The sequence below is a fragment of the Fusarium vanettenii genome (genome assembly GCF_000151355.1).
Source record: "Fusarium vanettenii 77-13-4 chromosome 1 genomic scaffold NECHAsca_1_chr1_3_0, whole genome shotgun sequence".
Lineage (NCBI taxonomy): Eukaryota > Fungi > Ascomycota > Sordariomycetes > Hypocreales > Nectriaceae > Fusarium > Fusarium vanettenii.
This window is the reverse complement of record NW_003315881.1, coordinates 4,648,420-4,783,506: the sequence shown is the minus strand read 5'-3', so window position 1 is coordinate 4,783,506 and position 135,087 is coordinate 4,648,420. Positions and strand designations below refer to the sequence as shown.

Below are 135,087 nucleotides of genomic sequence, written 5' to 3'. Positions count from 1 at the left end.
CAAGACCCAACCGTATTGTCTTGGCGTTTATCGCTTGCTAAGCTATATCCGACCGTACTCCCGCGTATCGCACACCAATGAAATAATTTTCGCTCGGATAACCATGACACCCCAGAGCCGAACACGCAGGCCTGTCACGTCGGATGATAAAAGCCCCGGGATATGGACAGAATCACTCGATAAGGACAAGACAAGCATTTTAAGCTAAATGATGGGAATCCTTCAGGTCAACAAGGGCTTCCGATTCGACGGCGGCGCCCTCGGGAGCGGTTGCATAATTCTCGTATTACCGGAATACGAAATTTCTCATGTCAGATGGATCCGATGCTTCCTGTTCCGCAAGTTCCGGTCGCCAAGATGCAATGCTCGATTGCGTGCGTGTCACTGTGGCTCATTATCTATTTGACAGCATCTCGACGCTCATCAACGATGGCTCTTTCATCTACTTTCATCTTAACATCTCGAATGCATCAAACTTACTCCAAGACATTGCTCACAATAGCCCTTGTTCATCAGCCGCTAAGCAAGCGACAATGCAGCCCACCTCCAACTCGGCACTCAGCCGTCAGCACCGGCGACCTCATCGCAAGTCCCGAAATGGCTGTCTCAACTGTAAGAAGCGCAAAGTCAAGGTAATCTTTACATCTCATCGTTCCTATCCCCGTCACTAAACAATGCAGTGCGACGAGACAAAGCCCATGTGCTTCAACTGCATGCGCTTCAACGTCCCCTGTAGCTTCGACCCTCACTCTCCTCCCACCTATGGCCCAATACCAAAGGCCCTTTCCGACGAGCTGGAGGCAAACCAGAAGAGTTTGCCTCATCGGGGTCCGGGTCGTCCGCGCAAAGACTGGGCTGCCCTCGGCAATGCTCTCAGAGAGGCAACAGCCCCGGGATCGCCAACTTCAAACGCCTCAACCACTTCTTCGGCTTCCCCTCCGGCCGACTCGGAAGCCTGCTCACTAAACGTTGTCGATGCTGATTTGATGCTTCACTTTATCCATCACACCGCTGGGACACTCTCCAAACCAAATGACCGTATAGGCCACTTCTGGCGGAACAACGTCCCCAGGATAGGCTTTTCTCATCACTTCGTGCTGCATCTCATCTACGCCCTGGCTGGTTTCCACCTCGCCTACTTAGAACCCGCCGGGTCCGATAGTCGAGCTCGGCATCGCTCGATAGCCACCCAACACTCGGAAGTAGGCCTCAAGAAGCTCAACGAGACGCTTTCAAACATCACGGAGGAAAATTGCGGTGCCCTGTACGTCGCCGCAACGGTCGTGTCTTACTGCGCCTTTGCTGCCGGTCCGACATCGCCCAAGGATCTGCTCGTCTGTAAGGTTGGAGACGAAGCCACACTTCAGCAACTGCCATTGATACACGGCGTTCGATTGATCAGACAGACTGTAGATCCTGCCACGCTCTTCACAGGACTCTTGGAACCCCTTGCAGACACTGGGCCAGAAGAAGAGGTCGAGAGCTCTGCGCATCCGCACATTGACTGGAGCGAACCCTTTACCAAATTACGACAGTGGTTGACCACCAACCCGAGCATCAACATGACCATCTACGATCACGCTCTCTCATCTCTGTCTTCGATATACGAGGCCAACTACGGCAGCGAAAAGGGCGCGTGCAAAGTTCCTTCGAGTAATCAGCTCATATTTGGCTGGCTCTATCGTCTACAGGAGACATTCATCGCAGCTTTGAAACGACAGGAGCCACCAGCCTTGCTCATCTTTGCCTATTACGCCCCTCTAATAGCAATACTTGAGGAGGCATGGTTTCTAGAGGGCTGGTCAGAGCATCTCGTCGACTCCATTAGGACAATGCTCAGTGACGAGTTGTCTACTTTTATAGAATGGCCGACAAACGTAGTGGGAAAGGTATCGAAAATTCATGCTCGCATGTAGTTAAAGTATATATAAGGTCTATAAAACAGATTACAAATCTATCGAATACAAAGATGTTATACAAGAAAAGTCTACAGGTGCCTGTTTACCCTGACACAACCTTGGTGGGTTTCGAGTTCCGCAACGTCTCAAAGTCCGCAACTGCACAACGAGTTTCCTCCTCAGACACTGGCTTCTTCTTGAGTAGCCAATCTCCCTCGATGCGCATAGCCGCCTCGATAGCCTTGGGCGTTGACGTCACAACAGCAGCTCTGATGCTTCGGTGAATCCCCTGAGCTGGATACGCAACCAGCCCGATGGTGGCAGCAGTCGTCTTGGTGACCAAGCTCAATGCGCCCTTTCCCAAGCCCTTTGCAGCCCCCAATGCATTTTCTTCACGCTTCCCGTGGTACGTGTACACGGCAATGTCTGTCAAGGCCTCAAAGATGCCGTGATAAAAGTTCTTACCAGCAACCATCGCACCACTCCTGAAGCCAGTGATATGATCTCGGGCCCTCACATCCTCCCCGTAGAGATTCGGCACAGCGCGCAGTCCATCCGTGACCGCGATAGGAATGTCGACAAATATGCCTTTTGCCGATGTAACGGCTAGTTTCCCCAGACTCTTGGTCGAAGTTCCAACCGCTCTCCTCGCCACTCCGGATTCGCTGACGCTTGTGGAATCGCTTTGCGATCGCGCCTGACTTGATCCGCTCTCTAGTGATGTTTTTGTTCGCGTTTGATGCTCCTTGATAGTCTCATAGGGTTTCACGAAAACTCCTGCTGTCGCATCTGCCATCGAAGCAGCAACCTCCATAGATGCTGATCCAACGGCCGTGAACGGGTCCCAACGTCTGCTTTCGATAAATATGGGCTTTGGTTTGTGACTATTCAACAAGGTGTCAGCAACATTAACATAGGAGGCAAGACCTACTTACAACTTCAACTTGCTCCTCTCAAGTTTGTTTGCTCCAGTCAAGATTCGCTCTGCCTTTTTCGACAGCACGACTTGGTGTCTTTTTCCTTTGTAAGACCAAGACGCCGGAAGCTCTGGGAACAGATCACAGCGCTGTGGCTCAATAGGCAAATTAGCATGAAAATGCTGGACCGCGGCCTGGACTCCTGATTCTGCTTTCATACTCTCAGACATTTTCTGCGCCGCGATCGCAACTTCTGGCGTCAATGCATGTACTATAGCATCGGTGAGATTCCTCGATGTCAGGGATGAGTAAGGGATTGGTTGTGGGCCAGCGCCGGCGTTGGCTACCATCTGACCCCAGAAAGGTTGACTATCAATAGTTGTCATGTCAGTTATTGATTATGGGTCAAAAAGACATGGCTTCTTACTCTCCAAAAAACGGGACGATCACCGTCGGTATACCATAAAATAACCCGCAAGCCGCCGTTCCAGCGCCGCCGTGGTGAACAACAGCAGAGACCTGCTGAAACAGGTATTCGTGGGGACAATCACCGACGTAAAAGATATTAGGGTCATCCTCGCCCTCAAGTTTACTCCATCCCTGGGATATGATAGCTCGAACTCCGGCTGTTTTGATCGCTTTCAGGACCATGATCATCAGGCGAGCTGGGTCATCGACAACAATGCTTCCGAATCCGACGTAGATAGGCTTGGGTCCGCCTTTGAGGAAAGTTGCGAGATCTTCAGGGGGTTCGTAGGAAGGGGGTTGTCGGAAAAAGAATCCAGAGATACCTGAATCGTTTGTAAGAGCAGTCCTATATCGTACATCCAGTTGTATGGCACCTACTTATGTTGTGGCCCCATTCTCTCGGTTTTGGAATCAGAGCTGGAGACCAGCAGTATGTGAATGGCACTTCCAGAGACTTGAGAAGTCTTGGACCTTCGTTCATGGGAACATGCTCGAGGCCGAGTTTGGCTTCTCGCCAGTGATTGACCAGGTCCCCGAGCCTAGACTCTTGTCAGTCCTTGAGTCCAACCGGGCAATGTTGATGAGTAAGTTACCCTTGCCAGGTCAGAAACTCCACCACACTATAAGACAAGTAATTGGCAACTTCACGTTCCTTGCCAGTACTCGGGTCATTGATATTCGCCAAAGGGTGAGGAAAAGCTGCTGTACTAGTCCAAGGCATAGTGAACATCATGTGTAGAGGAACACCCAATGCCTCGGCGCAATGAACATGTGCAAAGCTAGGTGGATTCGCAATAATAGCATCTGCCACAAATGGGTCGCCTGTCTTGGGATCAGGCATTATGCACGAGTCCCAGAACCCATCGAGCATCTGGGCAATCATCCTCCTCTTGGTATTGATGTCTCCGGCTCGAAGACTGTCGATGCTCGGGATGAGCCCTGGGTTCTTGACCATATATGCCATAAGCTGAGATGGATCGCCTCCGACAGGGTAGAACTCGATATTGGACGACTGAACAAAGGTCTCGAATACGTCGTGGGTGGCCAGTCGAATTCTATGACCGTGTTTCTGTAACTCGTGCGCCAGCGCAATAAAGGGTTGGACATCGCCACGGCTTCCAATGACTTGGATGACAATGTTGAGAGGGATGACGGAATTATCTCGGTTCTCATATTGTTGGTATGCGGGCGAAGCCAATCCGGGAGTCGTGTCGAGTTCCTCGAAATTGGGAAGTTTGGACAGTCGTCGGCTCAGCGTCGTGGGTATCTCGATATCGATCCGGCCGTCATCTGTGATTCTCTAGTAAGTACTGGGCACCACGAAACTCCATTCCTTTTCTGTTACCTCTTGTAGATGCATCAATTGCAGCTGTTCTCGTCTCGCTGGGCTCGTTCGTGGATGCCATTTCTCCCTCTGTGAAGCGTCCGGAGTACAAAGATGAAATCAGAAAAGCAGATCAGATTGGCTTCCTCGGTATAAACTTCTCCCACCCGACGTCATTCCAGTCATATAAAAACATTGCAGGGTCTCAAGGGGTGCGACCAGGATAGGCACTACCGCCGAAATGGCCGAAGCGATTGCACGATCCTGAATCATGGTCCCCTGTTAGATCGAATTAGCTCGACTCTAAGCATGGATGCCTCGGAAAGAAAGCGAAAATTCCAGCATTGGTCAGACACCATCCCTTCTATCCACAAGTCCACTTTTCATGGTGTTGAGTTCCCAGCCAACAATAGAAATAATCATGGCTGAGACGTGAGCCGCGTAATGAACTAGGGTGCGTACGAGTAGTGTCTTCCAATGAAATCTCAATGAGTTTTCGTATTCCGAGTCGTTACCCCTGTTCCCGAAGCAACATACCAGACACCGCTGGTTATAGCCTTGCGGGTCCTGCCACGAACAGAATGGCTTCACGAGCCCGGCTGTGCCGATTGGACTTGGCGGAACTTGTCATTTGAGACCAAAGAAGGCTTTCAGTCGACGTAATGGTGTGGAGAGCTAGAATTAAAAGGAGCGGGGAGTAGACAGAGGAGCAAAGCCAGACAGCAAACCCTTCTTCTCAACTCACATCCACTTGTTTCCTTCTTCTTTCTAACGGCCAGTCTTCCTCCCCTGTACAATCTCCAGAAAACGCTCTTTCAATATCGATGCCGTCCCCAAAAATCACCGGCTACTGGGAGAATGTGGGCTTGACAGGCGTCATCTCCCGCGCCCTCTTCCGAACCCTCCAATGTCTCTTCGCCCTCGTCGTCGCAATACTTTACGGACTCGACCTACAGAAAGCAACCTCGAACCACACAAAAGCAGATTCCAAATGGGTCTTTGCGGAATTCGTCGCCGGCGTCTCCATGATCGTCTGCATCATACACCTCATCTTCACGGCCACAAGCTGCGGCTGGACAGTACTGGACGGGATGTTGTCGATCCTCTGGATGGCGCAATTCAGTGTCTTTGCGTCTCAGTTCCTAGGCGACGGCAAGCCATTGGATAATGCCAAATTTGTTCCATCAGAAAGCAGGATGAAGGCTGCGGTTTGGATAAACTTGATCAGTATGCTCCTCTGGTTCGCGACCACTATACTAGGCACCATGAGGTGCTGCGCTCGCAGGAGAAAAGCAAAGATGTTGACTCGAGGCGAGACGGTTGATATGGAAAGACTAGAGAGTCAACAATGAGGGAGTGGTGTGATTACTGCAAACATGGGGCTCATAAACAGCAAGGATAGCTATGGTTCCTATAATGACAAGTCCTGTCATTCATTACTACCCTCACAGGAGCTTGAGCGGATTTCTTTCTGCTAAGATCTCGTTCATTATTGGCCCATATACTTCTTCACCCACCATGGAACATCCAGTTCTCTAACAATTTCAACTTTACCAGCTTTTCTGAGATCCCTTGCCAGCCTCACGAGAACCAAACATAGAACATAACTGATCTAACATATTATAATGGCCATATCCAATAGCCAAACGAGTCCTATAGAGGCCCTCTTAGTGTTTTAATTCAAGTCATGAAGTATATAGAGACAAAGGCAGCATCCGTATAAGCCATGCATATTGCACCCCTTTCTGGATGACTCTTTACGGTGACTCCGTGAGGAATTACGCCTGTATCAGCACAGCTATACATTCCCGGCTACTAGCTTTTCTAATCACCCTTAATTATTTAAACACCCGAGCTCCTCTTATAAACCCAAGCTAGGCTGAGTAGCGAACTGTTTCATTGCAGGTTTTCCTTCGCAAACTCGTTCTGCTTGCCCCTCCAACTGAACCAATCTCGCTTCTAATATTCAGAAATACAAGCTTTTCCGCCATCAGCTTCAAAACGGCCGTCGAGCTTTTGCCGAAGAGACAGTACAATCAGTCGCTCTCTCATGTTGACTTTCGTTCAGGGTTGAACCTCGTTTTGTCATCCCCTCGAAACCCCCATACATCTCGCCAACTCCTCCGCACTTGAATTCTATCACCCCAAACTGGAAACCCATCCGTCAACTGCCTGCCTAACCTGTCCATCAATCGCGGGCTCAGCTCCCTCAGAAATTATGTCGGCGCAGCCAGCAAACAAACCCAGGACGTTTTCAGATAGAATGTAACACTTGGCGATCTTCTGGCTCAGTTAACCCATCAAGGGCTGGGCTACAACTATAATAGAGAACCCGTTGGTAACACTTGGCTATCGCGTGGCATCCGAGATGATACTTTTCTCGACATATCTCTCGAGTTTATCCTCATCACATTGTGATTCCCTAGAATATCACACCGAACCGAAAGCTCTTTGCCCTGCAATCACTGTTACTCACAGTACCGGCTTAAAAATTAAAAAGATGAAGAGAGCATCCCCCCCGCGATCAAGCGTAAGCGCTTCATTACTTCCACGAGACTGATGCGAAGCGACGCGCAAATATTCCTATCAATGGCTCCCTTACTAACCGCCAATATAGTACCAAGAACACCAATCCGCTTTTACCAACCGCTGATCCAGAGTCTGCGCGTGAGGTATTGGCTGAGCGAGAGCTGAAATCCGGCCAAGATTGGAAGGCATTCCTAAAAGGGACGCCTATGGAACTTGGTATGTTTCTCTTGTTATACTATTGCACGCATTGAATCGTTCGTAATTACTCAAGGACCTGTGCGTTCAGTCAACTCTGACGTGGCCGTGAGAGCGCTGGACGAGTATTATGAGGAACTGCGTGAATGGAACAAGGATTAGGAGGATGTCAACAACGTCAGCAGGGACAATGAGAGAGAAGATGGGAGCAACAGAGATGATAGGAAAGGTTCAGAACTGCAGGAGATGGGTCTGGGTTTGATAAGCCTTGCCTCACATGGATAACCTGTCTTTTGAGCCCCAAGCCGTCTCATCTCCAGCAAGTCCTAGCGCCCATACTCTTCTTATCATCAATGACGTCCCCAAATAGAAGCCACGATTATCATTCCATGACGCCGTCGAAACTCAATACCACGTAGCTTCGGCCACATGCACAGAGAACACACTAGATGGCAACACAGAGGAAAGCCCTTTCAACATGCGAGACAAAGGGGTTCAGAGTTTTAAGGGCCTTAAAACGAGCCGCAAGTGTAAAATTGCAAACATAGACTTCATTAACTAAAATTACTGCTGAGTTGCCATCCTGATCACAACAATTGGCGTAGTCAGGGACACATCGCCGTGGGAGGCATCATGGAAGACATTTACATCGTAAGAAGTATAATCATCCACGGTCAGGCTGATTTATCGAGCCAGTTCTCTCTACTGTTAAAGTGTTCCTCTTGATGGCAGCAGTACGATTTCTCTGTTGCTTTATTGCCAGAAGGTACAATTCAAGACAGGCTGCCCAAGTTAAACAAAGAGTCTGCTTTATTTCCAGCCCAGGGGTCCCTTTTTCAGATGTTCTTTATATCCATAGATATGCAAGGACAATACTATTCCACCATCAAGCTCCTCATCAGAGGTCATGTTCCCATCGCCGCCTCGTATGTTCAGAGCTAAGTACCTCGCCCCAGCCACTATTGTCCCGTTCAAGGTCAGGGGGGGGGGGGGGGATAAAACACGGTAGACACTTAGATATTTACCCAGCAATGGATAAGGTTCGTGATGGGGATACAAGAAACCCCCCAGGCTGGTAATATACAAAGATTCTCCAGATACCGAACCTCTCGAGAGTAACCAACTACCTATACATTCCAAACACATTGCCTTGTTATTAACAATGATAGTATTTACATAGAGGAAAGAGGATATGCTATTCGGGTGCTCCATTTGTTCCCTAGCCCTTGTAGGGGGTTAAATAAGTCAATAGTCCAGACGAACCCCGTGTTTATGATTTGCAGGTGAGCCGCCAAAGCAAGTTTCTGTATAGTTCTGAGCAAAATAAAAGCAATGCAACCGCGCCTCTCCACTACTTTTTACAGAAGATTTAAGGTCTTAGCAATGTTAATGTAGCAACGATCTCTTTGCCTTGATATCCAATCCATCAGATGGGCATAACCATGTCTCAGTCCAACCGTCGTCCCTTGAGGTGATGCCACGAGGAGGAATAAAAACAACACGCCGCTTCTCTAATTGGAAAGAACAGGACTTCAGCATGACTTAAAGATATAAATAAGGGATAATCACTATTAAATATCTTTACTTATTTAGGAGTTTCGAAGTTTCGGACGTTTGGGTATTGTATTGCTTATTCGAAGTAACATACCCTAGACCTTGCTCACACCATGTCGAGGCTTTGGCCGTGGGCGTGAACCTCAATCACTGCAATCTATCAAGGGCGAGAATGTAGGGCTCAAGGTTAGATCTCATGAGCTTCAATCTCGGCGCATGTGATATCTCCTTCTCTTGGGAGAATGCTGCTGAAGATCATGTATAAGAACGAAACCGCCATCTAATGGGTTGATGAAAGGTGGCTCACACCCTCTAGTGTCAGTAGTAAAAAATATTGTCTGACCATCAGTAAGTATTGCTTAAAATAACAGAGAATTAGTCTTCTACATGGCGTCTTCGTTTCCGTTCGCACTCGGGTTTTTGCTGTCCTGGTAAGACACGGACACGGAAATCGGGACAATGGACCCCGCGTCACGATAAAAGTCGCCGAGAAGCAGCCAAAGCTGAAGGAATAAGACGCTTAGCTTGAGTATATGTATCTATAAAGTCGCATTCTTGACCTTGATTGTTTATCGGAGAATATTCTCGAATTTAAAAGAAAAGCGAGCTAATCTCGATCATAAACCTGAGCCTTCAACGTTTTCGCACATACCCACCCACTCAACATGGTTCGCACGACCACACGTGATTGGGATAGCATCTTCATCCCTTTCGGAGGCATCGACTTTGGCCCCAAATCATCCACATCCGCCGTCGTCACCATCGTCTTCCGGACGGGTGATGGCATCCCCGGCACGGGTCTGCATTGGCATGAGACACACACCGAATATCTGCAAGTCGTGGAAGGCTATGCGCTTGTGACACTCGGTGATCGCACAGCCGTATTCACCAAGGACGATGGTATCATCACCATACCCCGGTATACAGTTCACCAGTACATGCGCGCAGACAACACGGAACAAGGCAAGGCAGGGAAGGACACGGACCTTGTTGTTCGAGAATGGACAGAGCCAGCAGATGGCGACAAGGAGATCTTCTTTCGCAACATACTGAGTCTGCTCAAGGACAAGAAGGATACTGTAACGGGGACATTGGGAATGCTGTTTTCCATCATGGTCGTTGCTTGGTCACATGATAACTATCCTGTGTTTTGGAAGGGACCCGGCTTTCTGGGAAAACGTGTTCAAGGAACGGTTCAGAGGGCCGTGACATACTCGTTGATGGGATGTCTTGTCTTCATGGGTCGGCTGGCAGGATGCCAGTCGCATTATGCCGAGTATACGCCATGAAGAATTGCCGATGACCATGTGACGAGAGTATCTATGAAATGGCAGGACATATGAGCTGGGATGTAACGATTGGGGCTCACCGATCTTTCTCAATTATGCCTAACTGGCCACTCTTATCGTTGGCTTGTGGTCAAGGTGTCAGGCGAAAACAGGACTCCTTAATGGTCACGGCACTTGGATATGTAAGGTACCAGTCACCAGTCACCAGTCATGGCGGCACTCGGCCGAGTTGTCGCCCGTGAGTTTTGACTCACGCTTTGTTCGAGCAGTTGAGACCGTTCTGGTCCGGGTCCTGAGTCAACAACGCGGACTTGATCTCCAGACGATCCCCCCCATTGACCATCAAGAACCACCTAAAAACAATACATTGACACATCCATGAACCAACATTCCCTCGGCAATGACTCCTAGCCTCCAGCTTAACTGGAAATGCGCCCGCAAGTACGTAACATGAAACCCATAAGGCTGGGACGCGATGCGATGGACCACCAAAGTGTGGATGCGCATCTCCGACACCAAGGAAAGCCAGCATCCTCCATCCAAGAGTTTAATTAGTTTGCCGAACGGAAGCATTTCCCAATCAAGGTCTGCTTTGCGCCCATGCCGCGTCTCTGGGTCGCGTCTGCCGGAGTTGGGATGGCACCTTGTCTCACGATCGACGCCCCGTTGAGTCAAAACCATGACACTGAGATGCTCCTCAACTTTGACCTCAAGACCAAGCAATCACGTCGTCAGAGCTGCAGCGGCAAGAATACGAGCTGTAGGCAGGCTGCTTATCGAGCTCAAGAGTTCAAGAGTTGCACAGCATGACGGGCGATGGCCGATACGACGCAGGAGATTTGCAGGTCCCCTGCTCAAGGTCAGGTCCAGCACTTCGCTTCCCGGGCATTGACAAGCATTGAGGAGACGCTGCGGATCCTTTACGACGTCTGGCCTAGTACTGCGGGTAATTCCCCGAAGCGATGGATGGGAAGCGGAGAACTGGGATTGAAGATCATCGATGCGTGTGAAGGCAAGCCTGTGCTGCGGCTGAGGCATTCATCCAAAGCAAGGAACGCGGCATTTCTTTTTCGTCCAGAGTTGCGTTTTTTCCTTTGTATGCGTGTTTCAGCTTGAGAGCCTTCTCAAAGGGGGTTGAAAGAGGTCGATCACTCGGCACCCGGGACGGACCTCTCTTTCTTACCAGCATGACGGTAATGGTAATGCGTCTTCTTTGTTCAGCTTTCATGAAAAAGACCATGTCTTGAAGACGCGATTCACAAACCTTGTGCGATTTGATGCGGCCTGTGCATTGAACCGGGTGTTTCAGAACGCATTTACACACAAGGATGCTCTCCTCCCGTTGCAACCTCTGCGGTATCTAGCCCCGAAGGAACGGATGGGCAATTTCCATCACAGAGAGAGAGAGAGACGGCAGACCCAACAGAGAGAAAAGAGCCGGTCGCTGCAATCGAAGGTTCCATGAAACCTTCTCTGGGGGCTAGCGAGCGCCTCCCCTACCCCCTGAGCCTTTGGAGATTGAGCTCTTCGAGAGATGATGTCAGGGGAGGGGGAGAGCTAGCAGGAGATTGGATCGCCGGGATGCTTTGGAGAAGAGGCTTGATTGAAGACTAGGCTATTCGTGTCGTAGCGGCCTTCAACGTGCTGGCAACCCATCAAAGGGGTCTTGTCTCCATTTCCGCGGTCGCACAGAGGATGGCGATAAGAGAATTGTACATACTGGGCAGGTGCTTTTACTCAAGTGATGATCTGAGGTGAATCCTGGGCTGAGGAAAAAAGCCACATCTTCCATCAACCCATCTGATATGGCCTAAGCGTTGATGATTGGGCGCTCCGTTCGCAGCGTGGAGGGGCGTTAGCCGCCACGACGACGCGATGAGCGCAGGGTTGGACGGGATATTGAGCTCAGACGAGAGGCCCTCGCATGCTTGTCGTCTTGAAGAAACAGCAGCTGCACCGAGCCTCTTGCTGGGAGCCTGTCAAAGCCCAGTCTCGCGGCCTGTCAAGCCATTATCTTCATGCAGCCTCTCATGCAGCCTGCCTCTTTGCCCATTAAATCTCTCTCCATCCCCGCCAGATGCTTGCTCTCCCATGCCCGTCTTGCGCTGCACATTCATGCGCCCTTCTGGAACGTCTCGTCCTGGGTGGATGGGGGGACCCAAAAGGAACGAATCGACGGTCATCGAAACAAGAACCACACCACCCGCTCCGACGGATTCAGGGGCTATCCGTGTCAAGGGTCCCCCCCCCTCGTCTTTTCCCCCCCCCCCCCTCCTTGGGCGTCAACTTTGTCGGTGCTCTTCAAGAACCCCTCTGTATCCTTGTGATGGTGCTCCGTTGTGGCAGCGGATAGAGGACGGTGTGCAAGCGCCTCGCCGGACGGGCTCAAGCTTGGGAGACCCGCCAGCTGTATCGACCGGCTGTTGTTTTGTTGTTCCCCGTGAGGGACGGCTCAGTGGTTATTGAACGACTATTTGGGAGCCAAGCATTGAAGAACAGACAGAGTTCAGGTGACGTATCAGTCGTCTCAAACGAGTGGGAACGAACATCAGAAGAGGAAAAAGGAAACAAAATGTACCCTTTTCATCCGGCCGCCCGTTGATGTTGAAACCATCCCCTCCTGCCTTGATGCAAGCCATTAAAGCACGAGCGACGACCGTCTCTTGTGTCGTCGGCTTTGGCCTTGGGCACCCCTGTAGATCCCTGAATCGCGACGAGCATGGATGGGAGAGTCCTTTCCTGCGTTGAATCATGGGCTTGCACCGGTATAATTGTAAAAGAGAGTTTCGAAAAGACTCGTTGGTATGAATCTTTCATGATTCAAGTGTTATAGCCTCTGAGTTTATGATAAGAAGCTCTTCGTCATGAACAAGTCATAACGACAACAGGTACATACCCAAGTACATCCATCCATTACAATGTCCCATTCAACGGGGATCCACCGGGAACGACGGGGAGTGATTCCAGGATCCAATGTTAACGTTAGTCCTTTTGGGGATGGCGAAGGCTCGGGCTAATTTGAAACAGAGAGACTCAAAGAGAAAGAGAGAGGTAGAGAGGTACGTACCGCGGCGCGGGAGTGCCATGCCCGGCCGGGCTCAATGCCCAAAGGACCCCAAAAGGAAAAGAGGAGGAAAAGCACGTCCCTCGGACTCGTCGCACGGACCACATACACCAAGGTTACGCCTTGTGATACCGTGTCGACTCAGCGCCGTGTCGCACAGTACGGAGTCTGATCCCCTTTTCCCCTCCAAATCCATCCATCCACCAGCCATCGACGGTACGGTACGGTACGGAAGAGGTGTGAGTGAATCTTTTGTCTGTATGCTCTCTTTGTATCAACTGTCGCCAACCAAAGTGTCATCTTCTGCATTCTTTCTTCTCACGCAGAGACGGATTTAGCATCATCCTCTCTACACCAACCAGAGCACATCTACCATCGCCAGCGCCTAATAAAGAAGCCCCAGAGGCCCAGTATCACCTAGACAGAGGCCCTCCACTGGCTCCTGCGCCAGCCTCTCAGGATCCCCCCCGCCGCCAACCGCTAAATTGCAACCGCCAACCGCCCGCCCGCGCCCGCCTCCGCCTCCGCCTCCCTCAATCCCCTACCTTGCCTTGCTCTGCTCCTCCTTAAACGACTGTCGCCCAACAACCTCGACGCCTGCGCCCAGCCTTGTCAACTTGGAGCAACGCGGCTAGACCTGGACGATTCTTTCCACAGTCAAACACATTACACTTCCGACTCCCTGGTCCGTCTGCCAGATTCTTCTCGACCTTCCTCGCACCGTAACCGCATCGTCGATCATCCGCCTTCTCACCCCCTTCGATCGCTCCACCGCCTGACCCGAGACCTCCTCCTCCCGACCAGCCATCGCCGAAGCCGCCGTCAGCAGCAGAACCCAGGACAAGGACAGACAGAGACGGCGATAGACTCCAACATCCGTCATCGCTCGTGCCCAACCTTCCTGACGCATCGACAAGCAGCAGAACCTTCACCCCGCTCGTGACTCGCTGCCAGACTACACATCTCCCGCTTCGATTCACCGCCGAATGACGTCGGACGCCTCTTTGAAACGTTCCTGAGTCGACGCCAAGGGAGATCTCCAGACATTCTCGTCAAGCCATTCGCAACCCCTCGTTCGCGCTCCCCTCGGCTCCCTCGACAACCTCGTCCGCTTCATCCTCCCTTCCCGTTGTCGCCCTCTGCCCGCATCATCGTCGCCTCACACGCTCGACGGATGGAGTAGAAGGCTATGGCCCATGCCCCGCTGCTCCGAACAAACACCACTCCGGTCTTCCCCAACTCGAACGGATTCGGTGGTCTACCACAGAACAGCATGAACCATGCGCCGCGCGCCAGCCAACTCTCTGGCTCGACAGCCTTTGCCGGCTCCACGGCTTCTCTAAGCTCCCTCGCGAGCGCCGCTACCATCACTCCCCAGAACGGCGGCCCGGTTCTCGCAACCGCCAACATCATCAACCAAAAGGCCGATGCCTCCCGATCCCTCTACCAGATCTGCATCTCGCTCAAGCAGCGCCTAGCCCAAGTTCCTGGCTTCGACCCCTATCTCGAGACCCTCGACCCCAACGATCCCGTCGATCCGCTATGGAACCTCTTCCGAACAGGATACCCTCTCCTCCTCATCTACAATGCCTTGCAGCCTGAGGAAGAGCTCAAGGTCGAGGACTCTAGCGCTAACGAGGCTAAGAAATCCAAGATCGCCATCTTCAAATTCGTCCAGGCTTGCATGAAGGAGCTGCAGATTCCTTCATCCCATAGCTTTGTGATTACTGACTTGATGGGTAATGATACTAGTGGTTTTGTCAAGGTGGGTGACCGACAGCTGGGCTTGACTCGGCTCAGTCTCTGCGCCTGGGGCTTTGTTAACTCTGTCTAGGTGACCCAAGTCGTTAATTATGTTCTCGATTGTGCCGAAAAGCGCGGCACCCTCCTCCAAGTTCAGCCCTACCCCGAAGATGAAGTTACAAGTGGTCCTGCCACCGGATCGCAGATGACCTACCGAGATCACATTGTCCGAGAGCTAGTCGATACGGAGCGAAAATACGTTCAAGATCTCGAGAACCTGCACGATCTGAAAAAGACGCTGGAACAGCAGGGTGCGATTCCCGGAGACATTCTTCACCAGATCTTCCTCAACATCAACGCCATTCTCGATTTCCAGCGCCGCTTCCTTATCCGTGTGGAAACCACAAATTCGATGTCTTCTGCCAATCAGCGATGGGGATCACCCTTTGTCCTGCACGAGGATGCCTTTGATATCTACCAACCCTTCATCGCGAATCAGCGTAAGGCTGCCCAGATCGCGAACCAGGTCTTTGACAAGATTCAACAATCCGAACATCCCGTGGCGACCGACTTCAACACACTTGACGGTTTCTTGCTAAAGCCCATGCAACGATTGGTGAAATATCCTCTGTTGCTCAAGGTGGGTTCCACAAATTGGTTGGCTCCAACAACTTGACTGACAGAACTTAGGACTTGAACAAGAAGACTGAGGACGAAGAAACCAAGGCCGACCTGGTTAATGGTTGTGAGGCGGCCGAACGAGTCCTGCACAAGGCCAACGACGCCGTCAACCGGGACCTCTTGGATGAGGCTCTGGAGGATCTGACCAACCGAGTGGAAGATTGGAAGAGTCATAAGGTGGAACAGTTTGGCAATCTTCTCCTACACGGCGTATACGGTGTCATTACTGGCAAGACCGACCAGGAGAAGGACGTACGTATTTCATACAGCTTTACTTGGCCACTACTAACTGCTACTAGTACGAGATTTATCTCTTCGAGTGCATTCTCCTGTGCTGCAAGGAAATCTCACCAAACAAGAGCAAAGACAAGAAGGACAAGTCGAGGTCATCAGGACCCAAGGTTCGGAACAAGAACGCCAAGCTTCAGCTCAAGGGCAGAATTTTCATGACTAACGTGACTGATGTCGTGTCCTTCTCCAAGCCTGGTGAGTTGTGCTTCCCTTGCTTCGCCTTCGCGCATACTAACTCGAATCAGGCAATCACAGTGTGCAGATCTGGTGGAAGGGAGACCCTGGTGTTGAGAATTTCACCATCAAGTTCCTGAATGAGGAGACACTTAAGAAGTGGGTGGTTGCTCTCGAAAGCCAGAGGAAGAATAATGCTCCCCGTGCCTCGACGAACTCCGACTCCGCTACTGCCGACTTTGCCTGGACCAGAGACCAGGCCGGTGGCCTTGAGAACCCATATCTACAACAGGATGATGACGAGGATGATGACTACGGTCCAGCCACAGCGCCAGCCGGTCTCCCGATGCCACCGCATCCCATGGGTATGATGCCTCGAACTGCCTCGAGCAGCAACTTGCGTGCTCGCGCAGGCACAGGAGAGAGCTCCGGGTCCCTTGCGGGTATGGTGAGAGCGCCTCCGCCTCGATTTCCTCTTCCTGTACCACCTGCTCCGCTCAGCCTTCAAACCCAAGGAAGCGGTGCACCTTCGCCTGGTGCCTGGGGCGGCGACAGCTATTTCTCACCTGTGGCCGAGTCGCCAGCATCGTCGCGCACAAGCACAGCGAGCGGCATGTTTACCACGCCTCACTATGGCTTCCCCAAGACTGGAACGCCTCAGCCCCCGTGGGAGGATAGCAACCGATATACCGCTCCTGCTATGCCGCGTGCTCCCTCTCGCGACGGTCCTTCGCCAAATCCTCATGGCCGCAATCCTCGTGGTCCTTCGCTTCCTGCAATGGCCTCCAACAGCCAGGCTGCTGCGCAACAGAGGAACCGCTCTTACAGCACTCCCGACATCAACGGGCCCGGAATGCCCAGGACCCGGCAACCCAGCCAAGGCAACATCCCGGCTGTCCCTGGAATCCCGCAGCACTTGCACCCGGGTCATGATCCTAATATTTCCAGAAATCAGGCTGGCTCGCCCAGAAATGAGATGCCCATCCGAGCTCAAACGAACAGCCCCGGAGTTCAACGGGAGCGGATGCACCAGCACACGGGAAGTCTTGGCGGCAGCATGGCTCAGTTCCCTACGCAGCCAGTGTACTCACGACAAGGGACTCCTGCTGCTGGCAACCCGCTGCGTGTTGATGCCGCGGCTGCAAACTCACGAACTGTCTCTCCAGCCCTTGGTACAGCTACTCTTCCTCCATCGACAAACCCTCTAGCCAGCCCCGAGATGCCTCTGCCGACACAGCTCAAGGTTCGGGTCAACACTGAGTCTGGAAACTACGTGACGCTTGTTGTGGCCTTTAATATCACATACCAGTCTCTGGTTGACCGAATCGACGCCAAGCTGGCGCGGTTCACCAGCAGCAGCATCAGCAAGGGTCTACTCAAGCTGCGGTATCGCGACGAGGATGGCGATTTCGTGGCTATCGAAGGAGACGACGATATCCAGATTGCCTTTATGGAGTGGCGCGAGGGAGTCAGGAACATGTACGCTGGAGGCGTTGGAGAGATAGAGCTCTTCTGCGTCGGCGACACTTCCTAGACACCATACCTGCTCAGCGCGCACACCCAAACCAGATCGACACCCACCCAGAGAGGAGGTAGACATGGTGCATTGTGCTTGGGATACCCACGGATCGTTACCGCATTTTCGGCGCACGGAAAACCTCGTATTTATTTTGTTCGGATCATGATGTTAAGGCATGGATGACGACCAACGACCAGGGGCGTCTGACATGGAGGACAAGGCATCAACCATATAGACACGGCACGCCACTCGACACGGAGCATCTCTTATCACGGTCACACATGTTGTAGTGCGACACCGCACCGCCTACCGGAGCCGCTCTTTAGCGACGTACATGGTCGCACGTTTTCTTGAGTCTGGGCTGAATGCCTTTGAGTTCTGACGGCTCTTTTGCATAGACATGCGAAACGGTTGCGTGAAGCAAGGCTTCGACTTTGTCTCACGCTTCAAGATCTCGTCTTCCCTGTTCCTAGGGAAAGCCGTCTTGACACTTCCCCACGGAGCATTTGTTCTTTTGTCCTTGGGATTACACATCATCAACCTTATCAGTCACTTCATGGGGTCCGGCGCTGTTGCTAAGAACGGGGGCGTTTTGTCTTTTTTCTTTTCGTTCTTTGACATTTATTTCACCCTTTTCTTTTACTTTGTCTCTTCTGGGTTCGTTCCTTTTCTTTTTTTTTAGTCTTTGATGCGGACACACACCCTCTGTGCGCCTCGAGGAGAGAGGTGTAGATGACGGGGAAGATTCGGGTTTGGGTGTGCGCTGATGATGGGATGGGATGGGATAGAGCAGTGGATGGGCGCGTGGGTGTCTTGCAGAGTGAGGAGTAGTGAAATGCAAGCGCTTTGAACGAATATGTGCATGTGACTTGTGACCTGTGACTTGTGATATGGTGATTGTTGTAACCGTGAAGCCACCAAGACTTGATTATGTTTGAGCAACCGAGATTCGGCAGCATCACGAGAGTAGATGTTGCTTGACATCCATCGTCGACATGTTAAACATGTTTGTATTGTACAGTAGCTAAATGTACATCATCCACCTCTTGTTTTTCGTTGCCCATCATGAACGGGGGGTAAAATGTTGTACAATCCATCCCAAGCAGACGCTTTCTTTCTACCAACGCCCAAAATGCATACCCTTCTACCAAACCCCTCATCTCTGCTTCCTAGGCCCCGTCATGTGCTTTTGCATTCGTGAGAGGTGGTAGTTGATCGTATTCGTGGGAGCGGGAGGAGGCGCGGGACCGTCCATGCATTTGCGGAGCTGTGTCTCGACGGCGGCGCAGCCTGTGGCATTGTATCCGGCAGAAGCCCAGCATGCTACAATCGGTCAGTATACCGAGACGGCGAAGTAGAGGGAGGGAAAACGTACCGAGGACACTCGACATGATGGCGATACACGGGTTCTCGACCTTGCGCTTAGGATCGTGGACGCGCAGGGTCTTAAGGGGAGGAAGGCGAATAGCCTTGTGACGGCCCGACATGATTGCTCAGTAGGTATCCTATAAAGATCCAATTGAGGGTGTTGGAGGTCGGGACTCGGAGGTTCAGATGCCGCTCGTCGTGATGAGCTCGCTGCGATGGTGGATTGAAACCTTTGGAGTTGAGGGTCACGTGTGGGCGGTGAGCGGGAAATATCCGGTGATGGGGTGATAAGATAAGAGTTTGATGATAAGATCACGATAAGATGGTGAAGTCATGCCATGCCATGGAGATAGGGAGCTGTTGGCTGTGGCCCAGTGTACACAGCCACTCAGTTCTTGGTTGGCGAGGCCTTTTCCAAACTATCAGTAACAACATCCCGAGCAAGAGAACAATACATCCATCGTGGGGAAACTCTCACTGATTCACTCAGAACCTCCTCATCTAGCTCTCGCCACACTGTAGATCACCAGCCACAGCCACCCCCACAGCCACATCTCAACGCCGCCAACACACCAAGCCCATGACGCTCAGTCAACCACTCACATCCAACTTCCAACCTCAATCCATGTTGATCTTCTTCATGCGACACTTCCAAGTTTTCACTGTAACTGGTAGAACCTGTTGCCTGACATGACGCAGGATTCTATAGCCCTGTCAATGACGGTTGATCCTCCGAGGCGCAGTCTCTCAAAGTGGAAGACGCCGGCTGTTGTAAGACGTAGACTCTGATATTTGACACCGCCGGCTCCTTCTCACCACCCCTCCTCGCCACTACCCAATAGACTCTTGTCCCAATGACTTTTGGTGGTCAGGCAACTTCTAAAAACAGCCCCTGTATGACCCAGGATGACACCTAAACAAGTGAATATCTGCCCGACCATGGTGTCGAGGCAGACTTGGTAGCTGCCAAGCTGGACCGTTTCATCATTGATCATCGCTTCGCCCCCATTGCTGTGACTTCATATATACTCTTGGCCGTGTTTCTTTTAAGACCTCTAGCGCTCCAAAACACCAAACCTGGAAGTCTCAAGCATCAAACATCATCTAGTTCATCTACAATTGCCTACAATGGAGAAGCCAAGTATGTCCTTCATCAAACTACATAGCATCATCACTAACTCTTCAAGCTCCCCCTCAGAACGAACAACATCCCGCCTTCACCGCCAACACCGCGGTGAACCAAGACCAACCGCCGACTTACAATAACCGGGACTTTTCTTCTCCCCTCGCCCAGCCGCCTCTCACGAACCCGGGCTCTCCCCCTCCAGCCCATATCCACAACCCGAATGACTTCCCACCACAGTCCCAAGGCCAGCCGCCACAATCTCATGGCCAGCCGCCGCAGCAGAACGTCAACAGCGTACCGCTCCAGAGCCTGCAGAGCCAGAGCGCGCCAGTCGTTTGTCCGAGTTGCGGCGTGAGGGACTTTACAGTCACCACGGCTGAAGCAGGAGGCTTTACACAGTGAGTTTCTTTGAGAAACGTCGAAAGATGGATATTGACCATGTTAGTGCCGCTGCGGCGTTGGTATGTTTCGTGAGTTGCCTGGGATGCATCCCGTATTGCATCTCGTCACTCAAAGACGTACACCATCGCTGTGCCAATGTAAGTCGGATATGTCCTCCATCTGAACACAACGCTGACGTTACAAGTGCGGCGTTCCGCTTGCAGATTACCACCGTAGCGGTCGTACAGAGGTGCGCTGCTGGCAGAAGTAAAGGCATTACAGCAATGCCAGGTTGAAGGAGAGCTAAACCGTTTGGGAGGTTATTGTTAATTGTCTTGTCTTGTCTTGTTCCGTTATGATACCATCAACTGCCTTTGCCAGGCACAAATCCCTGTCTTTCTCGTATTTCCTATGTCTTTAGAACAGGCCTGCAGACACTCAAACACACGTTACATCATGTCAACCTCGATCGCAACGCCAAAAGTGTAACATGTTCATGGAGGACGGCGCCTCTTCCTAATGTATGTCATACATCGTGCCTGACCCGACCGTATCTATCATGCCAGTGATACCGTACTGTACAACCCTACTCCTCCTCTAGACAATGTCAAACTTCTCCTCGTCTAGGTCCATGCTCTCGGTAGCTCGAGGAACGCTTCTGAGGGCTGCCCAGCCTGTTTTCACAGGAACCTGTGCTGCAGGCTTCTCAGCAGCCTTTCTAGCAGGCTTCTTAACAGGCTTCTTAGCAGGTGGTGGTGCAGCGACCTCAGGCTCTGGCTCCTCCTCTTCTTCAGCTGCCTCCTCTTCTCCCTCTCCTTCTCCTCCTTCAGCCTCTTCTTCCTCATCATCTTCGTCATCGTCATCATCGTCGTCGTCGCTCGAATCCCCCGACCCGTCACTGTCAGCATCACTACCAGGATCATAATCCTCTTCGTCCTCATCCTCTTCATCCTGCAGCTCCTGCTCAACCTCGAGCTGCGCCTTTTGGAGCTCAGACATGCCCTCCTGACCAGCTTCTCCCTCTGCAGCTGCACCATTCTCCTCGGCATTCTTCTTAGGTCCTCGGTTCTCAGCCAACTCCAGCTTCGCCTTTCTCTGCTCAGCCATGCTGCGATCCTGTAGACGGTTGCGCTTGATGTACTCGTCGATACCGCCGTAATCCTCCTGATCCAGCATGGAGAACTCGAGCTCCTCGGTCGCGTCGCCTTCGCCCGCAAAGACTTCTGTGACGATGTTAAACGTCCTCTGCAGAATGTTCGTGTAGCTGGTCGCAGCGATGCGGTTCAGTGGAATGAACATGAGAGGCTTCTTGAAGCCCCAGAAAATGCCGTTCTCGAGGAAAAAGAGGTATCCATCCTTGGAGCCTCTAAAGGCTTTCACATGCACGGCTTTTTCGTTTGGTCGATGAGGCTGTCGGACCATGCTCTGGAACTTGTTTGGGTTGGCGGAGGTGATGTCGACATTGTTGCCTGCGGGCTTGAGGTATCGTCCAAATGCCCAGTCAAAGAGGGACTTGTAGTTGTCTGACACAGCAGCTGCGGATCCAGCCTCGGGGCCTCCGATGGTGCCTTGCTTCGGGGCGGTCGCGGGTACTGTGAAGACGAGCGGCTCTATCGTGGGAGGGTTCGTCTTGGAAGGGAGGCATGTTCCTCTGGGGAATAGGACGTAGTTGTGCTGAACTTGAGCCTTCTCGGGCACTGGAAGGTAAAAGGCGTACTCTACCTCGTGTTAGCAAAAAAACCAGGTCAAGAAGCCATCAATCACGCACCAATGTCGGACCAGGCATGTGTTATCGCTGGAATTGGAGCCGTCGTTCCAGGAGCGCGAGCATAGAAGTGATTCGCCGTAAAGCACAGCTCAAACTTTTTTCTCTGGGGCACCGAAACCGAAATCTCCTTGATCTCCAAGAGCACGGGCTCATCAGCGGCGTTGGTCTCTGGCTTCACGCTGGCCTTTGTTCCATTCGCGGTCCCGTTGGTCTGCTGAACATCGACTCTTCTCTTCTTGTGTGCGGGTTCGCAACTTCCCTGAAGTTGGTCGTAGACATGATTCGCGATTTCGTTGAACAGGGCGATTCGTCCTGGAGAATCTGGCGACAAAAGTCAGTAACAAAGTTGTCACAGCCTGCTCAGGGGTATTGTTTACCTGCTGCCCTCTGGATGCCTTGCAGAATGTCTGGCCGGGCCTGAAAGAGGGAGCCCAGCTTCTCTGTATCAAGCAATACACCCATGACTGCTCCAATCGCCTATGCTGTGAACAATAACACAGCTTTTTTGGTGAGTTGGGTGTTGATGCAGGTGAAAAGAATTGTTGCAGGTTTGTTGGTGGTGAAAGGACGGGCGCATCGTCATGGTCAATTTCCAGTCCAAAAGAGTGCGATAAGATAACGACGTCCATTCATGACGCCGGGCGCTTATTAGTCAGGTTCCCCGGCGCTTAACCTGCGGCCCCCTATAACTTTGGTGGCTTGCAGGTGATTTCAGGGGGCTTTCAGCGCCTGACGTCAGGGGCTCCCCGCGACGGGCATCAATTTAATTCACTGGCAAAGGTGAAGCATCTGTCGGTCAAAAAGGGTGTATCGTCGGTGTTCAAAGAGTTATTCCATGCAAAGCGATACATCATCATGACGACTCCATTCCCCAATCTCTACACACATCGCAAGGTCGCCGACACGGCAGCCAAGGCCTGCGACATCTGCTACAAGTCCAGCACGTCGGTGCTGATCACGCCAGACAAAAAGGTAATGAGTAGCGGGAACCGGCATGATGGAACATGAGGCTTATGCAGTCGCCCCGGTAGGACTTTTTCTTTGTGTGCCCTGTCCATCTCAAGGACCGCTACTTTTGCACACCCAAGGTTGATGAGGAGGCCGAGAAGGCCAAGCGTGAGAAGGAGTTAGAGGAGGAAAAGGAAAAGGTCAAGAAGGAGTACGAGGAGAAGCAGCGTAAGAAGAAGGAGAAGGAAGAGAAGGAAAAGAAGGACAAAGATAAGAAGAAGAGCAAAGATGAGGATAAAGATAAGGATAAGGACAAGGATGAGAAGGAAAAGGACGATGAGACCAAGGTGAGTTCCTTTGACTCTGGCGATATCTGCACCAGACTGACGCTTTTCAGGACAAGGAAGAGGACAAGCCGACGCCTGAACCCGAAGAGCCCCGCGTGTTTGAGCTAAAGAGGTATCACCCGTCTTCTTATCCCTTCACGATTGACCCTTTCTAACAATTACAGCTCATTTTACCAACAACGGTTGATGAAGAAGCGACAGGCCGAGGCAGCAAAAGTCCAACGGGAACGAATGTCAAAGCCCGGTTACTTTCCATCCGTCCCCACGGATGCTCCCAGTAGGGGATGAGTTACTACTGCGTCTCCCATAGATTTTGAGCGACAACCTGCGTTGTTTGTGTGACGGCGTACAAGCTGCATTCAGCCCAGTGGCATCACGTTGACCCCTATTCAGATAAACCTGAAAGTCATTTGTTTCGACCCATGCATAGGGGTGATGATAGGAGCCATGCATTGCAAAGAATTATCCTCGTTTCACTGTTCTCATCTTGGTTATCTCTCCTTGCCCTTGTCGCCTCACTCTCCAAGTTCAGTGCTCCCCTAGTTCGCCTGTGCTGGACATCAACCCTGAGACTCAGTTGTTCAACAGAACCCTTTCTGTGCTATGTTCATCTCCCTCAGATACACAGCACGCACATTTTAACATTACCTTGAGGTATTCTCCCTGTCAACACTTACACTTATGGTGCTGTAGCGCTGGGCTAAGAGGCAGAGATGCGAGCGCTCTCAAGGTTTAGGACAACATCTATAAAAGATATCTCAACTCGGTCATATTTTAGATCTGTTTCATTGATCGAATTACTAAATATATTGAGGGGATGATGTGCTGATGCCCTTATAGTTGGGTGAAGCGCCTGCCCTTCATTGCCAGGAGTGACTGGCTTGCGATCTAATAGTTGGAAGGAACCTCGTTCATGTGATGCCAACGGATCCCCCATCTACTCAGGTTAACACCAATACTTCCCTCTCTCATCATCATCAAACTAACACCAGCAGTCTTTCACAATGAGTTCTCGCTCCTTGCTTCCATCGCCTCGTCCCGGATCTCCCTCGACGCCGACGCAGCTTAGGATACGAAGAGCCACATCCAATTTCCCGTGGATTCAGCAATGCGCTGGCCTACACCATTTTCATATCGGTTTCAACTGCGGCATCTGTGACAAAGAATTGATAGATGGATCCCACTGCATGATCAGTAAGTTGATCGCATGTCTCTGTGTCTCTTGGGCTGACAAGCACAACAGTATACTCCAAGAACTTCCCGAGAGGACCCTGGAAATCCGTCTCGGCACGATTTAGTCTTGCTCCAGGCCATAAGCTTTGGCAAGGCGACGGCCTCTGCTTCTGCGGTTTCGGTTTCGGGAGTAGCTTACCCCCTGGTGCCGCCCTCGTTCACTTTCCCTGCTTCTGTCTGTTCTTCGTACGGAGTCATCCGCCGCTTGCGGTCTTCCACCACAGACGCGATCGTCTTGCCACGGCACTGACATTTCGCGGGTTCGACAATGCGCCTTTCAACCGTCACTACATGATCCGTTTTCCACGGCAAGTCCCCTTTGACGCGTTTATCTACACCGCCAGGCAGTTTGGCTTCGGTCGTATTGATAGTCTACCGAACGAGATCATTTCCATGATCATTAAGTTCTACGAGGACTCTCCTTTCTTGGACGCGGTGCGAGTCATGGCTACTTCTCTCGAGCTTCGCGCCTTCACTCGCCATTGCGTCTCGTTCTATCTTCCTGAAGTGGTATCCTGGAAACGCGGAGACGCTGTTCCGGTGCTTGCTCCCCGTCAAAGCCCTCTTCCAGGGCCACTTAGGGTTACTATAGATCCCCGTGGCATATGTTGTGTTGATCGTGAAACCGGAGGAAGCCCGTCACATTCGCGGCGTTTCGTTCACATTGACGACGGCAGAAGGGTAAAGCTGTATTTCAAGGTATGGAGGCCAGAGTCATTCCTGTGAGGCACATCAACTTACTGATACAGGACGGCCTGGCATATTTGAGGCGGCCTGAAGGATATCCCTGGTTTCATATCGATGGGCCTCCTTTACGTGACACGCCGAGGGTATCACAGGCCCATCTTCCACCTCCCGTGGACAGTGACGGTCACTCAGCTGTTCCAACGCAAGCACCACCTCTATAGTCACCAGCACAGTGATTAGGGACAGATTTGGGCAGAGGCTAGGTAGAGGTTGTCCTTGACTTGTGATGGGTTGATTCAAGTTTACGGTTGTATTAGCTATTTCTATACAAGCGATAGTACGCAGCCTTAGGCACATTGCCTTGCGTACATAGTTCAAAGCGCTTCTTTCACCCTCTATTCCATGTCGAGAATAATACAAGTTTACTCTTATACTAACTGCTTCTGCATAGAGGATTGTATAAATGTATTCCCAGATCACAATTAGGAGTCTCCAACCTGAGGCTCTTCTAGTACCCCTTTCTTCCATAAAAGGGACAAGATGGATTTTCTCCAATTCTACCTTTTTCCATACCGAGGACAACACAAGTTTACTCTTAAACCACCTAGGTAGTTCTATACAGAGAACAATACACAACCTTACCGTAGTAGGCGTAGTTGTTCAAACAGCATCCATCTCGATACTTGTCCAACAACGACAACAATGATTGGATTACTCAAAAACTCTCCATAAACTCTCCGAGCTCAAAAACCGGACTTTGTAAAACGCGATGCCCATAACCCCGAACCCTGCCAAGGCAAACATCCCATCCCATCCTTGCAGTAGTTTCTGTCCCCCATCATCCCTGTTTCTCGACCTTCCTTTTCTGCTTAGAAGACGCAAAATGCTACATCCGACGGACCAGAAACAAAAAGACAAGAACATGGGATTCTTCCAAATCTCGCATGAGGGGGTCAGAGGCTAGAATGCGACGCTCAGGGTGCGCGCGGATCTGGGAAGTCATGCGAGGTGGTCTGCTTAGTGCTTACCCGCGGCACGCCGGGGGATGGGTCAGAGAACGAACAACGACTTGTCGGCTCGGTCTTGGCGCGAATAGCGAGAGCGAGAGTCTGTATCACTGCACTCTAGTTGAGAAAAGTTGCTGCTGCATGTGGGAGACGAGATATGCTCGAGTTCCATTGCAGCCAACAACACAGAAGCCAAGCATACATACATGTCTAAACCCTCATCCCCCCACAAGATTAGGTGTGCTCGTAAGAAAAGAACAAGTCAAAACCCTTTTCCTCACTCTTTCTGTGTGTGACCAAAAGTAGACACATCCATCGGCGATGAGCAACATATTCGGATCCGAATCGCAACAACCATGACACACAAAAGCGATCTTGACGTCTGACCTCCCCCCCCCCTCTTCACTCGCCTGATGACCGCAGGACGCATCACCAAAAAAGACAGTAAACCCCCGCCGGTGAGCGGGTGGTGGTCGCTTGGACCAAAGTGCCTGATCAAGGATGGAAGATGCCGTTTGGCGAGCAAAAAAGCAAGCATCGTGAGATTCTTGATTCCAAACCCCTTGATTGTAAAATATCTCCACAGTAAGTCCATTATAGGGCTGACATGAGGACTACAGTAGTAACATGTGACTCTACTCAAGCGATATTACTCTCTCTTTGTACCGGCGGACTTTGTGTGCTCTGTCCATGTCGGCCGACGGTGGTCGGGGGATGGGGGATGGGGGATGTGTGATGTGACTGCAACCCGGGGCGTCAGCGGGCTAGTCTTGACGCAGGCCAATGTTTTGCAAGTCTCTGTCTGCAATAAACACATAGCACCACCTTTTTTTTTTTCTTCTCATGCTGATGCAGGTCAAACTGCAGTGATCGTCTCCGAGTCCGAGAATATCTCTCACTCGCGTCATTTCTCCCTGAAAGGTGAAGCATCAAGACGCCACGGCGACTCCATAGCAAGGGGGAGTAGACTAAGCTTCCCAGTCTTGCAGAAGCCCATGATTCACCGAACAAACCAAATCTCAACATCTCACCGAGAAAAGAAAAGAAAAAGCACACACCGCCCGTAGAGTAGCGTTTCTCTCTCCCCAGTAAGCCCGGTCGGTGGGTTGGGGTTACAACAATGCATCATACAACCCGCACCTTTCCGCACCCACGGCACTCTCACACACCGATGGCGTGCTGAGGACATAAAAGGGTGTAGAGACAAGAGGTACATGAGCTCTGTCAGACACCAAGTACCTCCTCTCTCAAAGGGGGCGTGGGAGACCTGTCAGCCCGGACCCACGGTTCGAAGGAATACCCTCCCACCCTCATCGCCTTCTAGGGCTTTGCTGGAACAACCTTGTCCAGAAGTCAAGTCTCCTCTTGATCTGGAGGAAAGCCGCGCGGTGCTTTATTGAAACCCGATCAGCCATCCTTCTCCACCAGGGCGTCAAAAGGCAGACGTAGGGCTGACAAGGCGCTCCGGCACGTCGGGAGTTTCAGGGGTTTACAGACCAACGACCATTGAGGCTATACCGAGCGCTAGAAGGCAAACAATTACCTGGTCCCGACGGCATCTGCAATTCCCGTCTCTGCCGCAGAGAAAGGGTGGGCGATGCCGCCCTGGCTTGCATAGCACTATCGCGGGTTTAGTCTCTACTCGGCATAGAGTGACCATGCAGTCAGATGGATAAAAAGGGCTGGGCTACCTTGTTCGATGAGGCACGCAACGGGTAGATGGGTGTGCTTCAAGGAACGCTAGATCGAATGGGTAAACAAGCAAAAAAAGCAGGTTGGTTCTGCAACACAAGAAAAAACGCGGAGAGCCTCGTGATCCGTGTCCCGCATCTGTTGTTTTGGCTGCGTTCTCCAAAGAAGGTATCAAGACTCGAGGGAGGGTGGGTATCCTACAACCATGTCAGTGACAGTTTTGGGAACTTGTCCGTCAAGACGTCATCACCTTCTTTGTCAAAGAAGCTATGGCCACATCCTGACAAGACTTCTCTCCAACAAGAGAAGCTCTTCCGTGGTTGCGAGCTCCTTGGCACGGGGGGTGGAGTTGATGGTCTGAGGCCACTAACACTTCCGCAGCCTATCGCACACAGAAGGCGCGGAATCAGCCCCAAAGCAGGACGATTAGAATCCAATAAATGCCCCATAAGGCAACCGCCGAGAAGCGAGGGGAACTAAACTCCACAGGAGAGAGAGAGAAATATCCACAGTCGTAAGCAGGCAAGCACTGTTTTAGCTAGGTTAGCCAGCCACTTGTCAGAAGCTTGATACAAATCATAGATCGCAAAAACAAGACAATAACAGAATCAACTCAGATCATTGATCGAGAGCTGAAAAGATTCATCCAATCGAGTGTGTTCCCTCGGGTTCCCGCCAACGTGGCTGGCTGCCTTGCTGACACTCTTTCAGCCCCATCTAGGCAAAAAACCACCAACACCACCACCTTTTTTGACCGGGGTCTTGGCAAAAGCCCACGATATCCGGGCATTTGCTTTCTTGTACTTGTAGGCAGTCTTTGTAATGTTGTGAATCATCTCATTGGTCCTGGAACCGATAGGGCGTTCAGCCTTACGGTGGCGGAGTCCGAGGGGGTTCCCCTCTCGAGACAGTAAGACGGTGATTCTAAATCGTGCTGATCCTTCCAAGGCTGCTATTGCTACTAGTAAACAAAAAGAAAACAAGCAAAAAGCCAACCTGGGCGAACTATACCATAGCGCCAGCCTCAGGCCATAGCCAGCCCCAGGCAGAGTGAGCGGGGATCTCTTCTTTCGGATCATGCCTGTCCGAGATGGATATCGCTGACCACAGAATTGGCATCGCCCGACAAGGGACCATGACATTCGAGAACACGTCCGTCCCATGTCATGTCGTGTGTGCCCGAGAGGGGCCATATCTCTTTCACTTGGCAGCCCGTCATCAGCCTCGTTGGGCGGGTCATCATGTTGTCCCAGCATGTCCTCTTTCTTTCTTCTTTCTGCCTGGTTGAGATCGCAATTCTCAGACACCATGTCTGACAGGTATGATCGGCCGGGGGACCCTAGTGCTGATGTCAAAAAGACCAAGACGGGCCATTATTGAAACTTGTCGGATGCTGCTTCTGCCTCGCAATCTTATTTCCCAATGCCGTCTGGCGTATCCTCTCTTCCCATCTCCAGGAACCATCCGATCCTCCCGTCTTTTTGCCTCTGATGATCCCTCCGAGTATGCATACCCTTCTATACCCCCCGAACCTCCCGGCTCTGCTTGTCTGTCCCCCTCCTCTATGACACCTCATGCATGGACTGGCCTGCCTTGCACACACGCACGTTTTTTCACGACACGCCCTGTAAGCCCTAACTGTCTGCCTCCCGCCTGTGTGAGAATGCACATACCCCACTGCGCATTCGCCCACTCTCTCAGTGGCCGGCTCGCTACTCATACCTTCTTTTGAAAAGGTGGTGCAAGGATCGAGGGCGGAATCTTCCTTGTTGGACAGAGGAGAAGCTATCGTGTGTGTGTAGACATCCAGTCTGTCCCCGGTTCCGCAGCCGAGCTCGGGGCCCGGTGGGTCCCCGGCCATCCTCTCGGCCACGGAGCCTGGTATCGGACATTTGGGACTTCGGGTCGGCGACCTCGCGGGGGTAGTTTGCTGCCACCTGCAGTAGAATCACACTTGGCTTCTCACAAGTTTCCGCTTCGCGTAGCTGCTGCACCGGGCGGCATCCGGATACCCATGCTCTGGCTGGCGCCCAGCCCTACCGGCCTCTTCACCACATCATCCACCCTCGCCCTCTGCAGCGAGAACGCCGGTGTCACCCATCCCCCGCAAGAGCACCGGAATCCCTTCCAGTCGTACCGACCCACGCCTGCACCGCACTTGGCGTTGGGGCATAGCAGTCGTCCGTTGAGCTCACCCTTCTCCAGCACGCTTCGCATCCAGCTCAGCGGCTCGACAAAGAAGTGCTGGCAGGGAGTCGCAGGCGAGCTCTTGTCAGGCTGACGGTGATCGATGATGAAGGGGGCTGTGACCAGGGTGCGACGACACTTCTTACATCGTAGACTGATCCCCGATTCGTCACGAGGCTGGGCTTCCTCGTCCTCGAAACGGAGCCTTGAAGGTGCCTGACCCACGGCAAGGTTCTCCTCCACCTCACGCTTGTAAGCCCATCGCTGGTAGACTGGGTGAGCCTCGACGTCATCGGGACATCCCATCTCCCACCAAAGGGCGAGTTGATCCATGAATCCAGGGTTGGGTTCGGCCATGGGACGGGTACGCCGAACAAAGGTGAGAGCGGCGTGGACCGCCTCCTGGGCCGTCTCTTTTCGCGGCCGATTCGCATCAGACTGGATGGCGTGGGTCGGGTCCGAAATGGCCGTGAGCGTGATATTGGGGTCGAATCGGTTCGGATAGCGCCAGAGCAAGTAAGCAATAACCGCAGAGACCGACCTCGACTTTCCTGCAGCGCAATGAACAAAGACGCCTCCCTTCTCCTTCTTGCCATTCTTGCCGTCAATATTCAGATCCTCAACTCCATTCTCTAACGAGACACCCCCATGGTCTGCATCCTCCCCCTTGACTCCATCCTCGCTTCGGCTCGCCCTCAGCCCTTCCTCGATGAATCTGACAGCCTTGGGGAGCTCTATCAGCAGGTCAGCGTCATCCACATCGTCAATGTCGATGACGAGGTGACGAAAGTCCTTTCCGTAGTCGATCCAGGGTTCGTCTTTGAAGTTCTTGAGTGCCGACGGGTTGAACGGGACAAGCGACAGGACGTGCGTGATGCGACGGTCGGTCAACGAGTCGGAACGGCGCAGAGCCCAGAGACTATGCAGCGTGAGCATAACCGAGTCACGCATGAAGCGTCACATGGGGCTTATTCGAGACGAGAGGGTATCAGTTTACTCACCCACCAACAAACAACTCGTCCTGTCCGTCGATGCGACTCAACGCCATCTGTGCGATGCTCCGCTTGAGGAGCTCTAGTTCTCCGGCTTCAAACTGATGCCCGAGGTCCTCCCACTGCTGCAGACGCGAGTCTTCCTTTTCGTCTTTCTGCGCTGCCAGGTCGCTGACTGCGTAGTGGTCGCCTCGGTTGGTCGTTTCGTCCGCCAGGATGCAGGTTGAATTGGGTCGTGATTCGGGGTTGCCGTGGCGTGTAGAGTAGTCGCAAGTTAGTCTATGCGTGAAAGGTATCGTCTATCGCAGGAATATATCGTGCTCGAAGAAAGAACCAGCAATATATCAACAAAATCAACAGTCATCAGCAAAGTTCAATGTGTAGATCTCGGTGTGATTCACAACCGTGACAACTTTTTCCACCATTGCCCCTCCTTCACGCGCCACAGCCGCATTTACCCCGCCATCCGATCTACCTAGCCACAGTTTGAAATTCCCATTCACTAGCCACACAAAAAAAACCCCAAAAGGACCCTTTTTTCATCCAATGTCTCAGTTAATCACCAAGCCACGCCCGACGCCAAATCTTAGCAAACCTCGAAGAACCCTGCGACGTTTTGTTTTCCCTCGTCACGCTGCTAGCCCAAACAGGGAATGCACTTCGTAACATGTCCATCTCCTCTCCCACGCTATTGGATTTTTAAACTCAAAAAAAGGCCTCCAGCCTCACTGCCAGGACCCTTGTCCCTGACCCCCAAGCCTTACAGGGCGATCTTCATCATCTTGCTGACCACGTGACCCGGACCCTGCTCCGTCTCCGCCAAGAATCACTGTTGGATCCTCCCGTATTCTCACCGAATTAAATACAGAGCTTCGTAAAAGGGGAGAAAAAGCGACAATTATCCATGAGCAACAAGAGTGCATTAGCTTCAGGCTCAGCTTCTTTTTGCCCAAGCTGAAGAGAATGAAAAAACTCAACATGAGAAATGACGACTGCACACCCTCTTTTTTGCCAAGGGACACGAATTTCCCAAAGAGGCAGCTGGTGTCTTCAACTCGCAGCTTGGATGTATCCGTAATTCCGCTCAGGACCCCATCATGAAGTTGACTGCTTGTTTAAACAGCCTTGCCAAGCGACCGTTGAATTTCTACCTCATCTAGGCTGAAACCATGGGTGCATGCATCGCAGATTAACCACGAGGCCTTATCATGGATGGAAATTGCCATCCTCAACAATTAGACCCTGCAACGCCTCTCTGCACAACCCCCATCTGCCTTGGGAGCCCTGCGTTTCACCATGGATCGTTGCATCGCAAGGGTAACCGGGTACTTGGGACAGGACAGGACAGGACGGACGGGACGGGACACGGGCGGGAGGACGCGAGCTTGGTTTGCTTGACTTTGCTTTCACATCTTTTATTCTTGTTCATCGACTGCTACATTGTATGGATCGCTTCACACTCACTACCTTGCTAAATCTTCTCTTCTGCTCTGCTCTGCTGCTGTGTATTGATTGCCCAGGAACCCAAACATGAAATCAAAGTGCCATCCGTCCCAATGCCGTTTCCGTTTCCGTGTCCGTTGCCATGATAGAACCTTTTTGTGCCGTTACCCATGAGATGATGCATGCGACATCAGCATCAAGCTGTGTCAGCTAATATGTATACGAAGTAAAGCCCATTTCCTCCTCTTTGAGGGTTAAGTTGCACATGAGCGACAACCCCAAATAATAAACTGTAGTGTAAACCCAGATCATGTCAATAACGCCCGGTGGTTCCTTTCGTCATAACCTTCTTTCGTGTAGCTGGCTCCGGCAGTCGTCAAGGTTGCTCAACCGTGCCCAGGCTGCCAGCAAGGATCTTCAGCCCAGTCAGCAAGTAGCGCCTCCACCAACGCATGGCCAGAGGCCACCGTCTCGCCATCTGCCATCCACAGTGGTGCTGTTCCATCGCCAAAACTCATCTTGCCAGACATAGCTGAGGCTGTCAGACCGGGCGAACCTTTCGCCATTCGAGACTCAGCCCAAAGACGCCATGTGGTCGTGATGCAGATGTCTCCGCTAGGAACGCCTAGCTATCAAGCCAAGGTTGAGTCGAGGAGTCGTCCAAATGCCGCATTGCTTTACTTGTCGGTGCGAAAGGGCGGTCCATGATCCACGGCAGCATCATTTCTTGTCCCTCCCTCTCGAAAGCACTGCCACAATGGTCGGTCGGTTCAGCCCTCCACTGACCCCAGCAGTTGGGTACGGTCAAGCACGCCCTGTGCACGTTCGTTGCGCGCGGAATACCCCGATTCGACTCGGGAGATCAGCGCCCGTCGCCTAGCCGCTCGCTGATTCGTCTTGGGGTCTGCGGCATCTGCATCCTGCGACAGTCCGTCAAGGCGAAACAGTTTCTTCTCCACAATTTGTCGTTTAACTCGTTCGCTAAGCATGGGATGCTTGGGTGGCCGCGCATCCCGTGGATGAAGGGAGAGTTGTGCAACTGTGATGTGCTGTGCTGTGCGCACGTCTTGTCTTGACTTGTCGTCGTCCCAAACCTTTTCAAGACGCCGTCTGGGTTGAATGATTGTCGATCCGTTTCATCGGTCTTTAAGTCGTCGGCCGCGTTTTGGCCCGTCTCGTCTCGTTTGGCTGTCCAAGCTCCCTGTGCTGTGCTGTTTTATGACCCACTGACATCTCCTAGCGGCGACGGCTCGTTTTGTACCCCGCCTTCATCAGCCCCATCCTCCACTCATCTTGAATTTCCAACATACCACCCCAGAATCGTCGTCATCTGGCGGCCGACCTCTCATTCAACTCCAGTGCCCCTTTGTCGTGTGCGCGGCCGAACCTGGGTTGTGGTTGATCGTTCCATTTTGTATCCAATATTTACCGGGGGGTTGGGTCCTCGTCCATCATACAGGCGTTCTCAAGCATGTTGGTCCACTTGCCGCTCGTGCCTGCGTGGCTGTGCTTGAGATGCTGTCTGAAGTGGTCCGCACGGTAAAACTTCTTAGACGAGTTGCACTCCCTAAACTTGTGCACCTCTTGCAGGTGCTTGATCCGCTCGTCCCAATCCTGGTCTGTGGCGTGTCGAGGCGCATTACCACCACTGAGCACTCCTGTGCCAGGCCCGCGTCCAGACCGCGGGAATTCATCGCCGCAGTAGCCACAGGTGTCAGCTTCTCCAGGCCGGTTGGTCGAGTCGTGGAAGGCCCGGTCATATCCAGACAGCGCAGAGCATGACCATGAATGGCGACGCACATGGAGCGAGTTTTGGTGGCGCTCGGCCTCGTTCTTGTTCTTGAAGCGGTTTCCGCAAAAGCTGCACTCATATTGCTTCTCAGCTTCGTGGGCGCTAGTTTTTTTTGTCAGCATCGTGTTCCACATACAATCGTGTAAAACCATCATCTGACACAACTTCACGTAAGATGGCTGATGTCGTAATTAAATCTGACTTACTTGAGTTCCTCGAGCGTCTCGAATCGCTTTGGCTTCTTGGGGCAGCACTCGCACATGAAGAAACCTTGCATCTTGGATCCGCCAGGCTTTTGTACTTCAGTGATCTTGCGCGTGCTGGCTCCCGAGACGGTCCTAGAGTGGACCGAGCCGCGACCCGAGATGGAAGTCCGAGGGCTGGGGTTGAGGGAAACAGGCGCCGTGTAAGGCGAGTTGCACGAGGTGGGGGAAATGCCACCAGGTGACAATCCCACGGGTGAGCGTCGACCATAGGAATTGGCAGTAGTGATGCTCGTTGTGGGGATGGACATTGTCGAGATGTACGAGTTGGATCGAGATGTCGACACAGAGGGCATGGTAGCTCCTCGAGCCAGAGTAGCAAGGCGTGTAGGGGAGCCACGAGAGCTCAGGTCACGTCGACGCGAGAAATCGGCCGTCATGGCGAGGAGGTGGTCGTTGGGGTCGTTCGGACTGGCTGCCCTCCGTTTCTGGCCACCCGGCATGTAGGCATCATCAATGTGAAGTCTCTTGAGCGATTGCCCATCTTCCATCTCCATATCTTCTCCATTGAAATCGTAGCTCGACTGTGTTGACGTAGCATCATCACTGTTGTTCCTCTTGGTTCGTGTTCGAGGGGAGCGATCGATATCAGAGCTATCGTTAGGTGACCGATCTCCGTAGTGGAAGGGGGTGCTTCGTGGGGAGATGGCAGTGTGAATTGGCGTCTCAGTCAGCCTTGCTGGGGAGCCCAGGATGTTGCGGGTGTGAATGGGGAGCTGGACGGGCAGGCTGAGCGCTGGAGGGAATCGACCCTCTGCTGAAGGCCTTCGGGAGAAGGGCTCGGCGGATGAGGCACTGAGAAATGATCTAGGCGGTGACCGTTCGGAGAGGCTGACTGGGCCAAGCTTCTTCTTAAGGGTGTCACCGTAAACATCGGCAGGGGATCGGAATTGAAAGTGGTCGTGGAGGCGACCGAAGCTTGTAGGAATAGACTCGCGAGACCTGTTTACGTCGGTGTTAGTTGACATGCCTAATTGATGAGTCGACACCAGAATTCTTGGGAGCCCATTGGCAGGGCTAGCCGCTGGTGGCATCGCAAATCCCATACCTGTCGGTTGATGAGTAACTGGCATAACCCTCGTCTCGTTCGCTGAGGTCCCTTCGCTGGTAGTTGGGGTGTTCATCATGATATGAGGAGGTCATGCTTCCGTAACCACTGGCAAAGGAACCATGTGTAGTATACTCGCGCTTGATACCCATCTCTTCGGGAGGAGCAGGTTGATCAGCTCCTGGGAAATATCGAGGAGGAGGCAAAGGAGGAGGAACGTCGCTTGGGGTCTGGATTCCTGGTATTGACATGGCAGGACTCCGACCAAAAGGCAATTCGTGATGACTCGCGTGTGATCTGAACCGGTCGCCTGGGGGAGGGGCAATGATGCTCGGGAGAGGCGGCGCGGCGTCTCTATATTGTGGTGGGAAGGCCATGGTGTTGACCTTGGCGGTTGACCTGTCGAGCTGAGGATGGAGCACGAGGCAAGACAATGGCAGCTGAAGTTCGGGGAGGCTTGAGCTAGGATGACGAAGGGCCGATCCCTAACGTGAACGACCCTTTTGTTCGGTACCCTATGAATTGTGTTTGCCAGCGGCCTCCTTTTTTTCTCGCCTGGCCTTTCCCGGCGACTCGTTGCGCAGGGTGAGACGGAGTGGTTCTGCAGTGGCGATGTTATGGACTCGGAGCAGCCGCTAGGTCCAAGACACCACAAGAGATCCAGCTGGGGGGCCGCGGGTGCCGTAAAAGAAGCGACGAATGACAGAGCGGCGCTGGGGGTGTTGCTCTGAAAGTGGCCTTGCCTGGCCTAGTAGGGGGAGTATGAGTATGGCGGATGGAGAGGGAGAGAGGCGAAAGGAGAGGCGAGAAAGTAAGGTAGATGAAATAGAAGGGGGAGGGAAGGGAATGAAACGAATAAGAGAAGAAAAAAAGAGTTTTGAAGAGCGGGATGTGGTGTTGAAGAATGGAAAGGTGGGAGAAGGTCGGGCGGCGGTTAAGATTGTTGACGTTGCTGTTCCTGGAGCTGGCAGGCGCTCTCTTGACTGGCACCCATGTACCTAGGTGTAGGTGTACTAGGTGTGCGATACGCCTGGCAAGAGCAAAAGGGAAACAGGTCCACGACTAGCCCGCTCCAGAGAGGGTATAGGTAAGGTAGCCTCACCACGAGGAGAATGTGGCGGAATTAGGCGTGACGACAACAGCGGGGAGGCGGACGCAAGCATGTACGCACACGCCTAGAGTTGGCGGACTGGGCAATGTAGTTTTTTGTTTTTTTCTTTTTCCCTCTGTTTTTCTTTTCAATTCAAATTCCTCGGGAATAGAATGAAATACAAGAAGCTGAAGGGACAAAAAAAGCTGAATGAGAACAAGCACAAGAAGAAAAGGAAAAAAAGATGTGGGAGATGTCCCCAAGAAGAGGTGCAATGGGGGGCGTGTGGACGGGCGTGAGCCCAACAATAGAAAGAGTGAAAAGTTGCGAGGTGCCCTTTTACTTGTCCATCCTCCCAAGGGTCACCTCTAGATGCAGTTTGCACATCCGTGCCTTGTAGCATCAGTGCGTGCCTACCTGCGCATCTAGGGGGCGTGTATGGTCCATGGCATGGCATCCATCCAGGCAAAAGGATCCCATCCAAGGGTAAGGTGCCGCGCAGGGCAGCGCATTGGATGTGTTACAACTGTCAGTTGGGCCTGTCAGTCTGTCGTTATCCCGTCCATGTCTCTGAAATGCCCGCCGACGGAGCACCCAAGCACTATATGCGTGCGCCGCAGTTGGCTACAGACAGAGTTCCATCATGGGTCCGTCCTGTACTGTACTGTAGCCAACGCCCGCTTGTCTGTAAAGATCGTGATGTGGGAGAGATCCATGTGCTCGCTCTCGTTCACAGTCATCCTCGGACTTGATGACTTGATCTCCATTCATTGTTCAACCCCCCTGACCTCGCTCGCACTCGTTGCTTACATTAGAGCACCTACATACACATCCATCCATAGCACTGGAGCTCCAGGCTGAGATGCAGAATCTACCTACCCAAGGGGGTGTGCCTTTGAATCTGGCTTGCGTTCCGCCTTTGAGCATGCCCGCGGCCCACCACCTGAACCAACCCCCCGCCCCAGGCTGCCTGAGCCTGAGGAGCCCTGTGAACTGCCCGCCTTACGGGCTCTTGAGCCCTGTCTCTTGGGTGGGCATCTCCCAGCCGGGGGGCAGGGCCCTATAGCCCTGTGCCCTGGAGGGCTGCACTTGGGGGAGGGGAGTGCGAGAGGGTGTGTGCGGGATAGCTTCGCGGGGGAGGGGTGGGTAGTCTGTAGGGCCGACAATTGTGGGCGTGGTCTCTCCAGAGGTACAAGTCCTCTGCTCTGGATCAAGTACCAGAGAGCAAGCCCTCGTCAGCCTCTGTCAGCCCTTGCTCACCTTCTACTCCGACCGAATCGGCACTGCGCAGCGAGCACCCTTTTCGGATCGCCGTTGGCGCAACGCAACCTTCATGTCTGTCAGTCCCCATTGCGTTGGGCGGGCGGGTAATTTTTTCCACATTTTTTTGGCCTTTTTCTGTCTGTCTGTCTGTTTCTATTTTCCTGGATCTTAATGTTGGTGACAAGGCCGAGGGTACGAGGGGTTGCATGAGAGATGCTGCATCTTGCTGCTCTCGATACAACCAACGCCCGACAACAAGCTTCTTCCCTGATCCTGGATGGATGCTTTTGGTCGCTTCCATCCTCCTTCTTTTCACCTGCAAACCTCACTGGCCCTCATGCGTGTTCCGTCCGCCTCCCGCTGCTATTCCTGGTTTTGCCCAGCAGCCCACTGACCTTGACTCCATCGGCAGGGCGGATCCTGTAAGGCTCCGGGGAAGAGCCTTGGATGAAGCCCTACGGCCCATCCATGATAGTACCTAGGTCCATTGCTGTAGTGTGCAGTGCATGTATGCAACACGGGAGTTGGTGATGCCCGCTACCGCTACCCACCCATGTTTGCCTGCCCGATGCCTCGTGGCTTTCAGAAACTGAACTGTCAAGTTCGCCTTGCTTTCGACCCGCTTCCATTCTTGGCCCAAGTCGGCAACTTTTTGAATGCCGCCTTCGTCATGCCCCTCGTAGCCGTGGCCGTGGCCGTAGCCTGACTCTCCTCCTCCCTTCCCTTACCCACGGCGCCACAAGTCAAATCAAAGGGATGGGGGAGTTCTGGAGCCCGAACCCAGTTCACCCTCTGACCCTCCAGGTTCATCGGGCACCTCGGGCAACAGGCAACGGCGCTGACAAAAGAAACCTTGCCTTGCCCTTGGCGAATGGAATGGAATTCAGCTCCCAACGCCTCTCGCCATGCCAAGAAGCTTTGGCTTCTCAACTCAGCCTGCTTCGACGCCTGGTCAGAGACACGCAAAGAAGAGGCTCAGCGGCCAGCATTTCGCGCACCATTCCTTGTCCAACGGCAATTGCCATCCCATCATCATCATCATCATCATCATCATCATCATGACTGACCTACACTACACTACGAAACTCGGCGCTTCTGGAGATGATGTTCCTGGGTTTCACCCCACAACTCCTGCGACCTGCCAAACATAGAATAGAGAGGTACATAGTAGGGCAGAGCAGGCTTGACTAGTATTGGATGTCGCTGTTTCGGTTTCACTGGGCATCATCCCACGCCAAGTTGACTATGCGTCTCTTGCATTTGTCACCACCGCACAAAACAGACTCGGACCGTATTCACGCATTCGAATGCAGAAGGCGTCGTGTCGCGTCCGTAGGGTTATGAAGGAACCCCGCGTGCCGATGGGGATGGATGGGAGATCTACCAGGATCTCCAGGGATACAAGGCGGGACCCCCTGGATCGTATCTCTGATGAGGGATCGCCTGACGACATGCGACAAGTCAAAGTGAGGTGAGGTTGCAAGAGAGGATGCGAGGATTCCAAAAGGTTCTATTTCTTCTGGTTGGTAGGCTTACGGGCGGGTTCAGAAATCCTGCCTCTCTAGCCAAGGAACACTAGGCTGTTCACCTTGATCCTTCGAGATATCTTGACTCCTCTCACCGATTTTATTAGAGAGATGAGTTGACCTCCCAAGAGCCTCCATCCAATATCCGGTTGTGCCGGATGTAGGATGCAAGAATCCGGCCATTTAACCGGCTCGGTGCCGGAGATAGAGTGCAAATTCGGCTGCCTAGAGTCCGGTCGGACCAATTCTAACCCAAGCGTCATTCTCCCGCTTGAACCAACCCAACACCGAACGGCAAAGAGGACATCTCCCACCGCTCCATCCATCCCCCACTGGCCTTCTCGCCTGGTGTTAGTCGTTATGGCCTGATCCCTGCACCCGGCCGGCTCGGGGCTAACGAGCGGAAAGCGCATCGACACTTGTGACACTCAAAGATGAACCGACTTCGGCTTGGTTCCTCCTGATCTTGGTCATGACTACGAGGGCAAAACCAGTCCGTCGGGTGCAGCAGAGACCCGAAGAGGCAGGCGGTTATGGTAGCCCTTCAAGGCTGGGCCAACGGTCTGTCACTGCTGCAGCATGGCGGCTCTTTCGACTCAGCTGAGGTGGTGTTGAGGATGGAGCCATGTCCTTCAATCTGCGGCGCTGGTCCGATTCCTCGAGGGAGGACATCGTCATGGCAGACGAATTGTCTGAATGCCAGTTGTGGGTTCTGGACCAGTTCCCGCGCGTTGGTGTTCCTAGTGCTGGGTCCGGTTCGTCTGTACTCGAAAATGACGCTATCCCTAGACTTGGGTCAGTCGCGCGCAGGCGAATCGCATTCGATGGATTGTAAAGAGGGTTCGAAACATGTGGATCAGAATGACCATGCTGCATAAGTTGTCAGATTCTTGCTTGGAATCTCGTATGTCCAGGTCAAGCCGAGTCGTGACTTACAGAGTGCAAGTGTTTCTTTGTTTAGCACGGGATTAGGAGATGATGACCAAGCCAACATCACGATCAACGGCATACGGCAAACTCCGCTGGGCGCCTCCTTAACTGAACCCACCAGCTAAGCCCTATCGCTCACCATTCCACCCAAGCGCCGTGTTAGCAACGCCAGCTCCGCAGGGGGTCTCTGCGCTGAGTCGTGTCTTGGCCAAGCCCAGCTGGAGACAGTCCCGTCCTAGTGACCTCGGGAGGTGGGGAGCCCCGAGTACCGCGTCACCTTATACGCGGGTGCGCCACATCCCTCCTACCCTCCCACTGGACACGCGCCACACCCACCACGGGGCCTCGGGCCTCGGGGTCTCAGCGCAGAGATGGCGCGAAATTGGCTCTCAGCCCTACCATCCATCCAATGCAGCGCAGGCGGGACGGACCCCTTCTTTTGAGTGTTAGGGCTGGCGTTGGTGCGCCGACTGGTTGGTCCAGGCCGGTAGCCACACGTGCGGCGGCGTGATTTTTCTCTCGGGGGAGGCGGCGCCGCTGGAGAAGCCGATAACACGGCATGCAGGTGTGGTTTCTGGGAACGACCCGACGGCATCACGAGCACAGAAGGGGAAGTTGTCCGACATTGATAGATGAAGCTGAAGCAAGGGCATTCAAGATTGCCTGACAACACTTGGCTTTACCGGGGCATGGAGAAACGCTCGGATCTTGGCCCAACCCGGATCCGGTGGTGATCGTCTCCGGGGACCAGCATGCCAATGCCAAGTGCTCCAAGCCCCCTCCCAAGAGCTGGACTCGAGCACAAGACACAGGAAATGAATGACCTCCGAGGAGTGTTGGCGGAGTCGAACAACCCTCCAAGTGCCTCCATCCATCGCGGAATAAGATGACGAGCCATGGTGTAAGTTCAACGACTCCCGGCAATTTGGAAGACCGGGACCCCGAAGGAGGGGGGTGTCGCGACGGCACGCAAGCGCAAGGCTGCTGCGCCACACCTGCTCTTTTGGCTTTTGGTGTGCGCTCAGGGCAGCCGGGATAAGCACTCGGCAGTTCGTACCTGCTTCTGCTTCTTTGATGCTTCCACGGAATCATCCATCCAAGAATCTCACTACTGACTGGTGATGATGACCTCTTGTCTGCCAAACATTACAAACCATTGCTATTTTGGTTCTCAAGGGATACTTCAGCGTCGTCAGCATGCTCAGCCATTTCCCTTGACGCGGCCAATTGCCCCCTTCCCCGACTCCCATCCACATCCCGAGCGAGTACGTCAACACCTCCCTCGAGATATTTCCCCTCGCTGAACCAGCATCTCACGCCCAGAGTTGGCCGACGGGTGGCTACTAACCTCCAGGACCCCACGGACTCGAGTACGAATCCAGTAGGCACTTCGCCGTTTGGTGCCCGCTGGTGATGGATCTGGCCGTAGCCACAGGCTCAGGCTCAGGCTTGACTTGACACTGACGCGCGGGCGCCAGAGAAACTCAACCGCCAGATTCGGAGCTTCGTCGAGAATCCACTGCCCAAGACCTCATGCGTACGACAGTTGCGCGATTCCAACAACATGAGTGGCCGCCAAGGGTGGGGTGGCTGTTGGCCATGCTGGTTGATGACTCGGTTTTAACAAGCAGCGACAGGCCAAGGTTTCTTGGATTGTCGGTCTCGGTCTCAACAAACCCATCCCATAAAGTGCTTTTTGATAAAAAGACGGAGAATGCCGGACGTCGTGACATGATTCAATCTTGTTTGTCTCACTGGAGACCCCCCCCCCGTGCTACTGCTACCGTTACTTTGGCCAACGTCTTTGAACCCTTTGAAACTGCGCCGTTGCTGCTCTAGCATGATCGGGACATGGCAGACAGGTGGAGCCACTGAAGCGTGGGAGAGAATGGAATCAGTCAATCAAACACACCCTCATCCTTCAGCCCTGTGCTCTGCCGGCCGCTGGTCAACTGAGGCCCTGCCCTGCGGTGTGAGCTGCCGTCCAAGGTCACCTTGCAGAGTCGTTTCGAATACAAGGCTCGACACTTTCGCACGTATCAGAATCAAGTCGGCGATCCTGCATCCCAGCAAGATTGACCCACGCAGCTCTCGTGTCGGCGGACTCTAGCCAACTGCCGAGCTGTGGCTTAATGCGAGGCGTCAGCACCTTGGTTCAACGCTGGTACTTGGCATTTCTGATGCGCAAGGTAGCACCGAGAGGCCAAACCAAGTTTCAAAAAGATGCGCGGGACTGGATCAATCAGGTTGTCGTGTGCGGCCGCCCTATCCACTCGAAACACCCGCCAACGCTGCAACCGTCGAGGCCTGAGCTACGATGCACGGCACATTGCACTCTCATTGAGCATCCCTGAAACCTGATGACGACTGGCGAGGCGCAGCAACACCTTATTTCTCTAACCGGCTCTCCGTGTCGATCTCCCATAGCACTACGGCCCTGTGCCAGGGATGGGATGCTTGTGAGGCGAGACCAAAAGAGGGTTTGACAGATGCAAGATCCCAATCCTTCGAGAGCCCCCCGGACGAGAACCCTTTTTGCATTTCGACAAATGTCTCTAATATCCGAACATCTCTCAAAAGATCCAATAGTACTCATGCTAGCTGGCTCGGCGCATTCAGTCGCCCAGTTTCACCTCTCCGTCGTGGGCCCCCGAGATCCGGGATTGTTGACATCTCATCCAGGCCTCACTGGCAATCAGGTTCGGTCTGATTTCCTAGAACGGCGAGTGGCATTAGTTCTCTGTCCTGGCCCATACAGCCGGTTCCCTGATGGATAGTAGACGGGATATTGACTCCTTTGAGCCAAGTCTAGTGGCAATCATGGAAATTGGGTGGTGGGGTTGCCGAGGTTCAGACACAGGCAGGGGCCCTGTCATTCCCAGGCCCTCAGAGGCTGAAGAGGCTCCCGGAGCCGCTGGGACTCTTGCAAACACGGGGACTGAGGAGCCGCTAGGTCTCCTGGAGGCCACCAAGGGGTCGTGATCTCAACTCCATGATGGTCTGTAAGCATCACGAGCAACCGAAGCGCTTCGGCCCCGTACAATGTACCTGGTCTGGAGCCTCGTTCGCCTCCCTGGAACACAGCCTTCTAGGGCTGCCCAATTCCAACCAGTCGGCACGCACCACGGGCTAGCAGTTGCGGGATACGGGAGAGGCGCGCCACCATCATCAGGAGGCACAGACAGACACAAGGGCGCGTGCATGTTCCAAGGCAAAAGCATGAAGCCCAGCGATATGGGATTGGATATGAGAGGACTCTTGGCAAACGCTGCTTGAAAAATCAGATCTCAGAGCTGCTCACAGAACGCAACGTCGTCCCGGATATTCCGTGGCAATGCAACGTCGAGTGGATCAGGAAAGCTTGACAGGTTGTGGCCGACGGCTGAAGGCCTAGAACGGCAATGATCATCGCTTAACCCCGTCTGCCACTGTCATTGTCGGCGTATTGTCTATGCAACCAACCTCGACTGCAAGTTGTTTCTATTCTGAACGAGTAGCCAACTCAACTTCCCTGGCAAGCTCTCGAATACGACTGCGAGATTGCGTGTTTCTTCCGTCAAGATCTGGCCCTCTGTTACCTCCGATGTCACTCAGCCACCAGATCGACAAGGCTTCAGGGGTAGCCATGGTCATACCACTGACATGCTTCTCCCTAGCGGGCAGCTCAACGACGCATTGTGTCCAGTCAACCCAGAATCAGGAACTGGTCATACGTAGGAGGCACGATGCGTTGGAGGAATGTCGACAACCACTATTGAGGGAAAAGTGGGCTTGGAGATTTGAAATGCTGTCGGTGACCAATCTTGGGCTGTAGACGGGATGTGGCCAAGCGTTGGCTGGTCCGGGCTCAACAAGCATTTCGAACCACGCGTCTGCGGACGCCCTAATCGATAGTCGTTGAAAGCCTGCTCAACTGGGCGCTGGGTCATCTGTTTACGACTGGACGCCTTGAGGGCAACTCGACGCCATCACGGGAGGTGGGCGGACACATGGAGCTTGCCGGAGCAGCTGAGACATCAAGAGAAGTCGACTTCGGGCTGGACCGTTCTGACTTGATCATGAGACTTGGGACATGCGCTGATTCAAGCTTACTGGATGGTTTACTATGCGCGGAAGCAAGCTTGGTCAACAGTGGCTGAGGCTCCAGGTTACGACTATGCTTCGCGGCCTACCAAGAGTTGGGCACGCCCCTAGGACTTGACCTATTTCGACTCGGTCTGAGATAATATCTTACCGCCATTTGTTTACAAGGCGCGACTACACATCTTGACTCGAGGCTCATGGAATCCACAACAGATCTGCAACTGGGTATCACCGCCCTACTTACCATCCGAAGAGTCTATCCGAGAGCGAGTCAATGCGACGGATATCACGGGGTTGCGAATCGAGATTGCCTCTGAGAAACATAAAGGCATATCCATGCCACCAGAGAGGCGATTTGCCAGTCAGTCGTCGTGGCCTGTGTGGCACAGTAAATGCGGAATAGCGGTACAGCCAAGCTCCCGCTATCGACTACTTTAGCAGACTTACGAGGGATTCACGCTGGGGAGCCTGTGCGTGATGCTTGGCTGGAGCGTACCGTACCGTACTCCGTACAGTAAGCGGACTTGTCCCTGCCCTGCCCTGTAGCCAGGTTGCAATAGGGAGACAGTGGATCGCAAGTGGAGAGAATACGGCCAAGGCCTGGGCCCCCTTTGGCATTCTTCCTGGGGCCCGTATCGAGGAGATTTCGGCGGGGGGCACTACAGCCCTATGTCTCGCGATAGACAAGATGCAAGATCCCCGTCGACAAAGACCTCTGATAAACTCCACAAGCCTCGGCAGCATCTCGCACCCCTGCGTTTGGTGGTGGGACAGGGCAGAGGCTCCAGCTGGAGCTGTAGGAGGCCTACGCAACCCTTGACAGCCGGCCGGGGACAGCAAGAAAGGTAATTGCCCAGGCCTTGTCCGGCAGTCTGGGCATGGCGCAAGGCCTCCCGCCAAGAGCCCCCTTTTGACGGAAAGAGATGGACAAGGGACAGAGAAGAATGGGAAAAACAGAGACAGAAAGAAAAGCAGATGTCTGCACAACGGCCCTAGACGTCACACGAGCCCACGACATGGTTCGCCTAGGGGGGTCTGGTGAATCATCTCGACCCAATCAGCCAAGCGAGGTGTCTCGAGCCGAGCTGAAAAGCTGGTGGCTTGCAGAAGCTTGGGGAGTTTTGTGGGGTTGATGCCATCGTCGACTTGTCAGTGAACCAAGGTGACATTGTTGTTTTTGGGTATTAATTCCGCACTGGAGAAGAGCTGAACATGATCAATTTTACCGGTGGCAGGGTCAAACCTTCACCTGATCAACGCCCAGCTGCAATTGATCGGTCGTCTACCTTGGCGAGCTGGTTCTTGAAGATGCGAGGTAAAGGGCTGACAGCGTGGCTTGCTCGCCTCACCTGAACAAAACAATGCATTTCTTCTTTGGACTTGAAAAGCGTCCTGTCACAGAGGAGAAGGGAAGGGCGACGGGTACGGCTGGGGCGCTCGGCTCGCACAAAAGCAAAGAGCTGGGATGTTGCATGTTACAACCAACCAGCGACGTCGGCTTTGGCGAAGTGCAGGGCGGGCATGTCTCACAGAGATTGAAGCTGTCCAACGCTGTGGTCGCTGAGCGGTATAACAGAGACCGAAAGCGAGAGTAGGGGAAGAGGCAAAAAAGTTGTTGGGCTTGTTCTGTTGGCTGCCGTACACACGTAAGTTGTGCGATTCGTGGACAAACAACAAGTATCATGTCTCGTATGGCATCAGAGAAATATTGGGCTGCAGCGAGATATCGTATTTTGAAACACGGATCTTCCTTGAGGAATCAAGACCAACAGCAGCACAACATCAGCGACAGACAGATACTACAAGGCCAACAACAACACCAACACAGGCTGTGTACATACTGTGCCGCGTTGCTGCCCTCCCTCCCTTGTCTACCTTTTTGTTTCCTGTTAACCGATGTTGCCGACTCACCGTTGTCCAACCCAACCCAACCAACCCCCACGACGACAGCAGGAAGGATCTCAAGCGAGAGAGGCTAGGAGGGTATTAAGCTTTGCCAGCCCTCCCTCCAACGTGGCTCACTGACAAGTTTGACAGGGCCGAGCACCCAGAGCCTGTGCCGCAGGTCTGCGTCGCAGATTAATTAGAAACCCCGCGTGAGAGAGCGACGAGAGAGGTCATGTTACGAAAGCGAGCGAAAAAGAGTTTGACGTCCAGAATGACTGACCCATCTCGGCAGAGGATGACCATCCCATCGTAGGGCTGTCGCAATTCCTGTCCTGTCCATCCTGCAAAGTGCCGACCATTCCATTCCTTTTTTGCCCTACTGTGGTCGGGAGGGACAGACACACAAGGACATTGGGTCTGAAACGGCGTTAAGGCCAAGATCGGCCGAGAGATGCTTTGTAAGTGTCTCTTGTTGGACGCACACAGACATCATGTACTCCGTATAGAGTGCTACGGTGCCTACATTTGCATACCTTTTTGTTTCTCGGCCGCGGTTATTTATCGTCAACCGTCGTGGCATTGAAAACTTGACCGCCGTTGTATCGACTATCAGACTCCAACCAGGTCGGCCGCCCATTTCAGTTAATACCCATAGACAGAAGGATGCTGCGATGGAAGGGCATCCTGATTCCTGATGGTAGGCTGGCTAGGGCTCCATTTTAACAGGGAGAGGGGGGCGCAGCAAAGAAACAAACACACGCCCTACCCCCTTTCCTATTCTAGTAAGCTTCCAGAAAGATTCCCGAAGGATTCCTCTTAAGGCAAGAAATAGAGGACCAGGGGGTGGCGTGCACGGTTCAGCCCTGGACACGCAATGCCCATCCATCTCAATTCAATCCCTGCAGGGAGGGAGGGAGGGAGAGCGATACCGAGCGGTTTTTGACCAATGACTCTTTTTGGAGACTTTTTTGGTTTGGCCTTCTTTCTCCAAATTCCCTCTGTGGTGTTTTTTCTCGTTCTCGCATGAAACTCATGAGGGCGTCACCTCGGTGCTTATGCGGATCACTCACCGAGCATCCTTGCCTATCTTCCTTACAATGACGGCTTTTTCATCTCATTAACTGCTCGGCATTAACAAATGTCTGGGCGATCACATGCAAAGAGCCGCGGCTTGTGTTTGATTCAGCCATGTACCGGTTCTTCCTTGGCACTCACTGGTCTGAGTGTCTACCGGCCCCAATTCCGCTCTAGTCCTTGTCTTCCGCGTATGGCGTTTTCTTCCTCTGGGTCCTGCCATGCCAATAGTGTCAAGTTATCTTACAAGGGGCGGGTTGTGGGCAAGAGTTCATATCGTCGTCGTCGTCGTCATTCATCTTGGACCAAAATATTGGATTTTGGGAACTTTGAGGTTCCACTCGATTGCAGTTGAGGGTGAGAAAAATAATGGGACGAACATGCCATGTTTCCGTTCGTTCGCTCGTTCCGTCCCCCCGTTCCCGTACCCGTCGCAACCGTGCCAGACGAAGGCTGCTTGCTAGCGGGATGCATCCACAAGGCCCAGGCCACGATCTAGCGGTTCCCGCCCTCTTGGGGAGGACGAAGCTAGAATGTTGCTGGTAAAGGTGAAAGTGACAGCTCAAGTTGTGGTTCTCTCGAGCTGGTGCAATGTTGCTCCGTGTCCGTACGGAATACGGAGGAGTGACATCCTTGGCATCATCCAACTTGTTGCAACTTGCTTATACGTCTTACTCCGTTCTCCGTGTCGACTTTTTTTCTCTGAGAGGGCAAAACCCCGCAGCATACCGTATTGGGGCTCAATAATTGATCGAAGAGGGACCTTTTGAATGGGGCCCGAGATTCAATAGCCCAGGTTCCGGGGACCACACACACACACACGCAAGCACAAGGCACGCACGGCACCGTCAGATGATGCCCCTGTAGACATCGACACAGAACTACGCAATTAACGCCCGTTTGAACTGTGCTCTACGAGTCAACCAACAGACTCCTCTCATCAGAGAAGGAGGAGGGGGGACGAGCCATGGCTCGTGAGACTGGGGACTCCATCATGCCACAGAAACCTTCTAGAACGGAGCAACCTGCCAAAGTAGTTGATGCATCCCGAGTCGGGCCTCATTACGTCGTCAACTCCGACTCTTTGACTTGAACGTTTCGGCTTCGGGCTCCTCTTTTATTGAGTTTTCCAGGGGTTTGGGCAAAAGGTTCCGCTCTCGGTTCCTGGACTAGCGTTGAGGGTCCCCCCATCGTGTTGGTCTCCATGAAGTGCCGTTTCCCACAACCGCGGCATTCGGGAATGAAGACAAGACCCCAAGAGAGAGAGCTCCACCTTGTTTGATACGTACGTAGCAGAGGGTTTGACCTTACTACGTAGTATACCAGATATGTGTGTGCGTGCGCGGTCCATTGCTTCACCGTTGGAATAATCTCCGACCGTGTTTCCCTTTCCCTCTATTAGAGGGATGCAACCCTGCGTTGGGGGGCTCGTCCATCTCGCACCCCACTACTCGTTCCGGAAACCGAAGCCGTGACCAGGGACAGGAAGACAGAGGGCAGCATCGATCATGGGAGTTTCAGACGAGGGGGGCGGTAAGTAAAAGCACGGAGCAGAAGGGGGGGCACGTCATACCTGGAGACCTGGAGAGTATCATGCCGAGGCATGAAAGAGCTTGATCAGAGCTGTTTGATGAGATACTTCCCAATCAAGACTTCAGCCCGAGAAGAATCAAGAGGCGAAGATCCATGGTGGTAAGGAGTAGTATCCGGAAGGCCCGGGTAGGAGATAGGGCCGCTGCAGAGACCGATGCAGCCGGTAGGGCTGTGGTTCTCTAGCAACATTCTAACCGCGGGATGGAACAATCTTTTGGAGTTGTGTAGCCGAAGTGAAAGGTCCATGATGTGTGCTGCAGGAAAGAATCACACCCTCTGTGAAAGCGACCATGCACGTTTCACTGTGCCTCGGGGCAACGAGCAGAATTAGGGCATTACTTTCAATATTCTTAGAGGCAACATCCCAGAAATGGAACCTGCAGAGGGAAAATGTGTATACGTGGTAAACGGCCCGTTTGTTCCATACTGTCGGTACCGCGGTGGACTGATGGAGAGGGGTGGGTTACGCAACTCTTCCAAGATTCTCATATGCGGTGTATCAAGCTTTTCTTTGCGGTAGACCAAATGCCGATCTTGATGGCACATTCCTTGCTTGGTTATGGGCTGTGTTATGCTGGTGGGTTTAGGTTGGCAAGGCTGGTCGGCAGTTGATACGACGCAGAGGGTTGGAAGCACGAGGAGTTACATACCTGCTTCTGGTATGACGTTGCCACTGCCCATGTCGTACGGGAGAGGTTGTGTTCTGGTGATGGTGAAACCAATGCTCTGTTTCGGTGTTGGAGAAAGGCGGGCAACTTTCTGTCGGCGAACCATCAGATCACGGATTCCATTGATTTAGCCGACCATACATAGCATTCCTCTCATAACTAACTACTGACGGGGATTCGGACTTGCTAGGCTCGATGTGAGAATGGCTGTTGACATAGGGTAGCTGAGGTTCCAGGATCTGGATGCGTGAGGGCTTCGTGCTTGGCCTATGTCCAGCTGGAACTCCCCAATTGTTCTCTCAGTTCCGCCCTCGTACTCTTGCATTAGTCCTAGAAAGTGTCTCTGAATGTGTAAGATGCCCTGCTCTTGTCTAGGGACAGCTAGAAGCACACCTGCCCTCTTGAGCTATCCATAGTCGGATTGATGACGACGCCGTTGCGAAAAGGCATGCCCACATACCGAGATGACACAACGGGTAAATACCAGTATACCGATTTCTCATAATTCTCGATCTCCAATAACCGGGGACTCGGGAGTTTAGAAAGCACAATACATTCCTCACCCTTCTCTTATCCCACGTGGTGGGTTCCCGCGAGCTTGGTATGCGGCTTCACTCTTGATGCTTGGACACATGACTTTTCACGAGCTCACTTTGAATTCCCTAGAAATAAGCGAGGAATGGCTGCGGGAGACTTCAGCTCCCCACACAATAATAACAAAGGGATCTATGTCCCGCGCGGCAGAGGAACGTAGATAAGATTTGCGTGACATTTTGAGCATGGGGAACTTGATGACTATCGATGAATGTCTAAAACACGCTTCATCCTAGCTTCAACTCTAATATGTGGGCAAGAAAAGCAAAGGGTCAAGTTTGCGAGTGAGCTGAGACTGAATATGTGGAACTCAAGGGATAGAACTGGAGCCGTGGGTTAACTACACTAGTTTAGACCGGCAGTTATCCTCGCTCCGCGTACTCCGTATGATTGAGACCATTGGGTATGTGCCGGCGTCCACGATAGCTGTAGCATTGATGTCGGTAAAGTTGGGGGAAACGTCGATCAAGCACCGCATCTCCCTTGACGGCTCAAGGGTTGAGGACACAAGGGCTGACACTTGTGGGTTGTGATACTGATGGCCTCTTTTGGAGACTCTATTGATGTCAAGAGAAAGAATGGGTCGTGGTAGTGGTCAATAGCAAAGGTAGTTGTTTACTGCAGTCTAGTCTACCACCTCATCTCGAATCCGCCCTCATGAAAAGGAGTGATAAAGTTGATCCAATCTTCCGCCATCATCCACCAAGTCCAATACTCGTCATCGTGCAACCCAACACCCAGGCACCCACCATTCCATAGTCTCGTAAACTTAGGGTATGCTCTCCTCAGCGTAGCTAGAAAAGAAAACCACTCCAGCCAAAAGAATAACCATAGAAGTCTTCCAAGGAAAACAATCCCCCTTCTTCTTTGCCTGAGCCTGCTGCTGTGCACTCATCATCGTCCCAAGCTCTGCTTTCAGCATGTCAAGCTCACCACGCAGCGCAGTATGATCTACAGCCTTGGTGCTGGCAGATTCCTCAACGAGGGACTCAAGCTCCTGGACGCGGTCCTTGTACTTGGCCACCTGGGAGGCCGTCTCGTCGAGCCGGGCCTCGTATGCGTCGAGCTGCCACTGTTGAACGTTGCGGGGGTCTAGCATGACCACGTTTCCGCCTGCGCCGCGGGGGGCGAAGCGGATGGGGGTTGCGGTGGTGTAGAGGCGCTCGTTGGGGGAGGACTCCTTGTTGGGAGTGTTTGTTTGGGAGGTTGTGTCAGACATGGTGGGAACAGTGGTGGTGTCCTGACTGTGTGTAGTTGTGATGACTCAAGAAGTGATGCTCGATGTGTGCTCAAGATGGGTGACAGAAGGTGCCAGATGCTCGCGTTGAGAAGTGAGAAGAGATGCTAGATGGCGATAGGAAACTCTCATACTTATATCTTTTCAGAGCGACCATCACATCTTATTGCAGTGTGACTTTTATCTCCTTTCATGACAGCTTGGCTTCATTCTGAAGCTCTCCTTGTTCCTTTGTTCAGGGCTTCACCGAAAAGAAGACGCAGCAGCTTGCACGAAACTTTTCATGCAAGTTGAGCATGCTTGGGGGAGAACCAAGGCTGAGGAAATTTTGTTGAAGTGTGTGCAAATTCTGGAGCCACTAGGCAGCTCACAACAAAGAACTGTGCAGAAGGTCTGAGGCATCCAGCAAGCTAAATGATAGGACAGGTCCAGGAGAACGACAGGGGATATATGAGAAATGATAGAGATTGTTTGTCGTCATGCTGGTTGCGCTGTTGTTGTTGTCATAAAACCCGCGTCCCATTTTCCAAAGGAGGCTGGCTGATCCTTTGTTCATCAGCTGGGCAGAACATCGACAAGCCATCCGAACAGGTCACGCAGTTCTGCTTCGCGTAGTTTTGTTCGATTTTTTTCTTTTTTTGCTGGTAGCTTGAGCCGGCTGCAGAATTCCTAGGCAATAGGAGCCTTGCAGCTGGCCTTTGTTCAGAGGAGCTGACGTATCTGCCGGTATCCTTTCTGTATGCTTGTCCAGGAATTTTGGGCAACCGCATGAAGCGCACGGCAAGGACTGCTTCATAACCTTTGATGCCGTGTTGGGCTGTTTGCTGTCATCAACCGGTGGTGCTGCTGGGATGAAGGCGTTAGATGAGGGACGTAAAGCCAGCACACGCCTAGACGTTGATATTGGACACTTCTTTGTCTCCTTTCGCATCGGAAATGACATGTCCCATTGCACAAGCCTAGACGTTGCCTGCTCACAGCACACGTCCCGTCTGAGCAGCTTCAAAAGCCTCGCTCCCAGCAAGATCGTGAATAATGTCAATCCACATGACCTCTTTGACGCGCTTCCGAACCTGGGACCACGTCTGCCGACCCGTCAAGCTCTGGATCGACTGCGCCAGCCATGGCGCCTTACTATCAAAGATGACCATGGAACCAATGAGGAGCAGCCACAGCTTGACGTTGGCAATGGCTTCTCCTTCAACTGGGATGGCTTCGATGGCTTCGCGCAGTTGTGAGGTGAACAAATCTGATTTGAGCTTGACGCCTTGGATTTGTAGAAAGATGGTGGACTCGTATGCCAAGAGACCTAGACGTATAGCCTCCCGAAGGGGATGTTCATCCAGTGTGTATTCAAGGACGAGTAGCCGGTACTGAACCGACAACATGATCTCTTGGAATATCTCAGGCTCTAGCTTTCGACGAGCAGGGATGAGCTGGTTGGCCAAAGCCGAAAAGTCTCGAAGATCTTTGAAAGCGCTCTTGAGCTTGTAGTCCCAGGAATCCATCATGCTCAGCAACGCCGCAGTCGTCGTCTGAAGATGGGGTGGCGCAGAGATGCCGTGCATCGTCTCGAGTAGTGGATGCCAAGTCGGTGTACCTCTGTAGAGCTCAGGTTTGCAGCCATTCCTGATGGACCAGCCGAGGTCGACCCTACCATCGTTAGCAGTTGACAAGCATGATATCCAGCATCACTTACCGACACAGCTTGATCTGCAACTGACGGTTGTCGTTGAATGCTTCTAGTCCACCTCTCAACCTAACGATATTCCGCAAGCCGTTCGAGTGAGCTTCAAACGCATCGACGTCCTCCATGGCATCCGCCATGACAGCCAGCTGAATCACCACAGCCGCAGTGACATCTTCGACCTGCTTGTCCGTGTCGTCAATCTTATCCTGGAGGAGTTGGATGGTCTGTCGAAGACGACTCCTTGTTTGTGACGAAAACGAGATGCCCCAGCCATTCTCGTAACTCTTGCGGCCTTTTGTCGTTCGCATTTCAAAGAGGTCCTGGAACGCGCTGACCATGAAGAGCACCGAGTGGAGATAGGTGGCATCTTGTAGGAGCCAGCGGAACCAGCAGACTTTTGTGCGGTCGGTTTCGAAGCACCATTCTACCGGATAGAGGGTGTCTTTGATGGTGGTAAGGACTGGGAAGTGTTAGGTGACTTGCAACGTGTGTGAGTGTGATGAGCTCACATCTGTATACGAGATACAGCGAGTTCCTATCCAGTGGAGTCGCAAAGTTGAAAAGAGTCAAGTCTGGAGGCGACAGCATACGAGCTATCAGAGACGGCGACTCAACCCACGCTCTGTACTGAAGGTGATCTCGGTAGTAGTCTGGAAATCGGGACACATCCATGCCTATATTCGGACGACCGGACTTGCCATCTCTCCGAGCCTCATCCTCCTCAATCTCGGGGTTAACCAAAACGACATCTCTAGAAGCCCCACGACGCTTGGTGTTCTTGCCGCGCATGACATGGCTGCGGATGAACTTGCGGGTCTCGGGGGCAGGTTTGCCCGCTGGATCAGAAGAGATGAACTCAAACTTTTTAGCTGCAGCGTATCAGGATGAGTAAAAAAGATCCCGGGTGAGGTCAGGTTAAGCATACGCGCCATCTTCCTAGCCCGTGGCTTCTGCCGGACAGGGAGCTGAGGGTCCGGAGTGGTGAAGAGGGGCTCAAGCATATTGGCCAGCGCGTGTCGTCGGTCTTAATTTGGTGTGTATTCTGACGTATGATGATCTCAAAGATGGCGTGAAATGGTATGAGAAGGAAAGAAAAGGGAGGGTTTGAGATTGTTAACTCTAAACGGACAACAGTTGATTCAAGGTGGAGCTGCGTTGGTGACGATATCCGTAGTTCCCCACGAGTGCCAAGACACGATTGTTTTCCTATTCGGGTTAGATCCGTGATGGTGCCCAGCAGGGCTGAATGATTGAGGCCATGTAGTCGAAATAAGACCGGCAGCCATAGCCAAAAATCATGATTGTAGTGTGTTCTTTATTTTTGCAGCACACCTCGGTGTTTCACTCTTTTCCCGACCGCAGCCTCTTGGACCAAAGTCCATACGCATCAATCCCGTAGTCCGGAGATAAGGCAGTCCCTTCACCCAACCGAAAGAAAATAGCATAACCCCTTGATTCCGAGCCTCAACTCCATGTCTCGGTACTCATTGATTACCCAAAAGGGCTGTCAGTCGAGCAATAGTCACATTTACCGAGCAGGCTGCACCGCCAAAATGGATGGCGTCAACACGTCTCGATTGCTTTCCGGTTTGGTCCTGGGCATGTTTCGCTGCGTAATTGATCAAGACATCTGATGTCTGTAAAGTGTTATATAAGGGAGTGCAAGTGTAGTCGTTTTGGAGATGAACAGACACATCATTCAACAATCATCAGTCAACAGACACCTCCTCTCACTCTCCAACTCCAAAAAAACACAACATCATCACAATGCCTCCCAAGTCCCTCGAACTAAAGCCAGACTCCTATCGCTTCTTCCAATCTCAATTCACCAAGCCTGTCTGGCCTCCCAAGGAAACCTCTCTCGCCAACGGTACTGGCATCATCACTGGTGCCAATGTCGGTCTTGGATTCGCTGCAGCCGAGGCCGTGCTCGCCCTCAACCTCAGTCACCTTGTAATCGCAGTCCGCACAGTCTCCAAGGGTGAGGCTGCAGCAGCCAAGCTCCGACGCAAGTTCCCCAAGGCCAAGATCGATGTGTGGCAGGTCGACATGCTCTCACACGAGAGCGTCCAGACATTTGCCAAAAAGTGTGAAACCCTGAATCGAATCGACTTTGCCATTCTCAACGCAGGCACTCAAAACATGGCCTTCACCAGGAGCCCTGAGGGTCACGAGTCCACGTTCCAGGTCAACTACCTCTCAACTGTCCTCCTCGCCACTCTCCTCCTGCCCACCCTCAAGAAAAAGGCACCGGCGGGAAAGCCAGGCCGTCTCACCATCGTCAACTCTGGAACATCACTAATGGTCAATGTGCCGGATCCAAAAGACGAGTCGGCGCTAGCGTGGTACGATGACGAGTCCAAGTTCTCACCTGCGAGCACGTACTGGTACTCCAAGGCTCTCGCGCACTTTTGGATCATCAAGCTGGCGGAGCGTGTCAATCCAGACGATGTTATCGTTAACCTTGTTGATCCGGGGTTGGTCAGAAGCACAGATCTACAGCGAAACGCCAACTTTATCGTACGCACCATCGCCTGGGTTGCCAAGTGGATCATTGCGCGATCTCTGGAGCAGGGAGCGAGCACTTTCGTAGATGCTGCTATTGTGAAGGGCAAGGAAACTCATGGTTCATATGTCATGGACTGGAAGATCTTTCAGTAAGTGTTCTTTAGCTCGGTTGGATGACAGATGCTAACAGTCACAGTTATACCAAGGCGGTGTATGAGGATTACGGTCTAGAACTCGCTGGTAAGATATGGGACGAGACTCTTCAGATGCTTTCATTTGTTGATGTTAATGGTATTCTAAACTCATTGTCGGAGAAGAAGTAAAGAGTAGAGGGATGGAATGAATGACCGGTGATACTGAGGGATGGGTTGTGTAAATGGGAGCTGTAACATACTTAATTAATTTCACATTGGACATAGATCAACTCAAACAATGGGCTTTACTGCCAAGAACTCGTATTATCTATCTGCCAATAGACATCAACTGATTGACAAGATGAATAGTCGTCGAGGCATCTTCTTGTAGGGTAAGCTGACACGGATCCTTGCCTGATGCCTTCAATTACCCGTTTAGGAAGGCGACCCTAAAATCATCCTAAGGCTCGACAAAAGGCATTCAACGATGAATCATACCAACAAAACATGCGCCAGACATTTCAACATGGACAAAAAGACAAACCACGACATTTCAACGCAAAAAGAAATGCATCTGAACGGCAAAAGAATAGGAATTGAATGAGTGCGACCATCGGGAATCGAACCCGACTCTAGCGCTTGGAAGGCGCTAATGCTAACCACTACACCATGATCGCTTATTGTTTGTTGAAAGTGGTAGTGTAAGAGCAGCTTATATCTGCAGCGGAGCACATTGGACACGAGTTTCCCCGGTGGGCCTCTCGGTTGGTGCTTCAAGATCTGTCCAGTTGGAGGTGCTTACGGCCTATCACAGTGGTTCGGATACTTTGTGTGCCAAGCACTCCTGGCAACACGGCACATTCACGACACAAGTGACGACAGCGGCGGTCTGCACAATTCTACGCTTACACACAACTGCCATGTCATGTCATCGAGTTTGAGGCTCACAAAAGGTCAATGCCGTTCGCTACTCCACGGGCCAAGACAAACCCTTAGCTTGTCACCTTTGCTTGGCAACTTGGCTGCTTGACACTGGTGCACGGAGGGGGAGGCTGGGCAGGGGAATCAAGCATTGCCATAGATTAGTGCGAATAGCTTCAAAGGCGGCCGACATTGCGTTTTCGCAAATGCTACAGTACGGGACGAGTCGATGGGCTGACGTGGACGGCATCTTGAACAAGTCCGATATGCCGGTAAACCGCGCAGGGCTGGGTTTGATCTTCTAGAAGAGGAGCCGTGATGATTCAGCACCCACGCAATCATCGTATTGGACGTGATCCTGCTGCATCCGGTCAGGTCAAGCCGGGTATTCGGCCATGCCCGTGGGATTCTCGCTATATGGAACAGGCAAAAAAAAAAAGGTTCTGCCCTCTCTCAGCTCCCCAATCTCACCACCAGATGAGATTGGATCGTGAACAGCGCAGCGCCGAGACGATCACGCCGTTATCCGTGCCGTTTGTTCCGAGTAGGGGTACGTACCCTTTTTGGCGATGCTACCTGAGTTTGAAGGTGTTGAATTGATGTTGATTCACGACAAAAGAGATGAAATATTTCGAGATGTTATCAATCTTTGAATTGACGCTTTTGCAACGAGATACAGCTGGCTTAGAAATAACTCCCCCAATGTTGAGGCGCAGTCAAATACCTTGCTTGCACCTTCTGTAGTAGGCCATCACGGAGTGGCCGGCCCCATCTCATCCCCCTTCCATCAAGCCAAATCCGTCCCGTCCCCCGTCCCCCGTCCCCGTTCCACTAGACCCAAGTCCCCCGGCCAAGAAAACTTGCGAGGCCAACCAGGAGCAGTGACTGATTCCTACCGCCTCATTCGTAGCCATTGACACACGTACCTCATTCTCCCGCGTCGCATGGAACCTGAAAGTCTCAGGTCCTTCATCCAGAGAGAGATACGTACCCTGTCTCTGGGCTGGGCTCTCTTGCCGAGTGCCGTCCTGGTGTGTGTGTGTCGCACACGGCTTGCTTCTGAGGGGAGGATGCGTACGCCGCCGTCTGTTGCACGACAAGAAAAAAAGGATACGAATCAATTCATCAATTCAAATTGGACTCGATTAGAATAGAGTAAGGCACATGCCGGCTTGAAACTTTGAACCTGATCTTCTAGATTTTGAACCAGATTTGGAGGGGAAGCCACCCCTCAGCACAAGCACAAGCATCCCCCAAAGACCAAGCCTCGTAAGAAGCCGTCTTTGCCGCTCCTTCCCTCTGACGCTGCGCTCACTCGCTCGCAAAGAGGCAGCTACGGCTCCCTAGTTCCGAGCCTGCACTTTCCTTCAGCGTCTTTCCCCTCAAAGAACCAGTGAACCCTCCCAAAAGCCCTGCTCTCAGCCACTCAAGGCGTGTCCCCCGTCTCCACCGAAAATCTCCTCCTGGCCGTCGCCGCCACTTCTTGTTCTTCTCCAAGACCAGGCCGCTTCCCCCAGTCTCAGTCTAGCCAGCCAGTGCGTGAGATACCTGCAGCCGGCGAAACTGGGCCCCTGGTCGCTTCCACGCGCGCTCTCTTGCCGGGTTCCTTGCGCATCCCGTCATTTCTCCCTCAACCGGCCTACCTCCAACTCCTCCAGTCCAGTACCAAGACTCCATCTCTTTGCCGGGCTCCGATTCCTCCCAACGACTCGACTCGACTCGACTTGTCTTTCTGCTTGCTTGCCAACCTGCATACGCACGCACGCATTCCCATCACCACGCGAGCACGGCAGCCAGCATCCGCGATACACACACGACACCGCACAGGAACCCAGCGCCACGAGTGCCGCGAGCCGACCAAGATCCGCCTGTCGGCCGCCTGTCCTTTCGTGGACACTCTAGACCCGACGAGACTCACGCTACAACCTCTCTGGACGCAGCAACTCAAAGACGCCTGTTTCCCCCCATCACTGGCATTCGTATTGTTTCATTCTTTTCCATCAACAGCATCGACATCGTCGCCGGTTCATCTCGACGATACTCCTCTTTGCCACTCTGAGGCCATCGCGACGTTACTGTTCGCAAGCACTCGCTCCACCAACCCGAGTCTCACCCACAGACAACCTCGCTCGTATCTGTCGCGAATTTCCATCGATTCGCTAGTCATTTGGCCATCATCAGTCTCTCTAGTTTGACTTTATAGGCCGACCCTGTTCCCTCGATTGAAGCGTCCCGAATCGTCATCGCCGCCCTTGCATCGCCGACTCCACGCGTCACACCCCTCGAGAGATATAGAGTGACTGCGCGAACTGCGGTTTCGTAACCCTGGAGGACTAGACCTAGAACTTTCATCGGCCCTTGGCCATGGCGGACAACGAGAAGAGGGTTTCCACCGGTGGGGTGTCAGAGGTCCCCGACGACCGCAATCCCCAGCAGCAATACCAAGAACAATATCAAGAACAGGTTATTGTCGATTCATCCTCCGAGTACAATGAGGTAATGAACCCCGACCTAGACTTTCCGAATCTGACCCCTACTGCTTCGGCGCTCCTCATACCTCTCGCTACCACAGACCAGTTGAATTAACCCGTGCACTTGAACAGTCCTTCTCCTACGATCAAGATGACATGCCCGACTACCATGCTGCCGAGCAGGACCTTCACGTCACCGAGGACGACCTGCTCGAGGCTCGCGAGCTCGCTTCCAAGTACACCCTCGAAGATGTCCGCGACATCATGGGCCGGGTCTACCGCATCCACGAAAAGGACCCCAACTTTCCTCTGACGGTTATCCAAAAGATCAAGGCCTTCCTCGAGAACGACGAACTCTTTACGCAACCCGAAAAGCACGAGAACCTGGTACAAGAGATGAAGCTGGAGGCTGCCCTCATCACCAACAACAGCCCGTATGCCGAAGTCCGAGCCGTGGTTGAGAACAAGGATGACACCTCGATTCCCTGCTCTACAATCCGCAGCTGGGCCATCGGTCTCACGTTTTCGGTGCTCCTCGCATTCACCAATCAGCTCTTCGATATTCGTCAACCTGCGATCCGTATCATGGCCAACGTTGCCCAGCTTCTGTCGTATCCCATTGGCAAGGGTTGTGAGAGGTGGCTCCCTGACCTTGGATTCACGTTCCTTGGTGTTCGTCATTCTCTCAACCCGGGCCCCTTCTCCAAGAAGGAGCACATGCTCATCACTATTATGGCCAACGTCGCATACAACACCCCGTATACCAACCTCATCATCTGGGTGCAGTATCTGCCACAATACTTTAACCAGCCATACGCCTCCCACTTCGCCTATCAGATCCTGATCGCACTCAGCACCAACTTCATTGGCTACGGAATGGCTGGCGTCTGCCGTCGTTTCTTGGTGTACCCCTCTTACTGCGTGTGGCCCGCGTCGCTGGTTACTATTGCGCTGAACTCGGCCTTCCACACTGATAACAACAGCCCGGTCCAAGGTCCCTTTTCCAAGATCTGGCGAGTCTCGCGAATCAAGTTCTTCTATGTCATGTTTGGCGCCATGTTCATCTGGTTCTGGTTGCCCAACTACCTGTGGACTTCGCTCTCCAACTTCAGCTGGATGAGTTGGATCGACCCCACCCACCGCGATCTCAGCACCATCACTGGTTTCAACAATGGCCTTGGCATCAACCCTTTCCCCACTTGGGACTGGAATGTCCTGTTGTGGGACTCGGCCGATCCTCTAATGGTCCCTTTCTTCAGCACGTTCAACCGCTTCGTTGGAGCCTTCATCTCCATGTGGGTTGTGCTGGGTCTGTGGTACAGCAACATCTACAACACCGGTTTCCTCCCCATCAACAGCAACCGTGTTTACGATCGCTTCGGTGAATTGTACAATGTCACTCGTGCCATCAATGACCGTGGTCTGTTTGATGCTGAAAAGTATGAGGACTACTCGCCCCCATTTTTGGGTGCTGGCAACGTGGTCATCTACATCTTCTTCTTTGGCATCTACACCTCGACGCTGACCTATGCCATCCTCTTTCACCGCCGTGAGATTGTGACTGGATTCAAGGGTCTCTTCAACAGCATGAGGAAGAAGAAGCCGACCGGAAACGATGAACTCCACGACCTTGATGTTCACACTCGCCTTATGAAGGCTTACCGTGAGGTGCCTGAATGGTGGTATATGGTGTGCCTTGTCTGCGCCATGGCCTTTGGTATTTCGGGCATTGCTGGCTGGGATACTCATACGTCGCCTGGTGTCATCTTCTACGGTCTTGCTCTTTGCCTCGTCTTTGTCATCCCCGTTGGCATCATCAAGGCTATGACGGGTATCGAGGTGACACTGACTGTGCTCGCCGAGTTTATTGGAGGATCCTTTGTCGAGGGCAATGCTCTGGCCATGAACTACTTCAAGTCATTCGGCTACGTCACATGCGCCCATGCCGTCATGTTCTCCAACGATCTCAAGCTTGCTCACTATGTCAAGATCCCTCCACGACACACATTCTTTGCCCAGATCGTGGCCACCTTTATCAGCACCTTTGTGTGCGTTGGTGTCCTCAACTTCCAGATGACTCAGATCCCTGATGTCTGTACCGAGGACGCCCGCTGGAAGATGTCTTGCCCCAGCGTCAACACCTTCTTTACCGCCTCGGTTCTCTGGGGTACTGTTGGCCCCAAGAAGATCTTTGGTGAGAACGGACTGTACACGGAAGTGCTTATCGGTTTCCCTCTGGGAGTCGTCGTCGTGTTGGCTGTCTGGTTACTGAACAAGAAGTTCCCCAACTGGACTTGGACTCGACAGATTCACCCCGTGGCCATCATGTACGGAGGCATTGTGTGGGCTCCGTACAACATGTCGTATGTCTGGCCTTCGGTGCCTATTGCGTACTTTTCCTGGATTTACCTCAAGTCACGATACCTCGGCTTGTGGTCCAAAGTAAGTCAAACTCTCTACTTTCACACTGAGCTATACTAACAATCCTAGTACAACTTTGTGCTCTCTGCAGCTTGGTCCTGCGGCATCGCCATTGCCGGAATCGTCATCTTCTTCGCCCTTCAGCTCGAGGGCACTGAGCTGAAGTGGTGGGGCAACACCATCAACTACGTGGGATGCGAGGATGATGCTTGCCCTCTTCAGCAGCTGAAGCCGGGCGAGTACTTTGGTCCTCGGGTGGGAGACTTTCACTAGGCTCTCACTGGATTCTCACCGAGTTTTGACATGATTTGATGATTTTTTAGCAATTGGTCTTGATGTTTTTGAGCGTGCTTTTTTGTTGTATTATGGGCATTTTTCGGATCTCCTGGTTAAACTCGTATACCCCAGTTGCGCTGAGTGACAGATATAGACTGTCTTATTATGACATTATAGAGGAGCCTTTGGGTCAGAATGAAATGATGAATTCATTTGGTGTAGATGTACGTGACTGTTTTGTGGCTTGATTCCTTGTTCAATGCTTGTCATGGGGTATCATTACTATGTCTATCTTGTCATGATATAATTACAGAAATATTGAAAACATGGGCGTCATATCCAACTGTGCCTTTCATAGGCCGGGATGATAAATAAATAGGTGACACATTTTGTCTTGTGTATGAGATTGGCCCCTTCACCTTAAGAAACGAGGAGTTATTGAACGACGTGGAAGTTCCAACACAGATCCCCAGATGGACTTTCGCTTATCAGCGTGAAAAGGACCGACTGGGCTTACTTCGACAACTTCTTCGATGGACCGACAGGATGACTCTGCGTCTTCAACTGATCTCCAAGACGAGTCTCCGATACTGCTTCGGTCAACTGGACTACCTCGACCACCAGAGTCATAGCTGAGGATGGTACCCTCAAGCTCAGCGATATGCTTCTCGTTCTCGGAAAGAAGACTACCGAGTCTTGGGACAGGGGCTGACTGTGCAGGAAGTTCTGCAACTGTTTTCCCGCGGGAGGCGCCGTCTAGTTCATGAACGCCATTAGACGGTAGCGAAGTGTCGCTGGTGGATTTCTTGGACTTGATCCACTCGCTAGCCTTTTGGCTCAAATCCTTCATACTGCTACGACCTCTCAGACCGAGAAAGCTCTTGCGCCATGAGACGGTGCGTTCGGACTGGGGACCGGATCTTGAATTGGGTCGTCGAAGGGTTGAAGATGCATCTGATTTAGGGGCGGGGGGAACAGGGAGGGCGAGTGTCCCGGCGGTGCGGAGGAGGTGGGTGATGTGTTCGAGCTGAGAAAGGCTGCTCGGGTTGGAGAGGATGTCTTCCACTCTGAGGGTGATGGTGTTGAGGTTGGGAATGTTGAGGGACCTCAGAGCCTGGTTGAGGTGCGTTGTGAGGGAGTGGGCAGAGAGGATAGACCTAGAGATGGCGTAGAAGGGGATAGTCTCGAGTTGACGCTGCGGGATGTTGGATGATGGCTTGATAACCTCGTTCCAAGCTCTAGCGATGGCCTTGTCCAGGTCCTTTCGCTGGGCTGGCTGTAGAACAACATCAACCGGGACATGCAGAGTGCTAGACTCCTTGGGAGGGAATGGAATCTGCTTCACCGAGCGACTGATTTCTTCAGCAGATTGAACCATGGGCTGGTGAATCGTGTCTGCATGGGTAAGAGTCTCCCAAGCAGCGACAAGAAGACTGAGGCAAGACTGCACAAACGAAGTAGACAGACGCTCTTCAGAGTATTTGATCTCGAGGGTGACACGATCAGCGCCCTCAACGGTCGAGCGGACAAACAAATGAGGAAAGTCCTGCGCTGGAGGATCGACAGTCTTGTATGTAAAAGTCATTCCATCAATGTTGAGCGTCGACGATCCATCAAGAGGCGACTTGACATCGTGCTGCACAATAGTGCTAAACTGAGTACACGCCCTCCAGTTGGTACACTCATTGACAAGCTCCTGAAAACCAAACATGTCAAAGCGAGCGTTGGACTGTCGCTGTTTTTGAACGCAGGCCATGAGATCGAGAGGTGTGCTATGGATGGCAGGAAACTGTACACGCACGGGGATGACGTTGGTCAGGGGGCCAACCATGCTGCTGAGGTCCATGGCAAACGGAGGAGGCACGTTTTGCGTGTGGATGACCTCGCCAAAGAGAACGTCGTTGACGCCGGAGAGGGTAGCTAGTACAATAGCCCAAGCAGCTTTGAGGGCGGTGTCGGGGGTCATGCCGTAGTCGACAAGACGGCCTTGAGAGGTGGTATGTTGAAGAGACTTGATCTGAGCCACGGCTGTTGGAGGAGTAGGTTTAATGTCATTGATAACATTGGTCATGGAAATGTTTTCGAGCTGACACTTCCAAAACTCCAAGCCCTGGTCACGGTTGATGCGTGAAGCACGGGTGTATTCGAGGAAGCTTGATCTGGGAGTTGTGCTGGCAGCTCCCTCGTAGAGAGAAACAAGGTCCTGAACGATGAGGTGCGACGAAGTGCTGTCTATCTGCGTCTTGCTCAGACGCATAATAAGCGTTCCCTGCTTGTTGGAGTCGAGAAAGGTGAATTGCGTGGCAGGAGTTCTTGGGTCAAAAGCAAAGCTCTGCTCTTCCTTGACAATAGTCTCAGTCATCTTGTCGAGCTTGGACTCGCAGGGATATGTCCTGAAGGGAGCCGGTGAAGCAAGATGGACCTGATAAACTCGATGTTCGTGCGCGACAAATGCTGTTCTGAGGGCAGGATGCATCGCTGTGAGATCATCACAAGCCGCCTCAAGCTTGGACAGCTTGAGCGGACCGTTGAACTTGATAACCAGACAAACAATGTCAGCACGGGAGCTAAACATGCCCAACTCGAGACTTCGAATCTGCTGAGACGACGCCTCGGTTACGTCGAGGATATTCCGAGGCGAGCAGTTGAGCTGAGGGGCAATCACATCTTTGACAAGTGCGTTGTCAAACTTGTCCATCGAAAAGGCTAGATGTGACGGGGTAAATATGTCCAGAGTCTTCTTTGTGGGCTTGTTGGACGACTCTGCAGCTCGACACATGTCGGTGAGAGAGACCTCGTTCAAGATGTCGAGAAGAGAAACATGAAGCCCGTACTTTCGACACGCAATAACGACTTCAGTAGCGAGGAGCTTGTTCCCACCGACAGAGAAGAAGTTGTCAGAGCCTTTGATCTCTCCAGGTGGGATGCGTAGTACACCAGCCCAGATAGACCTCATGACTTGCTCCGGCCGCGTTAGAGGGAGAGGCTTCTGGGCGAGGACAAGACGCTGGATCTCTGTTGGGTTGGGAACCGTGGACATGGCGAGGAGTTCTTGGCCGGACACCTGCGACACCATGCGCTGTAGCTTTCGGCGATTGACCTTCAAGGATGTAGACACAGGGAGTTCCTTGACGGGAATAAAAATTGACGGGATGCAGTGTCGAGGAATCTTGGGTGTATGAGGACCTGGGTTCTCAATCGACTCATCAAACATCTTTTTCGCAAGAAAAGTCCTCTCCCTGACACGCTCGCTAACATCGCAAAAGCTCCCTTGTCCATGAAAGAGTGTCGGATCGAGTTCGATAAAAGCAGCAAGAAAAGGAGCCGAATCTCTAGTCCTGATGGAGTCCACCACGACATCGATACCTTTGCCGAGACATCGACGGATATGCTGTTCTACCTCTGTCACGTCGATTGTTGAGCCATCTACCACAATGTCGTCGCGGATACTGGAGAGGAACTGGATGTTGCCGTTGTCTAGAAATCTCACACGGTGACCCGTCTTGAGATATCGAGCCTTCTGCTTTTCTCCTTGATAGGGAATGCTTGGAGCGACCAGGGGTCTATCAAGAGCAAACCGATGAGGTGTGACGAGGGGACTGTCAATGGCTAGTTCGCCAATGGCACCGACAGGCATGAGCTTCTTTGGATCCTCAGGGTTGAGAACCCAGAACCGACCCGTAACGGGCGGAGTGATGACGTTCAACGGGTTGTCCCTTGTGATCTCAGTGATGGAGATACCGAGGGGGCAAATATCCGGTGCTCCATAAGCAAGCAGAACATTGCGGCTCTCCAACCAAGGCCCATACGTGTCAGGGTCCAGTTTACGAGTTCGGAAGCAAACTGTCTGAAGAGACGGGACAGAAGCTGGAGCGATCCTACGGGCGAGTATACCCGTCATGTACGACCACGTAACTCCCATACGTGCCATGGCACCGGTGAGATCCTGGGCACGATCCTTTGCCGAGGGGATACAGATACAACCGCCGTGTACCATGGTGCCCAGAATCTCAACCAGCGAGATGTCGACGTTGAAGGCCGAGAGCTGTAGGACTCTGCTGAAGCTGTCCATTCTCAGGGCTTGACCCTGGCTCACAAAGATGGAGCACAACGAGGAGTGGGTGAAGAAGATGCTTCTCGAGGCACGAGGGCTGATGAAGACGCAGGCAGCCTGCTCAGGGCTGGCTTCACGTGCGAGCGACGACATGTGAGGGGGCAGATTGGCAAACAGGGTGTCGTTGACGATGACCAGGTTGAGTACCATGGCGCTGAGGTCGCGCCATGCTGTCTCAGCCGCGAGAACAATATGAGGCCTCAGGTGATCGATGGTCGACTTGACCGTGGCGGGGTCATGACAGTCGAGGGCCACAAAGCTGGCACCGGCCTGCATAACAGCGAGGAGCATGACGGGGGCCCAGTGGTTCTTGTCCAGCACAACAGGGACCGCCATACCAGGACCAACGCCAAGGTTCACAAGATACGTCCGTAACCTAGTGACCAGAGTGGACAGCAGAGCATATGACATATCTCCATCCCAAGAACAGACGGCCAGAGCATCAGGACGCGTGAGACTGTGCTGCAGAATAACATCATGGACACAAGCCGAAATCTTGCGAGACCTCTGAGTCGACTCCCAATCGTTGACCACAAGCTGTGCGTAATGGCGATCCGTAAATAGGTCGATTTCATCAACGGAACTGTCCGGGTTCTCCATAATGCGTTTCAGGGCCGCCTCAAAACTGCTAATGATACTTTGGGTCTGGTTATGTGAGAGATGTCGTGAGGTGAAGCTGACTTGGAGACGGCTGTTGGCAAAGATTGCAGTGAGGGAGAGGTCGCAGTCAGTCCTGCGTCCGGATGTCACAGGAGAAAGGACAAGGTCTGCTGCTCTGCGATTTTCCAGCGGGTTGTCCTCAAAAGGGTCAGAGTCTTGAAAGAACAAGCATGTGCTGAAAAGCTTTTCCTTCATCCGCATAGCGTGTTGAATCTTGGCCATAGTGACATTATCATGCTTGCGCGAAGTGGTGAATGATTCCCCCACAGACGCAAGACAAGCCCCGATCAAATAGTCAGGGCTAACCTCAATAGAGCACGGCAAGACAGTAGCAAAGCTGCCCACGACCTGATTGATACCGTCAAGGAGCTGCTCATCTCGACCACTAAACTGATACCCAAATGTGACATGGTCCGCCCCCACAAAGGAACGGAGGACCAACGCCCAAGCAAGCTGCACGACAGCATGGGGTTCGACGTGCTGTTGTGCGCAAAAGGCTTGGAGTTGAGGGCGTGTGACGTCGAGGGTATACGACTGAGATTGGAACGCGTCTCCTGACGAGGGCGAGAGGTGAGGGAACAAGCATGGCCTCGCGTGGGATAATCCGATCTTCCAGACTTCCATGCTGTAGGCTGTGTCGGTGGAGGAGACGTGGTACAGATACTTGCGGTGGAGGGCTTCGTTGTGTGTCGATTCTTCGCCTGAGTAGACTCTACTCAACTCTGTCACGAGTAGATCGAGACTCGCCAACTGTGGCCGTTAGCAACTATTCATCACTTGAACAATATGGGTTAACAAACATCGCAGATTGCCTGACTGGTATCCAACCTCACCAACGTCCTATCAGGGTTATGACACACTGAAAGACGATGTCGCGGTTCCGTCAATGGCATGTTCAGCTCTGGCAAAGTTGAGACGGCCTCATCAGGGTCTATCGATTCGATAAAAAGCATACTCGGCGATGCCTTCTTCAAAATGACCTGATCAAACAGTCCCTCCCGAGACACTCCATCAATGAATATACTCCGTAGAGCTGGCTTGTTGGTCACAATGGCCTCCCAAGCAGTACACAACCGTGCAGTATCGATCGAACGTCCCTGTCGTGCTCTCAGTTCGTAAACGGCGTGTACATTAAATGTGTCGATGTTTTGCGTCTGGGCGATGAGAACCTCCTGCTGGGATGGCGTCACGGGGTAGATAGTCTCGATATCTCGCACATTCGGAATAGGAACGCCTGCGAGTCGATCGGAAGTGAGTCTAGCGAGAGCTTTGTAAGATGATCTCAGTAGCGGTGCATCGGCCAGGGTGAGCTCGGGTTCATGGTTCTGGAGCTTGCCAATAGCTTCCAACACAAGACGCTCAAAGACCTGTACCCAAGTCTCAATCTTGTCCTGGTACTTGGCCGTCTTGTTGTATGTAAAATCCACCTGAGCCCCCGAAGCGTCCATCAGAACAGAAACTTCGAAGAGGGCTATCCTGCCCACTTCAGAGCCTGCTTCAGAAGTGAGAGAAGCCGTCTTCTGACCTGGCGCTATCACCGGCTCCAGGAGTCCGTTCTTTCGTTGAAGTTGCTCTGCCGTGTCCGCGCAATTAAACATGACTTCCACCGGTAGACTCGCAGCGGCGCCTTTTGAGGTGGAAAACTCGGCTGCAAAGTAAGGGATGCCTTCTCTAGGGACGGTTCGGCGTGTATCCTTGATAAGCTTAATGGCCTGGATTAGATCGATCGTCGAGTCGAGAAGGACGCCAATGGGACAAAGCGAAGCAAACCATCCGGTCGTGTCCATAATGTCGAGGTCTCCATCAAAAGCGCCTCGGCCGTGTTCCTGCTTCCATAACGTCGGGAGTGCTCTGTCGGGAAACATGTGAGAGAAAGAGAGTAGCAGTGCTGCGAGGAGAACATCGGCCGGCTCTGTCCGCAAGACGTTGGCGGATGCATTCTTCAGGATGTAGACTAGTTCCGGCGTTAGGGAAAAGGAAGATTGTTGGGTGTTGCCGTAGGTGTTGACTTCTTGTGTCAGATTCCAGTATTCGAGGTCGGCGGATAATACTTCGAAAGGGAGTGTCGGCTCAAATAATCGCTGGCTCATTTCGTAGTTTTGGTATTCGATCCAACGGGGGAAAGATGTTGATGGCTTGGATAGAGAAGTACCTCGTTGTAGCAGCTGGTCGAGATCGTGGATGATGATACGCCATGATAGAGGATCGACGATTAGATGGTGAGCCGTAAGATGTAGCATCTGCTTGTTCTCGTTTTGAATGTGTTGGACAGCAAAGACGGGTCCTTTGGTAGGGTTAATAGCAGCCTGCGCTCCCTCCACCAAACCCCGTATCTCATCGTCGTCAACATCAATATGGTGAGCGAAACGGTATGAACTTGAAGTCGCAGGAACAGTAACCTGGAGCCACTCCTGAAGAACCGGTCTGAAGCGAGCTCGAAGCATCTCATGCCTGGCAACCAAAGCCTCAACAGCCTTCTCGACGTGAGACGACTTAGCTCCACCTCTTACTCTGAGCATGACGCTCCGCGTGTACCGACACTCTGGCTCAGCAATCGACTCGCCCTTCTGCTTCAAAGCCTGAAAGTAAAGCTGCTGCATCGGTGAGAGTGGAAAACAAACCGTCTCACCCAGCTCCTCAGCATCGTGGACCACCAACATCGACTTTCGCGACTCAGCCCACGACTGCACCTTTTTCCGCCACTTGCCAGGACTGATGTCCCTCCGCCGCCGAGGCTCAGCGACCTGTATTCTCATGACCTCGTCGTATGTGGAATTGCTGATATCCTGAGCCCACACCTGAAGTCGTCGCACGTCTGGCTCTTGATTATCGGTGAAGGGCATGTACGTGAGAGGAATCCAAATCTGCGGCCGTCGAGAATCAGCAGCCCACTCCTGAACCGCCATCCGTAACGATCGCATCTCCTTCCTCTGCGCTTCCATCTCCCTCCTCGGCGGCAACGTGATCTCGTCAACTTCGGCCCCTGCCGTACTACCATTACTGGTTGCGATGCTGAGAAAGGCCACCAGCTGGCCGTCAAAGGGCCCCGCCTTGGGCGTCGCGAGACACACATTCTTGACCTTGGGAAAAGACCTGAGAAGACCGTCAAGACTGGACCTGATGGGTTTTATCGAGTCGTCGTCAGTGGACACGGAGTCGTAGCTGGACATGGAATCTGCCCACTTGCGACTCTTTGGCGAGAATACGTCATCATCGACCACAGGGCTTCGAATCGAATCTTCCGAGCTCAACGATGAATTGGTGGTGGAATCAAGAGGTAAAGGATCAGGGAAAGCCGTTATCCGCGTCTGCAGCTCAGCGAGCGTAGGACAATTCAAAACATCCTCGCTCTTGACGTCTATGCCCCTCCTCCTGCAGGCCAGCCGCAGAGCTTCCGCCTTGGTCTCGTCGCCGCCCAGTTCGCTAAAGGAGTCGTATAGGAGGATGTCATCTCTTGAGATGCCGAGGGTTTGGGCGACGGCCTGGATGAGGCGCTCCGGAGGGGGTTGGCTGTGCTGTTGTGAGAGTGGCTGCTGCTGCTGCTGTTGCTTCCCGAGAGACATTTTGAGCAATTGTCGCGGGTCGGGTTCCGGGCGTTACGGCATGTCTCTCGAATCCGACGCGACAGAAACAACGTCAGATTCAATTCAGTAAAAAATGTACTTTCAAGCAACTAAATCAAACAAAAAATGACAATCATCACTCGCCGGGACCGGCGTTGGTTCACGGGCGCTGCCAGACCAGACCCTTAAGTAGGTACCACGCTCTCGGTTGCTGATGGATCACGGCGCGGCATGGGACCCTTCCCCCCTTGCGGGTCCCTTTAACAGCGCCTCGTCGTCCCCCCCCCCAGGGAAGGATTGGGGGCTGAAAGAGACAGGGGAATTATCGCTCAGCCTTTGTTTGGTCTGCTCGGGTCGGGTACTTGATCCGCCCTCGATTTAGACGATGTTCTTGTTCTTTAATCTCAAGTCCGAGGTGGCGTGCGTTGAGTGCGAGGCAGGGAGAAGTCTTGTTTACACCGCCAACATGCTTCTATTCTCATGTAGGTACACCTGCTTTGTTCAATGTCACTGCGAGTAATATAACGACACGCATGAAATAGGGACTCAATGACGAATTCAGAGATTATATGGCTGATCACCTTCTAACCAAGTTGGGCGAGATGAATCGTGAAACCCAGACCCAACACCAACACTAGTAGATGCCGTCAAGATGCGAAAGCGGTCGTTATTTTGCGAGCTCTGGCGCCACTAGACAACCCGTACATCCGAACTATGGCTATTCAGGAATACTCTTGATGCCTCACAATATGATCAACGGTCGTGTAGCCAAAGCAAATTGTTAAATGCCAGAATGGTCTCTTGTAGGAGGGGGTCCACGACTTGGAGTGTAGCATCTATCCCTGCCCATCGTATCACCCCATGCCTCAAATATTCTCACTCTAACAAGAAGAAATCCTCCACGTCAATTGTTCATCTAATTAGGGCATGCTCATCTCCCCCCTACCGAACTATTCCAGGAACTTTGGTGTGTGTTCCCCTAACGTTACTCCACACGGTAGTGACTTTTTTACGAACAGCCCTATGCCCATCTTTCGAAATTACGCGCCTGCAACCGCAATTTTTCTTTTTTAACGTTCTGACTGTTTAATTCCGTTTCTGCTTACCGGATTGCATGGTATGTCAGCTTCCCCCCTGCTTCTAGGTTTCCCTAATCCGGATACATCTTTCATCTCCTGCATTGAAATCCTCCCTTCCTTTGTCTTCTTCCTACACTCCTTTGACTGTGAAATCACCACATAACATCATGTCAATCATCTCGTATTCATATGAATAAACTTTAAATCCAAAACACATCCCACTGCTCTCCATCACCAACGCCAGACAAGGCCTCGTCTCAAGTTTGGTTGATCCCCTCCCCATACAGGGATGCCCTCTCGGCTACAAGCGAAATGGGACTGGGCCGCACACGTGCCTGCTAGTGCTCACCTCGAACAAAATGAAATTCCCCATCCTGTGCTTACTGTATAACATGATTCGCAAGCCCTGCGTCAGCTTAACAGGCAGGCCAAGCAGGTAGGGCGACTCTCTGAGAAACAACCAGCTCAACTTATGGAGACGGGAACGAACGGAAACGTTTTGCGGTGAGATTTTAGATCTGCCGGGCGCTTAGCTTAATGATCCGTCACTTCTTTGGGCGACTGTTTAAATTAAATATCACTCTTACGCGTTTATACCGATGCTGCGCGGTTGTGAATCTCGCGTGTCTGGGGCTGAGTCTCTCCAGACGTCAGATGCAGCCATATTGACTTGCGGGGGATAAGACAGGGATAGCCTCGTTGGAAGCGACGTTGGTAAGCTGGGCCTCATCTCTCACAGGGATAAACATGCATCAACACATTCACCTTGGCCAACTTGACCGTCAGCTTCATCAAGCAGCCTCACGTCTCTCAATGCATCAATTCTACGTACAGCGTATCCCTACCCAGAACATCCCCGTGTAATCGTACAGCAGCTCCCGTCATTATGACCCTCGGATTCTTGAACCAAAAACCCTACCTACAATCCCATCCCGTCCGTGTCTATGCCCTTCCTTCCGCGTAATCTGGTATCGTAGTCCTTCCATGCCTAAACCACAACCTCGTCGTCATCGTCGGGGTCCTCGATGCTCGTCCTCCGCTTGGCTTCCTTGACCTCCACGGCCTTGCTCACACCCTCGCCTGTCTTGTCATCGCCATTGTCGTCATCGTCGTTGGCTGTTGACTTGCTTCCCTCCTTCTCCTTCTCTGCCTTGGAGAGTCCAAATGGCCAGAGACCGCTGAGTCCTCTCGTTGACCCCTCCTTTGCCGGGTTCACGGCTAGTGGCCGAAATACCATCCTCTGCTCGTTATCCTCGCCAGCTCGGTCATCTTCTGCCATGGCAAAGTCTCCAAACTCGTCGTCATCATCATCGTCGCGCTCATCGTCAGATTCGTTACCATCAAGTTTGCCTCCCCGGTCTCTCACAACGTCCCGCCACCATGCGCCCTTTCCTATGGCCTGCTGGTCATCATCGTCGAAATCCTCTTCCGTATCCGCAAAGGGATCCGTAGGGTTGTCGTCGTCATCATCGTCATCGTTACTTAGGTTGCCCGATGATTGTGCCTGGCTGTTCTTCTGGTGCATCGCCAACCGCGCCGCCAGTTGCAGCCGAGCTCGAGAAGGGGGAATGTTCAGCGGAGGAGGTGGTGGAGGAGGAGGAGGGATCGATGGCGGCTCCATCGACCCGGCCGAATTGTTCAGGGGGTCCGTATAAGCTCGGAACTATGAGTCTTGGTCAGTATAACGCCCTTCAGTTATCAACGACACTAGAGAATGTGAGCCTGGCATCGGCATCGGCATCCGTGAAACTCTGGCATCGCAGCATCATCCCCCGTTCCATTTCTTTCCTCTCCGTAGCAACATGCAAATCCTAACACTTGTCTCCGTTGCCAATAACTCTATACATAACCCAGCTTCTGCAATCCCTTACATGACAGCTCTACCTTCTCCATCCGTCCACCTAGTCTAGTAGCCCACAACGCCTGGTATCATATCTCAAAATCTTGCCGTCGTCAACAGTCTCATGAGCTCCTCAACTTCAATGTCCTCGAGTGTCTCAAGGTCGTCGAGAGTTGGCTCGTCATGACTGTGCATGCCTCGCGAAGGGACTCGAGTCCTTGTGCGTGGCCGGTTGAGTGTCCCCCAACAGGATGGGCCCTCCTAGGGGTTTCCTGCTGGCTTCGAGACATGCTCAACCTGCTCAGCATGCGGATCTTCTGAGTCGCGCCGTCCATCCCCGTGTAACGGAGCCCCAGAGTTAGCCCAATCCGCAGGCGAAGTCATTGTAACGTCCAGTCGTTCATCGTCGTCCGGAGAATCCGCTCGCATAGGCTCAGGAGAACCCATGATCACGTCTTCAGGGGAGTCCACTATGCCAGGATATCCAGGGATGCCCCCTTCGCCAAAGCCTTCAGCAGAAACACCACTCACCTCAGAGTTGACATCTTCCTCGTCTCCATCTCCGTCTTCGTCTTCCTCATCACTGCTGCTGCCAAAGCCAGACATCAACGTGCCGGCGCTGATGGTAAAGGGTCCGATCCCGTTCCCACTGTCCTGGTTCAGCTCGATACCGCCGTTGAGACCGGCTTCGGCCAGGGCACTGGAGCCGGCGCCCGAGTTTCCACCCAGGCCGGACAGGCCCACGCCACCAAGGTTGCCGCCCATGGCCCGGTTGCCCATAGCGACCTCTGGCCGGACGCCGCCGAGGATGGCATTATCCCTCTCGCGGGTTTCGGCGAGCGCCCCCTCCACGTAGTTGATCCATTCCTGGCTCATAACTCGGTCAAGGACCGTTTCCGAGAGCAGTTCCGGGGGGTGCCGCTCAGTGAACTTAACAACCTCCTCGGCAATCAGCGTGAGGTGACCCATGTAGCCCATTCGGGTCTTGGTCTTGGCCTGAGACTCATCGCTGGCCTGCTGGCCGTTGATGATGGCACTTGTAACATCGGCCGCCTCAAACAGAGACACGGCCAGGTTAGGGTTGAACCCACGGTCCATGGGACCGTTAAAGACCTGCTGGACAATATCGTACACAACGTTGTGCAGGAAGTTGTTCCAGGGGTATGCAAAGAAGAAAGACTAAATAGGTCAGCACAAGCTCATAGATAGAACGAGGAATACTTACAAGAATCGTCGGTACAACACGATACTCGACAAACTGCATCTTCAAAAAGTCTCCAACAACGGGGTCAATGCCAGCATCCTGCTCAGCAAGCTGCTCCCCAGCTGTCTCATCCCCAATTTGCTCCTTCTTGGCCTCAGTAATGGATTCATCCGCCAGGGCGCGTTGAGACTGAGCCTCGGCCACCTGAGGGGGTCGGTCGGCGCCAGACTCAGGTGCGGGAGGGGCCGAGAAGAGGGGCGCGGGGAGATCCTCAGGGTGAGGCGAGAAGCTCCGGGCCTTGGGTTCGTCCTTTGCCGACGCATCAGCCGACTCAGGCTTGGTATCGGGCTCAGAGGGAGCCGGGGTGAGCATCACCGAAGAGTCAGAAGCTTCGTCCTTGGCAGCTGCGTCGGTATCTCCCGTCTTTGTATCCTCTGACTTGCCACTTGCTTCCTTCGCTTCAGGCTTCTCAGCCGACTCAGCCTTGGCCGGCTCTTCAGTCGCAGGCTCAGGAGCCTTGGGCTTTGTAGGTGACAAAGGCGCAACAACCAGATCAGGCTCGTCGAAACGGGTACCCTTGGTCTTGTTCGCTTCGGCGCCTGGTGTAGGGCTGAGTGGCTCGTCCACAAAATCGTCCTCATCCTTACCGGAGAACGAGGTGGTGGAAACGGGGGGAATATCAACCTCAGCCTGCACAAACTCGTGAGAAGTATCCTCACTCATCTCCTTGCTGGGCTCAACCTCCTCAAAGCCATCATCATCTGCGTTCGTAACCTCCAGACGTCGACCTTCCTCGGGTGCGGCTCGTCGCATAGTCAAGTCGTCGGTGGAAGGGTCCTCCTCCTTCATCGGGCCAAGCTTGCCCTCGGTCCGTAGACGTTGTCGCTCAGTATCACGGGTGGCAATCAACTCCTCCGAGCCCGGCTCGTTGAGCAGACCCATGTTGCTACAATGCAACAACTCGGCCATGAGTTCGCACGTCTTGAAGCGGTCGAAGCCGAGCGGTTCCAGCTTGGCACCAAACGTAGAGTTAATCTTGTCCTTCTGTGAAGGAACGTCCATGATCAAGCTCATGAACTTGGGCACATTCTCGGCAAACAGGCGGAGAAGTGTGCCCAGATAGATTGGGTCGCGGCTGGAGGGCACAGCACTAGCCTCAGTGCCCATATCCGGGTCATAATCAGAGTTGTTCTTTCGAATCACCTCAATTATGATGCCGACACCGACGGTAAGAGGGTTGCCACCGCCGAGCATGTAGCCGATGAGCTGCTCGATGCATGGTTTGGACACGAGCTGGCGAGTAAGCTCGTTGGGTCCAATGCACTGCTGCTCGTTCTGGGAAGCATTCGCCGAGATGGTGATGATGGCCTTGATGAAGTCACCAGCAGCCGTCTGGACAACCCAGTTGTTCTCGGGGCTCAGACAGGAGAGGAGTGTCGGGATGATGTCTTTGGAGTAAAGCCACTATGTAAGAATAAAAGTTAGCGCTTCATTCAGGGAATCGGTCCTATCAAAGTGGGTGCGCATACCTCGACAACACCCTGGCCACCCTCATTACGGTCCAAGGCAATAATCTTGAGCAAGAGGTCCATAATCATGGGGCACTCGACATGCCTCAGCAGGTTGGGGACGGCATCTGACAGGCTCATCAAGAGCTCCATCATGTCCTCGGTCTTCTTCTCAAATAGAGACTCATTGACCTTGGTGAAGTAGCTGGCCTGGAGGGGGTCGAGCGGGGCAGGGCGGGACAAGAACTTCCAGAAATCGCGTATCAATTGGCGGTTCTCGGCCAGGGCCTCGTAGATGGACCAGGTATCGGAGCTGAGAATCTCGCAGGCCACAAAAGCGTAGCGGTTGCGCTTCTTTTCCTGCTCCTCCTCATCATCGTTGCCGGGGTCGGTGGCGCGGGAGGATGCGCGCGATCGCGAGAAGGGCAGCAGGCGGTTCTTGGCCTTGTCTTCCTCGTCCGCGGGCTCCTCGGGGGTCTCGACCGTCTCCAACTTGGGAGCGACGACGTACTCTAGAAGGTTCTCGAGGACATTGTCGCCGCGCAGATACTCGATGAGCTTGGAGTTGTGCTGCTTGAGCTCCTGGATCAGGTCGCTCTCATCGAGCAGCTCCTCGAGGGTAAAGTCGGGCTTGTCGAGGATAGTGTCGATGGTGGATATGTTGGCGTAACCGCCAAACCTCCAAAACATGGTGACGAAGGTATGCCGCGGCGCCGGACTCGCAGCACCGGGGCGTTGGGCGTGAGAGTTGAAAGATGGATGTGGAGGTGAGGATCGAAATGGATCATGTAATCAGGACGAAGTCGGGCATGCGGGCTCGCGGTGCGGTGGTGTTGAGCGGGAGCGGGTCGGCGGGTGGAGGGCCAGTCAGAGTCCTAGATAGACAGGATACCTAGCCAAACAGCGGCGGCGGGCGGAGGATTTAGGGGCGGAATCGAAGGTTATGCGATGGATGGACGAGAGGCGCTACTTCAGTGGCATTCCCGGAATGCGTAGAGGCGCAAGGAGAGGACGTCGGTATCGCTCAAGGAGAGAGAGAAGCCGTGTCGCACCAAGAATCGGATGGCAATAGGCGACAAGCCAGGCGGAGGGAGGGTAGAAGAGAAGGTGGTGGTGGTTGTGGTGGTGCGGTGATGTCAGGCTCTCACGGCGAGAGAGGAGCTGGCTGCTGACTCTGACTGACCTGAGGGGGAGGGTGAGAGAGGGTTAGCGAGCGGCAGCGGCAGCGCGCCAACGACCTAACATCCACTGTGTGGCAGCAGCGCAGGACACGCACACCCGACGGGCACACACACGCACACACACAAGGCAGAAACAAGAAAATCAACGGGCGGGTTCGATCCTAACCCAGAATAGAGAAGGGTTCACACGCACGCGACACTGCGGCTGAGGGAAATTGGCACAGGACAGGACAGCTAAAGGACGGGGAGTTTGCGGCGGCTGTAGCGGTTGGCTGGTGGATGGCTGCAGGAGAGCTGACGCCTCGTCTGAGATTTGGCGGCCTCAGGCTGGTGTTCTTCTGATGAACCTAGTAAACTGATATCTCTGTTAAAGGACTCGACAACCTCTGCTATCTCTACACTCCAGGTAGGCCGCTTGCGTGGACGAAACATCCAGCGTTTCCAAAAGCGTACACCGAAAACAGTAGCCGCCCTGTGCGCATCAGCCCAAACGCATGTGCGCCAGTGAGGGGGGAACACTCGACTCAAGCAACTTATGGAGCCCTCGGGGCAAAAAGGGGGAACAGACGACGACGCGAACGGCAAAGGCTGTAATTAACAGCTGCAGGTTTGAATTACAGACCAGCCGATGCCTGTGCATAACCGATGAACGAGGGTTTGTTTACAAGACCTGTTGTTGTTTCGGGTCACACAAGTTGCCATGCCAGCTAACTGAACGCCAGAGCTGAAGCTGGTTCACGTGGTTGCGTCTTATCAACTGAGACAACTCAGGTCAGATAGATGTCAGCTTGAATAATAACGAGCGTCAGATAACAATAGCTTTACTCGACAACATCACCGAGAATAGTCACACTCAACCATGACCCAAGATCTAACCAGATCTACTTCTGCACAACTCATCACACCAAACATCTACTATCCATCTATTCCAAGAAACGCCCCGTGTGCCCTCCATCTTCCCCGGTCCCGGCCCATCTCATCACGGACCGCCTCGTTTCTCCTTCCATGGCCCCCCAACCCTGGACTGCCACGTTTTTTCCCGTGTCCGCGCCATCGCTGCAATCGACAATGCTGAGTGGATGCACGCGACAACCTGGATCTCGCGTGGCGCCGCGTTGTCTTACTCGAGAGTGATATTGTACCTCGGCACGGGTGATTTCTGCGACAGAGATGGCCTTGACAATTAAAGAATCGTCCATCTGTTCTTTGATTCATGCACTTTTGTTACTTTCAGTTAGCCAACTTGCTTACCCTAATCCTTGAAGCACGCTCAGCTCGATCAGCGGGTCAGCCCTGAAGTTATCATGATCAGAATTACATGTTGGTCCAGGGTAAAAGCAAGAAAAGAGGCAACCATTCATCATGGTCGTCACTGTTTCACAGCATACTGCCATGCCATGTAGGGTTATTGGATCATGCACTTCATCACGGCAGGGAAGTTCAACCCGATAGGATAACTAATTTCAGCAAGCAGTTCTCAACGTTCTAAAGAATACAGGTACAGAAACGTTCCTCTGAGAAGTAGAAACCAAATATCCAATAAGCCCAACTTCAACATCGTGTACCCAATGAGCATATCCCACTCCTTGCCTAACCAGTCTTAGATAGCTTAGTTTCCGGAACACCGTTGAAAGCCAGCAAGTTGGGGCTTCCATTTCCCCTATTAGCCACAACATTCTTCGTACCCAGACTCTTGATCCTCTTGGTCACATCAGCCGGCGTCGGCAGCTTCTCTAGGGCCATCAGATACAGCGCCAGACCCGCGACGTGAGGACAAGCCATGCTCGTCCCGCTGATGGTCTCCACCGCGGTATCGGTACCAATCCAGGTGCTCACCACGTCGACGCCCGCAGCAAAGATATCGACCACGGCGCCGTAGTTGGACCAGCTGGCGCGCACGTTGTTCCTGTCGACGGCGGCTACGGTGATGGCGTTGGGTGCAGAGGCTGGGGACACGTCGCGGGCATCTTTCTCTTCGTTGCCTGCTGCTACAACTGTGAGGATACCTGCGCGGTAGGCATTCTCGATGGCCGCGTTGAAAGCTGGGGAGCGTCCGCCGCCGAGGGACATGGAGACGACTGAGTTCTGGGCACGACCGGGGGTGTTGGTGATGTTGGTGACGGCCCATTCGAAGCCATCGAGGATCACATCTGTTGTCGACTGTTGACTTTAGTAAGTTATCAAGATGTCTTGGAGAACAAGGACACTTACACCGCTGTCGTGAAAGACCTTGACGGCAATCACACTGGCGTTCTTGGCGACACCAAACTCCCTGCTGGCAATGGTCCCAGCGCAGTGCGTTCCATGACCATTCGCATCGATAAACTCAGTGTGAGGCAAGGCATTGTATCCAAGATGAGCCCGCCCCTCAAACTGGGTATGGTTGCAGTTGACTCCAGTATCGAGAACGTACGCCCACGTGCCATTCCCGGAAGAGTTGTCGTAACGATACTCGTGCCAGTTGGGAGTGCGATGCGAGATGGACCCAAGACCCCAGGGCGCTGGGCTCTGAGTGATGACTTGCTGGTAGAGCTCAAACTTGCGAACTGGCTCGACGGCGATGACCTGTCGATGTGAGACTGCTGAAAAAGTGGGCTTAAAGTGTGAAAACTTACATCGTCACTGGCCTTGATCTCCTTGATAGTCTCCTTATCAAATTCACCAGAGTACCCCTTAAAGTTGTCGCTCCAGATCTTTTCGACACCATTCTCGTCACGGCGGTGCAGACTGCGCTTGTGAGTGTCTTCGACCCACGAGAGATGGTGCTCAATCTGAACCTCAACGATCTTGGGCTTCAGTGTGATGATGTACTTGCCCTCAACGACATCAGGGTCTTTGGATCGGGGGTTTGGGGCGGCGAGGACCGCGGGGAGAAGGGTCAGGAGAAGCTTGAGGGAGAGCATATTGTTGATGTAAGAGAATGTGACTGTTGTGATGCTGTTGGGAGCTGATGATGATACTTGTTAGAAGAGGCGAGGAGTGTCTCCTTCTTATACGATTATTGCCTTCATCATGGCATCTATCGAGGTCGAATATCTTGCAAGCCGACCGTACGAAGGCTCCTTGTCAGAGGCCTCTTTCTCAAGCATCGTGTACACAAAATCTCCTCATGTCTCCGTTCAACTCGTACACCCGCGACGATCTCAATTACCATCAACTACCAAAACAAAACACGGAAACTCCGTCGTGACATCTACAAGTGGCAGTTCGCGAATACTTCCATCATCTTGTCCACGTTACACCCGCCTCAACATCACCTCCGAGTCTCCGGACCCGAGCGAGCACGTTTTTCGAGTCAGACAGTAATCTCCACATGCGAGTTTCCTCGTTGACATGCTGGATCTTGGGGAACAGAGAAAATTGAGACAGGTTGGGCTTGTACAGAGTTTCTGTTCCTGCAGGTGTAGTTGACGCCACTCTTCCGAATATCGACAACGCCCATGTTGGACCAAAAAGCCACTGGCGTCGATTAGATTCGCTTATGAAGATGACTCGACATGGGAAAGCTGAACAAGACAATGAGAAAAGAGAACCTTCGATGGAAGCTGCAGCTGAGTCTGAAAGTTCTCGTTTACGCCACCTCTTGAGAGGCGTTGGGAAAGGGGCTTGTGGAAGCTGATGACGAAGAACCCCTATTCCACACCAACTCCTCGGATCAACCTCGTGTGTTGCCCCAATGTATCAGACAGGAAGAGGCAAAGACTCGGATAAGTAGTTCTACGGAAATGCCGAAGCTGAGCAGAGTCAAGGCGATGGTACTGAGACAGGAGGCGAAAAGTTGCGCGGATGATCAACCGGGCTCTTTCGGAGAACCCCTATTTCTTGTTCTATGACTTGGGCATAGTTCTACCAACATGATTGATACCACCGAGACAATGTTCTCATGTCCTCCTCGGTCCTGAAGCCAACGATGAGGGCCGTCTATTACGCTCCCGCAACCGCCTTGGCCATCACCCGTAGTCCCTTGTCAAACTCGGACTTTACGGATCTCATCTCGGCGACCTCTTGGGGCAAAACACCCCTCCACCATCCATACCACTCGGCCACCTCGCTCAAGTTAGCCTCGTCGAGGGCGAGCCACTCGGTCAACTTCTTGTGCCACATGGGGAACAAGTGTTGCATGAGCACCTCGGCGATGACCCGTCTACCCAGCATGGGCGTCCACTTGAGGATTCCTGTCAGTACCGGCAGGTAAGGTTCCTGATCGGCAGGGTCCACGCGGAAATTCCGACGTAGGTACTTGCCCATGGACGGCAGGACGTGCGACATGACAAGCGGACGCCACTGATCTCCAAGAACACCCTCCCAGTCAGTGAGCCCTGGGAAGAGGCCTCGCTCAAACTCCCATACATCGATGAGTTGCCTGAACTTTCTTCTGACATCGGCCACAAGGCCAGTGCCCTTGGGGTCCAGATGATATGACGGCAAGTACTGAAGCCAGGGGAACAGCCAAATATGCGGGAGATGGCTTTGACGCCTCTTCTTTGGGTTCCAATCCGACACTGCCGTCTCCAACTTTCGAGCGATGTTGTCGATGAACTGCGCGCGGATAAAGGGAGGTAGAAGATCATCCCAAGCCTCCATTATACTGAGCATTGGTGTTGGGTCAAGAACATCCCAAGAACGAACCGCAGCGAGGGCTTTGGGAAGCCAGTTCTTGTACATCATACTCTCATATGGAGTTGTAGACTTGTGATGGCGGCGATAAACGTCGTCTTCATTGACCGCCGATGACTGCCACTTGCCCAGGGATTGGCTGTCTGATTTCGTGGGCATAAATAGGGGTAGTAGGCCTTTGAGCTCTGAAGCAAACCGGGTAGGTTCCTTCAGAGGATCCCAGTCTGCCTCCCGAAGGAACGGATGGATGGCTGCAACTGCAATGTCGGTAATCTCGGCGGATGCGGTCTTGAGTTCGAGGGCCTTCTGTAGACAGCTGATGACCTGGTCCCAGTCGGCTGTTGCAAGCTCTCTGCTGACAAGTTGCGAGAATACATGTAATCTCTCAAAGTCTGACCGTAGGTCGTCCATCTCTTGTTCCTTTTCCTTCAACTCCAAGTCGATCCATGTCTTTCTCTCTTGCAAGCTCTTCCACTCATCGGAAAAGGCCAAGAGATCGGCTTGAGCTCTCTTGACCAACTTTCTTGCCTCGATAACCTCTGAAGACTCTGGTGTCGCCGTACCCGTGGTTGGTGTCATGATGCCGCTTGTTGATGTCAGCATCTTGCTACCCGGCCCTGTCATGTCGAGGATCGGGGCAAATGCATCTGGGATGTGAAGGCCAGGGGCAGTGGCCTTGAGCTCCTCTGCAGTCAGGTACTTTGGTTTCTGACGTCGCGGCGTACTAGCTGCGCTGTCGAACGCAGCCCCAAGTGACTTGGCCTTTGCCTTCTTTCGTCTCTTCTTCTTTTCCTCCTCGTCAGAATCAACCACAACTTCGCCCCGTAGCTGCGCTTGTCGCTTCTCCTCCTGGCGTTCCTGTTCCGACTTTTCCTTGACAGCACCCAGACCTCTGCCTTGTGGACGCAGGTGTGCCTCGATGATAATATTTCGTCCTTGGCTCTCTTTACCTAGACCTTGCCCCTCCTTGTAACCCATCTTTGCCATCATCCGAGCACCAAACGACTTGGAGTTGACCTTTCCCTTAGCACCGAAGGCGCTCGGTTGAGGCTTGTTACGTGGCGTTGGAGAGGCATCATTCTGTGGGTTCTTGAGCACCGGCTCGTTCGCAGAGGATGGAACAAATCCCATGCCGAGAGGATTCTTCCCATCAAAACGGGTTCGAAAGGTCGAGAATGATGGTGCGTCGGCGCTCGCACTTCGACTCGAGTTCTGTGTATCGTCGTTGCGCCCGAAAGCTCTTGCTGCGCCAAATCCAAGTCCTACACCACGCGCTTCTTCCTCGTCGTCGTCGTCATCTTCGTCCATGGCATTGCCTCCTAAAACTGGTCGGTTGTCTTCGGAATCTTCGTCTTGGGCATCTTCTTCTTTGTCGCTGCCCGCGCCCGTTGAAACAAAATCCATGCCTTTGTTCCTCAGGGTTGTCCTCTTCCATTTCCTGGCGGGGCCATCGTCCTCGCTGTCGGAGCCAAAGATACCCAGTGCTGCCTTTTCCTTGTTGTTGCCTCCAATGCGCCGCCGTTTTCGAGGGTTGAAGTCTCCAAAGTCGTTGTCGGCGTCGAGTCCCGGCGCGAGGTACTCATCTTCGGATTCAGACGCGGAGGAGGAGTATTCTGCGGCGGCGGCTTTGGTGAGTTTTGAGGGATCGAATGACGATCGCGTAGACCCGTCCATGGTGGAAATATTGAAACAAAACGCCCGCGATGTTGGTGATATGTGTGTCTAGTGTGAAAGTGCACAATTAGTGGTGTTGAAGAAGGACCCGCGACGCGAAAGGCAGAAGCATCGGCCAAGCTTGAAGCTCAGACATGACGATGCTTGCCAGAAAATTGTTATCTTATCTGTGCGCACGTGACTGCTGCCTGCCAGGTATCATCTCCATCACCAGTTTGAAGACCACAATATTGGCTGATGGCCAGGCATTACATGTTTTCTCAAGGCAATATGAGAACTTCAATACTTGATAATCGTATTTTTGCTTTGAAATACTGTTTCTCCATTTGCTTGTGCTTGATAACAGTCTTTGTCGATATCTGTCAGCAATGTGGCAATCATCAACATGGGCTGTCTGACAGCCAAGGGTCCCTGGAATTCGGATATGGGGCCTCATCAGCCACGTCAACAGCCAGATGAATATCTTTGCCGCGCAATTGAAAGCAGGGCGAGATGCAAGTATGAAACTTGCGGAATCCTTGATTTGATACAAATTGTAGACGTCATCTAAGTCGTCCCTCAAAGCGTTCCGAAAGATTCGTCAGTGTATGTGTCGCGTGGAGGAATGATATGGATAAAATTGGTAATTGTGGCTGAGAGGTTGAAGCGCTTAAGCTTCCACGTCTGCAACGATACAATCATGTATTTGCAGTCGGATAAAGACCCGAGCTTGGTATTTCCTTCACATCAGCTACTACCACCAGTTCACATACATATTTCCTGCATCTCAAGCATAATACCCTCGACATTCGCATTGTTGACGTTCGCCGACCCTTGCAACGGTGGGTGTGGCTGCGTCTGTTTCTGGGGCAATGGGGCTAGATTGGGCGTCAATAAATGGTGTGCAACCGGCTCCACGCAGGCTGGAGGGAGCCTCAGGGAGGACAACACAACAGTGGAGGGTAGTGGCACCGCATTTTACTCGATTTAATATTTGATAGAACCCCTCTTTTCCCGAAACGACACCTGCCATTGACTGTCACAACTCTTTTTGTTTTTCTCCGACACAAGCGTCGGTACCTTCCATCGCAGTAAGTTCCCAGGTCCCCTTGACCTCCCCATAATCTCCCGCCCAAGCCCCTAGACCCCTGTTCATCAGGTGACGGGCGCTTGTTGACTTCCACTTCCCCTCCACTCCAACAAACGAAACAAGAGCCTCGCTCGTCCGTCTCGACAACAAGGATCCAATTCTGGCGATAGCTACAGTACCTACACTTGGTGCCCAGTAGTGTCAGACTGATTTGTTGTTATTGGACCTTCTGTTTCTGGATTTGGACTTTTCCAAGTTCTTGGGCTGTTCTTGTGGCACCTTCCCGCATTCACTAACCGTCGCTGCCTCCTGCAGAAAGAACAAGGCAGTCTCTTTGTTTCCTCCTTTATCCACGCGACCACCTCCGAACGCCTCTCCTCCAGTTGATACCCACCACTCTACCCATCTCTTTGATTATTTGGTATGTTCATTCTCGGTACAAAAGGAGCCTCTGGCTTCTGCCCGCTACGGCTCCTTGAATACTTAAAGCCAACATGGAAGCCCCAAAGCGCTCCCGTTTATTTCAGAAGCTAATCGCCTGGATAGTCCACGCCTTTAAACCCAAGAAGAAACGACATACTCCTCCCGAAAGATACCCCCTCTCGAGCTCTGCGCAGTACCAATTCTCCGACAACCACAAAACCATGGCGGACGAAGATGACTATAGCTCCATCCCTTTGCAGGACCGCTTCCCCCACAAGGTATGCGCTTCAACCACCTCCCCCACGAAGCTCCCAACTGACGAGATGTATGAATAGGTCTGGAAGGTGAGAAAAGGAGCATACGAAGAAGCCGCCAAGCTATTCGAGAAGTCCCCCGACGAATCCGATCCGTGTTTCCGACCGTTTCTCAACGACCCTGGCTTGTGGAATAAGGCCGTCCTCGATTCCAACGTCGCCGCCCAACAAGAAGCCATCATCGCCTTGTGCGCATTCCTCAAGTTTGGTGGACGAGACTGCTGTTTGAGGTCGCGAAACCAAACCATCACTCCTATTGTCGAGAAGTGTCTCTCGTCAACCCGAGCCGCTACCAAGCAGAATGCTATCGAAGCTCTGCTCCTCTATATCGAACTCGATGTCGCTGGGCCTGTCATCGAGGACATGCTACCAGGCTTGTCAAACAAGGTCCCCAAGAACGTCGCTGCGACCCTACACGCCCTCACACAAATCTTCCACAACTATGGATGCAAGATCGTTGATCCTAAGCCTGTCCTCAAGGCCCTCCCCAAAGCCTTCGGTGCTGCTGACAAGAATGTCCGTGCTGAAGCCACGAACCTCACAGTAGAGCTCTACAGATGGCTGCGAGAGGCTATGAAGCCCATGTTCTGGGGTGACCTGAAGCCCACCCAACAAACAGATCTGGAGGCGCAGTTCGAGAAGATCAAGGCTGAGGGCCCCCCTAAGCAAGAGCGTCTGCTCCGATCGCAACAAGAAGCCATCGATGCTGCGCCCGAAGGTGGTGAAGAAGGTGTGGAAGGCGAGGAGGAGGGTGAGGATGTCGGTGAGATGGATGCCTTCGACCTGGCAGAGCCTCAAGATATTACCAAGAAGATCCCGCCCAACTTCAGCGACCTGCTCGCCTCATCGAAATGGAAGGATCGAAAGGAAGCCGTCGACGGCCTTCACCAGGCCCTCAATGTTCCTCGAATCAAGGAAACGGACTTCAACGAGATAACCCGAGGACTGGCTAAGTGCATGAAGGACGCCAACGTTGCGGTTGTTACTCAAGCTGCATTCTGTATCGAAGCTTTGGCCAAGGGATTGCGCAAGGGGTTCGGCAAGTACCGCACCACCGTTATGCAGCCCATCATGGACCGCCTGAAGGAGAAGAAGGCCACAGTTGCCGACGCTCTGGGTGCCGCACTTGATAGTGTCTTTGCTTCTACTGATTTGACTGAGTGTCTCGAGGATATCACCGCCTATCTGAGCAACAAGAACCCTCAAGTCAAGGAGGGCACCATGAAGTTCTTGATTCGATGCTTGCGAACAACTCGTGACGTGCCCAGCAAGCCGGAACAAGCCACGATCTGCGAGTCCGGTAAGAAGCTGCTGTCCGAGTCGAGTCCTGCGCTTCGAGATGGTGGTGCTGAGATTCTTGGTACCGTCATGAAGATTATTGGCGAACGAGCTATGACACCGCAACTTGAAGGCCTGGACGACATCCGCAGGAACAAGGTCAAGGAGTTCTTTGAGGCTGCTGAGGTTAAGGCCAAGGAGAAGCCGAAGCCTAAGCCTGCTGCACCTAAGGCGGCTCCGCCTAAGAAGGTCATGGGTGGTGGTAAGAGGCCGATGGCCAAGAAGGCTCCTGCTGCTGCTGTGATGCCTCCTGAGGACCCTCCCCTCGCCCCTCAGCCTACGTCTCGACCAGGTGGACCAGCTAGACTTGGGAAGCCCGGTCTGGGTGGACTCAAAGGCCCTCAGAAGAGAACTCTGGCTGGACCTGGCTCCCCTCGCCGAGCCCCTGCAGCCCCTGTCATGCCCGCCGAGGATGAGCCAGCGCCGGCACCTCAACCTCGTGTTGGCCTCTCCCGTGGACTCGCTGGCCGCTCTCTTGCGAAGCCTGCTGCAGCGCCACGCCCAGTTACACCAGCGTCACCCCCGCCTCTTACTGGCATGTCCGCCGTGGACCGCGCCGAGCTTGAAGAGTTGCGAACAGCCAACGAGCGACTTCTCCGCCAGGTTGACGAGATGCGCCAAGAGAGAAGCAAGTTCATGTCCGAGATTCAAGAGCTCAAGAACCAGAACGCTGGTCTCATCGAGGACCACACACGAGATGTGCTAAGCATCAAGGCCAAGGAGACACAACTCGTGCGAGCGAGGAGTGATGCGGAGGCTACTGAGCAGGTCAACGATCGACTGAGGCGTGAACTTGAACGACTCAAGAGGGCTTTGAGCCGCGCCGAGGCCGAAGGAATGCACAGCCCCGGCCTTGCTTCGCCCACACACGACGATGTCTACCGAGACAATGGACCTGGGTCTGCTAGCCGCCATAGAATGAGCATGACCAGCACCATGTCCGAAGAGAAGGAGAACGGCGAGCCCATGGTTCCTCGTAACAAGCTGAGTCCCGAGATGCGATATGCTGGCAGCTCGGCATCATCAGGTCGTGGCTCTCCGGCCAGAGGATTCAGAAATGTTGCATCCTATCGCGATGACGACCACTCCTCTGGCATGGCCCAACGGCCAATGTCTTCACTGCCCCAGCCAACTGGTGGTAATGGTGTTGAGAGTTGGAGAAGGGCAGCCGAGGTGACGAGCCAATTGAAGGCCCGAATTGAACAGATGAAGGTGTGCTTATTCTTGACAAGGTATTACTTTTGGGTACTAACATTTCCTAGGCCAAGCAAGGGCTCGCTCGACCTTGATAGACTGAACAAGACAAGCTCAAAGTACGGATCCGTTTGCTGTAAGACTTTGTAATGATGATGATATTTTGGGTGGTTCATCGCGGAAAAAGCTGGGGTGGTATGGATCTGGGACAGACACGGTCCTGGTTCTGGGTTGCATTTTACTACGGCGTTGGAACTCAATACCACCATCTGCTTTGCTTCGAGAGGGTCAGATAGAGTTTTTATACACGAGCCCCATGGGCCATGGCTGCTTTGGGATTCTGCGAAGCAATACCCGCGGCGGGCTAGAGATACCTAGTTGATTAATGCATCATATTGATGAACTTATACTTTTATCGGGATGTTGAAGCTGTCTACTAATGGAGAGTCATCCCTTGAACATCTAGTGCCTGTTGCAAGATTATCGTCAAAGTCTTGATGAACCGAATATTCTTGTCATTATTGCATGATCTGAGAACGAATCACCAAGAAATCAAGCAACTCCGCTAATCGCTACTTATTATACATGGCCGTTCTGCCGTCATCAAGTCGTGGTGTTGAGATGCAAATTATTCCTTCTTCCCGCCCTTGGACTTGGTGTCTTGGGGCTTGTCGTTGTCATCCTGCTCCTTGGAGCCCTCGCCCTTGTCCTTGTCCTTGGACTCTTTCTCTTCGCTTTCATTCTTCTCGCTCTCCTCGTCCTTGCTTTCGTCCTTGTCTTTGCTCTCCTTTTCGTTGTCCTTGCCCTCGTTGCTATCCTTCTCCTGGTCCTTGGATTCCTTCTTATCCTGACCGTCCTCCTTCTCATCACTCTTCTCGCTTTGTTCCTCACCCTTGTCACTGTCCTCAGCCTCTGCCTTGGTATGGTCATGGCCCTTTTCGCTCTTCATCTTTGCTTGCATCTCTTCCTGCTTCTTCTTCTCATCCTCCTTGGCTTTCTTCTTCTTCTCTCTCTTCACACGCTCCTTCTCTTCCTCCTCCAACTTGGTCCAGTTGGTCTTGGTATCAGCGATGCCAGATTTTGAGAAGTTGTCGCTCAGACCGTGACCGCTGAGGGAGTCTCCCTGGCGGATCTTGGCCCTGCCCACCAAAGAAATGAATATGGCAAGGCCGACCATGGCAGTTAGGAGGAAGCGGTAGGTGCCATACCATGGAGGTGCCCAGCCACGAGTGGCAGCTCTTGAGTCAGCAAAGTAGAGGGCAACAAAGGCCATGAACTGGGTGGTGAGGGCATATTCGACGGGTAGGAAGAGAGTAGGCCAGGCGATGATGGAGGCAGCCAGACCCATGCCATATCGGAAACGAGTACGTTCGCGAAGAGGTTGCTTCTCGGCATATTCTAGACCCTATTGAACGCAGTAGTTAGTTTATGTGGCATTGATAACAGCACACGTAGACACTCACCCAGTGGATTGCTCCGAGGAAGCTGATGATAACAGCGCCATATCCAAGCTGTAGGGGCTCAATGACGCTCAACAAGTATTTCGCCGTCTCATGGTCAACAAAGATGGTATCGTAGAAAGCATTTCCGGTGGGCCACTGTTTGTGAAGATCCCAGGCAAGGAAGACGGTGGAGAGAGATGTTCCCAGATAGGGCAGTGTGCCGGCAAGGCCAAGGATGTGCGACTCGCGGGGAACGCTTTTGAATCGAAATGTGTCTTTGACAATGTCCTGTGATTCGAGTCAGTAATATTAAGGGAGAAAGATTTGATCATCTTACTATGTCATGCTTCAGCTCACTGGCCATGTCATGTTCGCTGGTTGGGGGCGATTGAGGTTCCTCAATAACATGGCGCACTGAGCTCTGGGACGAGACTTTGCTTGGATCTGACCCTAGTAGTTCTTGTCCGCGCTTACGTTCGGCCTCGCGGTCGATAGTTCGATATGGAGGGGGAGGGTCCTTATTCTCTTTGTCGGATTTGCTGGAGAAGGTAATACGGGCTGGTTGACGGAGGAGAGGAGCAATTGCGAATCGATGTGATGTTTGGGTTGCGAGCTTGGCTGTACTAGGAGAAGCTCTAGAGGCAAGATGCCATAGAGAGCGAGAGTAGGTACGGAACATGGCGAATGCGCGGAGAAGTTACTTTGACGAGCTCTCTCGTGGTGATAGCGCGAATGGTGAACTTGTGGCACGCGAGCAATGGACGAGGAGGGAATCGAGCTGACGACTAAACAGGTAGCCTGAGAGCTGAACGGAACTACTAGCAAGACAAGCTTGACTTAACGCAAAGAGAGCGAGGTGTTTGAAAGAGGGAGATGTCAAAGTTGAAGATGGTTACTCCAAGAGCTGTCTGAAGGAGAAAGGCAGGCACAAGAGCTCAACCAAGCTTCTCCAACTCGCCAAGATGGGCATCTACGTAATGGCCATGGCCCCCGGTGCTTGCTTTTTTCGACAATTGAATTCTGTCACACGCGTGCCTCTCCCGCCCGGGATCGGCCAAACCCTGTGTTCCTGCTCCTGTCACACAAAGCCATGATCGCGATGTGATGATTGCAGCTGCTTATCGTGACGTCATGAGAGTTCGTTCTGGGGAAAGCTTTTAAGTGGGCTTGATGAACACCAAGGAACTCGACTGCAGATGGGCCACCTGCAGGATGAGATGGAATGCAGCTGTTGAAATGAAGATATATACGAAATAGTATAGAGATGAACCAATTTGTATCAAAGTAGTGAATGCCTTCATTCCTCTTGAGCTCATCACTCTTGAATCGTCCGTCATCAATGAGAAACAGATGCCCCACCTTTGCCTATTAAAGTGCTGGCTTCCTTCCTTCCTTCCCCCAGGTCTTTTAGCGCCTGAAACGCTGGCCAAAGCTCCCTAACAGCCAGGCACGCGGGTTAAGAAATAAACGAGACACCAGAACGGCAGAGAGTATTAACTAACTCATCCAAGATTTAGATTTATTTTTCTTTACTTTATTGGTTATATTTAGAGAAGGGTAAGCAAATCTATTTGTTGTATTGGTGTCTCTTTTTTTCCTTGACCTGGGTGCCAGGCTCGACAGCACTGAATTCGAGGCCCACCACAGACCAGTCCGGTACCTGGATCCCCACTCTAGCGCCGTGTGGTACCAAGTACCTTCTTGGCTGTTGGGCGCTTGAAATGGTAACAGCGTCATACACGCCACACCATTCCCTCCCCAGCCCAAGGCTGAGCTGCTGCTTCCCACTTTTGCTCCGGCCAGAGTCTGTGTGCTGCGTCACTCACTCACACTCACGCTCGTAGAGGCAATACGCATACGCAACCAAATCCATCCATCCTTGATCCTTCACACGACACGAGAGGGACAATCCGCGATATCTTCATACCCTTTGCCCCTAGAACCCTTCCGTCATTCGAAACCGTCTACGATCACCCCCGCTTCATCTTCCCCGCCGGGCTTCGAATTGCCATAGTCCACCGAGACCTCGGATGGCATCCCGTGTCTACGATACGCATACCCAGCGACAGATGACGCTTCGATAAAATACCTCGTACGAATTCTACCTTTACTTCCCCGGCCCGGGTTACGGCTGAACCGCCGCCAGAATGTTGGAAGGCCTCGTCGCCGGCCTGCTCAACCGCTTTCTGGGCATGTACGTCAAGAACTTTGATCCTGCCCAGCTCAAAGTCGGTATCTGGTCGGGAGATGTCAAACTACGAAACCTAGAGCTGCGCCGTGAGGCCCTCGACCAGCTCAAGCTTCCCATCAATGTCATGGAAGGCCACCTCGGCGAGCTTACCCTCATCATCCCCTGGTCCAACCTGCGTGGCGCCCCTGTCAAGGTCTTTATCGAGGATGTTTTTCTTCTGGCCAGCCCTAAGGAGGAGGCTGAATACGATGAAGAGGAGGAGGAACGCAGAAAACAGCGGCTCAAGATGGAGAAGCTTGACAGCGCTGAGTTGCTCAAGGAGAGAAACCAGGAAGGCATGAGCCAGGAGGAACAAAAGAAGAGCCAGAGCTTTACGCAGAGCCTGGTTACAAAGATCGTCGACAACCTCCAGGTCACGGTCAAGAATATTCACATCCGATATGAGGACTCCATCTCAGCACCAGGACACCCGTTCGCTCTGGGCGTTACCCTCGAGGAGTTCAGCGCCGTCAGCACAGACGGTCAGTGGAAGCCCACCTTTATCCAGGACTCGAGTTCCGTCACCCACAAGCTGGCTACTTTGGGCGCACTTGCTGTGTACTGGAATACCGATTCAACACTACTCGGAACTGGCCGTGAGGCCGCAACACCCACCTCAGAGTCGCTCCCACACGATGAGATCGTTGAAAAATTTAGGGAGATGATTGGAAAGGGCGCCGAGAAGAATACTAGCCACCAATTCATTCTGAAGCCTGTCAACGGACAAGCCAAGATTGAGCTCGACAAATCGGGCGACATCAAGGTGCCCAAGTTCAAGGCGAATCTATTGTTCGAGGAGATCGGTCTTGTCCTGGATGATGACCAGTATCGAGACGCCTTGATGATGGTTGACCTTTTCCACTACTTCATTCGTCACCAAGAGTACAAGAAGTTGCAACCAAAGGGGGTCAGGCCCAAGGAAGACCCCCATGCATGGCTACAGTTTGCCGGTAATGCGGTGCTATCCAAGATCCATGAGCGCAACCGAAAGTGGTCCTGGGATTACTTCCGGGAGCGTCGTGATGACAGGAAAAAATACATAGAGCTGTTCAAGAAGAGGAAACAAGGGCAACAGATGTCTCCCGAGGACACTGATGCAATAAACTCTCTTGAGTGGAAACTGGGCTATGAAGATCTGCGGTTCTGGCGATCTCTAGCCCGCAACCAGCTCAAAAAGGAAAACGCCGAGGCTCTCAAGAAGCAACCACAACAACAGGAGCAGCAGCAACAAGGCTGGCTCTCGTGGGTGTGGGGCTCCAAACCTCAAGAGACGATCGAGCAGAATGAGGAGAACACACAGATGACCGAGGAACAGCGACAGGAGCTTTATGAGGCCATCGACTGGGACGAGAAGAATGCTCTTGCGGACGAGGTGGACATACCGCGAGAAGCCATCAAGATGTGCATTGAGACTTCCCTTAGCACTGGAAGTTTCACTCTAAAGAGAAAACCCCACGACAACGCATCGGACTTGCTTAGTCTACACTTTGATGTGTTCAAGGCCAAGGCTCTCCAGCGAAAGGACTCTCTCCTTGCCAACGTCAGCCTTGGTGGCTTGCGTGTCAACGACGGCACCACTCCTGACACACTCTACCCTGAGATTGTGCGGGTCAAGGATGCTCCCGATGTCAAGCAGCGCCGAAGACTCTCGCTGGCCGAGCTCGAGAATGCAGAGGAAGACCCCTTCTTCCAGTTCGAGGTCGAACAGAACCCACTCGAACGCGAGGGCGACATTGCTGTTGTTGGAAAGATGAAGCCTCTCGAGGTCATCTGGAACCCCAACTTTGTTGTTGGCATTGCCGACTTTTTCAGACCCCCTGAGCGTCACATGGAGTCTATCACTGCCCTGATGGAGAGTGCTGGCGCCACTGTTGAGAGCATCCGGGAACAGACTCGAGCCGGTCTTGAGTTTGCTCTTGAGGAACACAAGACGATCAATGCCGAGCTGGATCTTCAAGCACCCCTGATTATAGTGCCTGTCAGCATTACTACCGAGGACTCGACTTGCTTGATCGTTGATGCTGGTCACATTCATGTCAACAGTCAGCTTGTCGACCAGGACACCATGAAGGAGATCCAGTCCAAACAAAAACAGTCCTACAGCGACGAAGATCTCAAGCGGCTTGAATCGGTCATGTACGACAAGTTCATTGTCAAACTGACATCGACTCAAGTTCTCATTGGGCCATCCATCGAGGAAACTAAAGCGCAGCTTGTTGACAAGGACGACGAGGCCCGACTTCACGTTGTCGAGCAGATCAACGTCGACTTCACTGTCGAAACCTCGATCCTCCCGAAGGCTCCCAACCTGACCAAGTTCAAGGTTTCCGGTCATTTGCCGATGCTTCACGCCGCTGTTTCGGACTCCAAGTATAAGAACCTCATGAGAATCATTGATGTGGCGATTCCCAAGTTTGGTGAACCATCGCTACCTGAACCACCGTCAGAGGGACAAAAAGAGAAATCTCGGCCTCGGCTAAAGAGCACGGCGTCTAATCGTTCCCGAAGAAAGTCTCATCGTGAAAGGCGGCAGTCCACGGCATTCCCGTTCATGGCTCAAACTGCTGTTGTGCTTGACGATATGGACGAAGACGACGATAACTTTGAGGACGCGGACGATGGAGGCGGTGTTGAGCAGCTTCGCGTTCAGCAAAGGATCTTCGAGTTCAAGTTCAAGGTTGACACCCTCAAGGGTTCACTTTATCGGAGCGACCCTGACCAACGAAAGCCCGATGCTCTCCTTGTTGAACTGGTCGCTGAGAGCTTTGATTTGGAGTTTTACACGAGACCTTATGACATGGCAGCCGAGGTCTCACTTGGCTCAGTCACGGTTGATGACTTTGTGGACAACCCTCCTGACGAATTCAAAGCCATCATTTCGTCGGGCGATAGCGATGATCTCAAGGCAGGTCGAAGCTTGGTTCATGTCAAGTTTATTAAGGTCAATCCATTGTCGCCCGAGTTCATGCCCGTCTATGAGGGTGTCGAGACCAACGTGACCGCCAAGGTCTCGACAATCAACTTGATCGTCACCCGCAAGACCTTGTTGACGCTTCTCGATTTCATCCTCGTCACTTTCACCAATAACGATAGTCAGCAAGCTGGTCAACCCGGCGGCCCACAGTCCCTCCTGGACAACTACGATGATGATACAGCAAGCGTTGATGTCTCTTTCAACACCACCCCTCCACCCAACTCTGGTTCCATCCGAGTCAAGGTGGACCTCAAGAGTATCAGGCTGATCCTGAACAACGATGGCATTCGACTCGCCACGTTATCATTCAACAAGGCAGACGCTGGCATCTTCCTTCGGGCCAACACCATGCGCGTTTCTGCCCGACTCGGCGATCTATCCCTTGTTGATGATGTGAATCTCGGCGTCTCAGAGGACTCTCATCTTCGCCAACTCGTGACTATCCAGGGGGATGACTTGGCCGATTTCCGTTATGAAACTTTTGACGCCAACAATTCCAAGACATACCCAGGATACGATAGCTCCGTGTTCCTCCGCGCTGGTTCCGTCAAGGTCAACTTTGTGGAGGAGCCATTCCGCAAGATCATTGACTTCTTGGTCAAGTTTGGCAAGATGCAGGCCCTATACAATGCCGCACGCCAGGCTGCCATGAACCAAGCCAACCAAATGCAGCAAAGCCCTAGCCGCTTCAAGTTTGATGTCGTGGTCAACACCCCTATTGTCGTCTTCCCCCGCGTGGTGAAGCCCGGCCGACCTGAGAGAGACCTGATCACGGCATACCTGGGTGAGATCTACGCCCAGAACAAGTTCGCGCCCCTGGATGACAGCGAGGATTCCGAAATTGCGATGAAGCTTTCGGCTGGTATCCGAAATATCAGGCTTACCTCAGACTTCCATTACGCCAATGATGTTTCTGAGGAGCTTGAAATGATCGACCATGTGGATCTTGGGTTTAACATCACCTATGCTGAGCACAAGTCTGGAGTCAAGAGACCCGAGACAGAAATCGAGGGAACCATGTCTGACTTCAACCTCCGGCTTACCCAATACCAAGTCAAGTTTCTCATGGAAATCTCCAAGTCGGTACCTGCAGCATTTGCTGGCGAGGGCAACGACAGTGAGGAAGAAGCGGCCAAGGCAGTTGACGAAGGGACACTGCAGCGTGCCCGGACGCTCAACACAGAAGCCGACTCTGGCGACGACCAAACGCTGGTCGATCTGGGCCCTGAACTCAGCTCCATTGACCAAGCCTGGACAAAACTCGATCTTGTCTTCCGCATCAACACGATCGGACTCGAGCTGATCATGGCTGAAGAAGATGCACCCGTTCATGACATTGCAAAGTCAAGTCTTTCACGGTTCTCGCTCGACGAGACCAAGGTCAAGACAAGAATGCTCTCAGATGGCTCGCTAGAAGCAGAGTTGCTCATCCGGTCATTTACCATCTATGACAGTCGACCCCGAGAGACAAACAAATTCCGTCGCATCATGTCATCGATGAACAAGGAAGTACAGCAGCTCATGGCGAGTGTGACTATGTCGGGTGGCAAGGAAAAGAGCCTGATCGCCATGGCCACTATTGACAGCCCTCGCGTCATCTTTGCACTCGACTACCTGTTTGCTATTCAGAAGTTTGCCGTGGAGGGTTTGACTGTTGATGAGAGCAGCCCGATGGATTATGAGAGCATGGCTGAGACTACTCCTGACGAGTCGGACACCGAGTCTCTGCAAGTCACATTTTCTGGAGATAGTGCTTCTCGACCTCGTTCACAACTATCAAGACAGCAGAGCACTGAGGTCGCCCAAGTCGAGGAGAAGAAAGAAGAGCCGACGATGAGCATCGCTTTCCGTGTCAATCTTGTTGATGCACAGGTCATCCTCATCGCGAACCCTCTGACCTCAAGTTCCGAGGCGATTGTGCTTTCGATTCGACAAATGCTTCTTTCTCAGCAGCATGTCCTGACCTTCCAGGTGTCACAAATTGGAATGTTCCTGTGTCGGATGGACAGGTTCGAGACGTCACGTCTTCGAATCATCGATGACTTCTCGATCCAGCTCAGCATGGATAGCTCCAAGCCTCTGTCTACTAGCATCCATGTGGATGTTGAGCCTCTTGTGCTGCGACTATCGCTCCGTGATATTCTTCTCGTGCTTCAAATCGTCAGTAGAGCAGGAGAGCTATCCGGAAACGAACCAAAGCAGGCCAAGGAAACCCCTGCTGAACAGAAGGCCCGGGAGTTGCGCAAAGCTGGCATGAAGCAACGATCTGCCAGTGGCCGTGGCCAGTCTACCATCGCCGGCCGAACAAAGGCGACTGCAGCCAGCCATGCTCCCAGCCATGCTGTTGATTCCAAGGCCAAGCAGCAAGCTCAGCAAGCTGCCCAGCGAAGACATGAGGAGCTATCGGCTACAGTGGAAGGCATCCGTGTCGTTTTGATTGGCGATGTGCATGAACTTCCCATTCTTGACCTTGGCATCAAGAAATTCAGTGCAGCTGCTGAGAACTGGTCTTCGAACCTGAAGGCCGAAACCGCCATGGACCTTTACTCCAACGTGTACAACTTTTCCAAGTCCAGTTGGGAGCCGCTCCTGGAACCCTGGCAGGTGGGCTTTGGCGTGGCCAAGGATACGGTCTCTGGCCTCCTATCAGTCGATGTTGCCTCCAAGAAGGTTTTCGATGTGACCATTACCACGGCCACGATTGCATTGGCATCCAAGTCGTTTGACTTCCTGACGACTGAACAGGATGTGCTAGACAAGCCTCGCGGAGTTGAAGCACCCTACCGCATCCGTAACTACACTGGTTTTGATGTCGTTGTCCACTCCAAGAGCCCAACCAGCGATGAACCCATCAACCTTCGTCTGGAGGACGGCAAGGAAGCACCCTGGAGCTTCGAGCACTGGGAGAAGATGCGAGAGAATCTCCTCACCGAGTCGAACCAGAACTATGTCAACATCCAGCTCGAGGGCAGTGGGTTCGATCCTGTTAAGAACATTCGACTCAATCGAGAGGGTGAATACCTTTACAGCCTGCGTCCTAAGACGGACAATGTTCTGCACCGACTATGTGTCGAGGTGGAGCTTGGAACCGAGGACAACATCAAATATGTCACCTTCAGATCTCCCCTACACGTGGAGAATGCAACACAAATCCCAGTAGAACTCGGTATCTATGATGCGCAAGAAGGCCATCTACTCAAGATTGAGAAGATTGCGCCCGGTGACTCTCGACCGGCCCCTGTGGGTGCCGTGTTTGAGAAGAGAGTTCTTATTCGACCTGATGGTGGCTTTGGCTACCAATGGAGCAACGACCAGCTGTTCTGGAAGGATCTGCTCAAGCGACCTACAAAGCAGGTTGTGTGTAAGGGAGAGAATGGAGATCCGTTCTACTTCCAGGTCCATGCACGCTTCGACAAGGCCAACCCGCTGACCAAGTAAGTTGTTCCCCTTAATGGTGACGCGCCGATTCTAATGTGACTAGGCAATACCCGTACATGAAGATCAAGCTGTCAGCGCCGGTGACACTTGAGAACCTCTTGCCGTACGATTTCAAGTACCGCATCTATGACAAGAACACCAGAAAGGACTGGACCAACTTCCTGCGAAAGGGTGGTGTCAGCCCAGTTCATGTTGTTGAGCTCTCTCACTTGCTGCTCCTCAGCATCGACATGCAGGACACAGTTTTCAAGGCGAGCGACTTTTCGATCATCAACCCTGGAAACAACGAGGACTTCCGTAAGGAAGGCAAGCTTGTTGTCAAGGATGACCAAGGACTACCTTTGAACCTGTCTCTGCACTACCTCAAGATTCCCAACAGCGGTGGTGCGTTCAAGGTCACGGTTTACAGTCCCTATGTCGTTCTGAACAAGACTGGCGTGGATGTTCGAGTGCGTGCCAAGGGCTTCCTCCAGCAAGCGAAGCCGGCGGCGGGACAATTCCCTCTCATGGACACGTCAGATCAGGAACGCCCCAAGGCGTTGCCCTTCATGTTCTCTTATGGAAGCGATGATCACCGCAACCGAGCACTCCTCAAGGTCGCGGATTCTGAGTGGAGCAAGCCCCAAAGTTTCGACGCCATTGGCAGTACTTCTGAGGTTGTTCTCAACTCGCCAAACAAGAACAAGGAGATCCACGTGGGAATCACGGTCAAGTCGGGCGAGGGCAAGTACAAGTTGACCAAGGTTGTCACTCTCGCACCGCGATTCGTGCTACACAACAAGCTGGGCGAAGAGATTCTTGTCAGGGAGTCGAGCTCCTCTGGCTACCTCACCCTTGGACAAGGCTCTCTCCAGCCCCTTCATTTCATGCAAAAGTCCAAGGTGAAGCAGCTATGCCTCTGCTACCCTGGTGTCAACAACCACTGGACGTCGCCCTTCAATATTGCCGACATTGGTACGACTCATGTCAAGATTGCCAAGGCTGGACAGCGGCAATTCCTGGTCAGAGTGGAAATCCTTATGGAGGATTCTACCGTCTTCTTGAACCTTAGCATGGAGACTAAGAGCTGGCCATTCTCTATGCGCAACGAGAGTGACACCGAGTTCATGTTCTGGCAAGCCAACCCCAACGTGGACGAAGAGGGTGTCGAGGACCGCAGTGGCTGGAGACAGATCCGGTACCGCCTACCACCCAGGAGCATCATGCCCTACGCCTGGGACTTCCCCGCAGCCAAGTTCCGTGAGATTATCATTTCAATCAATGGCAAGGAGCGACACGTCAAGCTGGCCGAGATTGGAAACCAGATTCCCATGAAGTTTACGACTTCTACAGGGCAACAGAAGATCATCGACATCAATGTTGCTGCGGATGGACCGAAGCAAACGATGATCTTGAGCAACTTCCGCGCCAGCAAGAGCATGTACAAGCCGAAGACGTTGTCTAGAACCAACACCGGCCCAGAAGCCTTTGAGGTCAAGGATCAGGACACGGGGGCTACTTTCCGTGCTCAGCTGAAGCTCGCGGGCATTGGTGTGTCTCTGGTGAACACTCAGATGAAGGAGCTTGCCTACTTGACCCTTCGAGATGTCCAACTGCGCTACAGCGAGTCTCCACTGATCCAGACCGTTTCGATGGCGATCAAGTGGATTCAGATTGACAACCAACTCTACGGCGGTCTCTTCCCGATGATCCTCTATCCCAGTGTGGTACCCAAGAAGGCGCAAGAGGTGGAAGCTCATCCATCGTTGCATGCCATGATCAGTCGTGTCAAGGATGACTCGTACGGTGTGCTCTACATCAAGTACGCAACCATTTTGCTACAGCAGATGACGGTTGATCTGGATGAGGATTTCGTCTTTGCTCTTCTTGACTTTACCAACGTTCCCGGTGCCAGTTGGACGATGGTCGACGACGAAGGCAAGCTGTGTGATGAGGATCTTGACATTCCTGAGCCGACACAGGTGCAGGCTGGCCAAGATATTTACTTTGAAGTGCTCAACATCCAGCCGATGCAACTCGACCTCAGCTTCATGCGCACAGAACGAGTGAATGCTGAGGACAAGGGGTCATCGCGCAACCCCATCATGTTCTTCCTCAACGTCATGACCATGGCCATCGGGAACGTCAACGATGCGCCAATCCGCTTCAATGCCCTCATCTTGGACAATGTGCGGGTGACAACTGCAGTGCTCATTCAGAATTGCTCCAGTCACTACAGCCAAGAGGTCATGTACCAGATCCACAAGATCTTGGGATCTGCCGACTTTTTGGGTAACCCAGTGGGCCTCTTCAACAGCATCTCATCAGGTGTGACGGACGTCTTTTACGAGCCGTACCAGGGCCTGATCCTGTCGGATAAACCAGAGGAGTTTGGGTTGGGCATTGCAAAGGGCGCCGCTTCATTCGCAAAGAAGACAGTGTTTGGCTTCAGTGACAGTTTCTCCAAGTTCACAGGCAGTCTAAGCAAGGGTCTTGCAGCAGCGTCGCTGGACAAGCAGTTCCAAGACCGACGACGTATCACAAGAGCGCGCAACAGGCCAAAGCACGCCCTGTACGGTGTTTCTGCGGGTGCTAACAGCTTCATCACCAGCGTCGCATCAGGCGTGGGTGGACTTGCGCGCAAGCCTCTGGAGGGTGCCGAGCAAGAGGGTGCGCTGGGCTTCTTCAAGGGTGTCGGCAAGGGCGTGATCGGGTTGGCAACCAAGCCTGCTGTTGGCATACTGGACATGGCTAGCAACGTCAGCGAAGGCATCCGCAACACAACCACAGTGTTTGACGGGCAAGAGCTGGATCGCACACGATTCCCACGGTTCATCCCACAAGACGGCATCGTGCGGCCGTACAACCCGCGGGAAGCTCTCGGGCAATACTGGCTCAAGCAGGTGGACAATGGAAGATACTTTGACGAGCAGTACATTGGACACCTGGAGCTGCCCAAGGAGGACATGGTGGTGATGGTGACATTTGCTCGGATCCTATTGATCCGATCCCGACGATTGACAAGCGAGTGGGACGTGCCGCTCAAGGACATCCAGACGATCGCCAAGGAGCGAACGGGAGTGAGCCTTGCGCTGAGAGGAGGGGCTAATGGACCCTTCATCCCAATCGGCGAAGGCAGTGAAAGAGGGTTCCTATACAAAATGGTTGGAGTGGCGGTGGAAGAGTTCAACAGAAGATTTAGGAGCGGAGAGTAAACGAAGAGCAAACCAAGATACGGGACATTCGCACGGCGATGGTAGTTTGTTACAGTAGGGCATGGGAATGAGTGCGACGCGACGGAGTTTGGAGTTATTGTTAGATTGCTGTGGTGAATACGACGAGTGTGTTGCAATGACGTGCTGGGTATTGGTGCGTACTGGGCGTTGTGTGAAGCGTGATACGATACGTGTAAATGGCCGACGCGACGTGGGCTTCAATGTCTCGGTCTAGAATTTGTTGCGATACAGTCCAAAGATCAGATAGTCCAGATACTATTATCTTTGTCGGGAGAGGGCGATGTCCTAAGCGGAGATGACCGATGGAAGACAAGAGATGTTGGCTTGGCTATATCTCCAAGGGAAGGAGATTTTAACTCTAAAGGGTGCTGTTTATCTCGGAGAGGATGTCTTGGCCGGGGCAGCTAATCTGATGGGTAAGCCAGATATTGGCAGGCAGTGTAGCCTCGGCACATGCTAGGTTTCTGTAGCTACTGTCGTTGGCTCAGCTAGGTAGATGACCTGCCTACCTAGTCGCGTGTAACCCGGGGGCGGGGGTGGGAGGCTATCAAGGGGTGGCAACCCAGATCGGGGAGGGAGCAGGGGATGAAGATATGGGGGCGGCGGCGGCGGCGACGTTTATCTCGGGGCATGTTTGTTTGGACTGGGGAAGAGATATGAGATATGGGGGAGTAGGGGAGGGACGGAAGTTGATCGAGAGTAGGGCTCTTGTGTGGATGGTGCCGGTAAGCCACTTACAAAAGGGACCTTTAGGGACCTACCCAAAGGGGACACAGGTGAGGGATGTGTCGACAAGGGTGTCTATTTTGGGGATAGGTGCCGAGAGGGATGAGGTGAGAGGCGGGATACCGGGGCCGGGTGGTGATGGCGTCGAGGTGAGGGCACAAGACAGAGAGATTGAATCAAGTTGAGATTGAAGACATCACGACAATCAAGATGCTCCGTCGAGCTGAAATTGCTGAGTTGTTCTAATCAAGATAGTCGGGTAGCAACAGAATTGGAGTTTACCAGGCCCAGGTAAACGGACATGACCTAGAGCCGGACGGTCGGGAAGGATCCATTCCAAGATGGTGACCGAAGACCGACGAGGAGCTACGCTACGCTACACAAGTCCCCCGCTGCCTGCAGCTGCTGCAAGCAGAAGCAGTGAGCAAGCAAGTGAAGGGGTTTATCAGACGTCTCTGATTGGTCGGAGCTGGCAATTGAAGGATTGCTTGTCGCGTGTCATTGATATCCAGTCGATCCAGCTGGAGGAGCTGTTGGCCTTCACCTCACGGACCAAGGCCCTTTTGCTGAAACCCACCATCAATTACAGGGGAGCTAAACCCGCTACAGGCCTTCTCCGTAGTGGGGTACAGGACGTCAGTGGACCATTGGCGCGCCGCGGGTAGCGTGCATTGGCAGCAGCGGGACCCGGCTGGGGCGTCCAGAAGGTGAGTTGATGATTGGTGGGAGGGGGTTTGTAGGGCTCCAGCATGGGGTCAAACGTTCCAGCAACCTTCCAGATCAGGAATCGAGGGGTTGAGGTGCGGCCGAGTAGACGCCGGGGGGAGTGGCGATGGTTTTCTTGGTGTTTTTTTGTGTAGAGTGTTGTTTGTGGGAGCCAAGAGTGTCGATCATTGATAGATAGGAGGAGGCGGATGGAAGTTGCCAGTGTTGAGATGGTCAGCTGACCTGGAACACTGTGCTGTACCAGAGGAAGGAGCAGATACAGGCAGAAGTCGAGCTTCATTCAACAACCACCTCCAGTACCTAGTCATGATAACCTCGCCGCAAAGCAACCGCTCATCGTTCGAGACTCCGAGTCAAGCAACCACATGGTCAATCAATGGATGAACGGACGGCCCACCAGATTGCAGAATTTGTCGACCGACACACCGGCCCGGGGTGTACGCAGTGCGTGCCACAGACGGAGGAGGCGACCAGCCGTTGGCACTGCGATAAGCTTCGACATGGATGTGCCGTGCAAGGTTTAGATCCCATGCTGCGATAGATTTTTTTCTTTGTCTGTCTGTCTGTCTCTGCTCGCGTGGGACCAGACCAACAAGGGATCGTCCATTGATTCGGGGTCCGGGGTTGCGTTGCGTTGCTTCCTCCGGTGTTACCCTCTCCAATCTCTACAGGTACGCCTCCCACTCCTCTCAGTATTAAACAAGCCTCCATCCCCACCGTCGTTCAAGATGATCTTCTCTGTTGTCGCCGATCTGACTGTCCTCTCTCCTCAAGGGCCCGGGTCGCCTTCCTTATTCTAGGCCAAGCCTAATCGCAACCTCAACTCGAGCAGCACGTCGCGAGCTTCAACACCAACGCTCGAACTTAATCAGTCCAATTGACTCTCTCGTCGTCATGGCTGAAGCTACTCCCACCGCCGCTGCCAATGCGCCCCGTCTCAGCTCGGATCCCGCCCTCCAGGCCGAGAACCAGCACCGCCATGAGCATCACAACCACTCGCCTCGCGTCGACGCCGACGGCGGTCACCAGGATCCCGTCTACTACACCGAGGGAACCGCTGGCCATGATGCGACCGCCGTGCCTCATGAGGGCCACCTCCACAAGCATGGAGTAGACGCTGTTCCTGTTCCTTCGATGGAGAAGACTGGCCACGGAACTCCCCCAGACTACAGTGACCATGAAAAGACTGAGGCTGGTGTTGTTGCCTCGACTGGTGACGACAGCGAGCGAAGTCGCCGTGGATGCCTTGGTCTTATCCTCCGATATAAGCGACCCATCATTCACCTCTTCCTCTTCATGCTCTTCACTGGCTGGTGGATCGCGTCTCTGGTCGTCCACCGAAACGACAAGAACTGGGTCGTTCCCTTTCTCCTCTGGCTCGCCATCACTCTTCGTCTGATCTTCTTCTACGTCCCGATCCGCTACGTCTCTGGTCCCATCCGCTGGACATGGCATCACACGGCCGTTGTCATCTACGACATGATCCCGGCCAAGCTCCGTACCCCCGCCGGCGCCTTTGTCGCTATCGCCACCATCCTCGTCGGCTCGTTTGTGTCCAAGGAAGTTGCCGACAACACTCGCGAGAACAGAGCTGTCAGCTTGTTCGGCATTGCCGTTTTCCTCTTTGTTCTCTGGGTCACCAGCAAAGACCGCAGGCGCATCAACTGGCGTACTGTCATCGGTGGCATGCTTGGACAGTATATCATCGGTCTGTTTGTGCTCCGCACCGGCGTCGGTTATGACATCTTCCGTTTCATCGCCCTCCGTGCTGCCGATCTTCTCGGGTTCGCAAAGGATGGTGTCATCTTCCTCACAAACCCTGATGTTGCGGCGACCCCGGGATTCTTCTTCGGCGTCATCCCGGCCATCATCTTCTTCATCTCCCTGGTCCAGGTTCTATACTACATTGGCTTTGTCCAGTGGTTCATCATGAAGTTTGCCACCTTTGTGTTCTGGGCCCTTGGTGTCTCTGGAGCTGAGGCCGTCGTCGCTGCTGCTACACCCTTCATCGGTCAGGGAGAGTCTGCTATGCTGGTGCGTCCGTTTGTGCCTCACATGACCAAAGCCGAGATTCACCAGATCATGACTTGCGGTTTTGCCACCATCTCGGGTTCCGTTCTCGTCGGCTACACTTCGCTCGGTCTCAACGCCGAGGCCCTGGTGTCGTCTTGCATCATGTCCATCCCAGCCTCGCTCGCCATCTCCAAGATGCGATACCCCGAGACCGAGGAGACCCTGACGGCCGGCCGCGTCGTGATCCCTGAGGATGATGAGCAGAAGGCTGAAAACGCCCTTCAGGCCTTTGCCGATGGTGCCTGGTTGGGTATCAAGATTGCGGGAACCATTGTCGCGTCTCTTCTCTGCATCATTGCCCTTGTTGCCTTGATCAATGGCCTCCTCACCTGGTGGGGATACTACATCGACATCAACGACCCCAAGCTCACTCTGCAGACCATTCTGGGCTACGCCCTGTACCCCGTCTCTTTCCTGCTGGGTGTCTCTCGCGAGAAGGGTGACATCCTCAAGGTTGCCAAACTCATTGCTGAAAAGGTCATCACCGTAAGTTTCCATCCAATCTGTTTGAAGAAATTGTGACGAATAACACGCTGCCATAGAACGAGTACAATGCATTCAACGCCTTGGCCACGGACCCGTACTACAGCGACCTTACCCCTCGATCCCAGCTCATTGCCACCTATGCTCTCTGCGGATTCGGCAACATTGGCTCTCTGGGTATTCAGATTGGTATCCTCGGTCAGCTCGCGCCCTCCAGACGTGGAGACGTTTCCGCCCTGGCCTTTTCTGCGCTGTGCTCTGGTGTTCTTGCTACCCTCACGTCGGCCAGTGTCGCTGGTCTGGTCGTGACGACCCAGATTTCGGATTTCACTACCGCGACCAGCTCCTAAGGGACTGGGCCATCTTATATCATAATAGCTGTGGTTATGTCGTAGGACTGGGGATGAATGACGGCTTGTGTATATCTGATCTGTACATGTCCCATAGTACCTTGCTACATGCATTTTACGTTTGGCCGCGATAGATTGGCCTTTATTTTCGCAAACCAACATTTCCCCTCTATCCTCGCGTGATCTTGCATGTACGTACGTACATACATACAGATTAGGTCCTGTACGTAGATTTCCACTCGGACGCAACGTTGCAGACCCTGAGGATTCTTCTCCACACTCGTTCTCGTCCCATGCGAACGAAACAGGGTCCACGGCATCGTACCACCGGCTGTTGACCCAGCACAGGTCACTGAGGGGCCAGCCTTGTTACTCGAGGGAAGTGGGTTGACGATACATAATATGGAGTAACAAGCGGGGAGAGAACTACTAATCACTCCAGAGTACGTACATGAACTTCGATACATCGGCGTATATACCCATTGACACCGAACTCATGCCGACAGAGCTCCCGAGCACATGCGATGTCAGAGGTCTCCTCATATTAACCTTTCTAGTAACAGGCCCTTTGACTCCTGTGTGAAACTCCTCGGCCTTGAAGGGCCAGTAGATAGACTCGATGTTGTGTTAAGCGGCGCTTTAAGTGGTCGGGTAGATGGGGCTGCTCGCTATCCTAGTTGAATCGAAGTGGTGGTGTACCGAACTCTTCACTGCACGCAGATTGCATGGCAAGTCAAGGGCTTCGCAGAAGAAGCAGCAAGAGTACTTGAAGCGGATATCGCAGTTAAAGAACTTGCCGCCGCTACCCAACATGAAATCGTCGAGAGCCGAACCCCATTCTCCCACGACGTAGTCTGCATACACCTCAAGTAGCCGTTCTCAACGATCTCGTTGTAGCGAACCTCGGCGTTTGCCACCATATTGTGCAGCACTGGGACCATGTTGAACCACCCAGTGAGGCTTCAGCTCGTTGTTGTAGTCGAGGGCTTCAACCTCTTCGCAGCTCTTTAACGTGTATGGGCATGGGTCTAGGGACTCGCCATCTTCAGAGACGGGCTCATATCTTTGTCGTCATCTTTATCATCGTCCTTAATATCGTATTTATCATCACCGCCACCCCTACCAACGCCGTCATTGCCACCACCCCTTGAACCGTTGTCATCTGGGTCCCGATTTGAGCTGATATAGGCGTTGAGAAGCCAAACGACGAGGTGATTAGCCTTGGCATCATCGATATCAGCATCTTTAACTGGTCCCTGGGGATTTATACTAGCTGCAGCCATGCCCAAGTTATTCCACTTGCGACCCGTTCCATTGGGAATTTGTCCCATGTTGTGATACCCCTTAGCAACACCCTCTTCATACTACACAGTATAGTCATCCTTGGCATCATCCGTAAGATCCGCAAACCAGATCTTATTGCAAGGCTCGCTAACGTCCGTGGCAACGACGGCGCCTTCTTGCCGGATGCGCTCGCCGTTTCTGGGAGATATCTTTTTGTTATCCGGCTCACACTCGACCGCACCGCCGTCGTAGAGGACCGGCAAGTCATCCTAGCCGTCACCGTTGAGGTCTGCAAATCTGATCTTGTAGTCATCTTCTCCGACACCGGTGGGGATGGCGATGCCTTCTTCCCAGATTTTCTGGCTTTCGCGTATTATAGGAAGTATGCCGGTGTTGGGGTACACCTTGACCGCACCTCTGCCATACATGACGAGGTAGTCGGCTTATCTGCCTCTATTGACGTCGGCCGACTCGATGCGTGAACTAGTAGGATCCTCGTTAAAGCCTGACGATATCTCGCTGATGGTACCCCCACTGAGCTGACCCGTTGTTGGTCAATGTCACCGTCGGTATCCTCAAAGTGCACCCTTTCTCTCAACTTCAGAACGCAAGGGTAAGTACATCAACAAGAAGCAGAAGACGGCTTACTAGACGAATCTAGACCTAGCGGATCCGCAGAGCAGCGCGTACAAGAACAAGGTCAAGTACATCAATGGGTAAAATAATCTCGTGGGGACGTTGAAGGAGAAGGCCATGGCTGCCAAGATAGGGGGTATGCTTACACAGTGTTAGAAATGGACAGGTAAGCATTTGGTAAGATTTACGACTTCTTGATTGAGTCTGTTGTCGATAAGAGAATGGTACGTGAATGGTTGTGCCTTTGTGGTAGTGATGGATACGATGTCTGTTTGATGTAAAGAGGAGAGGTTTGTGTAGGTGGTTTGCCTGTTCTGCTGCAAACACTGACATAAATAACCGCACACTGTTTGCATTTACATCCTTACATAAAGATATGCGTTATTTTGGCTCCCAGTCTAACCTCTCATTCTCACCAACAACACCATGACCATCTTTCACCCCTTCCCTCGTCTCCCCCAAGAGATACGCGACTTGATCTGGGAAAAGGCCGCCAGAGTTCAAGCAGAGAAGAGCGGGGTCCACTTCTTCACCATCTTCAACAGCACAAACAAGCAAGAATCCGCCGCCGTCGCACAACAGTACAAGCTCAAGGGACCTAGCAGATCATGTCTCGCCGCGCCGAGATGTAAAGACGGGCAAGGGTTTTCGTGGACAGAGGGGAACCCGTCCATGTATCTTTTGGATCGTGGACTTTGGAAGGCATGCCGTGACTCGAGGGCTGCGATTATCAAGGTTTCGACCATGGCCATGGGCTCCGAATCGTGCATTTCGGATGATATCGCCGACATGGTCAAGCCGTATAACGAACCGCGGACAGCAAAGTTCATGTTGGACGGACACGAGCAGGAGATGATGGTCTGGCCCGAGAGAGACCTGTTTTGTCTTCAGCCTTATGACTGGAACATGGCCAAAATTTGGCTACAGCACACGGCCATTTCCTCCCGACATGGCAAGTTTCATTTCAGACACGTCGCGTTTGAACTGCCGCGCGACGAGGTAATCAACCTCTCGGTCGAAAACGAATACAACAAGGATGCCCCCGAGCCATCATCACACCTCATAGTGGAACGGATAGAGTCCCTCCTCGGTCGCGGGCGTTTCCACCATGTTAAAAAAGTCTGGTTGATAGACTACCAACTCAAGAGGACGAACCCGCGACCCGCCGCGCGACAGTTCTGCGCAAACGGGTTCAGGTTCGTCGAGGTTACGGAGCAGGATGGCGATGAGTGGACTGATCGTAGGGGGGACGGTAGGGATGCTCTTGAGTTTGCCGAGTGGCTGAGGTACTCGACCAACTACCAAAATGAGAATACTTCTCCTGAAATCGGGGTTTTGGCGTGTGAGAAATGCTAAGGGAGATGATGGGTCAAGTTCATGGGGAGCTTACAACAGCGGCCTCTCATGCTGCCGTGATGGTTACAGAGAGGAGTAGGGACATGGATGCCATTCCAAGACATCCCATAATCTGTCACGATGTAATACTCTCACAGTTGTGCCATAGCCAATGTCACAAACACATCAAACACACTCCTGTACACATGTTACTGTATTCATTAGGAATTATACTAAACCGTCATCATCATATCCACATGTATCCTCATGTATTATGCATCCCTTTTGTGTACTCCCTCTTCAACTCGGCAACTTGACCAGCCTTCTAAGCTCCCTCGAAGTCCTCCCACTAGACTCATCCTTGTCCGACGACCTGCTTCCCCTCTCCTCCTTCTCTTGTTCCTTCTTCTTCTTCTCCTCCATGTGCTTGATGGCGTCTTCCGTCAGCTCCTGTCGGTTGAGGAGCTCCCATACGTCCTTTTTTCGAGTCTTGCGGTCGCCTCTGCTGATGAGCAGACCGGCTGTGATGTTGCACGTTATGCTGACGCAGAGGATTACCGTTGTGAGCGCGAATGGTCGGGTGTGGTAGTCGATGCCCCATGTGCAGGCGCCTAGAGAGATCTGGAGACACGAGTGACAATCCAGGAGGATGACGATGGCCATGAGGTAGCTGAGAGGAAAGGCGTGATGAGTAAATGTTTCTTGGGGTTTGTAGAAACTGTGCGACTTGGCCAGCTTCTTCTGGTGATGCTGCAGTTTCTTGAGCTGAGCAATCGTCAGGGCTGGCATGTCCGATTCGGGGTCAGGAGACTTGGCATTCTCCAGATCGGCCATCTGGTCGTTATCCTTGTTGTTATCAAGGTTGTTCATGCTGCCGTCTCGTTGATCGTTCTCGGGGTCGTAGGCTTCGGCTTCCAATAGCATCCTAGCTTGGTAGCCAGTAATACGTCCATTGGTCTCATATTCAGGACTGCTCCGGATCTCTGGCGGAACCTTCTTCTTTTTTAGTTTCGACCTGGGCTTCTTGCCCTTCTCTGCTCTCCGGATCATGCCAGAGTAGCGAGCGATAAAGATCATGTGGTAGGTATCGACAGCTCGGAAGGGCGCCAGGCCATCACCCATGATGGCGAACAACGCAACAAGGACGCTGTCGATGATGTGGATGGCGTAGACTTGCTTCTCGCCTACATAGATCCAGCCGATGAGGAAGAGAACCCAAGCCAGACCGAAAAGAGTAATGAGGGTGGCGTAAAGGGTGACGAAGAAACCGAGAGGTCTCCTGACGTACTGTCCAAAACCCTTGAGACTTCGCTTGAAGCGTGCACGTCTAGAGTGCAGCATATGTCGAACATGGTCGTCCAACTCGGCCTTTTCCCCAGCACTCCATCCTTCAAGAGTTGCCCCATGGGGAAGAGCAGCGTAGTGAGACTCGGTCAAGCGAGATGTGATGGTGCTGCTGCGTTGCATGGGCGGGGGCTCTGCTACCATTTCGGCAGCTTCTGCCGCAGCTTCACGTGCTTCGCGGGCGGCTTCTTGACGTCTTTCTTTGGCGATGGCTTCCCTTGCCCAATCTTGCTCGGGTTCATGTCGAGAGAGGGCGTAGGTAGGTCGGCGGTTGACCCAGTTGCCAAGATCGGGGACGAATAGGGAGTTTTGGACGTTGGTCAGGGTAGAGAGTGTCTGAACCTCGGGGTCTGGTCGTGTTAGTCGATATCGCCATACACAATGACGTAGGTAACTCACCAATGACATCTAGCCAGTCCACCAGTTCTTGGGCGTATTCTTCCTCCTCGGCGGTTAGAGGTCGCGTAGCTTCACTCTGTTCCCCTTGCCTTCGATGTCCTGGCCAGAACATTCGGCTCATCTTCCTTGCGCGCTGCAACCTGGTCATGTCCACGTCCGGTTCTCGTGTGTGAGCTTGGTCAGGAAGCGATACGGCTGGAGACAAAGGACTCGTCGGTGCATCCATTCCTAGTTCTGCGAGACTTGGTCGGGCACCCTCCTCTGTTAGTCGAGGCATGGCTATTTGAGGCACCCGCCTCGAGTGTCGAGCAAGAACGGGAGCATCGGAAACTCTTGCTCGCTCAGGTTGTGAAATGCTTCGGGGACGGTTCGGATCGAATTCGCTCGAGAGACCGCTGTCGGAGTAGAGGGATCCATTGGAAGTCCGCCTCAGCCGGATGCTCGGAAGTCGAGCCTGATCGACGGGAGGTCGTCTCGGTGGCGGCGCGACATCGGGAAAGGCGGAAAGAGAAGTCTGCGAGGGGAATCGTGGGAAGGATGATATAGAAGTTTGTGATTGCGCCGAGGGAGCTTGGCTCAGAGGATTAAAGTAGTCGGGTGCGGACTCGTCGACGGGCGCTGGACTCCCCGGTGTGGCGGGAGGGTTGATGGATACTCGCGATGATGATGGGCTCGGTGTGCGGCGGTTGTTGTATGCCGCTGCTACCTGCAGATGGCCAGAAGGCCCAGGTTGATGATGCGAAGCCATACCCAGTAATGCATGGCAAGAAAGCAAAACACAAAGAGGAAGAGGAAGAGTGATGGCGGTGGTGATAATAAGCGTTGGTCTAGCCCGTTGTCCAAGGTCGGAAACCTGGCGCCAACGGAATTAGTCAGGTCGTCACAGCGTGAGCCGCTGGCACGCTCTAGACCTTGGGGTTGCTTGATCAGCCAAAAGAAACAGAAAATTGATTTGGTTTCGTCCAAAGTTGGTCGGCACCAAAGATGCCGGTTCACGACCGAGTGGGCCACCTACGTCACATCCGCACAGATGCCAGTCTCCCTGTGGTCGGAGTCTCGGTGTGGTAGGGGTCCCGGGCGCGACTGGAGGGTCGCCAGTGGCTGGATATTACGTCGGGATGGCCGGGACGTCCGCGGGATCCGGCTCAAGCAAGATATTTCATGATAATCATTTGACTCCCCGAGATTTTAGAAAGTCACGGAGTTACGGGATCTTGAGCACGCGAAATCACGGGATTTTCTCTCTGTTTATGTCAGCCACGTCGGAAATGGAAGCATGACGTCATTGGCTGATATCGTGATGAATGTTTTTAAACAACAAATCTAGCTCCTCCAAAAACCAAGACTACTACGTACTACCACCCTTTAAGCCAAGACAAGACAAGTTTTCAACCCGTTACATCTGATCCAACGATCTTGTGCCGGCGCGGCTGAGGCGCTTCTCCCGGGTCATTAGCGCCTCAACTGCCAGGACAACGCGGCATCTGGGGTCGTATTCCTCGCTGTGCTAGTGACACTGACCAAGAAGAGATCAAATTTACCAGGGCGCCACTTACCTCAAGGTGGTCTGTTCCAGGGCTTTGGCCACCTGGGAAACATTGAACGTCTGCCCTGTTTCATCGCTTAAGAGTGCCCTGCTTGAGGGCTGTTACCCCTTGCTGCTGTAGGTTAGGGGGCATCAAGACAGAGGAATGAATGTGTCCTGTTTTGCGGATAACAATAAACATGTACAAAAGCCTAATAGACTTTGGATACTATCTTGCCTTGGAATGTTTTATCACGGTGTTTACTTTTTCTATACATCTACCTATTACAATCATCATTTGACTTGCCGCGGTGATAATGTTTTGTTTCACGTGGAGATCTCTTGGCCACCTACCGGAGCATTTCACCCACAGGAGATTTACTAGTCACCACATGGCCGGATCATAGTTACTATAAATAGTTAATAAGAAAACATATATCTATCCATAGATTAGTGAATTTTCTGATCGCACCGTGTAGTTGACATTTCGCCTTATTTTGTTTGCTATTCCTTATCCTCGATTAGTATTGGAGCTCCTCTTCATATTGTGATGGTGTTGAGCATAGCCACAAAGAGTGTAGCACAGATTTCAGCATAATGATGGTCAGCCTCGATGCTACATAGAGTCGCAACGTAAATGGTGCCTGCGTCGATGCTTCCTGTGGGGGCGAGATCGACCTGGAGTGCCCCGGCGAGGCAGTGCTGATCTTTATTTCCAGCATCCTCGGATTGCTACCGATCGATGTGGAGATCAATGAGATGCTACCCATCAAGCTGCCGAGGATCGGATGTCTGATGTCATGTCAGGTTTTCAATAGAGTCTTGGACTTTATATCTGGACGTCTGGAACCGCCTTAGCCCGGGCCTTGCTTGTCTCCTTGGCCCATGTGGAAACAATGTTGCGCTCTTGTGAATGGTCTCGATGAAAATTTCGATAGATGAAATTCGTCAGACTTGAGCAAGTTAATGACAGAAGGCTGAGTTACCCGTCATCCTGTCAAAGTCAGTATCATCGCTCACGGCATCAATATAGCACCAAGAACTGAATAAGAGACCACGCAAGATGCACCATTTTCATTAAAGAAGAATATTAATGTACTTATTTTACAAGTATCTATCGTAACTCGTGACAATAAAATTAGTAGCAATGTAGATTAAAAAGAGGGAGCATTCCCCTTTGGTCCTGTTCCACTGGCTGTGTTCCCCATGTTTTTCAACTCTATCGAATTCTCATCGCTAAACGTGCTCAACCTCTCATGATGCACTCTCACCTCCTCCGTCTTCAACACACCGCCGTTAGTGCTGGGAGACGACCTGGATCGGCTAGTCTGCGTGCTCGTGGGGTCTTGCAGGGCTTCTTGGGACTCTTGCCAACCGGCGGCTGACATGATGACGACAGAGTTGCGGCCGTACTTGGAATGGGGGCCGTATCGTTTGGATTTCGTGTTGCTGCTCGCTACGTTGGTCGCGTTGGTTCCGTCGAGGGGGTTTGTGTGGGATCTGTTGCGGAGGTAGCTCTTTTGACTCGACTTGAGCTCGCGGTATAACATCCTCCTATTGTTTCTTTGTATTAGGTATATTTGCGATGGACATGTATAGATAGAAGTACATACAGAACGGGAATGCACACGGCCATGATGGAAGCCGCAGGTTCCGTGAGAGTCCAGATTGTGAGGTCAACACGGTCATAGGTAATATCGGTACTTGACATGCTGACCACCAGCACAGCCTTGACAATACCGCAGATTCCAGCACTATACGAGCGTTAGTCACTTGTCAGCTTCATCGTGTCTTAGGATGTCTCACATGGCTCCTAGGCTCATTGCCACGGCGACACCGAGTCTCTCGCGGCGTCTCATCGACATGCCCATGAGAATAGGCCAAGGAAGGAAAGCTAGAACAAAGTCGAGAATGGCGGAGTAATCTAGACAATGGTTAGCTGATTGAATCGTTGGCTCGTTCCTTTTTCTTCTTACAAGCTGCAAACAGCTGGTATTTGAGCAGCTTCTGTGGGTTCCAGCATGTTCCTTCTACCGTCTTGTCCCACACCCTTTCAACAGGAGTGCACTTGGCAAAGCCAAAGATCCACACGAGGTTCATAGAGATGTTGATGGTGACGATGATAAAGATGAGAAAGTACTTCATCCATTGGTTTGTAGCGATGCGATACAGCGTCACGGCAAACGACGTCTTACTCGTCGTCGTAGCTATGATGCCAAACGTCGCGACGAGAATGGTGAATAAGTTGATGGTCTTCTTGTTCTCATCGCTGATGGTCCATATGTGTCGGCCGAAGCCGAGCGATACGAGATAGGTATTGATCGACACGGCGATCGCTAGTGATGCCTGGAGAAGTATCAATCGTCAGCCAGAGATCCAGAAATTTTCGGCCCGAACGTACCCAAGACATGATCAAGAAGTGGTCGTCCCACCAAAGACCTCTACCTCGCCAGAGCTTGCAGTATATCCTCAGAAACAGCAGCAAGGCACTCGCAGCCGCCAGAGCCCAGCAAGCTGCGAGAAGCCGAGTGCCTCTCTCCTCGGCGTCAATGCCCGCCATGTTGTGTTGGTCTTGTCGAAACTCTAAAGTTGTGCACGGGTGGAAACGCAACAGACGATGGAACCCGGGAGGAAAAGGTTAAGAGGGAAATGTCGTCCGGAGGATTGGGGATGGCGACAGAGTCAGTATCCCTGAGGGGGGAAGGGGAGGGGGAAGACCCTCTCGAACCCTGGAAGGGTAATCCACCATCTTGGGTATTTATACCGTGGCACTGGGTCGGGTAGAGGTTTCTGTCAGGAACCCATGGCGTCACGGGTCAAGGGGAGACGGCCAGGAACCCGAGGATCCTCATGGATGGGTTATCGCGCCATCAACATCAGATTGGGATATGATCAGCAATGCAAAGAGAAGTTCTTAAGCCACGACCAGAAGGTGAACTTGACACGGGGGGCCAGTCCAGTTCGTGAAAGTAGTAATAACAGGCAAAGCGAGGGATGACCTGACCCTTTTGGGCTGCTAGAGCCGCCCCGTCTCTGGCCACTGAGCGGAATCGATCCGAACTTGGCCAATGGTGAAACCCTGTCTTTCAGCTTGAGACTACCGGGCCATTGTGAGCCGACCCTTGGTAATTTTTCCACAAGACGAACCATACTGGATTTGCTTCTTTTACGAATTTATCGCAAATGCCGCCGAAGTAGGGAACTTATGTGCGCTATATAACTCGGCTTACTCGGCGTTCAGGTAAGGGTTGGAATCGCGGTAGAAGAGTTGGTAGAACAACGGTGGCATGGCATGGCAGTGAAGAGCCGACATGCAGGGGCTTGCATCGCCTGTTGGTTCGCAGGTCAGGGACATCCATGCAGGGGCCAAGCCTGCATGTATTCCACTTGTGGCATGCAGAACTGTAGCCCGTGCCCAGAGCCACGTGTGCATGGGACCAGTACCACGGATGAACTGTTGCTCATCTTCGGCTGCATGTAGCCGTATGGCGGCATTCAGCATGGGATGGAAGCAAGGGACCTTGGCTGTTTGCTGCAGGTTATTGACTCGTGGCCCATGGTTATACCATATGTGAGTATCTATACTCACCGTCTGCATCCGTCGACGTCGTGCTCGGCGTCGGAGGCACCCCATCTCACTAGAAGCCAAGGGAACAGCTTCCTTGCCTGCCACGATGCTTTTCCCCTGGCTACCTCATGGGTCCATCCTGGCGTGACATGCCATTCGTGGGTTTCCGGCTATCTGGCCAAATTCGTCCCCTTGGATCAGGCAAGGATGGCAAAGTAAGAAAAAAACAAGAGAGAAGCGTCTCTTATTTCCTTTTTGTTGTGCCCTTTCTTCGGGGCTCATGTCAAATATGGCAATTCTTGGCCGCGGGGATTCGGAGGTTCAGACAAGTTCCGAGACCACCCCTCCCTGTGCTAGCTATTCTTGGGAATGATTTTCCGCTTGACAAAGACGGCGTTATACTACGGCAGAAGAAACCGGGTTTGACAGTGACAGTTGGTAAGTTGAAAGGAGAGAAGGTTTGTTGGCGGAAAAATGCCGTTTGTCTAGTCATGGTAATTCACGAAATTGCCGTCGTTTGTTCGTATCCTCCCCTTCATGACTCGAGATTACTTGCACCGCCCATCATTAACTGTGGGGAAAGCTCCGAAAGAGAATCGTCCTAGGCTGAACGATATGGATCTTGCGGATCTTGAACCTAGTCGTCGTGGTCCTCCGGTGCACGGAGCAGCCGTACGGGCGTTTTCAACAAGACGTAACGAGGTAATTTCATGCCTATCAATTGCGTCAGGGGTGGGCAAGGGACCCTTTCTTTGGGATAGATTTATAGCTGGGCTGTCGATCGCATAGACAGACTTTCTACTAGTGTCTCACCAACCCTCTCTCTCCTTCTCTTGTCAAAAAATCACATCTCGCCATCTTTAACTCCTACCGAGATGTCTTCCCACGTGGCCAAGATCCTCCTGGCAGCTCTCACGAGCTTGACTCTTTCCGAGTCGGCCGCCCTGCCTTCATCTGCCCCCACGGTTCGCCTGCCTCTGGGAACCTACCAGGGTCTGCGCAATGAGCACTATGCTCAGGATGAGTTCCTGGGTATTCCCTATGCTCAGCCCCCCGTTGGCTCTCTGCGCTTTGCCTCGCCCAAGCCAATCACCAAGCCCTTTGACAAGGTCCAGACTGCTACTGAGTATGGTCTGATGTGTATCGGATATGGCTCCGATACTCAGAGCCTGGGCAACCCTGTCTCTGAGGACTGCTTGAGCATCAACGTTGTTCGTCCCGCTGGCGTCAAGCCCGGTGACAACCTCCCCGTTGGTGTTTGGGTCCATGGTGGTGTAAGTTATTCATTTAATCAATTGATTTAACTGTTGCTAACCTTGCATAGAGCTATGTCAACGGAGGTTCTCGTGACCCCCGTTACAACCTCAGCTACATTGTTGAGCAGTCCGTCAAGGAGAACAAGCCCATCATCGCTGCCTCCATCAACTACCGTGTCTCGTTCTGGGGCTTCATGTTTAGCAACGAGATGGAGGAAGCCGGTGCCGGCAACCTCGGCCTCAAGGACCAACGTCTTGCCCTTGAGTGGCTTCAGGACAACATCGGCGCCTTTGGTGGCAGCCCCGACAAGGTCACCATCTGGGGAGAGTCTGCCGGTGCTCGATCCCTAGGAATGCAGCTCGTCGCCTACGACGGAAACTACAAGAACCTGTTCCGCAGCGCTATCCTCGAGAGCGGCAGCCCTGTTGCCAAGTTTGCTGATGCCGATACCTGGCAGCCTTACTTTGACGCTCTTGTCAAGAAGACTGGTTGCACCAACGAGACTGCCCGTCTTGAGTGCCTTCGTGAGCTTCCCTGGCAAACTCTTAACGACATCTTCAACGGCACCAACCCTCTTGGTGTCACCGCGCCTACTTTCAGCGCTGTCGTTGACGGTGACTTCATGACCACCCAGGGCTCCAAGCTCCTGAAGGAGGGCAAGTTTGCTCACGTTCCTGTCCTTATCGGTAACAACTTTGACGAGGGTACCGCCTACGTCAAGCAGGGCATCAACACCGATGACCAGTGGGAGGCCTGGCTCACCAGCCTGGGCATGAGCGCCACCCAGATTGCCAGCCTCTCTGCTCTGTACCCCGATGACCCTGCTGTTGGAATTCCTTCTTCCCAGGTTGGCCGTCCTGCTGCCTCTCCCTGGGGTCTCCAGTACAAGCGAGCTGCTGCCTTTGCCGGTGACTACCAGCAGCACAGCGGCCGCAGACTTCTCGTCGAGTCTTACGCCGCCGCCAACCTCCCCGTGTACTCTTACCTCTGGAACGTCTACGTCAACGGCCTCGGCCCCATCTACGGAGCCACTCACTTCCAGGAGGTCGCTTTCGTCTTCAACAACATCCACGGTGTCGGCTACGCCACCAACCCCTTCGAGGGCAAGCCCGAGACCTTTGTCGAGCTGGCCGACCTCATGAGCAAGATGTGGGTTTCCTTCATCCACTGCACCGACCCCAACGTCAGCGGCGGCAACAGCACCCTTGCCTGGCCCAAGTACACTGTCAACAAGCCTGACAACTATGTGTTTGACGTTAACCACACTGCTCTGGCTTATGTTGAGAAGGATGATTACAGAGAGGCTCCCATTGATTATCTCCTGCAGAGCGTGTTTGCTTAAGTGCGGGATTAGACAATACTTAATAGACTAGAATAGATTAATCATTTCAACCATGTCGTCGCTCCCGAGTACTAAAGTGAATTTCTCGTGAGTGACTTAAAAGATAACGATGGCAATGAATGCTCATGGTTGTTACTCTTGAATAGTGAAGAAGCAGGTTGGCATATAGACAGAGGGGACTTAGGTACTCTATGCTCATGTCGGCTACTGGCTGCTTAGTTCCCGGCTTTACGACTGGCAGCTAGGTTTACCTTGGATAGATCCTATAAGGGAATTTAGGCTACTGTATTGACTTAACATATTCGGACTGGACGGTGGGTTTGAGTACCCTTGCTAAAGCTCACTTATTGGCCATAGACTGTAGTCAAAGACCTTAACTGTGGGAAGATTATGGGATAGCCAATCGGGCATTGCAGAAGAGAGGCTAGTAGGGATGCTTCCAGTCCGAATGTATTGAGTTGATACGGTAATTAAAATGTCGTCTATCCGTAATATTATGGTCTAATATTATGGCGTGGTTTGCAAGAGTCAATGCGTCTTTACGCGGAAAGACAGGCTTCAGGGGTAAGTGAAGCGATATCTTGATGACAAACATGATTTGGAATCTTAGTCTAGACATCAAATCTCTACGTATAGAAATACGACAATGGGGAAATTCGAACGAGTGTCTTTGGCCTTTTTCAGCGGTTCCAGTCACGCTGGGTAATTCAAAGTCGCCGGCTCTTTTCAACTCTGCCCACGATTAGCATCACAGATGTAGCACTTCGCCCTTTGTATCTCTGATTACACTTGCTGGCTTTCCCTTTATCTTGCAGTATTTTTGTTGGGCACTCGTGTTTGGCTTTAGAAATCTTGGAATCTGCAAGCATCGTGGGTATTCCTCATTGATTCTTTCTATCTTGCCATCTTGGTAGAATGGTGACTTCTCCCCGATTGTTATGCAGGGATGAAAAGTTGAGGAATTAATTTGAAACCATTATGATTCTTGAATATTAACTGGAACTGCTCAGTGATGCCTTTTGACATACAGGACTTTGCTCAGGTCCAAACCCATCTCCCTCCCTAAGAGATCCCTATCCTCTAACCGACGCAGCTACCTTGTCATACGCCTGCTTCAGCAAATCAATCATAATATCCATCTCCTCTTCAGTAATAGTCAGTGGAGGCGAAATGATAATATGATCTCCCACATATCCATCAGCAGTCCCAGTACCTGGATACACAGCCAACCCAAGCTTAAAGGCCATCTCTTGAACCTGAACTCCGAAGCGCAACTTGCTGTCAAATGGCTTCTTGGTCTTTTTATCCTCGACAAATTCTATACCCCAGAACAACCCCCGGCCTCGAATGTTGCCGACGTAGTTGAGAGGACCAAAAACCTCCACGACAGTCTTGTGCAGTCGAGATCCTAGCTCAGCACACCGGGAAACCAAGTTCTCTTCCTTGACGATCTTTTGAACAGCTAGAGCTGCAGCACAACTCAGAGGGTGAGCTTGATATGTATGACCATGGTTGAAACTCGCAGTGCCCTTCTTGAGAGTCTCGACGATGTGTCGATGAACCAGTGTAGCAGCGATAGGAGCGTATCCTCCACCCAGACCTTTGCCGATGGTGACAAGATCAGGACGAACGTCACCGTCTTGTTCAAAGGCAAAGAAGGTCCCTGTTCTTCCGCTTCCACACATGATTTCATCAAGAATCAAGAGTATGCCGTACTTGTCGCACACTTTTCGAACTCCTTCAAAGTAACCTGCTGGGGGCGTGATGCAGCCAGCTGTTGCTCCTCCGACAGTTTCGGCGATGAATGCGATAATCTTGTAAGGACCGACTTCTTGGAAATGGTTGTCGAGTTCGGTGATCAGTCTGTTTGCGTATTCATCTTCCGTCTCATCGTCTCTCTGTCCGCGATACCCATACGCGGGGCTCACGTAGCTCACATTGTCAAGCAGAAGTGCTCCTTCATAAGGCGCTTTTCTGGCCAGGTTACTGCCCACGCTCATAGCCCCGATGGTGTTGCCATGATAAGCCTGTCTTCTCGAGACAAATCGTGTCCTCTGGGGTTGTCCATTTTCAACATGATACTGCCTTGCGAGCTTCATCGCCGAGTCCATAGCCTCACTTCCAGAACCGATAAGATAAGCCCTCGTTAGATCAAAAGGGTTACCTTCCAGGAGGGAGTTGGCCAGGTTCTCGGAACTGTCCGTGGTGTAGGTCATCGTGTGCACGTACGACACCTTGTCAGCTTGCTCGACGATGGCATCACGAACTTCAGTGCGTCCATGGCCGATGATGGCGACTGCGGCGCCTGCGCAGCCATCGAGGATTCGGCGGCCAGATGATAGCGTGAGATAGACGCCTGATGCGGAGACGACGGATTCAGGCGCGTGAAGAAGCGAGCGGTGCATGAGATGCGGCTCTGGAGTTGGTTGATCGGTAGAAGCCATCTTGAATAACTGGTATCTCGGATTGCGATTAATGTGTAGTGTTGATGGTAGCGTTGTATGAGCTGATTACAAGGTATTTAAGTTGTGTGTGGTTGGTTGACGGTTTCGAGAGTTGCTTTCAGCTGAAGTGAAGAGTGGTTGAATCATCGGGTTTGCAGCCGGTCAAACCCGAAATCGGGTTACCAGGCTTGCCGATAAAGGAACCCGAAATTTCCAACTGATAAGATGCAGATATACAATAACGGTGTGCTTATGAAAATTTGATTGAATTATTCATGATAGTGCCTAGTCCACATTCGTATCTCCAATGTTGTCAATACTCGTCGACAACAGGTGAGGATCGTCGTAGAAAGACAGAAGCCTCCACCAATCCTCGCCGAGAAAGTCGTTGCCGTGTGCCAAGTCATCTTGAAAAGCAATACCTCCCCCAGCGTTTTCTTCCTCTCCTGCCTCGTTCACCGTCGTCTGCTGCGTTGGCCTCTCGCTTGGGGGGTTGACCGAGGATGACCCCAGGCTGCTACTATCAAACGTCTGTCGAGGCATTCCTTTGAGCGGTGCCAGGTGGATCGACTCTTCAAGCTCGGGATAATCGTATCTAGATCGCTTGACGGTTCTCCCGTGACCCTCCATGGTTACCCGGTGAAATAGACTCTTGGCCGTGTTTAGCACGTCAATCCACTCATCAGCAAGCTTCCATATCTGCCCAATCCTGACCAAATACGCCATAGTCCTCTCCGCTTGTTGCTCAGCATTCTTAGTCTGATCCTCCGTGAACCCCATAAACTTTGGAAAGGAGGCGGCATAGAGGCTCCACAGCGTAGAGGAAAAGGCGCATAAGCCTGAGAAAGGTGTACGGAGGGAGCATCCAACATGTTCGAGATCGCCTAGCAAGTTTGACATTTGTGTGGCAGCGTCATATAGCTCGGTAAGGTTCTGTGACCAGAATGCTTCTGGTCCTGGGGCTTTGAGGAGCGGTGGCTCTATAGGACCTCGTGGTTTTACTTCGTCGACGGGGCAGAAGGGGATGTACTCGCGGCAGAGAAAGAGAAAGCTGAGTAAACAATAGTTAGCGCTGGCCTGATTCAGGATCGAGTTGAGCTCACCTGACGTAGTAGATGAGGTTGATGTAACCGAGCCTCTCTGCCTGCCCTCGCTGAGCATGCATAGACACCTTGGTTCCGGGATATCTGATGAGAGCATCTTGGGACTCTCGCCATTTCATCAAATCCTGCTTCATCTGATGCCACTTGGAGGTCTCGTTCCAGGGACACTCGGCTGGTTCCGTCATCCCAGGCTGTCTTCTGCCGCCCTCTGCTATCCACGTGTGCACCCTTGACCAAATGCGCAAACCTTGGATGAGAAGGACGAGGTAGTCGTCGGGTCCATAGATTCGTGAGTCAGCTTGTCCAGGGCTCAGTGTAGGTACTGGGGTTGCTTGGGCTCCAAATAAGAACTGCGCATCGTTGATGGGTAGGGAAAAGTGCAAGTCTTGGTCAGGAAACATGGGCTGTCGTCTCTTGCCGCAGCTTAGCAACTTGTCCATCTTGAAGCAAGTCCATAGAGTTCTCTTCTCGATCTCCGACAGCGTCTCGCCTTTGCTGCATCCTGCGAAGCCAGTACTCAGAAGCCCCTGAGCCATTCTGGTGGCGATGCCCGAGTGCATCCAGGCATTGAATCCATCTCCGTCGCCCCAGTTGCAAAGAGAAAGAATGAGAAATGTTTGGATAAGGGCCAAGCTGGGGCCATTGGTCATCCTCTTTTGTGCCTCATTCGTTATATAGGACACATTCGGATCGTCGATCGAGTCATCGTCCATGTACCGACGCGAGACGACCAAGATGACCAAAAGCCGTAGCTTCTGCAAGACGCCAAGTTCCTCCTCATGGTACTCAAGGTCACCAGGATGTATGAACCCAAATTCAGGAAACTGTGCTCGAAAGACCGTAATAGCCTTTATGAGGCGATCCCGGGGGACGTGACTAAATACCTGGCCGATATCCCGGCTTGGCTCCCCTGTCGGACTGCCCAGGCTAAGACGGCGTCTCTTTGCTGATCGGGGTCTGGAATCAGACGACGGCTTTTGACCTAGGATAGGCCCACTCAGAGCACAAGTTCGGACATGACCACTTTTTGCACAGCCGGCGCAAGGGGGCTGGCCGTCGTGTCTGCACTTGACCTTGGATCTTCTGTAGGGTGAATCTTGGTTAACCCCTGTCGGGAAATTGATGGCGGGGAGATGATCAATTACCTGCACCTATATGAGACAGTTAGACTCTGTGTAAGAATTCATGAATTAAGCTTATTTACCTTTCACAAGCTATTGTTGTCCTCATGTTGCTCCTGTCTTCACTATTATCGGCTGATGTGTCTTCAAACGTGGGGTTTCGGCAACATGATCGGACAAGAAGCTGACACGGAATCCCCGTTAAACCCGAATCGGGTTTGAATTTTACGGCTTCGGGTTCGGATGCACGTGCTCCAACACGTGCCATGCGCTCAATACGAGATGAAAGCGCGCAATGGAGCATCTCTGACTGGACGGAAGAAATTCGATAATGCGAGCCGCATTCCGTTGGTCGATTCGTCCGTTCGTAAAACTTGCTAGTCTCAATAGTTCAACGGCTGACCCATGCCCGCCAAGGCCCGTCTCAGGTTGCACGCCCTAACAAAAAAAGAAAAAGAAGGACGATTAAAGGACTGTTTCAAGGAGAAGCCTCGGCGCATCCACTGGAGCGCTTGGTGACACCATGAAAACACCTAAAACATGGCTTGGGCCTATCGGCAGTTTTTCGACAGTTTCATGATGCGGGCATGGGTTGTTTTTTGTCATGAGAGTAAGCTTATTCTTTTATTTTGTTGGGTTGGGTGGTTTGGTGTGAATAGCCTCCATCTCTGGCGCCCTCTAGAGCCTCACGTCTAACCTCTAACTAACGCGACACTTGAACATAAGTGCACACGGGTAATTATCAACACCTCCGACTATCGAAAGACCAATTCTAGAAAACTCCATCCTCAAAACCCCACAGCTTCTCGCCTTTCTCCTGACCCTGCCTGAGAGACATGCAATCCCAGCGCCGTGGCCCTCGCTACCCCTGATCAGCAGGTTCCATCCCGTCTCCGCAGCCTCTTTATCCCGCCAATCGAGCCCTGGCATCAATCCCAAAACGGGACGATGCCCGTTTCCCAGGCTGTTCAGCTCGCTGCTATATATTTCGTCCCGTCCTCGCTCTGCCCTACAATGTAAGAGACTTATTCGGTAGACGTTCTTTTTTACTTTGCTCTCGTTTTTCTTCGACTGTATCCATTCGTTAAACATCCATCACAATCCATTCTTTTATTCCACTTATTTTGCATCATGCGTTTCTCTGCTGCTAGCATTGTGGCCCTCGCTGCGTCGACCGCAGCCCAGGGCACCACCCCCAAGTCCGATCTTGACGCTTCCGTTTGGCAGGGCCTCAGCAGCGTCAAGGAGACTCGATCCTGGCAGGACCTCCCCCGCAACCGTCCCGCCAAGCGCCAGTCCGGATGGAACCCTCCCTCGAACCTCGCCACTCCCCTCAAGGAGGTCTGGGATCACTGCCTCAAGACCTACTCGGATGCCCTGGGCTTCAAGAACTACGGCTGGGATCAGCTCATCGCTGGCAAGGGCAAGCTGAACATGTGCGTTCGATGGGAGTCTGACCAGCCCGTCACTGCTGCCTACCGTGAGGAGATTGCCACCACTCTCCAGACTCAGTACAACAAGTGGTTCAAGTGGCTCTACGGCTACGACAACTTCCCCTACACCGACATCAAGGTCAACGTTGTTGGATGGGCTGTCAAGGACAAGAGCCTCCTCCAGGGTTCCACTTCTGGCATCGACGTCTACACTGACGTCGACTCTGAGGGTATTCCTCAGTGCTCTGAGAAGTGCGGCCGCTTCTTCCACCAGGATGGCAACTACAACCAGTGCCCCGGTGGTGCCGACCGACACTACGACCAGTCTCTCTGGCTGACCAAGGGTATGGCCGGTGGTGCTGGTGGTGACTGGGGTCAGCGACTTGGCCCTGAGGGTGTTGGCCATATTCTCCTGCACGAGATGGGCCACACCTTTGCCCTTGACGACTGTGAGTGATGTTTCCTAAGTAACGTGAGCAACTAGCTAACTTGTACAGTCTATGACTGGACCCCTACTGGTATCACCAACTTCGTCATGCTTGCTGGTTCTTCCACCACCATCACCGACTTTGATGGCTGGATGCTCCGCAACTGGTGGTACGAGCTTTCCCGCGAGCGCGGCTGGCAGTCGGGTGTCTCTTCCGGCTCTAGCTCCGGCAGCTCTTCTCCCTCCGCTGCTGCCTCCAAGCCCGCCACCACCGCCGCCGCGTCCAAGCCCACCTCCACCAAGGCCGCCGTTACCAAGCCTACCACGACCACGACTAAGGCCGCCGCCGCCAAGCCCACTACAACCAAGGCCTCGGCTCCCGCTGCTCCTACTGCCCAGACTGGCGCTACCGCTGCTGCCTACGCTCAGTGCGGCGGCAGCTCTTTCACTGGCCCTACCACTTGCGTTTCCGGCTTCAAGTGTGTCAAGTCCAACGAGTGGTACTCCCAGTGCGTCTCCGCTTAAACGTTGACGGCCTATTGAAGTTGTATGATGAGAGGAGTTTGTGGAGCATGGCGAGTGGCTTTGTAGCATGACGAGGAGTTTTGTAGAGCGTTGATGCAGGTGGTTTACGTGTACATATTTATCAAGTCTCGATATAAACAAGCGGCCCTAGCGGCCGTTAATACATACACACTGTTGATGAGAAATAGCCATGTTTACGTGAAAGTCAATGGTAATATGCCCTCTAATATTGATGATACTCATCTACCTGGTTGATGAGATGAGTAATATGAGGTGTGCCAGGGCGGTCTATTCACGCGGCAAGGGAAGATGCTGACCCAGCAATAATACAATCATTATAAGACTCTTAGGTCATTTCAAGGGTGGCAATGATAAGATGCTTGTCTAAGAATGTTAAGTATCTGACTGGAAAGATTGCAGCAGTTTTAGACGTTTAAGCTCAATTTAGCCACTTTAAGCTTATTTTAGGGCATAAGCTCTATTTTCACCTTGAAGCACACGCTTCGACATACCCGAGCCTCAATGTGATGAGCAATTATTAATTGATTCTTGCCCGAGAACCTGATCAATCGAGCGACGAGGGTCTTGTACCGCCAGTGCCGAGTATCACAGGGGTTCTAGCTGTGTCGGCCGATCCACGGTAGGCCCGGACCCATGAGAGAAGAGAAAACTGCGAGGCTCAACGCCATCTTCAAATGCAACGTCAGAGATTCGCCCAGAAACGACAAGGCGGAGACACTGGCCACATCTCCGAGCCCGAATAAGCATCAGTCACCGCAGCTGCGGTCTTGGCTTCACCAAACTCAAGGATGGACTGTGAAAGCAAGAATAGATGATTGGTCGCTTTGATGGCCAGAGTCTGCATTGATCCACTGATGTAGCGACGTGAGAAGGATTGAGCAAGATATCATGGGTCCAGCATCAACCGGGATTACTGCCAAGACTTTTGTGCCGCGAACGAATGGACCCTTAAGAGAACCTCAAGAGCGCGCAAAGTCAGCATTGCAGTATTCGTTTTTGATTCTTTCTTATTCATTACGACTCGTTAACAGAAGCTACGCAGCTATGGCTCTCAAGCTGTGCCTGCTGCTTGGCTGGCATACCGGTCTAGCACTGTCCGATGGCACCGGCATGATTGGATGGGGAAAGACCATGTACCATCCTGCCTGTGCCTTTGCATGCCGCGGTGTCGTTAAAGGCTGTCCTTTGAACTGTACCCCGAAAGAGGATGATGCAGCGATCCATGGCTCAGGACACTCAACCACCACCACGCCGCCAGAATGTTACACCAGCGATCCTGCGTTTCTCAAGACGATGGCACTCTGCATCAACACTTATTGCCCGGGAAGTGACGCGCCTGAGCTTGCCTTGATTGAAGACTACTGGCGCGGTCACTTGGCTTCCGGTACTGTCGGCACCAAGGAGTGGAAGCCCGTCATGTCCTATCAGAACGCTCTCGAAGGAGCTAAAAAGGACGAGGAAGAAGCTTCAGGGAAAATGAGTAATGAGACGAGCAGCCACGACAATCATTCAAGAAAGATCAAGGCCAGACAGCATGGAGGACATGGCGGGCAGACAGAGGAGACAACGGAATCTGAACCGGATACTTCGTTGCCCATCGCCGTATCAGGGGAGCCCCTGAATGTCACGAGCTTTGTCTTGCAGGCAAACTGGCAGAAGCAGTACAACGGCATGACCTCATTTGAAACCAATGAAATTGGTCACGTAACATATACGTAAGTCGGCTCCGAACCCATCATTGAATGTCTCTAATAGTATACTAGTATCACCGTCATGCTTGTTGCCATCTTCCTACCAGTCGTTCTGTCACTATTCCGTCTCGTTCCAGCTCTGAGTAGGAGCATCTCCTGGACTTGGCTCAACTCGGTTCTCAACCATCCCCCAGCTTGGGGTACATCCCACCGCTCACCCGTCGCGCCTCACCTGGGAGGAGGCCTTGTTCCAACCCGTGGCCAGCTGCTGTTCATTCTCCTCATCAGCCTGCTCAACTTTGTCTTTCTCATTGCACCATATTACAACATCCAGCCCCAAAGTTCTTTTGCCAGCCTACGCGAGCAGGAAATCAGCACTATCGGTAACCGAGCTGGTGTCATGGCCATGGGAAACATGGTTGCTCTCTTGATCTTTTCATCTCGAAATAGTATTCTTCTGCAACTGACCGACTGGAGTTACGGGACGTATCTCCTGCTTCATCGCTGGCTTGGATACTGGACTATTCTGCACATTGTTCTTCACTCGATTATGCTGTTGGTGTACTACAAGCTCTTTGGAGACTACGAAGCCGAGCTTGTTCAAGATTATTGGATTTGGGGTGTTGTTGCTACGATTGCTGCTGTCATCATCTGGCCAACTTCTCTGCTTGTCGTTCGACAAAAGGCATATGAAGTGTTCCTGGCTACCCACCAGCTCATGGTCCTGATTTTCCTCATCGGATACTACTACCACATCTGGTACCGATATGACTTCAACTGGGGCTATGAGATTTGGATGTATATCGGTTCTGGTATCTGGGCCTTGGAGCGTCTTGCTCGGGTGGTTCGAATGGCTGGACGAGGTTTGAAGACTGCCGTCGTCTCGACTGTCGATGACTCAGATGGAGAATATCTAAAGATCACCATCGACGATGTATCAGTTCATGGTGTTGCCTATCTCTGCTTTCCGACTTTGAGCTGGAGGTTCTGGGAGACTCATCCTTTCTCCGTTGCTTCTTCACTGTCCTTTGCGGAGCCTGCTTCAGGAAGTGAAAGCAACATTGGAAAAGAAAAGGACGACAAGGAAGACGCTGCACCACAATCAGCAGCAATTTCCCAAGAGAAGGCCGGCCCTGTCTCTAGGGCGACGTTCTATGTGAGGACGCGCTCAGGCATGACTGGAAAGCTCCACCAAAAAGTTGCATCGGCTGGAGGTCTCCTTCGTCTACGAGTTCTTATCGAGGGCTCATATCATTCCAGCCCCATTAATAAGCTGTCCCACTGCTCCGACCTCGTCTGTTTCGCCGGTGGAGTCGGAATCACCACCATGTTGCCACTTCTCCACGAGAACGGAACCAGATCCGCACGCGTGTACTGGGGTTTGAGGAATGATTCGCTTCAAAAGGAGCTCAGCCAAGAAATGTCCGGTTTCCCACCAACAGTTAGTGTTACCACTAGTGTGGGAAAGCGCATGGACATTGCGGAAATTCTTCAAAGCGAGCTAACGGCTAGTGGTGGACGAAGGGATCCCATCGGTATCCTCGTCTCAGGGCCACCAGGCATGGCGGATGATGTTCGGGTTGCTGCTTCGAGTCTTGGACGATCTGGTGGTTTGAGGAGAGGTTTTGTTCTCATAGATGAAGGATTTAGTTGGTAGCTTTATCACACGCTTGGTTACTGGTGGAAAGCTATTTTGCCACTTCAAGTGCCGACACCAGAGCCGATATTCCAACCCAGAGGCTAAGGCTGAGCTTGGGACTTGGCGGTGGAGTAATTGAAGAGAAGAGATGTTATAATAAGATTGTTCAGAAAAGTAATAGTTAGACCGACTCTGACTCAACCAAAGCCATGTCCTAGCCGATCAAGCCCGTAGATTCCGTCCTAAGCTTCCTGTGCACTTGTCCTGTTGCCACGATATTCCAGTGTCTCGAGTCCAGCCTTTTCAGAGAACTTGACATCCTCCTGGCGGATAACCTTGACATCACCAAAGATCTCGTCAATCTCCTCGAGAGACTTGCCTCGGGTTTCGGGATATGCGAATGCGAAGACGACGGCGCAGAGAGCGTTGGTCAAAACGAACAGAATCTAGAGGTTTGGTCAGCGTACACATCAGGGAAGTGTTTTGCTTCGTTACTCACGTAGTACTTCCAGCCCACCTCGGCCAGGGCGATGGGCGAGCATTGAGTAATGATCAAGCTGATCGAGTAGTGAACAACCTGGACAATGGCGTTTGCCTTGGCACGAAGCTCAGTAGTGAAAACCTCGGGACTGTGTAATGATTAGAAAGAGTCTCATGCAGACTGTTTCTGTACTCACGGAATAATCCAGGTCATGGGTCCAAGCAGGGCCGAGTAGTTGGCCGAAACGGCAAAGATGCAGGCAATCAGACCCCTCTGAGCTGCAGCGTTGGTAGGCAGACCAGGACGAGCAGGATACAAAGCCGCAAGAATCGTAATGATCATGTAGCAAAGGGACAACAGCGAAGAGCTGATGACCAGAATCTTTCTGCGGCCAATCTTGTCGACAAAGAATAGCGACAGGAAGCAGGCCACGGGGGCAACTGAACCGTACAGACCACTGACGAGAAGCTGACGGTCCTGGTCGAACTGGAGGGTAGCGTAGATGGCAGTCTGGTAGTACTGCACAAACGAGATACCAGACAACATGGCAGCAGCCCAGACGAAAGAGCCGACAAAGAGACGTTTCCTGAAAGCAGAGGTCTTGATGAGATCGGCCCAAGAAAGCTTGCCCTGTGCCTGAAGCTCCTCCGCAATGTTGACCTGAATAACGGTAAACTCAGTACGGCACCACTCGTCGTTCGTACCGTCGTAGTGGTAGTTGCGGAATGCCTTTTCAGCCTCCTCGTAGCGGCCCTTCAAGCAAAGCCAGCGGGGGGACTCGCTGAGGAAGAGAACTCCGACACCGAGGAGAAGAGCTGGGATACTCTGGATGGCAAAGCCGAGACGCCATTGGTTGGGGTTGTGCCATTTGCCTTCACCGACGCCAGTCCAGAGGGCGACGAAAAAGCCCCAGGCGACCACTGAGAGAGGTTAGTCTTGATAGCTACTCAGGGACGGGGAACTTACTCATTTGGTTGACTGCGGTAATCTTGGCTCGCTCATTGGTCTGGGGAGAGTTAGGAAGAGGTCTTTCAAAGAAAGGGGTCACCGTGCCTTGGCAATCTCAGCGCCGAAAACAGGGGCAACTCCGGTGATGGTTCCAACAGCAAAGCCGATCAAAAGACGGCCCATGATAACTAAACCCCAGTTAGAAAAATGATTCAGTGCGTTTTTCTGGCCACTTACGCATGGCAACATGAGCTGCACCAGCCATCAGGGCACCGCCAATCACACCCCAAATGCAGCCAAAAGCAATGGCCTTGCGTCGACCCAGTCTATCACTGGTGACGCCAACAGACGCACTACCCAGCCATGCTAAAATCAGGAGTCAGTATTTGACCACATATTGTACATGGGAAACACATACCTCCTGCCTGGTAGACAGAGACAATGGCACCACGGAGAGCGGCATGAGGGTTCCCAAAGTAAGTCAAAAAGGAGTTGAGAGCCAGACTCGGCGTGATGATTCCAGAATCGCTATGAAGCATGAGTCGATCAATGCCTGATGTAACACTGGTAAGGATGACTTACAAGCCATAGAGGAAACCTCCTATTCCAAGAAAGATGGCCGTCAAGAACGGCTTGCTAAGCCAAGCGTCACTCCTCATTGTGAGAGTAAAAAGTTGAAAAAGTAAAGGATGAAGTGTAATACTGAGAAAATCTCTGCTCCTGAATACTTCGTCAAAAAGGAGTCAAACTCGTCTCTATTTGAACTTTCAGGGTATAATTACCCGGGAACAAGGATCCGAACCTGTCATCAGACTACAGCGTGGGGTCTCCGCACTTCTCCTCCCCCCATGGAGTTTAGATTGCGGGGTTTGCGGAGCCTGGGGAGCTAGCAGCCACCTCGCTTCCATTCAAAAGGGTCAGCTTCTCGTTGAAAGCGTCTGCTTGGCTCTCTTCTCCAAGCGGGGGTGGCTGCCAAGGTCGGCAATTGGACATGGCAGTTGAGATTTGTGTCGAAAAAATCGTTTACCTCGGTCAGGTCACGGCTTTGAATAAGAGCCTCTGGGTTATCCTTGACATTCCTGACTCGAATCTTTGTCTGTGCTCTGCAGTCGGTCAGTCGATATCATCAGTTTTTAAACATGGTCGTCAAGATACTCGTCTACGCGGCTGTTGCTGTCGCTTTTGCGTACCTCGCCCTCGTCTTTCCTAGGGTAAGTTTGTCTCGACCAATCCGCATTCCCTGATTACCACGCGACTGACAATCTCCAACAACAGCTCAAGCAAGAGTGGAAGCTCTATTCCCACCGTTCACAGCTTCCACCAGGCCCAAAAGTCATCAGGACGGGCATTCGGAAGCCATGGCTTTGGTTTCAAGAGCTCAGCCAGCAATATGGAGATGTTGTCTATCTCCAGCTGGGACCTACCCCAACTATTGTTCTTGGCTCTGCGCAGGCGGCATGGGATCTTCTTGAGAAGAAGGGTGCCATCTTTTCTTCCCGTCCGCGATTCATCATGGGCGGAGAGCTGCTTTCAGGCGGTATGAGGGGTCTCATGGCTCCTTATGCAGGCTACTGGAGACGCTGGCGCAAGCTTCTGCACAGCGGTTTCATGCAGCGACAGAGCGAGACCTATCGACCTGTCCAGAGCCTCGAGTCCAAGGTCTTGATGCATGATCTTTTGAGATCGCCTGAAGATTTTCGAACGCACCTGGAGCGATACGCTGCATCTGTCATTGTCACCGTTACTTATGGTAGGCGTGTTGAAGATGTCAGGACTGACATTGTCGTCCGTCGCAACGCAGAGTCGATGGAGCGTCTAACAATGGTCAAGTATGTCATCCCAACCTCCCTTGTTTAGCAAAAGTTGACCATCTGGTAGCATCCCCGGAAAGTTTGCCGTGGAGAGATACCCAGCCCTCAAGTACGTGCCCAGCTTCCTGGCACCCTGGAAGGCTGAGGTTCTCCAGCAGCGAGAGAAGGACATTCGCATGTACACTGAGCTCATGGATGAGGTTCGCGACAAGGTTGCTCAGGGTGTTGCACCAACCTGCTTCGCTAAGCACCTTCTTGAAGAGCAGGCCAACCTTGGCATGTCGGACTTGGAGATTTCTTACACGGCAGGCTCACCTTTTGGCGCTGGAGTCGAGACAGTAAGTGCACCTTCAAATCACTTAGATCTATGATCACTAACCGAACTCAACAGTCGGCGGGCTCTTTGGCTAGCTTCCTTCTTGCATGTGCCAAGTTTGGCCCCCAGTTTATCCCAAGAGCCCAAGAAGAACTCGACAGAGTTGTTGGGAATGATCGCCTACCCACGTTTGATGACCTCCCCAAGCTAGAGTATATCAGAGCCATTGCTTCTGAAACCTTGCGATGGCGGCCAGTCGCTGTACTTGGTGGCACTCCCCACGCCAGCACCGCGGACCATGTGTACAAGGGCATGTTTATCCCCAAGGGCAGCACCATCATCGCACCTCTCTGGACTCGTAAGTCTCTCGTATCAGTTCTCTTGTGCATTTTATAATCGTGTCTAGTCCATCTCAACGAGGCCGACTTCCCTGAACCCCACGAGTTCAAGCCTGAGCGCTTCATGGAGGAGCGCAACTATCCTGGTACCTTTGGTCACAGCGCCTTCGGTTGGGGGCGTCGTATCTGCCCTGGCATGCACCTTGGCTCTGCGTCGGTGGCAATCAACATTGCTCGTATCCTCTGGGCGTTTGAGGTGAACCCTGCCAAGGATGAGAAGGGAAGAGATGTTGATGTTGATATGTAAGTCTCCCCTTTCCCGTGTGACTTTCTTATACTAATGCATTCCAGTTTCGCGTACTCTGAAGGTTTCAACTCGGTTCCCTTGCCCTTCCCCTGCTCTATCACACCGCGCTCGTCGAGCCATGCTGAGGTCATTGGACAAGAGTATCAAGATGCTTTGGAGCAGTTGACGGCATACACAGCGACCACAAGCAAGATTTCCTGATCAGAAAAGGAACCAAAGGATCGAATTGTTTGGACAGGTTTGGCTGGCTCTCATTTTAGAACCTTACTCTCACCATAATTCTGTAGACTTGCAATTCTCATCTTGAAGATGCCTCAATTACACGTCTAGCAAACACGTGAGACCTGACAGTGGAGATGGCTCAAGTGGGTTTCGGTGTGTTAATGAGGCCATTCCCAATCCGACCCACGTCCGAGAAATACAGGGGTCGAAAGGAACAATAGCCATCGCTTTGACATGCCTATTACGTAGCAATTGAGATTGACATTATCTCGATGACCCCATAATCCTCATATTCAGCCTCGATCGCGGAATTATCGCCTTTCGCACCCTACACCGTTAGAGTTGGTTGGTCAGCGACGCTTGGAGTCAGGCGAGCAGTACGTGCACAGCCGGCTGTGCAAATAAGACCACGTGATCGGCGCACAGCCGGCTGTGCAAATAAGATCTGATATGTAAGAAGCAACGTGGCCTTATTGCAAGACCATCACACACCGCCAATTGAAGCCTCCAAATGACTGATTGATATATTCTCTGGTCCCAATTCGACTTCTCGTGCCTTTATTACTATACAATGGACCCAATTGAAGCTTCTCGGCTCTGGCCTGACGATGTGCTCCCCCCGGAAAATGAGTATACCTCGCGGGAGCAACTGGTCACCGCCATCAACGCCTGGGCAGCACTACGAGGCTATGCATTCGGCGTAAAGAGCTCCTGGAAGACTCCTAGTGGGAGGATTGGAGTCATCTATAGCTGTGACCGTGGCACAGGGCGTGCCCCTTCTGATTCCTCGAAGGTACGGCAGCGGAAGTCCTCGAGTCGCCGGACAGGATGCCTCTTCTCTATCACAGCGAAGGAAAGCCTATGTGGGACTATATGGACATTGAAGCATCGTCCTGACGCCAAATTCGCCGAGCACAACCACGAGCCAAGCTCCAATGCAGTGGCACATCCCGTACATCGTCAGTTATCACGCCAAGACGAATCCACAGTCCAGCGGCTCGCCAGAGCCAATGTTGCCCCGAGGGAGATTAGATCCTATCTAAGCGTGGCATCAGATACAGCTGCCACACAGCAGGATATCTATAACTGCATTGCACGGGGCAAGCGAGACCTCGCTAGAGGACAAAGCAATATACATGCTCTCGCTGAACAGCTGGAAAGCGAGGGCTTCTGGAGCAAGATTCGCCTTGACGATGACGGCCGAGTTACGGCAGTCTTCTTTGCGCACCCAAAGTCACTGGGGTACCTCAAATCATATCCTGAAGTGCTTATCTTGGACTGTACGTACAAGACCAATAAGTATAAGATGCCCCTACTTGACATTGTTGGCGTTGATGCCTGTCAACGGTCCTTCTGCATTGCCTTTGTCTTCCTCAGCGGCGAGGAAGAAGATGACTTCATCTGGGCTCTTACTCATCTGCGGTATCTGTATGATCTTCACGGTATATCCCTTCCAACCGTGATACTCACAGATCGCTGTCTGGCATGTATGAATGCTCTTTCCTCGCCATCTTGCTTCCCGCTGTCACCCTCGCTGCTATGCCTATGGCATATCAATAAGGCCGTCTTGACTTATTGTATGCCTGCCTTTACTCGAGATAAAGATAAGCCCGAGGGTGATAAAGAGTGGAAGGAGTTTTATGACTCATGGCATAATATCGTCGCCTCAACGAGTGAGGATATCTTTAACGAGAGGCTAGAGAAGTTCAAGAAGAAATACCTTCCTGAGTATCTCAGAGAGGTGGGCTATATCCAGCAGACCTGGCTGGACCTCTATAAGGAGAGGTTTATCAAGGCCTGGGTTCATCAACACCTCCACTTCGACCAATCTGTCACATCCC

The 135,087-nt window shown here is 52.6% G+C and overlaps 33 protein-coding genes across 33 annotated transcripts; 17 read left to right on the top strand and 16 right to left on the bottom strand.

Moving 5' to 3' along the window:
* Window positions 1-211: 211 nt before the first annotated feature.
* On the top strand, window positions 212-1,916 carry NECHADRAFT_75746 (uncharacterized protein; the record flags this gene model as incomplete). The annotated part of the gene is made up of 3 exons (XM_003054677.1): window positions 212-374; window positions 503-612; window positions 681-1,916. 3 exons carry the CDS (start codon window positions 212-214, stop codon window positions 1,914-1,916), a joined length of 1,509 nt encoding a protein of 502 aa, XP_003054723.1.
* Window positions 1,917-2,001: 85 nt separating this feature from the next.
* On the bottom strand, window positions 2,002-4,689 carry NECHADRAFT_75745 (uncharacterized protein; the record flags this gene model as incomplete). The annotated part of the gene is made up of 6 exons (XM_003053974.1): window positions 2,002-2,782; window positions 2,834-3,184; window positions 3,243-3,606; window positions 3,662-3,822; window positions 3,877-4,573; window positions 4,629-4,689. 6 exons carry the CDS (start codon window positions 4,687-4,689, stop codon window positions 2,002-2,004), a joined length of 2,415 nt encoding a protein of 804 aa, XP_003054020.1.
* A 742-nt stretch (window positions 4,690-5,431) lies between these two features.
* On the top strand, window positions 5,432-5,959 carry NECHADRAFT_75744 (uncharacterized protein; the record flags this gene model as incomplete). The annotated part of the gene is made up of 1 exon (XM_003054676.1): window positions 5,432-5,959. One exon carries the CDS (start codon window positions 5,432-5,434, stop codon window positions 5,957-5,959), a length of 528 nt encoding a protein of 175 aa, XP_003054722.1.
* Window positions 5,960-9,550: 3,591 nt separating this feature from the next.
* On the top strand, window positions 9,551-10,174 carry NECHADRAFT_75743 (uncharacterized protein; the record flags this gene model as incomplete). The annotated part of the gene is made up of 1 exon (XM_003054675.1): window positions 9,551-10,174. The coding sequence occupies one exon, from the start codon at window positions 9,551-9,553 to the stop codon at window positions 10,172-10,174; it is 624 nt and encodes a 207-aa protein (XP_003054721.1).
* A 4,337-nt stretch (window positions 10,175-14,511) lies between these two features.
* NECHADRAFT_30756 (uncharacterized protein) lies at window positions 14,512-17,661 on the top strand (the record flags this gene model as incomplete). Its single annotated transcript, XM_003054674.1, has 5 exons — window positions 14,512-15,003; window positions 15,073-15,621; window positions 15,672-15,914; window positions 15,962-16,148; window positions 16,199-17,661. 5 exons carry the CDS (start codon window positions 14,512-14,514, stop codon window positions 17,659-17,661), a joined length of 2,934 nt encoding a protein of 977 aa, XP_003054720.1.
* Window positions 17,662-20,093: 2,432 nt separating this feature from the next.
* On the top strand, window positions 20,094-20,982 carry NECHADRAFT_73448 (uncharacterized protein). Its single transcript, XM_003054673.1, has 4 exons — window positions 20,094-20,155; window positions 20,202-20,538; window positions 20,586-20,679; window positions 20,727-20,982. The coding sequence occupies exons 1-4, from the start codon at window positions 20,143-20,145 to the stop codon at window positions 20,790-20,792; spliced, it is 510 nt and encodes a 169-aa protein (XP_003054719.1). The 5' UTR covers window positions 20,094-20,142; the 3' UTR covers window positions 20,793-20,982.
* Window positions 20,983-21,118: 136 nt separating this feature from the next.
* On the bottom strand, window positions 21,119-22,751 carry NECHADRAFT_75740 (uncharacterized protein; the record flags this gene model as incomplete). The annotated part of the gene is made up of 3 exons (XM_003053973.1): window positions 21,119-22,218; window positions 22,290-22,610; window positions 22,667-22,751. 3 exons carry the CDS (start codon window positions 22,749-22,751, stop codon window positions 21,119-21,121), a joined length of 1,506 nt encoding a protein of 501 aa, XP_003054019.1.
* Window positions 22,752-23,144: 393 nt separating this feature from the next.
* NECHADRAFT_75739 (uncharacterized protein) lies at window positions 23,145-23,926 on the top strand (the record flags this gene model as incomplete). Its single annotated transcript, XM_003054672.1, has 5 exons — window positions 23,145-23,261; window positions 23,354-23,584; window positions 23,635-23,696; window positions 23,749-23,861; window positions 23,895-23,926. The coding sequence occupies 5 exons, from the start codon at window positions 23,145-23,147 to the stop codon at window positions 23,924-23,926; spliced, it is 555 nt and encodes a 184-aa protein (XP_003054718.1).
* A 662-nt stretch (window positions 23,927-24,588) lies between these two features.
* On the top strand, window positions 24,589-25,725 carry NECHADRAFT_75738 (uncharacterized protein; the record flags this gene model as incomplete). Its single annotated transcript, XM_003054671.1, has 3 exons — window positions 24,589-24,778; window positions 24,828-25,516; window positions 25,567-25,725. The coding sequence occupies 3 exons, from the start codon at window positions 24,589-24,591 to the stop codon at window positions 25,723-25,725; spliced, it is 1,038 nt and encodes a 345-aa protein (XP_003054717.1).
* A 4,112-nt stretch (window positions 25,726-29,837) lies between these two features.
* On the bottom strand, window positions 29,838-32,163 carry NECHADRAFT_75737 (uncharacterized protein; the record flags this gene model as incomplete). The annotated part of the gene is made up of 5 exons (XM_003053972.1): window positions 29,838-29,856; window positions 29,926-29,988; window positions 30,170-31,309; window positions 31,392-31,661; window positions 32,147-32,163. The coding sequence occupies 5 exons, from the start codon at window positions 32,161-32,163 to the stop codon at window positions 29,838-29,840; spliced, it is 1,509 nt and encodes a 502-aa protein (XP_003054018.1).
* Window positions 32,164-34,250: 2,087 nt separating this feature from the next.
* Window positions 34,251-36,305, bottom strand: NECHADRAFT_31700 (uncharacterized protein; the record flags this gene model as incomplete). Its single annotated transcript, XM_003053971.1, has 3 exons — window positions 34,251-34,719; window positions 34,824-35,822; window positions 35,929-36,305. The coding sequence occupies 3 exons, from the start codon at window positions 36,303-36,305 to the stop codon at window positions 34,251-34,253; spliced, it is 1,845 nt and encodes a 614-aa protein (XP_003054017.1).
* Window positions 36,306-51,405: 15,100 nt separating this feature from the next.
* NECHADRAFT_75735 (uncharacterized protein) lies at window positions 51,406-51,855 on the bottom strand (the record flags this gene model as incomplete). Its single annotated transcript, XM_003053970.1, has 1 exon — window positions 51,406-51,855. One exon carries the CDS (start codon window positions 51,853-51,855, stop codon window positions 51,406-51,408), a length of 450 nt encoding a protein of 149 aa, XP_003054016.1.
* Window positions 51,856-52,847: 992 nt separating this feature from the next.
* Window positions 52,848-54,564, bottom strand: NECHADRAFT_75734 (uncharacterized protein; the record flags this gene model as incomplete). The annotated part of the gene is made up of 4 exons (XM_003053969.1): window positions 52,848-53,526; window positions 53,573-54,023; window positions 54,073-54,432; window positions 54,489-54,564. The coding sequence occupies 4 exons, from the start codon at window positions 54,562-54,564 to the stop codon at window positions 52,848-52,850; spliced, it is 1,566 nt and encodes a 521-aa protein (XP_003054015.1).
* A 766-nt stretch (window positions 54,565-55,330) lies between these two features.
* NECHADRAFT_90563 (uncharacterized protein) lies at window positions 55,331-56,394 on the top strand (the record flags this gene model as incomplete). The annotated part of the gene is made up of 3 exons (XM_003054670.1): window positions 55,331-56,220; window positions 56,278-56,296; window positions 56,338-56,394. 3 exons carry the CDS (start codon window positions 55,331-55,333, stop codon window positions 56,392-56,394), a joined length of 966 nt encoding a protein of 321 aa, XP_003054716.1.
* Window positions 56,395-59,490: 3,096 nt separating this feature from the next.
* NECHADRAFT_99048 (uncharacterized protein) lies at window positions 59,491-62,522 on the top strand (the record flags this gene model as incomplete). Its single annotated transcript, XM_003054669.1, has 3 exons — window positions 59,491-59,622; window positions 59,730-62,039; window positions 62,088-62,522. The coding sequence occupies 3 exons, from the start codon at window positions 59,491-59,493 to the stop codon at window positions 62,289-62,291; spliced, it is 2,646 nt and encodes an 881-aa protein (XP_003054715.1). The 3' UTR covers window positions 62,292-62,522.
* Window positions 62,523-62,709: 187 nt separating this feature from the next.
* Window positions 62,710-70,631, bottom strand: NhNSP3 (uncharacterized protein; the record flags this gene model as incomplete). The annotated part of the gene is made up of 2 exons (XM_003053968.1): window positions 62,710-67,818; window positions 67,869-70,631. 2 exons carry the CDS (start codon window positions 70,629-70,631, stop codon window positions 62,710-62,712), a joined length of 7,872 nt encoding a protein of 2,623 aa, XP_003054014.1.
* A 2,073-nt stretch (window positions 70,632-72,704) lies between these two features.
* On the bottom strand, window positions 72,705-76,952 carry NECHADRAFT_20407 (uncharacterized protein; the record flags this gene model as incomplete). Its single annotated transcript, XM_003053967.1, has 4 exons — window positions 72,705-73,373; window positions 73,848-74,729; window positions 74,776-76,218; window positions 76,284-76,952. Coding segments are annotated over 4 exons (3,663 nt in total), but the record flags the coding sequence as incomplete, so codon positions are not given.
* A 2,081-nt stretch (window positions 76,953-79,033) lies between these two features.
* NECHADRAFT_75729 (uncharacterized protein) lies at window positions 79,034-80,346 on the bottom strand (the record flags this gene model as incomplete). Its single annotated transcript, XM_003053966.1, has 3 exons — window positions 79,034-79,603; window positions 79,655-80,008; window positions 80,059-80,346. The coding sequence occupies 3 exons, from the start codon at window positions 80,344-80,346 to the stop codon at window positions 79,034-79,036; spliced, it is 1,212 nt and encodes a 403-aa protein (XP_003054012.1).
* Window positions 80,347-81,367: 1,021 nt separating this feature from the next.
* Window positions 81,368-83,734, bottom strand: NECHADRAFT_90559 (uncharacterized protein; the record flags this gene model as incomplete). Its single annotated transcript, XM_003053965.1, has 1 exon — window positions 81,368-83,734. One exon carries the CDS (start codon window positions 83,732-83,734, stop codon window positions 81,368-81,370), a length of 2,367 nt encoding a protein of 788 aa, XP_003054011.1.
* Window positions 83,735-85,447: 1,713 nt separating this feature from the next.
* On the top strand, window positions 85,448-88,167 carry NECHADRAFT_90558 (uncharacterized protein; the record flags this gene model as incomplete). The annotated part of the gene is made up of 3 exons (XM_003054668.1): window positions 85,448-85,504; window positions 85,562-88,090; window positions 88,141-88,167. 3 exons carry the CDS (start codon window positions 85,448-85,450, stop codon window positions 88,165-88,167), a joined length of 2,613 nt encoding a protein of 870 aa, XP_003054714.1.
* Window positions 88,168-88,587: 420 nt separating this feature from the next.
* Window positions 88,588-90,193, bottom strand: NECHADRAFT_99046 (uncharacterized protein; the record flags this gene model as incomplete). The annotated part of the gene is made up of 3 exons (XM_003053964.1): window positions 88,588-89,477; window positions 89,536-89,802; window positions 89,852-90,193. The coding sequence occupies 3 exons, from the start codon at window positions 90,191-90,193 to the stop codon at window positions 88,701-88,703; spliced, it is 1,386 nt and encodes a 461-aa protein (XP_003054010.1). The 3' UTR covers window positions 88,588-88,700.
* A 1,468-nt stretch (window positions 90,194-91,661) lies between these two features.
* NECHADRAFT_103286 (uncharacterized protein) lies at window positions 91,662-101,511 on the top strand (the record flags this gene model as incomplete). The annotated part of the gene is made up of 3 exons (XM_003054667.1): window positions 91,662-94,848; window positions 94,900-98,152; window positions 98,200-101,511. 3 exons carry the CDS (start codon window positions 91,662-91,664, stop codon window positions 101,348-101,350), a joined length of 9,591 nt encoding a protein of 3,196 aa, XP_003054713.1. The 3' UTR covers window positions 101,351-101,511.
* A 2,040-nt stretch (window positions 101,512-103,551) lies between these two features.
* On the top strand, window positions 103,552-105,729 carry NECHADRAFT_90556 (uncharacterized protein; the record flags this gene model as incomplete). The annotated part of the gene is made up of 3 exons (XM_003054666.1): window positions 103,552-103,604; window positions 103,765-105,382; window positions 105,439-105,729. 3 exons carry the CDS (start codon window positions 103,552-103,554, stop codon window positions 105,727-105,729), a joined length of 1,962 nt encoding a protein of 653 aa, XP_003054712.1.
* Window positions 105,730-108,075: 2,346 nt separating this feature from the next.
* NECHADRAFT_75723 (uncharacterized protein) lies at window positions 108,076-109,005 on the top strand (the record flags this gene model as incomplete). The annotated part of the gene is made up of 1 exon (XM_003054665.1): window positions 108,076-109,005. One exon carries the CDS (start codon window positions 108,076-108,078, stop codon window positions 109,003-109,005), a length of 930 nt encoding a protein of 309 aa, XP_003054711.1.
* A 200-nt stretch (window positions 109,006-109,205) lies between these two features.
* On the bottom strand, window positions 109,206-111,676 carry NECHADRAFT_103285 (uncharacterized protein). Its single transcript, XM_003053963.1, has 3 exons — window positions 111,434-111,676; window positions 110,728-111,398; window positions 109,206-110,678 (listed from the first exon to the last, which is right to left on the bottom strand). The coding sequence occupies exons 1-3, from the start codon at window positions 111,487-111,489 to the stop codon at window positions 109,285-109,287; spliced, it is 2,121 nt and encodes a 706-aa protein (XP_003054009.1). The 5' UTR covers window positions 111,490-111,676; the 3' UTR covers window positions 109,206-109,284.
* A 1,730-nt stretch (window positions 111,677-113,406) lies between these two features.
* On the bottom strand, window positions 113,407-114,812 carry NECHADRAFT_75721 (uncharacterized protein; the record flags this gene model as incomplete). The annotated part of the gene is made up of 5 exons (XM_003053962.1): window positions 113,407-113,806; window positions 113,866-114,006; window positions 114,059-114,176; window positions 114,229-114,598; window positions 114,654-114,812. The coding sequence occupies 5 exons, from the start codon at window positions 114,810-114,812 to the stop codon at window positions 113,407-113,409; spliced, it is 1,188 nt and encodes a 395-aa protein (XP_003054008.1).
* Window positions 114,813-116,695: 1,883 nt separating this feature from the next.
* Window positions 116,696-118,419, top strand: NECHADRAFT_90554 (uncharacterized protein; the record flags this gene model as incomplete). Its single annotated transcript, XM_003054664.1, has 2 exons — window positions 116,696-117,094; window positions 117,145-118,419. The coding sequence occupies 2 exons, from the start codon at window positions 116,696-116,698 to the stop codon at window positions 118,417-118,419; spliced, it is 1,674 nt and encodes a 557-aa protein (XP_003054710.1).
* A 1,073-nt stretch (window positions 118,420-119,492) lies between these two features.
* On the bottom strand, window positions 119,493-120,863 carry NECHADRAFT_30524 (uncharacterized protein; the record flags this gene model as incomplete). Its single annotated transcript, XM_003053961.1, has 1 exon — window positions 119,493-120,863. One exon carries the CDS (start codon window positions 120,861-120,863, stop codon window positions 119,493-119,495), a length of 1,371 nt encoding a protein of 456 aa, XP_003054007.1.
* Window positions 120,864-121,148: 285 nt separating this feature from the next.
* On the bottom strand, window positions 121,149-123,196 carry NECHADRAFT_75718 (uncharacterized protein; the record flags this gene model as incomplete). The annotated part of the gene is made up of 4 exons (XM_003053960.1): window positions 121,149-121,914; window positions 121,967-123,049; window positions 123,112-123,117; window positions 123,171-123,196. The coding sequence occupies 4 exons, from the start codon at window positions 123,194-123,196 to the stop codon at window positions 121,149-121,151; spliced, it is 1,881 nt and encodes a 626-aa protein (XP_003054006.1).
* Window positions 123,197-124,218: 1,022 nt separating this feature from the next.
* On the top strand, window positions 124,219-125,472 carry NECHADRAFT_75717 (uncharacterized protein; the record flags this gene model as incomplete). The annotated part of the gene is made up of 2 exons (XM_003054663.1): window positions 124,219-124,969; window positions 125,018-125,472. The coding sequence occupies 2 exons, from the start codon at window positions 124,219-124,221 to the stop codon at window positions 125,470-125,472; spliced, it is 1,206 nt and encodes a 401-aa protein (XP_003054709.1).
* A 1,065-nt stretch (window positions 125,473-126,537) lies between these two features.
* Window positions 126,538-129,000, top strand: NECHADRAFT_99042 (uncharacterized protein; the record flags this gene model as incomplete). Its single annotated transcript, XM_003054662.1, has 2 exons — window positions 126,538-127,208; window positions 127,257-129,000. The coding sequence occupies 2 exons, from the start codon at window positions 126,538-126,540 to the stop codon at window positions 128,839-128,841; spliced, it is 2,256 nt and encodes a 751-aa protein (XP_003054708.1). The 3' UTR covers window positions 128,842-129,000.
* Window positions 129,001-129,065: 65 nt separating this feature from the next.
* NECHADRAFT_30952 (uncharacterized protein) lies at window positions 129,066-130,911 on the bottom strand (the record flags this gene model as incomplete). Its single annotated transcript, XM_003053959.1, has 8 exons — window positions 129,066-129,269; window positions 129,323-129,452; window positions 129,501-130,224; window positions 130,271-130,332; window positions 130,353-130,440; window positions 130,490-130,618; window positions 130,671-130,780; window positions 130,835-130,911. 8 exons carry the CDS (start codon window positions 130,909-130,911, stop codon window positions 129,066-129,068), a joined length of 1,524 nt encoding a protein of 507 aa, XP_003054005.1.
* A 480-nt stretch (window positions 130,912-131,391) lies between these two features.
* On the top strand, window positions 131,392-133,225 carry NECHADRAFT_31801 (uncharacterized protein; the record flags this gene model as incomplete). The annotated part of the gene is made up of 6 exons (XM_003054661.1): window positions 131,392-131,463; window positions 131,528-132,081; window positions 132,131-132,401; window positions 132,455-132,737; window positions 132,786-133,020; window positions 133,069-133,225. 6 exons carry the CDS (start codon window positions 131,392-131,394, stop codon window positions 133,223-133,225), a joined length of 1,572 nt encoding a protein of 523 aa, XP_003054707.1.
* Between the last annotated feature and the right edge of the window lie 1,862 nt (window positions 133,226-135,087).

Bases quoted from the DNA above. Each gene is read 5' to 3' on its own strand.
- NECHADRAFT_73448 (XM_003054673.1), top strand. The intron at 20,539-20,585 runs GTGAGTTTCTTT...TGACCATGTTAG, and splicing joins GAAGCAGGAGGCTTTACACA to TGCCGCTGCGGCGTTGGTAT. The intron at 20,680-20,726 runs GTAAGTCGGATA...TGACGTTACAAG, and splicing joins TACACCATCGCTGTGCCAAT to TGCGGCGTTCCGCTTGCAGA.
- NECHADRAFT_103285 (XM_003053963.1), bottom strand. From the start codon at position 111,489: ATGCATTACTGGGTATGGCTTCGCATCATCAACCTGGGCCTTCTGGCC. The intron at 111,399-111,433 runs GTAGCAGCGGCA...CCGCACACCGAG, and splicing joins GGCCTTCTGGCCATCTGCAG to CCCATCATCATCGCGAGTAT. The intron at 110,679-110,727 runs GTGAGTTACCTA...TAACACGACCAG, and splicing joins GGACTGGCTAGATGTCATTG to ACCCCGAGGTTCAGACACTC.